Source organism: Elgaria multicarinata, chromosome 3, assembly GCF_023053635.1.
Source record: "Elgaria multicarinata webbii isolate HBS135686 ecotype San Diego chromosome 3, rElgMul1.1.pri, whole genome shotgun sequence".
In the NCBI taxonomy this organism is placed as follows: Eukaryota; Metazoa; Chordata; class Lepidosauria; order Squamata; family Anguidae; genus Elgaria; species Elgaria multicarinata.
Window position 1 is genome coordinate 107,894,102 of NC_086173.1, and position 144,179 is coordinate 108,038,280.

Genomic DNA, 144,179 nt, shown 5'->3' on the forward strand with positions numbered 1-144,179 from the left:
CCCTGACTCATCAGTCATTCCCATATCTTGACATCTTAGTTAAACACTGCCTAGATCAGAGCATGTAAGCAAGAATCCATCCTTCTCTTACCCTCTCCAAGTTGGCTCCTAGAAAATTGTCCAGCTCCTATTTTTTTTAAGCTGTGTTATAGTATTCAGCATTGCCTGATGTCTTGTGAAACATTTTTTTTGTGAACCACCCAGAAAGCCTTGGTATTGGGCAGTATAGAAATGTAATAAACAAACAAACAATAACCCACCCAATTTGGCCTCTGCTATTGTTGGTAGCATTTCTATAGCTTTTACATCTACAGTATTTCCATTCTTCCCTCCCAGATGTGAATCAAATTAAATAGCATTATTGTTGAGTTTAAATGTTCTGCAAGTAAAGCCAAGGCTTCAACAACTTCTTCTTTTTTGGAAGTGTGTTTCAAGCCAATATTAATTGTTTTAAGAAAATCTGGGATGTAAAAATATGATGGAACACCATGAATGTACACTTATGCTATAGAAATTGCTGTAATGATCTCATTAGATTATTTGTTAGAGCCCTATGAAGGCTAAATCCTGACATGAGTGCTGTCCATTATGGCTAGACTCCAGTGCTATATTCATTTGGGTCCTACTCTAAAAGCCCAATGGAGTCTTCAGTCAAGTCTTATTTTCATGTCTAAAATTATTACTTGCGTCTAGTAGAGCCAAATCCTGCTCCAGCCAGGTTTTACTTCCATGTCTGTTTCTGCTAGTCTTGGTAAGAAGACAGCAGAAAGAGAATCAACAAACTGTCCTCAAAATTATTCTACTGAACTATCACCCTTTGCCTGCTGTTACCTTTATACACCTATTTGCAAGAAACAAAGGTAGTTGCAGATGATCATATGTTGCCCTATATTTTACCACATATCTGTAGCTGAAGTATGGCAAAACATCCTTACCACTTCGCAGGATTAGATAGATGGGCAGATGAGAGAGCTCAACCCTGGATAGTATCATCATACCAGTATTTAGTATGGGCTCTCTGCCTATCCCTTAAGAAGAAGAACATTGCATTGTGCAAACAAGACTTTGAACAGTGTTCATATATCCATCCATGCATCCATCCACTTATTCAATTTATACCTCACTTTTGTATCATATATAGCCTATATCATTTATACCTTATAACAGCTTGTTAATGAAGCTGATGAGGGGCCTTGAAGAGCTTTGGGACTAAGAGCTAAATAACACATTATGCTCATTGTGGAGGTGTGTAGCTGAGGCTTGTCTTTTTTTCTTTTCTTTTACTGTAGCGTAAGCATGTGCAGCACTGATTCATATTATGATCACAATCCCCCAGAAGGGGAGAATTAAACTCCATTAGTATCAGTAGAGGACTTTCCACCTTTTCCCTCTTTGTAGAAGGGAGTTTTAGGGGGGAATCCTCAGGTAGACTGTAGACACTATGCAAGTAGCGTAGAGACTATTTCATCAGACTCAAGTGACAACAAGAAGAGAAGCTCTGTCAGCCTTATCTCTGAAGGGAAGCCAGCTCCACTGGGCATCTTCCTCAACTGTCATCTCACAACAGCCATTCATTCCATCAGCCTGCAGTAGAGGCAAAGAACAGAAGCAGGCCTCTCCATCAGCTCTGCTTAGAAGCCAGCTCCAGCAGGCACCTCCTTTCATCAACGGTCTCCTGGCAGCAGCCATTTCACTGGACTGCAGCAGAGGTAGAGATGGGAAGCAGGGCCACTCCATTGGGTCTGCTGAGAGACCAGCAACTTTTGCTCCTCCTTTCCTTGAACTGTTTCTATCCCATATGATTGTTATAAGAAGTTTGTAACAAGAACTAGTGGCCCAGTTTGTTTTTCCTCTTCCTTCCCATGCCCCTTTCCTTTTATGCATCTTTTAAACTCTAAGAGAATTTCTACACCAGGGAAAATCCCTCAACTTTACTGTGGCTTTCTGCTTCCATTTTCTTCCCACAATCATGACCTGCTCCCTTTATTGATCTCTGTAAGCCATTCTGGGAGCCTTTTTTTTTTTTTTTTGGCTAAAGCCTGAGGCTGTGAAAAATCAGTGCCTAGACTCAGTAATGGCCTGGATGAGTGCCAATAGACTGAAGCTGAATCCAGACAAGAATGAAGTCCTTCAGATCAACAGTTCCGAAGTCCAGGAGTTAGGCTCATTGCCTGTTTTGGATGTAGTTGCATTCCTTTGAAAAATCAGGTTCGTTGTCTGTGGGTACTCCTAGATCCATCACTGTCACTAGTGGCCATGATGGCTCGGAGTGCCTTTTACTAGCTTCAGGTGGTTCACCAGCTATGGTCTCTCCTGGACAAGGATGACATGACCGCAGTGTTGGAGATGCTAGAAATCTAAAGACAGGATTACTACAATGTGGAGCTGCCCTTAAGGCTGTTCCAGAAGCTGGAGCTAGTGCAGAATGTAGCAGCTTGGCTTTTGTTGGGAGCTGCCCCTTTTCAGCATGTAACTCATTTGCTAAGGGAATTGCACTGGCTGCATGTTCTCTACTGGGGCAGGTTTAAGTGTTTGGTACTAGCGTACAAAGCCCTAAACAACCTGGGACCAGGACACCTGAGAAAGTGCCTTCTCACTTACCAACCTGCCCAATCACTGAGGTCATCAGGGGGCATGCTCCTGGTGGTTCCACGTGGACCCATGGCCCAACTGGAGTCCACCAGGAGAAGAGCCTTCAGTGTGCCGACACTCTTCTTATGAAACTCCCTGCCTTTGGAGGTCAGGCAGATGTTTTCAGAAGGTTTCTGGCATCTTCTGAAAACATCTTTATTTCAGGAAACCTTCCTTGACTGACCAGCCATGGTTTTCTCACAATTATTGTTAATAATAATAATAATAATAATAATAATAATAATTTTATCATGTTTTATTCTCTCTCTCTCTTTTATCTGGATCTGTCCAGATGTGGAACGGTACATAAATATTATATATAAATAAATAAATAAATAAAATGCTTCAAATAAATAAATGAAGGTAGTATGAGCTTCATCCATTCTTAGCAGAAATCCATGCTTTGGTCGGGGTGGTAGGGAGAACTGTGACATCAGTAGCATAACTATATCCTGTTAAAAAACAAAATTAAATTGCTATAAAGTTTCTTTTCTCTTTTCTTTGAATAGTATAATTTATGTATATTATTACTTCTAAAGTGGCAAGGCAAACATCAATAATGACCTATATTCATTCATTTCTTTTTCTTTCTTTCTTTTTAATCAAAAGGAAATTAGTAACAAAATAAATAGTGTCTTATCTCTAGGGAACCCACAACTTTTTAAAAACAATTCAGGCCAAATGCTGTCTTTCATTACATCCTATCAACTTCCAAATTAAACTTATACTAAAATCACTCCATGAGTTTTTGCTTCACTTTATTGCAGTGCAACTAAAAAGAGACAGAGAGCGAAACATGGGCACAGTTTAGGAAAGGATTGGAAATACGAACACTGTACAAATTTACTTAACTTGCAATCTGTTCAGATGGATAGGTCTTGATTCCTTTCTTCTTGGGATTCTCCAATAATGCTATTGAGCACTTGCTACATCAATATGAACTTGTTTCAATGTTCCCATGGTAACTTCTAGATGATCAACATATGGGCACTGTGACATATGCTTTGGTGACTTTCAGACTAAATTAGAGTACTGTACCTCTGTGTGGAGCTATCTTCTTCATTTTCATCATCATTATTGAGATCTGGCCTCCTGGATCCCACTTAGTTTTTATGAGTATGAAGAAAACTTTTTTAGTCTTTTCAATACATTTCACACCCAAAGCTGCTGTCCTTCAGAGGAAAAATTATTGAGCCTTAAGGAAGGCTTATAAAAGTCCCCCCCCTCAGATATTTGGGTAGGTATTTCTTCTGATGTACACCATGGATGTAACCATTGCACACAGATCTCTTCCACACAAAATAAACGTTGTCTTGCCAAACTTCAGTTTAACAAGTAGCAAGCACACAGCATTTGTCCTTATAGCTGGTATTCTTTCTTTTAGGAACACAATAGCTGGCCTTTGAAGGGTCAAAGAGGATGCATACCAATCCTTTAGCAACTAGTTGCATCTCCTTAGGAAGGCCTTGAACAATTTTGTGAGACATGACATTCATTTTCATATTTATTTATTTATTTACATTTGTATACTGCCCCACAGCCGAAGCTCTCCGGGCGGTTTACAGCAGTTATTCTGTTTTAATGTTAAGGGGGGGGGGGTGTGCTACTACGTTACTGTGTTTTATAATTTTAAGTTATATTTTGAGAACCATCCAGAGAACTTCAGATCTTATAGTATATAAGTATAGAAATGATAATGATTTCATAGCCTCTCCCTAACAAAAGAGTGTTCTGAATCACTGAAAGATAGCTCCTCAGAATGGAAATAACTTTGGATCCAGCAAAAGTCTTCTATAGATGGAAGGGCTCCTTCCATTAATGGAAGTCTTTTGATCCAGTGGAGCTTTCCCAGATGTTAAACTGGAAAAGAGATTATCTTTATTCATACAGTTAAACTATGGAATTCATCATTGTAAGATGTAGTTATAGCCCCCAATTTAGATGGTTTTAAAATGGGATTAAACAAATTTGTGGAGGATAAGGCTATCAATGGCTACTAGTCATGGCTAGTATATACTACCTCCAGTATTGGAGGCAATATGCCTCTATATACTAGTTGTTGTAGAACACAAGCAGGGGGATGCTATTGTGCTCATGTGGGCTTCATGTGAACAGAATGCTGGTCCTAGATGAGATGGACCTTTGGTCTGATGCAGGATGGCTCTTGTTATGTTGGTTGATTTCACCCCTCCCTCTGCAGCCCCCTATTTTTCCTTCCCCCCAGAAAAAAATCTGCACCAGGGAATTGGGCCACCCTCTAGAACAGTGGTGGAGGTGATGCCAGGGCTACAGTGGGAGAGGGGATTGACAAAAAATACCTTTCCCCCCCATCCACTAATGTGACTGTTTTGAGCAGAATTCCAGTTGGGGATGCTCCACCAGTGGAATAAAAGCTGGGATCCAGCTATTACCACTTGCCAGAGGAATGCAGAATTTAATGAACATATAAATGTTCATTTAGCTAGTGGGTGCTGTTTATTTCTTATTTCTGGTTCACTTACGTGTTGGAACTAATGAGGCTGTTTTCATTACATTTGTGAACTGCCCAGAGAGCTTCAGCTATTGGGCGGTATAGAATTGCAATAAATAAATAAATATGGCATGCAATACAAATCTGGTAGAGTCTGGCTTATCTTCTGAGAGTGATGAAATAAAAAATGCAAATGTGGTCTTATCTGGCTAGTGGAATTGAACATACTCTTCCAAAATCTGGGGTGAGGACTAATGTAAATGAGCATGCATCTAATGACCAGTCAGTTTTATTTAATTATTTATTTATTACACTTATATACCACCCCCATAGCCAGAGCTCTCTGGGCGGTTTACAGAAATTCTAAAATTGAGATAAAAACGAGTATACAAAATTTAAAATTCTAAAACGCAGAACATACACACATAAAGCATTAAAAACCGTTAAAAAACTAAACATGTGGGTGATTAAGATGTTACCGAAGTAATCTTACGTGTGTTAGCTGTTTTTGTTTTTTTGTCACCTTTTGTGTGATTACCAAAGTGGTGATGTGGGACAAGTGTAGGCAGAAAAAAGAACCCTCTTTGGGGTGAAATATAATGGTCTGGAATGTTTGTATGATCAAGCTTCAGGGATAATCTGTGTCGGTGTTGTCGAGAACTATGATAAAAACCAGATTTTGCAGCCAGCAATATTGAATGCTATTAAAAACTGGTGTGTGAATGTAATGACATCAATTGTGCCAACACCTATCAGAACAAGTATTAATATTTGCTTTACACTTAATGCAACAACTGTCTTTCCGCCTCCTCCAGGCCTCCACATAACAGCCTGTTTTAGATTGCTCACTGAGATATCGCATAGCTTGAATGTAACAAAAGTGTCAGCCAAAAAATAATCTCTCTGACATATTTCCTTCTGCGTATCTCCTTGGCATGAAAATAAGTAAATGTTTGAAATTAACATATGGGTACACAGCAGTACATACCCATCCCATTCCAATATATAGATGCCAAATTATCATTAATAGTGTTCATAATTCAGGAGTCATCCAGGGTTCAAGGCAGATGATATTTATTCCATATTTTCAGCATTGGGAAGCAAAATCAATAAATGTTGAGTTTGAGGTAGAGCAATTACTACATCTCCATATTCAGAAAGATGCAGCTATGGGTTAAATGTTGGTAGGTGGATGTCATAATGCAAAACATCTCAACTATGCTGGAACATTTAGTTTTAAAGTGTTGGATAGCATTTCCCTCATGTTGGTAACCGTTTTGGAAGTCTGGATGCTTCCCAGAGGTATGACTACAAAATGCTGGTCTTAACCTTCAAACAGCTTGGAAGTAGGCCATTTGAAGGACTGCATTTTTACCCATATAATCCTGCCCATATACTAAGATCTATGTCAAGGATCTTTCTTGAGTGCTTGCCATTATGTTTTGTTAGGACAGCACACTCAACAGATAGGGCCTTCTCAGTGTTGGCTCCAGTATTGTGGAACTCCTTTCCTATTGATGTGCAATTAGATCCTTCTGTGCAGGCATTTAGGTAAGCAAGAAGGACCTTTCTGTTTAAAACTAGTGCTGTGCTGAAACATTTTCCCATATGTTCTGTAACCATTCTCATCCAGTTTGATAGGGGGGGAATGCTTCTGGGGAAAAATTCAAAGTAGAAGAAAATTTCAGAAATATTTTCATGAGTTAGGTTCAGGATTCTTGTGCTTACTTTATTTATGAGGTGGCCAAGGAGTGTGCATGATTGTCTTGTAATTGTACAATCAAATCTCCAGCAACCCGTAGCCTCCTTCACTTCCCATGCTTCAATTAAAGTCCAGAAGAAGACATCATGAGGTAATTTTTTTCATATGTTTTTTCAGATCAGAAAGTGCAGGCATCCCGGAGAGGCCACAGAGCAATGGAGAGGTCTGTAAAAGGAAGAAAAGACAAGCATAATGCCCTTGGCCACCTCACAGTGATTGGGTAAGCTCAAAAATACTACCAAAATAAATCATAGTGTGTCCTGAGAATGAGGCAGAACAATAGAAGACTCTTTCATGGGGGAAGAAATTTTTCAGAAAATTGGAGGGCAGATTTTGGCACAGTACTAGCTCCACCCCTTCCCAGGAGCTGGATAAAACACTCCCCCCCACACACACACCTGCTACAGGCTTTTCTGGAAAGTAGCACTGACATTAGCATCTGCATTTGAGACAAATTGTATCCACAATCTCACCTTAGAAACATACCATTTGGAAGACCCTGGGGAAGGTGCTGAACCCTGGAGAATGACAAGTAGAGCCAAGCCCCCCCCCCCCCGCCCCAAATCAGAAGACATATTTCTCAAAAACGTTCTGAGATTTTTCATTTCTTACTCCCACCCCCTAGAAATAAGAGGCCACATTGTAGAATTGTCTGCACTATTTTTTATGTGGGGTCTGACTCTCTTCTCTTCCTCTGGAATGATGCTAGGTATGGGACATTATGGAGGAGGCAAAATGGGGCCAGGCTGCCAACACAGTTGCTGCTGTTACCACTTGCAGTGGCTGTATAACCCCATTCCCCAAATAAACCCTTAGGAAAGAAGAAATAAGCCGTGCTACCACCCCCGTCAATGGGAAGTCCTAACCATGAAAAACGTTTGGAGGATTTCTCCTCTCTCTGGAGAAATTCAGTGAAATTGTCTCCTAATTTCTCTGCTCACAAGTGAGGTGGAAAATTTTGAGAGGCCACTTGAAGCTGCCTTCAGCTGAATTTGTAATTGGTTTGTGTGGTCAAAGCAGCTTTGCAAAAATATTCAGTACTTATGTTAGGCTACAATTTTATGAACATTTATCTAGGAGTAAGCCCCATCAAACACAGTGGAGTTTACTGTTGAGTAAACATGCATGGGATAGCACTATTTCGAAACCAAAACCAAAAAAACCCAATCCCTGTATATTAATACACAATGAAGCCAATTGCAGAGGTGACTGCTCAACTATCAGAAAAAGCAGCTTTGCAAAAATTTCAGCTAACTATACCTTACATTTTGGTTAAAATAACACAAACGAAACAGAGCCCTGTGAAAATTAATTTTCAGCAGTGTGGGAGGCATTGCTTCATGCCTTATTATCTATCAATTAAAAAACTCAAGAGTGCAATCCTAGGCCAGATCTACACCAAGCAGGATATGACACTTTGAAAACAGTTTGAAAACTGTATATGGAATGTGTGCTGAACTCCAACAGTTGTCACTACTGTTATAAACTGTTTTAAAGCAGTAGTGTAGATCCTGCCCTATGCAATTCTACTCAGTTTGAGGCAGTAGGCCTCTACAGTCAAGTTACTGGGGCAGAATGCTACTGCACTTGCACCCTGCTTGTGGATTTCCCATTAGCATCTTGTTGGCCACTGTGCGAACAAAATGATGGCTTAAATCTGCCTTTAGTTTGACCTAGCACAACTTTTCTCATGTTCTTGTATTAAGTAAGACCCATTGAGTTCAATAGGTCTTACTCCCAGGCAGTGGAGGCTGATGGCTCTGATTTTGATGGGGCTGTGAATCTATTTGGGTTTCAGTCAGAACCAGCTAGAACTCTAAAGGAGATATCCATGGTGCTGAACCAGTTTTTGGGCATAAGGTTCAGCACTCTGGATAGATCATAGCTCAACCAAAAATCTTCAGCCTTCACTGATCCCAAGTAAGTGTGCAATGGATTGCAGCCTTCACAATATTTTTGATCAATTACTGTGCTTACTTCCTGTTTGGACTAGCAGTAATAATCATCATATAGATTATCATTCTGGGTGAAATACAGGTGCTGAGTGTACTGATTAAGCAAGCCTAAAACTCAAAAACATAAATAAATAAATCCACATTCTGACTACAGTTTTAACCTCTGCTTTGTGGTGCTAGGCAAAAAAAACCTAAGTCTGAAACACAAATCCTCATGGATCCTTAGAGTGTGGGGGCGGTTATAGGTCAACATCCAAATTACAGTTAATATCCATGTCCACTAAAAAAATAATGCAGCACCTTATAATGGTGTTATGATACAAATATGTAGAACCAGTGCTTGTATCCTTATTGGACTGATAAATAAGGACCAAAATAAATCCACTGTATAAACACATCTAAATCTTTGGCCATGGAATGCACCATAAAAACCACAGAACCATCCTCTCATGGCACTGGGCCTATATTGATATAGGTTTTGTAGTATCTGCATGTAAAACCAATAGGAATCCATGAAGATTTATATCATGGTTTAAGTTCTTTCTACCACAAGAAGCTGGGTTGGTAGTTTTTATAATGTAGCCTGTAGTCATTAATTTCATTTAGATTTGATTTAATACATTTATGTGGCCGCTCATCAACAAATATTCTCTTGGTGGCTTACAGATCAAGGCAAGCAAAACTAATGAAAGTTGTGATTTCAGGGAAATTTTTGTGATCTGCATGTGAAAACCATGAGGAATCCGGCCTCTAGCCTATACCTTTTGTGCCATGCCAAAGTTATCCATTGTCTTTCCATACAGTCCAGTCTGTGAACAGAAACATAAGCTGTAATTTGATGGTGAATTTGATTTACCTGCATGCAAAACCATAATCATGCATGCAGGTGGGCTTCTACATGCTTGTGGACATGGGTATGGGAGGAATGGTGCCGTACACAGCAATACCACCACCCAATGCCAGTAGCAAGCCCTTGGGAAGACTCTCAATGGCTCCCTTTCTCAGTGAGCCTACCTTCTCACTGACATTGCCACCAGCTGCTGTTCCTCCTCCTCCTCCACTTTCTCCTCATTGCTACCACTTTCTTCCTTGACAGGTAGAGAGCCAGTAAACATGCAGACAATGATATCTACTGCTCCTTCTTATCACCACCATTGACTGGCCAGAGCAGGAAGCAGATGAACAAGAATGCTGCTACGGTGAAGAGGAGGAGTCCGTCCAGGGGTGCTTTTTTCAGTGGGCCCCTGCTGGGCTGTTTTATTGGCAGCTGTTCAACCTCGCTTACCCTTGATGCCAGACTTGCCACCTCCACCTTCTACTGCTCAGGGCTTCTGCTTGCTTTCTTACTTACTCTAGGCTGCTCTGCTGAGCCCAATCCTCTGTGCTATGCTTTACAAAGAAAAGGTGAATGAACAGGTAGGGCTTTCCAGAGAGAGAAGTAGGCATGTGAGAGATTAGAAGGATCCTTGCAACCATCACTTGCCCAATCCTTCGTTCCATGCTAGAGCCTAACTACATGTTACACTGAATATGTCATTTGCAACAATAAACTGTGACTTTCACCTCCTCATAACTAGCCAAAGCTGTAGCAGAAGCATTACTAGTGCATCCAACTCTCTAAAGGCATCACAGACATATGTTAAACATGTGTTTGAAAAGGAGTGTTTAACATTGCCACTTTTATTTTGAAGGGAGAGAAGCAGATTGATGAGGAAATACAACCAAACAGTAATCAATCAATAGGAATTTCTCCACCTTTCCCCTGCTGGGAAAGAACAGGTGGAAGGACCACCCAGCCAAGAAACTCCCTGGGACACCACTACCTGGTTTCCAGTCTGAACTTCCAGGGTGAGCAGGGAAGTGTGCAATCAAGAGAAGGCAGTGGCTGCTCCTACCTCCTCTCTATGGCTCATCGTTTCTGGGCACCATGACTGGCTGAATTGAGCCCATGGTGCTATTTAGAGGGAGGGAATGCACAAGTAGCCATCTCTGTCTGCTCTTTCATCCTCTCTCTCTCTCTGCCCTACTCTTGGCGGTGCAGATCCTGGGTTGGTCACAGAAGGTGCAGCTACTTGCTCACCTGGGGCAGCATAGTAGTGGGGATTCTGCCCAGTGAACCAAATACTCCATGTTGTGGCACCCAGAAAGAGTGAGTGAGTGAGTGAGAGAGAAGGCAGGGATTGTTCTGCCTCAAGATCAGTTAGTTTTTCCCTTGGCAGTGAGGCTTGAGCAAGTGATGGATGCTGCTGTCTCTGATTGCTCACCTGTCATCTCCCTCAGCAACACTCTACCAGCTTGCACATCCTTTCTTTTGGGGTAATGCAGCCAGAAGAATTGGGCTTCCTGAGGCCCTCCAGAGTGGGCAAAAGAAGTCAGCGGCTGCTCACGCCCTCTACCTGCTCACTCACCATCTCTCACAGGGTGGAGAAAAGAGAGCGGGGACAAAAGATGGCTACTCTTTGGAAGAGCAGCTGCTACCTCATTGAGTGGTGTGAAGGATTGGACCACTAGGGCCCAGCCCCTGCCCACCACACCACTCCAAGGGAGAGTGCAGGTGAGCGAAGGAGAGGATAAGGAGGCTGCTCCTTCAATTAACAGCCCTCTAGGCCCTGGTGCCTAGAGCGGCCTGGCCCAGTCTGCTGCCCTCCAGATGTGTTGGATGAACTCCCGCAATTCCCAGACAGCATTGGCCATGTTGGCTGGGAATTATGGGCATTGTAGTCCACCCTATCTGGAGGGCACCAGCTGGGCAAAACTGGGGCAGCGGGAATGCACTGCTGCCTTCTCTCACTCGCGCACTTCCCTGCCCGTCCTCAGAAGAGGCCAAGCTCAGGGGAGGAGGGGCCCAAGGAGCCGGGGCCTGGCTGGGGACTCCCTCCCCCTTGCTCTTCTAGCCGCCGCTGCTCCAAGGCCAGGGCAGAGGAGGAGAGAGGGCTATTCAGTGTTCCCTGGGAGCTCCCACTCGTCACCCAATCGGCTGCTTTCCCTTCCCAATAAAAGTGGCCTCCTTAAGCCCCCTTTTTCTAAATACGTGTCCACCGTCACGTGTGGCTGGGTCCCTCGGCGTGGGGCGGGCTTGGGCTGCTGCTTCGCCAGGGGAGGAGGGGGCTACTCCTCCCGAGCCGCCGTCGCCACCAGCAGCACCGGGCAGGTGCGGGGCTCAGCTGGCGGGGGCGGGGCCGCTTCGCGGGGCTCCTCCGAGCGGGCTCGCGAGCGCCTTTGTGCTGTGACTGAGGGAGGAAGGCAGCGCGCGAGCCGGGAGCCTACAGCGGAGCAGCAGCCACTGAGCAGCGGGCGCCGAGCTTTAAATGAGCATTAAGATCGCGCGGGGAGGAGAGCGGCGGCGCGGGCTGGCTCGGACGGAGCGCGTGTGGCGGCAGCGAGCGCGTCCCCTCGCCTTCAGCAGGTAGGTAGGTAGGGCTTGCGAGCGAGTGCGCGAGCGAGCGAAAGGCTGGCGAGAAGGGCACGGCGGGAAACAGGGAAACAGTAAACGGCGGTGGTGCTGAGGGGCGGCTGAAGCGGTGGAAGGAAGCGCCCTGGGACAGAGAGAAGAGCGTGGTCGGTGTCGGCTGGTCCAGAGAGCCCGAAGGGAAATGCTCTTCGGAGGCGACGAGGGGAGAAGGTGAAAGGGGGAGAGGGCAGAATGACGAGGGGGTGCGGGAAAGGAATGCCTGCGGGTTTGGGGAGGTGAGTGCTCCGCATGGGGCGTCAGGGGTCAGGCAGGATGGAATGCCAGGTGGCCCCTCTTTGCCTAATCCAGAAGGACATTCTTGGGCACTAAAGGCTGAGGCTAGTCTGGAAGCCGGAGCTTCTGCTCTGGACCCGGGCAGCTCCTTGGAGAAAGGGTCGTTCTCGCCCCCTCCCTCATTTGTGTAGCTACTTCATATTATCGCGTCCGCTTCTGCTCCGCTGACACAAAGAAATAGAAGCACGCGACTTGTCCGCCTGCTAGTTTTCCAGCACGGAGGGAGGAACGATCCGAATGGTTTCTGAGAGGGCGAACGGGGCAAAGGATCACAGGGAGGTAGGGTGTTGATCGCATCCTTGACGCCTCGAGTCTTTCTTGGAGGGGACGGACAGGTAATCCCAAGCATGCCAACGCTCGGCACTTTTTGTCAGAATAGAAACAAAGGTTCTTGTTGTGCGCGCAGGTTTCTTCTTCATCTCTCCGACAATCCTATCGTTTCTACCTGTGGAATCTACCTGTCCTGCACAGATACTCGGTACCTTGCTTTGGTGTGCAAAGGCTATCCCAACCATTTATAAATTGTTACTTACTTGATGTTGTACATTAAATTAAACGAGGGACCAGACTGGTGGGTGATAAATATCATAGTTTGATATTGTGTATATTAGAAGATGCCAGTAATTCAGGATAGGGGTTTTAAGAACAAACAGACAAAACAGCCATGGATTTGCACAAGGATTAAAAAAAGCCTTGCAGAAATGTACACCTGTGTGTAGTTTGAAGACAAGGAAAGCCTTGATTAATATAAGGCACTGTGTTGTGTGGGGAAGGGAGAGGGAACAACAGGCACTGGTATCCAAATATATACAGTAAGATTTTTGCAAACTAAATGGAGTCAGAGCTGGCACTTAGATTTCATTAAAAATCATTTTTGATTCAAATACCTTCATTTAAATAACACTAGAATGTTAGTCTGTGGTCCTGGGTTGTTGTTGTTATTGTTGTTGTTGTTGTTGTTGAAGAAGAAGAAGACAATTGTATGTCATAATGTGAGAAATTATCAGACACATGTTGAGAAAATATTGTATTATCAACCACACACAAAGATTTGCCTCTTCCTTACGCTGATTGTTGGCCACTTTCTATTCTCCCCCTATTTGCACTCTGTCATGTTGCCTCTTCCACACAATGATATCAACAGTGACATAGAATGCTTGAGATGTTCCTGAAAGCCAAGAGCTTTGGTAATGAAGGTCACTGAACAAGCATTTGCCTAATGCTAGCAGAGTCATTCTTGTTCCCCATTTCTCCCCAGAGGCAGAATTCTTTAAAGTACTGAACTCTAGCCTAACCTAAATTTACCTGTAGAGTTTTGAGTCACAGAAATAACTGTGGACATAACTATGTCCATCCTAACACTGCCAGCAAAACTGATATACTGTACCCTTATTTTTCTTATAAGCGGCATTCATTTGGGAATGAGCTCCACACTTATTTGGGACTAAACATCATTGAATTCAATAGGAGTTATTTCTAATTTTATTTCTAGTTAGCATTTTTTCCTAGTTAGCTTGAAATCTTTCTCTTCTCTTGAAGTAGACAGCCTGGATAGATACAAGCAACATTAATAAATTGACAGTGTTTTCTCGAACCATTACATTTATATTAGAGTGATATGTTAAAGAGCTTTTAATGAACACAGCCAATAAAACATTACTTCTGTTTAAATTTGGGGTAGAGGAAGGAGATGAGAAGTCGATAAAAATGCAATTCCCAACACCTTGAACATTTTTTTTCTTAAACGGGTTATCAGGAATGTTAAACGTTTTATGTAATGGTTCAGGAATTACAACCGGAGCACAAATGGATGACATATTGCATTTACAGAGTGGCATGTATTTAATTCATATATACTTGGCTTTTCATTGATACAGCCAGTCTTCCAAAATTAATGAAAATTACAATGGGATTGAATAAAACCAGTTAAATTTAGGAAGTTTAGGAATATTTAAAAATATATTGATAGACTATGGGTTGTAATATATGTTAAACAGAACTTATATCTCAGCTCTCTTTGATTATATGTAATATCTAATTAGAATAGGTAACTTGGATTCCCATATCAATTGCAAAAAAGGCAATTGACATTCGTATCCTTTACAGACTTATCTGGGATTAAGTCCCATTGAATTTAATGGGAGTTACTTCAGAATAGGCACGCATAGGATTGTACTATCAATAGGTGAAATAGCGCACAATCGATAGATAATATAATCAACAAAACAAAGGTTGTGAGGAATAGAGACCTTTATTCATATATTTCATGTCAAATATCTATGCCTTTATGAGGTCTTCACCAATGAGGATTTAGAAAGGATGATCTCAAATTTTACCACATATCTTAAAAAAAAAACTTTTACAGAGGATGGATATTTCTCAAGCCAACATGGCTAAAGTTGGATACAGAGTTATAAAATAACAACTTGACAATGCATTTATAACAGTTCATGATGTATTTAAGAAGCAATAATTTCTGCTCACTTTTCTTCTTCGCTTTGCTACTCTGAAATCTATTTAAACCTCCTCAACAGAAGTGAATGTACTTTAAAGGAAATGAGGTCAGGTATAGATTACAGGCAAACAATCTATTCAATTTATTGTATCTGGAAACAGCTATCAGATAAAGCATGACAAACTTCTTTTTCATGCACGAATTAGTTTTCTTTAGGGAAAGAGAAATATGTATCCTAGATTTCTCTGCTACAAGAGTCAATTGAAGCATAGTTTGGGATCCTTTTATTATATATCTAACTTAAAAGAAATATTAATCCAATCAGAGTTGAATACCTTTGAATTCCATTTATTTCAGTGGCAGAGATGTAAGTATGCAATACTTTCCCTATTAAAATCATAGGGAATTAAAAACTGCCTAATTTGAGCTGGATCATGCCAGTCATTGATTTATTTTATTAGGTGCATTTATTACCAGGACAGAGATCATATATAAATAAATGAAGATATGTTTCTGAGCACACCTAGATGCTGAAATCACATTTACTTCAATGGGATTCAAGGATACATGGTTACAGGCAAAACATTTTAGAAACTTAAATTAAAGAAAGTAAATCTATTGTTCTTTTTAAATAATAATAATAATAATAATAATAATAATAATAATAATAATAATAATAATCTGTTAACCCACCTACCTCTGGACTGAAATCAATATTTCAGACAATATTTAGAATAATTTGAATTAGACTATTATATTTCCTTCAAAGTCTGGGAAGAGAGAGACATAAATCTTTATCATAAAGTTAATTATAATATAAACCTTTCCCCACTGCTTTCTTTTCTTCTTATTGGGTGGCCTTTGATAGCTAGAAGCAATGAATTACTAATTTCAAAGAAGATGATGTCATCACATTCTTCCACTTGATTGATCATCTAAGTAGGACAATAATAGGTTCTGAAGTATATGCCCCATCTCCTTAATATTCCCCTTTCCTTGGAGGGACTGCCTGTCTTATAGAGCTAAATTTCAAGGAAAACACTGAAACCAATGTGTAAATAAATATATGTGTTCATACATTTAAGAACAGAAGATACAGGGGGCTGTAAAGGGATAAAAATGGCATGGTCTTCACCTCATATATATTGTGGGAAATTATTTTTTTAAGCTTTAGTTGAAAGAAAATATGTATGATCTGGACATATCTGCTTATATTTTAAATCTGATTTCCCAAAGTCTTTAAGTAAATGATTTGAAAGAATTAAATTTCACAATTTGAAAGAAAGTCACTTGATAAGAGTACTTGATTATCAGTACATAGAGAAATTACAGATTTTCTTTTTGAAGGATCTAAATGTAGTTTAGGTAAAGGATATATACCACTAAATTGTTTTGAAATGTTGGAATAATTAACTGAATTAACATCTAACTATAGCTATGCATATAACATTACAAGAGATATTTGGTCTACTCTTTCTTTGGTAATTTTAGTACTTTTAATAATATTTAAAGCAGTAGTCTTAAACACTCTTAACCACTTGGGAGTAGATTTCAGTACAATCTATAGTACATGCTCCTAAGTAAACATATTTTGTGCTGTGATGATAATAGTTTAGTAGGCGGTATACATTATGGACTAAGAGAATTATACGTAGGCCGTATTGTACTGAATGCTGGTTTGCTTTGCCATTTGAGCTTGCAAAGGTTACACTGTACCTGTTGATCTGCTTCAGTACTCCTATATTAAAATAGTATCCATACATGTGGAATTATTTTGTAATGGAAAAAGGAAGGAGCCTCCAAGGTGCACAAGAAACAAATCTTACTGGTGCAATAATTTTTTTCTTGTGCACCTGGAGGTCTCTTTCCTTCCTTTTCCCTGTGATTGGGGCCTTTATGCTTTCCCTTTCATATTTTGGGATGGAGCAGCTGTCTGCAAAGTGCCTGCTATTGATTTGGCTTCTGTCATTCTCAGGTTTGTTTCACCCCGTATTTTTTAAATTTAAATCAGAAGATTATCTACTCAAATAAGCATAATAAAGAAATGACTGTAAACATCACCTTTTGAACCTGATGCAAAGGGGGGTATATGAGTGCGCAAGAGAGAGAGAGTTATAATGGGTTGATACTACAGGAGGTTCCTCCTACAGTCAGTGGTCACAACCACCAATATACAGGATTTTTTCTAGAGCAGTATGTTGGAGCAAACAGCTATGCCTCTCTTCTGCATGGCAGTTTTTAGCACGGATCATTGTAGCACATCATGTCTACAATGATTTCTTGATGCTGTGTGTAAAAAAAAAAAGCAAGCATATTAGATCCGAGTTATAGACATCTGAGATTGGAACTGACACATAGTAAACAACTAGTAAAGACATGTTTTTAGGCTGTGCAGCTCAAACCTCTCTGCAACATCACCTGAGTTCACTTTACTGGGGCTTCTGTTGAAGTGGGCTATGCATTTACACTGAAGTAGGTTGATAGTCTGATATACAGATTGAAAGCATTCTGCACTGGATAGTGCACAAAGTTATTCTGATATTTGAACCTCTTCTTATAATAACACTTTTTTAAATTTGAGCTGAATTGGTAGCAAACCAATTGTTATTTTTCAAAACAGAGTGATATGCCAATAGTTTCATTGTATATTGCTTTGTGTGATGTCATGGTTTCTAAATAAAGTGGTCATTATAAAGGAAGAGTTGTATTTAAATCATTGTGTGTCCTAGCAAACCTTATTTGTTTGGAGAAATATTTCAAATTCATAGAAGAACATTTTTTATGAGACTGTGATGATGATGATGATGATGATGATGATGATGAAATTATGGTTATTAATATTAGAGATTTAAAATTATTTAAAGGTGTAGCTATTATTTGTTGGAGCTTACAATTGCTTAAATAGAGTACATTCGCAAGACTTCCAAGATTTAATTTGATTCATTCAAGAGTACAAGACATATGAAACTAAAGCTGCACAGTCCTATATTCACTTGCCTGTGAGTAAGTCCCATGGGAATCAGTGGGACTTTCTTCTAAGTAGACATGTACATACATACATTGTTTATTTACTGTCAACTGATCACCAGCAAGATGCAAAAATACATAAAGATAAAATACATTGTTCTACAAGTTTAAATTAAGTCACAATATATAGAATTGTACTGTCAGATTGTATGCAATTGGTACAGCTATCATTTGCGGTTTGCTAGAGAAAAGGGTTGGAGTTCACATCCAATTAGCCCTAGGCAAATAAATGAGGTCAATATTTTGTATTCTTTAAATTTGATCAATACCATGGTTTATTGGCACTATGCTTTATTTTAAGCCATCATTTGATGCTTCTAGAGAATCCCATGTTGACAGAAGTGATTGTCAGCTATATTATTAAGAGCACTCTCTGTTGGTCTAGATATAGAAATGTAACATTAGTAGGCTGCTTAATTTGTAGTTTGTTGTAATTCTCTAAGAAGAGAATATGACACACACACTTAAGCAATGTGTAACAATGATACCTACTTGATTCTATAAATGTAAAGCACTGGTACGATGAACATACTAAACTCCTAGTAAAATAATCCTTAAAGCACTTCTGCAGATAACATTTGCATGCCATCATATATGCTGAAACAGAATGCTTCCTTAAAAAAATCTCTTAAATACAGAATTAACATCTAATTCAACTACTCAATAGACCATTTTCCTGGGAATTTCCCCCCAGTTTATTTATTGAATTTAATAAGTGGTGTCGTTTTTCTGGCTCCTGTCAGCATAAAATTATAGGAAAATGCAAGCTGGAAGCAAAAGATGGATTTAGACTTTGGGATAAACTCATGCCTTTTCATGAATTTTAAGGAAACTAACACCAATGACATTACAATAACCATGGCTCAATATCATAGCATATCGGGTTAAAGAAGTTGTCAGTATATTTCCTGAGTACTTAATATGAGAAGAATAATTCCAGACATGATGAATGATCATTAACTCAGTAGTGGTTTCTTGAACTGGTTATGACTACATGGAAAATGACAATGAAAAAAATGATACAGAATTTGTTTTGGGTGGACAAAATCAGTTGCAATCATGATTTAAGGAGACAAAAGATTAGTTAATAATGTCTTGTGGCATTGCAGTGATCAAATGATAGAAGATAAGGTACACTGTTACTATATTATGTAAAACTTTAAATACTGTTAAAGATATGGCTGCAAACTTATAGTTACTAGAACATTTGGGATGAGAGGTGGGTCATAGATAACTAAATCAATTCATTTTTTAAAAATGCAAAGGTCCAAACTACCTCAAATGTTCTCTTCAATAGATTCTGCTATATTCTTACAAAAGCAAGCAAGAGTGCAAGTCTGATTTCAGGTTAGCTGGGTAAGCCTGATGTCGAAATAAAATTAAAATAAATTAATAGGTCACCTAAGTTCTGGACATATCCTTATTATACCAGAATACATTACATCAGATAATAATTTCTGAACCCTTCTTGGCCTTTTGTTTTTCCATTGGTTGAGTTCATATGTGAATCGGAGTTTCAAAGTGTTGAGTGTTTTCTTTTAATGTTTGGAGAAATCCAATGTTTGTGTATTTAATATGAAATCAGAAGCAAACTATGTAACTACCAAAACCATATTAAGAGTCAGGAATTAATAGTATTCAGCTCCATTCTATTAACTAAACACATGTTAATTGTTAATATTTGTATATCAAAGGACTTAAAAGGTTAAAATGTTGTTAATAAACAGAGTTTTATACTTATCTTTACAGGTAAGCTATATAACTCGCTAACAAAGATATTGATAGCAAAGTTAGAGGGTCTGTTTTCTGTGTACCAAGTGACATCAATAGTACCAGGTAGATGGTATCATAGAAATATTAAATCTCTGGACTAAATGTAGATTAAATTGTTAATTATATTTTCTTTATAGTACAAATCTCATTAATAATTGTTGACTTTTGGCATGAAGGCCTATGCAGGTGTTCAGTATGTTCTTTATATATTTAATACCATTCATTATGTGTTGCACATAATGAACAATATTACTGAGAAACACCAAAGTATCTAAGATAGTATAATTATGAACGTTGAAATCAAACATGGGGTTGTATCCAGCTTTGTCCTTCTACCAGTGAAAGAGGCAGTAGCAATGGAATGATTTCCATCTACCTGCAGCCTCTCCCTCTCCAGCCTTAGCTAGACCTAAGGTTTATCCCGGGATCGTCCCAGGGTCATCCCTGCCTGCTCCCAGGATATCCTGTGTGTCATTTACATGAACAGGGATGACCCCGGGACAATCCCGGGATAAACCTTAGGTCTAGCTAAGGCCTCCAACCCCAAACTTGTTCCAGAGGGTTGGAAGACTCTCTGGAGCAGATTTGGGATATATGGGGAGAGTTGCAGGGAGTAAGAGGGGAGGGGAAACTCATCGTTCAAGAGGAAGTCATAAAAGTCTATTGCAACATGAATGTTTAAATATAAGAATTGATTGAGGAAAATATTTTAAATGAGTCGTAAGCATACAGTGTACTTTCCTTGGCAGTCCATCAGGGTTTTTTTTGGTTTTGTTTTTTTTAAAAAAACACATCAACAACACAGACATCACATGCTGCTATCCTTCCGGCGCCAGGTTAAGACTTTCCTCTTTGCCCAGGCATATGGCGGCACATACCCACATGTTTAGTTTTTAATTGGTTTTTAATGCTTTATGTGTGTATGTTCTGTGTTTTAGAGTTTTAAATTTTGTATACTTGTTTTTACCTCAATTTTAGAATTTCTGTAAACCGCCAGAGAGCCCTGGCTATGGGAGCGGTATATAAGTTTAATAAATAAAATAAATAAATAAATAAATAAATATAATACAAAAGGTTTACAAAAGGTTAAATGTCTGAAAATGCAATATAAAACATTTAAAAAATTATATAAAAAACAATGTAAAACAATTAACAATAAAAAATCTCAGGCCTGGTTAAAGCCTTGTCATATATTGTCAAATGCCTGGGACCAAAGGAAAGTCTTAATCTGGTGCTGAAAGGATGAACCTCACTGGGGAGAGAATTCCATAATGCCATCACCAAAAAAGCCCTCTTCCTTGTTGCCATCTTCTCAACCTCCCTTGGAGGAGGCACTTGGAGGAGGGCCTCAGATGACAATCATAGTGTAAATAACAAATAAATTATCTTCAGCATCAACTTACAACCCAACTTCCAATAAAGATATATTATTGTGTATATTACCACAGAATACTTTGTCTGTTGTAATGCTATTCTGCCACCAAGTGATATTATCTTCTTTCCTACCACATCAATTGAGATTGCTGGTTATTCAAAACACGGTCAAATTAACATTACCATTGGCAAGGGGGCACTTAGCTTCCCTAGAGATCATTAACTCTTGGATGGTATGCACACTTACTTGGTAATAAGCCCCACTGAATTCAGCCCATTGAGTAAACATGTCATTCTGAGACATGCCTAAATAGTGCCATATTGTTACAGTACAGATGTTAAGGATAAAATTCAACCACTTTTCTTTCATGCATAGTGAAATTTTTTCATGTGGTTTGCTTTCATGAATATGCTACTAGGATACATGTTTCTAAGCATGCTAAACTTTATATCAATTTAACTTTTAATTATTTAAAATTGAAGTACTAGATAATCAGTGAGCCAATTTGTATTTTGATATTCTTGTACATTCGTCCTTTCCAGTGATCATAAATTATTAATTGCTGTGTTCAACTTGTTCTGAATTTCTGTGTTTTTCTGCATTATATGCAAAATGCCCACTGCAAGTGTTTCCAGAAAAGACAGTGGAGTGTTTCCAGAGTCAAATATGCAAACATTTTTTATACATAGTAAAAGTGTGCTTTCTATTATGAAAATTATGGTGCACTTAATGGGGCAATGTTAAATGAGCCAATATTCCAAAGAGCACACTACTGAGAAGGAACTGGTCTGACCCAGATGCTATTCCCCATTAAAGGTAGTTGACAATCTATGTTCTTCCCTCTGTGACCTTTCTAGGAATACAAATTAATTCGCCTTTATACGGCTGCCCATTTAATCGGATTTATTTGGCAGATAAAAGAAGTGGAGGTGTTGCCCATTTCTTCAAGACCCTTAGTGGGATTCTCAGCCTCAACTGGGAACAGGAACAAAAACAAACAAACAAACTAACTAACTAACAAAAAGGCTCAAAGCCTTTGCTTGTGTACAAAGACTGGATTTTCCCCTTCACATTGTTTCTCTTTCTCTGTACTTTCACATAAAGATCAAGAATGTGTATCCAAATGTTCATGAGGCCCAGTCTTGGATGTATTGATTTAAACTGAGAGAAAACCTTGCCAAGAACCAATGTTGAAAAACAGGATCAAAATCTGAAGTGACTTATTACATCTATTTTTAAATAAGTCATTTTAGTACATGTGAGATAAGAAGTAAAACCCACTTTTTTAGAAAACAACCTCAGCTTGGTCAATGTGGAGCTAAAAATGGCTGCTAATTTTATTGTGCCCATATAAACAACATATTCTCCAACACTGAACAGATAAAAATAGGAACAAGGTTAGACACTCCCATTGTAACACCAAGGATCACTTCTCATCTGCTGTACATTATATTTATTTTATACAGACTTCTGAAGGAGGTATATTATTAAATGGCTGGCTGGGGAATGATGGGGGTTGTAGGACTTTTTTCTGTTTAAACATGCATAGAATTGCGACCTTAGTCTCATGGGGTGCATCGAGAAACTCTTGAATGGAATTCTGCTCATAGAATGCTTCTACAAATGGGAAAAAGGAGATTGAAGCAATTTTTGCTGATTCACCCTTCTCTCTATAGTCTATGATGCACCTCCTGGTTAGCGGATTAGGAGGCTGCAGAAGAAATCAGCAACAATTGCTCCAGCATTCTGAATCCACTGGATCACAGCATCTTCCATGAACAGAAGGGGCTCTTCCATTCACAGAACGATTTCTTCTTTTCATGCGCTATGAGCAGAATCCCAAAGTTAAATACCTGAAATAAAAGGAACATGGAAGGCTTGGAAATACTTCACTTTGGCTGGATTATGTTTAATAGAATGCTTGCCTCCATATAGATCCGATTTTACTTATTAGAGAATAGTTGTAACTCAGACATATCCAGCAGCAAAATTTACTATATGAGTAAGCGTTTGTTTATTTATTTATTTTACTTACATTTATATACTGCTCCACTACTAAACCGATTCTGAAGGGATGAATAATAAAAGATCAAAACACTATATTAAAACACACAAAAAATAAAGCAACTTATTAAAAGTTTGTTAAAAATAGAATCCCAATAAAAAAATATGGCTGGTCAATCAAGAAAGGCTTCTTGACATAAAGACCAGCAGGTGCCAAAAATAACACAATGTTGGTGCCTGCCTGACCTCGAGAGATAGGGAGTTCCACAGAGGGAGGCACCACACTGAAAGCTCTTCTCAAAGTGGACTCTAATCATGACGTAGGTCCATGCAGAACCACCAGGAGCCTCCCATTTGATGACCAAAGTCACTGGGCAGGTTGATAAGGGAGAAGGCACCCTCTCAAGTTGTTTAGGGCTTTATAAAGTAGCAACAAAACCATGCAGTTCCCTCAGCAAAGAAGTTGTATGCTGAAAAGTGACAGCTCCAACAAACAGCTGAGCTGCTTCATTCTACACTTCCTGCAGCTTCTGGGCCAGTCTTAAGGGAAGCCCCACAGAGAACACATTGCAGTAATCAAGTATTAGTTACTAGTGTCTGTAACACTGTGGCCAAACCATCCCTGTCCAGGAGAAGCTGTAGCTCGCATATTAGTCAAAGATGGTAAAAGGCACTCTGAACTGCCATGAAGGGTGCTGTTGCACCATGTCCTGCTTTGTTGGTCTCTGGTCGACGGTTGGTTGGCCATTGTGTGAACAGAGTGCTTTACTAGATGAACCCTCGGTCTGATCCACCATGGTACTTCTTATATTCATATGGCCATTTGGGCCTCCAGTGACAGTGATGGATGTAGGAGTGCTGCCAGACTACAAACCTGATCTTTCAGAGAGTGCAACCCTACCCAGAACAATTAATGAGCCTATCTCCTGGACTTGAACCATGTACCCACAGGGCTCCCTACCTAGCAGGATCCAGCTTCAGTTTATTGGCCCTTATCCAACCCATCACTGAGTCTAGGCACTGTTCCAGGACTTGTATAGCCTCACCTGATTCAGATATCACAGGGAAATAGAGCTGAGTGTCATCAGCATACTGATGGCACTTGGCTCCAAATCCACTAATGACCGCTCCCATTTATTATTATTATTATTATTATTATTATTATTATTATTATTATTTACATTTATATACCACCCCACAGCCGAAGCTCTCTGGGCGGTTTACAAAAGTTAAAAACGGTGAACATTAAAAAGAAATATACAAAATTTAAAACCATAAAAAGCATAAAATACAAACAAAAACAGACAATATCCATTTAAAAACAACTATTCTGAGGTCAGTTAACAAACTCAGCATATGCTGTTAAATGCCTGGGAGAAGAGAAAAGTCTTGACCTGGCGCCGAAAAGATAACAATGTTGGCGCCAGGTGAGCTTCGTCGGGGAGATCATTTCATAAATGAGGGGCCACCACTGAAAAGGCCCTCTCCCTTGTTGCCATTCTCCAAGCTTCCCTCGGGGTAGGCACCTGGAGGAAGAACTTAGATGTTGAGCGTAGTGTACGGGTAGGTTCATGTCGGGAGAGGTGTTCCGTCAGGTATAGATGTTAATATAGATGTTAAACAACATTCGGTACAAGTATACTCTCTGAAATTGACCCTCCAGGTAACACAAGTGCTTCCAATGCCCAGCCCATGGTCATGGTATCAAAAGCTAATGAGAAATCAAGCAGAATTAACAAGGTTGCACTTCCCCTATCCATCTCCTGATAAAGGTCATCTATCAGGGTGACCAAGACTGATTTGGTCCCATAACCAGGTAGAAACCCAGACTGGAAGGGGTCTAGATAATTAGAAGCTTCCAAGAGTGCCTGCAGTTAGTTGCTCTGCCATGATACTTTCAAGTACCTTTCCTAAGAAAAGGGTATTTGTGACTGGGTGGTAGCTGTCAAATACCATTAGGTGCAGAGTGGGTTTCTTCAGCAGTGGTCACACTACTGCATCCTTAAGTACAGCAGGAACCACTCCTTTTTGCAAAGATACATTTACCACTCCGTAGATCCACCTCCATAGATCATACTCTCTCGGCTAGCTTTTATTAGCCAGGAGGGGGAAAGGATTGAGAGGGAACATGGTTGGTCACACTGCTGCTTGCACCTTGTCCATCAGGCTACAACAACTGAAATTAATACTACAAAATCAGGCGGATGGTAGCATCAGACATTTCGACTGGAGCTGCGCTAAAACAGCATCACATTTGCTGCACAACCCATTTTGTTGTCAAGGTGTGATGCAGGTGTGATGCAAAAAGGTCACAGCAGGTCCTTGAAGGGAGCAGAGCTCCATTCACTGGAGAGAGTGTTAACAACCTCTGGACCACTTGAAAGAGCTCTGCCAGATGGCCTACTTGAGGATGCAATGAAGGCAACAAAGTAAGCCTCCTTTGCTATCTGCACTGCCCACAATAGATTAAGGAATGGGAAGCAACACAATAGCATTTCACATGCTTTAGGTCTGGCCTACAGCAGAATGAAGTGGCATCCTTAAATGCTGGAGTGTATCAGAATGCAGGCAGAAGATACCATTTTTTAATTTCTCCACACACACACCCCCTAAACATTTCTTTCCAAGAAACATAAAGCAAAGGAGGTCTAGCTCACAGTTCGACTTGGTGTTCTTGTTTTCTACTTGCATTAAATTTGTTTCCTTGTCAACATAGGGCATGACAAAACGTCACAGTCTAAACACAGTCTGTAAAGGTATTGTCCATTCTACCATCTTGGGGTTCTTTCTACTTGAGTCCCCACGTAAACATGGATTCATGTTGCATGCGTAAAATTGAGTCATAGATGCAGACATGTCAAGATGCATCCCCTACCCCCACACTCAGAAGTAATTTCAAGATATTTGGGGAGGAGGGACCTGAAGCCTGAAAACTCGAGTACATTTTTTAAAAAGGCATCACCAAGTCCTCCACAAAATGCAAAATAGAGATGGGGGAAAGTGATTTTTCCAGGCACAGATAGCAGAAAGGAATGACAGTGGGAGAGGATGCTATGCTAGCACTTACATAATTTGGAAAATAGTGCCAAATTATTTTAGTTCAATGATGTTCCTGAATAAAAGGTCCATGTCTACAATTAATTTCAGTACAGTTCTAGCTTATTCACACAATATATCTGTCACATAGATGCTGACTGAAAATGCCTCCATGTGGCTGTTCCTTGTCCCATGCAATCTCTCTATGGCTCTGCAAAACCTTCAGGTGACATCTTTCTACAGCAGCCTTCCCCAGCTTGGTGCCCTCCAGATCAGTTGGACTACAACTCTCATAATGCCCAACTAGTCCAGAGCTGAAGAAGGCTGTTCTACAGCATAAAGAGCCAACATCTAGTATGTGAACTAGAACCACAAGGTGAAATGGCATGCTGCTTAGAACTAGTATGTTCATAGCATGAAGCCAGTGTGGTGTAGTGGCTAGAGTGTCGGACTGGGAGTCAGTAGATCCGGGTTCTAGTCCCCACTTGGCCATGGAAACCCACTGGGTGACTTTGGGCCAGTCACAAACTCTCAGCCCAACCCATCTCACAGGGTTGTTGTTGTGAGGATAAAGTGGAGAGGAGGAGGATTATGTATGCTGCCTTGGGTTCCTTGCAGGAAAAAAGGAGGGATATAAATGCAATAATAAATAAATAATAAATAATTGCAGTGGTATTATATGAAGCAGCCCTGACTTGGAGGGTGACTTTGCACAGCCATTTATAACAGTCACACCACATAATGTTTGAGTGCATGCTTGTACAGTCAGATCTATTGTTAATTCCATAGTTGCAAAGTATACTGGATTGAAAGGTGAAACAACTGTGTGTAGGGTGGCCACATCACACAAAAAAAGAGGAAATTCATCACCCAAAAATGGGACGAAAGGAGACACTAATTTGCACATTTGCAAAGAGATTTGCAATTTTTGTGAACCATCCAGAGAACTTTGGCTATTGGGTGGGATAGAATATATATATATATATATATATATATATATATATATATATATATCCTTGAGTAACATTTTTCTAAGTAGAAAGGTGAGATACAATTCAAATTTAGGAATAATAACTATTATTTATATAGAAATCTAAGGCAAGTCACCATAGAGGGCAAAGCCGTGGCCAGGGAACCTATGTGCATGCTCAGTCTTGTGTGCTGGGACAGATCTCCACTAGTGCTTTATAGTGGTATTAAATTGCACTGATCGCTGTTGGGGCACACTGCACATTCCATATAATGCTTTCATAGTGTTATTCCACATTATCCAATAGACTGGTTTAAAGTCAGTGCATCAAATAGAGTATACCTTAAAATAAAGCTCTGCCAGTTCTCCAAAAATAGAAGAATCTTCTCTGTAAAGTAGGACACCTGGCCATCCTACCTGTACTTGGAACCGTATGTGCTTCAGTGGAATTTAAGTACAGGTGAACCTATGGTTTACTCATCCTGTAATAGGTTAGATATCATGTTTCAGACCTGTTTTTCCAACATTTGAAATTTGACATTTTGCTGTCAAATTGTAAAAGTTCTGGGGAGTAAACAGCAGTTTGGGACCCATTTTAAACACATTTAATTCATCCCAATCTATAGCTTAGGAAGATAGTATATCACTGGGTAACAGTGAGAGTACCATACAATCTTCCTGGGCTTGTCTGCATTTTTTGGTCTTGTGATTTATTCAGAAGGCAGGACAGGAGCAGCAACTGTATACTGCCACATTGCTATGGTATGGAAATGGCTGTGAATCCCTCATGAGCCTATTAATTTCTTCTTTTTTCCTGGTGTAATAATTTGGTGTGTAAAATTGTCTGTAAGAAGTAGAAAGCAGAACGTATAAGAGGGCACTGCTGAATTGGTATTGCTGTTTCCAAAATGGAGTATGGTGAAACAATTAATATACCACATTTATTGTTTCACAAAGCAAAGTCTACATTCTATTTTTATTATTTATTAGTACATGTTATTACATTCTAGCCTCAGTAATTTCACAAAAGACAGAACTATCTCTAGAAATCCCTCCTAGATATCACTCACCTGTTTCCCTTGTTCCGTGAGCAGAACAAGTCAATCTTATTTCATTCAGCTAGGACTATGGATTCAAGGTTGTCGCCTTGAAAAATTATCTCAAGATCCTGTTTTCAAATAAGTTAAAGATGGAATTTAGGACAGAATACTGTTACAGCACTGAGCACAGCAGTACTCCCAACGCTTATTGTGAGCCCCCTTCTCTCTTTCTCATATATATAAGCATTATTATTACATTTATATCTCACCTTTTTTCTTTTTCAAGGAACTCAAGGTGGCTTACTCCTCCTCTCCTTATACTTAAATACTTTTAAGTAAAAGTATACCTTATACTTTTATCCTTAAATTTAAAGCTAGAACAGGGCCTTACAAATCATAGGAGTGCTGCAGAGACCTTAACACAGCACAGGAGCATAATGCAAAGGCCTTTTTCAGGGTGGGGAGACATTAGAAAGGAAAATAGAGGTACTGTTAGCCCCTGATGCCCATCTTAAGGCTCAGAATGGGTTCAGTGTGCTAGATAGGAAGTGTAGGAAAGGATTTTCACATTCTTCTAGAGGGAAGCAGGGCAGAACTGTCCAGCTGTTTTGAATAATAATAATAATAATAATAATAATAATAATAATAATAATAATAATAATAATAGTTACCCACCTCTCCCTCTGGATTGAGGCGGGATACAACAGAAATAAAAACACCATAAAATACATACAACTAATTCAAACGTTTAAAACCAGTGCATCATTAAAAGCAGCACACCATTAAAAAAGGCATCTTAAAATTCAAGTGGGTAGGCCTGCCGGAAGAGATCAGTCTTTATGGCTTTCTTAAATTCTGGAAGACTGTTAGGTTGACGAATCTCTCCCGGCAAGCCATTCCACAAACCGGCGGTGCTCAGGATGGTAGCTGCTGTTGTGTACGTCCTGGCTTGTACCACATAGCTGTAGGAAGGGCAGGAATGGACTCTTAGGTTCTTAAATCATGTTTAATGTACAAAAGTAGTATTCTTTATACTTAGCATTGAAACATCCATCATTCTGCCCTCGCCTAACACTGAGTGCACTTCAAGTGCTAGCATAAATCTAGCTCAGAAATGACTAGATGATTTGTCAAGAGTGTTTTTTAAAAAAAACATTTTTTTTAAAGTAAACTAAGGTAAGCTATTTATTTTCTGCTTGAAATTCCCTGGTTGGTGGCTAAAGGAAAAACTGTGTTAATCCATATGGAGCATAATGAGGTTGTTGTAGTGCTTTGATATGTAAATGCTTAGATATAACAGAAGCAAATGGGCATTTACTGACTGAGAAAGCTTTCTCCAAATGTTAAAGGATGGGTTTATATAAGCCAAATTCAGAATGAATTGTAATGGCTTTTAAATTTCACAATAGCAACATCCGCTCTCAAAATCTGAGTGATAACATTAAAAGGTAGACTATATAATTTCATAGCTATATTTTAAAGAATATATTCATCATTTACTTCTCAGAAAATAACATCTGATAGCTGCAGCAGCAATGGCTAATGAATTTTTCACCGCAATAGATGTGGAATGAGATTTCATCTTTCGGATAATTAGTGAGTAAGTATCTTGACCCTGGTCTGCCATTGGATTCACCCAGACAGTTGATCATCACAGGGACTCAAGGTCTGCAAAGAACTGTCACTACATTTATGTGGCTTAATAAAGATAGTTACATAAGACTTGCTTCCCTCTAGCTGATTGTATTTAATTTCTCAGGCTGCCACTGGATTATAATGCTGACTGACTATCTGCAAAACACTGTTTCTCCCCTCTATTTTATGCTTTTCTACTTGCATCTGCACTTGGTGGTTATTAATACAAACCAGCTCAGAGTGATGGCTTGGACACCAGAGAGTCTAAAAGCCTCTAATAGCCATAATAATAGAGTTGGTTGAAGGATACTGGTTGCCTTGGCAACTGTGCACGTGCTATACAAGATAATGTAACTGCTCTGGTAGCAAGATCTGCACTGCATTTCGATTCCAAGAGTTTTCTGCCATGTTGTGTTTCACACTCCATCCTAAAATTCTGAACAGGTAAATAATGTAGTTAGCTAACTCAATAGATTCCTTTGATGCATAAACAAGAAACCTGGCATTATCTTCATGTGTTTATGTATTTGTCAATTTGGGACACAACACAAAAGCTTCTATATGCATGTTTTTATTCCCCTAGAGGAGTTATTTATTTTCCATCACAGCACCAGCACCCACATTTTTAAAATATTCGGGCTGGGAAAGGGTATTGTGTGAAAAAGAACAAGTGTCGTGTGTGCACACACAATCTCTGTGTGCATGCAAATGAATTTGCTGGATTGCAGCCTCTAAGTCTCATTGATTTCCGTAAAAATTGTATTCGGTAAAGGTCATAGCCTGTGGAGGGGTTTGCTGTAGGATCATCCTAGATAGCTGTGTTATGTCAAAAGTTCTAATAACAAACCATGGGTGATTATTGCCTTAAAACTTACTTCACACATCACAAGAGAAACCTAGGAATGGGGTGTTTCTGGGTTGTTTACAAAACTGGATATAAAGTGAAGTGACGAGCATGTGGGCCACAGTTAACTAAGAGGTTATTTAACCCACAGTTAACTTCTACATGCAAACCAGGTTAGTTAAGCTAATTACAGGCCATAGCTAGACCAGGCCTATATCCCGGGATTGTCCTGGGATCATCCTTGTGCATCCATGACACACGGGATCCTGGGAGCAGGCAGGGATGACCCCTCCATTTGCCTGGGATAATCCTTAGGTCTAGCTAAGGCCACAGTTAAGTTCATTGCTGAGATGAGTTTTGAACTAGGGACTTCCCAGTTCATATTTCATACTTTCATACTATGTAGCACCAACTCTGTTGTTAAAGGTCTTAAACATAAGGCTCATGTATCTATTTGTTTCTCATATCTCCTCCAAGGGGTGGGGGGCAGGATGGTATAGATGTAATGATTACATTTTAACTTCACAATAACCATATGAAGTATATGTTAGGCTTAAAGGTAGTGATTTGGAAGATTCAAAGCAATGGTTGACTGGGATTGAATCCAAACTCAACACTTAAGCCACAATATGATTTACTTACTTGACATTCCTATAGGTACTGAACTAACACAAGTATGAAACTCCAGAGGTAGAAGCAACCTAAAGGTCGATCTGATTCTCTAAAGTGGGTCCTCCATACCAAATGTTTATCCAGTTTCATACAGCTTGCCTGAGGTACCTGAAGGAAAAGGAATGGACCTCTATGGATGTACTCTTCCCTTGAGATGTCCTACGCTCTGTATAGAGGCTACCTATCTTTCATCCCTTAAGGGATACATGATGTACATGGCATTTCAGAAGAGGCAACATGTGTCCACCAGCTATAGCCTCTTGATTTTAATGCAAGATGATTTGTTTGTTTATATGAATTACATAAAAGTTGCTTGCATCCTTTGTTCGTGATTTATTGCCCATGTTCTTAGATGCTGGTAGCATTTCCCCACCCCTCCAAAAATGCAGGGATCATAGCTATTTAGAGTTCAGTAGAGAATGTGACTCTTCTTATCATTATCCCCAGAAGATGAGCAAAGTTCATTAAGAGCAACTGAGAATAAAGACATTGGGCTGGATCCAGACTTAGTTGAAGTTCGTTTCCATTGTGATTAATGGGACAAGTCAGTCATGACCTGTCCCATGAATTTCAGTGGGAATGAACTTCAACTAACTTAATCTGGATCCAAAACATTGAATTTACATATTGTTGCTGGCAGCTGGTTTTGTCATAAGATGGTTGTATTAATATGCTTTTGTCATAAAAGGTATTGCTGTTACATTTATCTTTTGGGTATAGCCACTGCTCATTCCCCCCCCCCCAAAAAAGAAGCATTTGGTGAAGGATTCCAAAGGCAAAAAAGAAGAAGAAAAAAACCAGCTTAATGTCCTAGACATGTGTTCCTTTGATATGAATGTTGTTAAATAGAAATAAATAGACATACCTTGGGTGCTTTTCAGCAGTTCAGTTTACACATATCTTTTTATGCCACTTTTTTAGTCGCATATTTAGAACAAGGGTTGGGAAATGGCCCTGAGAATAAAACTTCATGGAGGGAGTGTCACAGTCTTACAATGCGCCTGTTTATCCCCATTCTATTCCGGGGTCCATGGTTTCCCAGGGCAGCCACAAGTCAAGCAGGAAGTAGGAAGTAGGGCCACTGTCCAGTTCACAGCATGCTTTACAATGCATTGCAAACCATGACGGGGGGAATAAAAGAAACAGCTGCTCTTGCCAGTTCTCTAGAGGAGACAACTGCTTACTATTTTGGAGGTTTCTAACATACTTCTGGCATTTTCAAATCTTTGTTACCAAATATCAAAATTTGGAATGCAGTTTGTATTATCTTCTAATATCTGTCAATCTAGCATTGGTTAGTATTTGGCTTGTTTATAAAATATTGCTCGCTAAAGATGAGCTCTTATGAAAGGGAAGATTTAGAAATCCTAGTTACTGTTGTTATCTCCAGTAATAACCTGCAGGGTTATTTTACTTTAGTCATGAGCTTCGAGTAATTTAGAATGCCATTTTCATATTCCCAGTGAATTCAATTTTTCTTCATCTTATTATCCCTTTCTTTAAATCCTCTTGTTGTCAGTTAGAAAAACATCTAGTTAATTTAGCTGCTAATCCATAAACCCCTTATATTATAACTTTCTTTTGGCTGCCTATCCCCTGGTATCACTTACTTTCTTCATACTTGTGGGAGGGAGTGTTTCATCCTGGCTATTTAAAGTTTGGGGGAAAGATGTAAAGAATCAACTTCCACTTGATTTGAGTTCCGATAGGTTCAGACAAATCTATTTTCCATTTTTTGTATCTTGTAAAAGGAGTTGCTATTTGAAGCTGCACTTGGGTTTTTGAAAAATGTTATTTTATGAGTTATCCTAGAATAAATTGTTTAATGATCTTTAAAAGCATATGATTCTTTTAAATTGCTACGTTAGATTGAATCATTAATTTCATCTTTTTCTTGTACAGTTTGCAACCATGAAACAGAAGAGCATTACACATCCTTTTGGGCATGTGTGCTTCTTTGATAATGATGTTTTTTACACAGTGTACAATTTTAATAGCTTGGCAACTAACCACATTATCAAAACATAAGTCCCAATAACTTTAACAAAATGTGCTACTATGTTGACTCAAGTGCTTAAGATCAAAGTGTAAATCATTAAAGAAAAAGGGGCTAGCTAACAGTCCTTTCCTAACATTTGTTGTGCCATAATGTAACTGTTTAGGATTTACTGTACCATCAGGCACACCACACCTGTGTTACAATGGTTTTCCAACATTTTGAATCCATTGTTAAAGGTAGACAGCCCATCCTAAATGATTAGGATCAGGCTGTTTACCAAGCAGAGTGCTCAATATTTTTTCTCATCCACCATTGTAAACAACCCAGGAACACCCCATTCCTATGTTGCTCTTGTGATGTGTGAAGTAAGTTTTAATCAACAATCACCCAATGGCTTGTTATTGTTACTAAGGCCATGGCTAGACGATCCCGGGATCATCCCTGTACATCCAAATGACACACAGGGGATACCGGGAGCAGGCAGGTACGAGCCCTCCATTTGCCTGGGATAATCCTTAGGTCTCGGTCCTTTTAACCCTCCTTAGGTCCTTATAACCCAAAACAAGTTGGTTGACATAAAGATAAAGATAAACATAAATACAATGGTCTTCCAGCATTTTTAATCCATTGTTACAGTTCAGTCAAGAAATGTCAGGATCAGGCTGTTTACCAACCAGAGTGCTCATCTTGGTAGTAGTATTCTTAATATTCTCTCACTGCTGCAGAACTCTCATAACAATTTAGAATTTCTAACTCTAAAATGAATTAATAAAATTAAATTGGGGGTGTGTGGTTTCCTGATTCTGTCAAATACATATATTATGAATTAGTTGCATTTGCAGTTTTTTTTTTTTTTAGCACATCCTGTTTTTAAACTGTTGGTTGTTTTATTATGCTCTTCATGGTTTTAATTTTTGTGAACCGCCCAGAGAGCGTCAGCTATTGGGCAATATAGAAATGAAATAAAATAAATAAATAAATAAATAAAAATAAATAAAATAAATAAATACTATTCAACAGTACAGTTTGACCCAATCAAGAGCTTGTAGACCTACAAAGAGAGAATCATTTCATAATTAAATACTAAATAACAAATAGCAAACAACAAGTTTCTCCAGACAACCCATTATTTGGTACAGTGGCTGCAACTTACAATTACTTTACCCAGAACTACTTCTATAAATAATGTTATTCACCTTTTGTACACTGCCCTGGAATCCTTTCGATTAAGCAAAATAAATAAATGAATAAAATTGGTTCATGATGGCAGTTCTGCATCTTGTTCATTCTGTTAGCTAAAGTGGATCCTGTGTATAACCAGCCACAGGACAGCAGCCTTAGTCCCCTTTTCTTCGGGCATTAATGCTGTTTCATCAACTACCACAATGGAAAAGTCATCCATAAAGTTTAATTGCTAGTAATAAAACATTCAGTGTCTTTCTGGTTAAGCAATTGTTCCAATAAATGGGTTCCAAGGTTTTAAGGGAAGAAGATTAGGGTGACCATAAGAAAAGGAGGACAGGGCTCCTGTATCTTTAACAGTTGCATAGAAAAGGGAATTTCAGCAGGCGTCATTTGTATGTATGGAGAACCTGGTGAAATTCCCTATTCATCACAATAGTTAAAGCTGCAGGAGCTATACTAGAGTGACCAGATTTAAAAGAGGGCAGGGCACCTGCAGCTTTGACTGGTGTGATGAAGAGGAAATTTCACCAGGTTCCCCATATATACAAATGACACCTGCTGAAATTTTCTTTTCTATGCAACCATTAAAGATACAGGAGCCATGTCCTCCTTTTCATAAGTTCAACCTAAAGAAGATGTATTATTATTGAGGAATAAAGAACACGGGTTAAATATCTCAACTTGAAGTTGCATATTAATGAAGATTAAGAACTTAGGAAGTAGTTACAAACTCTTACAGTAACTAGTTGTGCTCACCAATTTATACTGTTTTATACTGTTTATGTTTTTAATGGTTTTAAATTTTGTATACTTTTTAACGTTCACTGTTTTTAACTTTGGTAAAGTACCCAGAGAGCTTCGGCTATGGGGTGATATATAAATGTAACAATAAATAAAATTATTCATTGCTTCTGGTGACATTTTCTGCAATCGTTGGTAATTACCTAAATAAGGTGATATCATTTTAGTAGTTGCATATACTAGTTTCACAATTCTCATAAATATTTATTTATATTTTTATTTATTTGCCCAGAAATGGCATACAGCAAAAAAAAAATCCAATTAGATAAAACTATATATTAAGCCATATTATTTATTTGAACGCTGCTTTTCTACATGAACATGTACTTAAAATAGCTAACAAGTTTTGTTTACGAAACAATCATCCTGAATCAGCTTGCTTACTGACCAAAAGTACCTCTGTCTTGTCTGGATTGAATCTCAGCTTTTTAGTCCAAATCCAGTCCCTCAATGACCTCAAACCCTGGTTTAGGATCCCCATGGCATTGCTGGAATTAGATGGAAAGGAGAGATTAGCCCTGTTCAGGCATTCAAAAGTTGTTAAGCATGCATGGAGAGGAGTTACACATGCACTACACTGAAACACAGATTTTCACTGTAGAGATCCCCATCAACACAGGGAGATCATAAATGGAGAGAGTAGGGCTGGAGCACACATCCACCATCTCCTCTATTGTTATAACTCCTGAGCACATGAACAGGGCTTAATTAGTTTAGTTTATATCTCTGTTTTCTATATAAAAAATAGTGCTTAACAGTCTATAAATAAATTTTAACTTGATGTTTTAAATTTGTAATTTTGCATTGCTGCTGTTTTTATCTGGTTGAGCTTTTATATTGTATTTTATATTATGGTTTTATACTGTTGTTTTATACTTTGAATGTTTTAATTTTTGTGAATCGCCCAGAGAGCTCCGGCTATTGGGCGGTATAGAAATGTAATAAATAAATAAATAAATAAATAAAAACCGTGGCTAGCAATATGTCATCCTCACAGTCTGCCCCAGTGATTTCATTTCAATGTTAAAGATCATGGAGGACAAGATAGATTCAGAAAGGCAATGGCCTAAGTAGCCCCTGAACCTTATGGGACTTGCCCCCTGCCCCTGCCCCCCATTGACCAATCCCAGCCAGGCAGTCAAGAAATATACCTTGTTAGATGGCGTTGAAAGCAGAACCATCAGAGTCATATCTCTCCTCACAATTCAGTTTTGGATGTAGGTCATCCACCATCTTTTCTTGCCACAAGTATGCAAAGATCTTCTGATTCAGGTGAAGAATGAGGTAGTGCGGAGGGCTCAAGAGAATGACTGTAGTAGGACTTCAAGCTTCAGGGTTGAATTCTGTAGTAAGCATGATACAATCAAGATTGCTTTGGTAGACTACATGCAGTGTTATAGTATAGATGGAGGTGAGTCTAGCATTAATAATTTAACTATCAAAATTGTCAGCAGTGGTTATTTTCTCGTACATTCATTTTATAGTTTAGGTACAGTGGGTAGTTTTTTAATATATATATCATCTTACTTAATTACATAACTTTTTACGCCATACTCGCTTTCTTGATTAATTTCACAGAATGAAACTCCCTCAGTTTAGAGTACACTGCATTGTGCTGTGAGGCTTTGGATGGAAGCACTTGAGAGGTTTGGCATTGTTGAGTCAATAGAGCTGGATTATTGCTTGCCAAGGATTCTTGTCTTGGGAATGGTTTGCATGGAGAGATATGCAGGGTTTTCTACAGCTTAAGGCTATGATCCAAAGAGTGTGCACAAAGGCTTTTGTGTGCACACCAAGGTTTTCCTCCCCTTTTCTTTCTGGCACTAGCTTCTTGTTGTATGTATGTTGGACACTGCTGGTGAAATTTCCTCTAGGTTTGTGTTCAGTTTGTTGGACAGCACATTACATTGCATCCAGAAATTTAGGACTCAGAAGCTTGTACAACTCTTTAGGTTTAGGTTTTTATATATTTGAGCCTATAGTAACATATTTTGTCAAAGACTTTGCAGAGCAGGAAAAAGCATGCTTTGTTTTTAAATTTTAAATGTGGGTTTATTTAGATTGAGTGTGCTGCAGTAATTCTTTCTGGCTTTCTCTAAGCATTCCATAGGACATGGATTTAACATAGAGCTAGCTTTTGGTAAGAGTGGACATAGGGATGTTCCATGCATGATGCTAGAAAAAATAGACAAACTATATGCAGATGATAACTATTTAGAGGCTTGGAGGCAACATTATAGAGCTATAATTGCCTGCAGTGCTTTGCCTGTAGTATTTCGTCTGTTCCACCATGGGCTCTGGTCAAACTGATTTTGCAGATTTTTATAGCATTTCAAGCAATACTTGAGTAAAGCCAGAACTAGCTCCCACAAATGTGACAAATACTGCTGGGATTGAACTGTATATTGCTGTTACAGGAACCTATTGGATAGTGACCATGATACCACTGGTGATGAGTAACAGATATACTCAACAAGAGCATGCTCCTCCTATGACTGGAGCAGTGATTAAAATGTTATTAGTTTCTTTTTAAGTACAGGAAAAATGTGTGCATTTCAACCATCAAGTTGCTTCTGATACTCTCAAGCTTTAAGACTTCTTTTTAATTTAAGAAAACAGATTAAGGATGTGTGCATATCCTGTGTGTTACATAGCTGTGTAAATCTTATCATGTCACCCTTAACAGGAAGAAAAAATGCCCTCTCCCACATATCAATATTTTGCAATTAACAAGAACACAGATTGATATTTTCCCCAGTTAGCCTTTCAAGTTGCCTGGGGATAAATAATGAAACCAGGTGTGTTACAGGGCCAACCCAAGATATTGTTCCACCTGAGGCAGAGCAGCAAATGGTGCTACTTCCCACATTAAGGTGCATTATACCCAAGACCAGCCAAGCTATTTGGGCAGCTGAGACAGAAAAGCCCACAAGTATCTTTCCTGCTCCATGGCAGTAAAAATAAAAAAAGCAACAAATTAAATAAATAACAATTTGCCAGCCTTTATGGACACCTAATATCTGCTCCCTGAAATGGCCACTTTATTCTGCCTAATGGTACAGCTGCCTCTAATGAGATACTTGGTATTCCTAGAAAGTTGGGGAAATGGAAAGAAGTAGTGTATAGCAGGAGGTTTCATCCTGCCACTTGGGTACCTGGGTCTCTAGTGTCATAAGAGAGGGGTGGGGAGCTCTCCCGTTTATTACATGAACAAAACGGAGCACGATAAGGGGAATGAACATTATAAAACTACATGTGTAAACTAAAATGGATGCTCGGGGTCTGGAAACAAAGCCTTATGAAGAGAGACTGAAACAACTGGGCATGTTTAGCCTGGAGAAGAGGAGATTGAGGGGAGACATAAAAGCACTCTTCAAATACTTGAAGGGTTGTTACAAGAGGAGGGCCAGGATCTCTTCTTTATCATCCCAGAGTGCAGGACACGGAATAATGGGCTCAAGTTACAGGAAGCCAGATTCTGGCTGGACATCAGGAACAACTTCCTGACAGTTAGAGCAGTACAACAATGGAACCAGTTACCTAGGGAGGTTGTGGCCTCTCCTACACTAGAGGCATTCAAGAGGCAGCTGGAGAGCCATCTGTCAGGTATGCTTTAGGGTGGATTCCTGCATTGAGCAGAAGGGGGGTTGGACTCAATGGTCTTATAGGCCCCTTCCAACTCGACTATTCTATGATTCTAAAATCCTTTCAGTAAGATTTCATGGGTCTCTAATTTAGATACTAATTTCAAACCCCAGTTCCATCTATAATGCTTTTTTGCCTACTCTGCATAATATACAGTGTCAGAATGATACAAATGGTATCTAGATTTGCAATGCACATAAAATAGTGGTTGGCAAAAAAATGGCCAATGAACCCCCTAAAGGACAGCAACCAAGAAAGTATATATCAACTACATGATGCAAGTAGAAGCAGTAAAAGCGTGAAGCAAGTAGGAGAAACCTTAAGGAATCTAGACAACCTGGTTCTGTGTTTGATCAACAAGATCCTAGATCCCTAATAGTTTCCTCATCCTTTAAAACAGGAGTAGGAAACATGTGCCCCCCAGATGTTGCCAGAGTGCAAGTCCCATCAGTCCTAGTCAGCAAAGCTAATTATGAGAAAGGATGGGATTTGCAGTCCAAGAACTTCTAGAGGGCCACACATTCTCCATCCTTGTTTTAAAACCATCAATGTGGGCTGAACAGTCTGTAAAATGGAGCAACAGATGCAGGAGATGGAGGAAGACCTAGGGTTTTGTTGTTCTTGTGACAGGCAAATAAATAAGCAACGCTTATGAAAGACAACTTTGTTGAATGTCTCAATCTTGGATATTGGCCACTTTTAAAAGGAAACTCAGTAACCAACCTGGTCATGCCTTAGAAATCCTGGCTAGTACATCAAGTTCATTGCAGGCCAGGACAACACTTTTGCAGATTTCAACTTGTATTTCCAAAATTTGAAAGACAAATGCACTAAATCTCTGATACCACAAAACAAAAATATTCAGTAGCAGAGTATAACAATATATTCCAATTCAGACCCCAAATTTCAGTTTAAAGAAGAAAGAACATAAGAATGTAAGAAGAGCCATACTGGATTAGATCAGGGCTCCATCTAGTCCAGCACTCTCTTCACACAGTGGCCAATCAGCTGTCGACCAGGGACCCACAGGCAGGTCCCACAAAATAATGCTGACAAGCCTTCTTAAGGTACAGAAGCAAGCCTCAATTGAAAAAGGGTTTCAAAGGGTAGATGCCCTGACAGAGAAGACTCTTGCCTGCATCCCCATCAAGGTAACCTTCTGAAGCAGTGTGGTCACTTGTCCTAGAATACAGTCCTCTGCTTGAAAGGCTGTCAGAGGACAATCCTCTATTTGAAGGTGTCCTCTATTTGAAGAGCTGTCGAGTCAAAGTTCAATTTAAATCTAAAGAACCATAAGAAGGGAGAACATGAGCTTTGGACTTGTCTATCAGCAGTAAGCACTGGGACAGCAGACGGAGCAGACACACTGGTCACAGTCATCCCCACTATGGTGAAATGTACTAGATTTCTGTTTAAATTATAGTATTTTTTTTCTAAATTGGCATCTCTACAAATCTGTGCCCTCTTTGGAGATTGAGTTCCTCTTTTTTATTATTTTTAAGATGCATACATGGCCACATCTCCTCTCTTAAGAAGGTGTTCCCAAAGATACACTTCTCTTCAGGCCATGTAAGGCTTTGCATGTAATAATTAGCATTTTGAAGCATGATATAAAAATTACAGGAAGTCAGTATATGAGAATTAGTGCCATATGTTCACACTTATGTGGTCATCAGGAGACATGCTGCAGCATTTGCCCTGGCTGCAACCTTTGTTCCGTTTTGAAGGTCAGCCTATATATAGGACGTATGCAGTAATCAGTTGACAAGCATGCATTTTCCTCAGAAAGAGGCACAAGTGGTGAACTAGGTGAAGCTGACAAAAGGTGTTCTAGGCCAGAGCTGTGCTCTTAGAATACAGTAGCAAGTTTGGGCTGGATCTAGCACCCTCATGGTGCAAACCTGTTCCTTTAAGCAAAGTGTGATCCTATGTAAACCTGTATTTTGCCCAAATATCTATAGATTTACATTACTTTCATTACAGGAGGAACAGTGTAATAATTTTAAAACAAATGTCTTTGTATACCGACTGTCAGCTCAAAAATAATACAAATGGAAACAGTATTCCATGTATTCATAACTCATATTGTGTTTCTTCATCTTAAAACTGCAGCAGTAATTATATAACCAGCTGCCTCCCCTTTGGCATGCAATCGAGCCTCCTAATCATCTCCCCCCCCCCTCCTACTAGTTCAGATGATTATTTATGCAAACTCATAATATCTTATGTTTCTCAGTTATTCAACAATTACCTTTTTGCACATGACTTCTTATCAATACCATATAGAGGTATACAAATAATCTCCACAGTTTAGGCTGCCATCCTGTATCTATGCTGTATCTATCCTGTATCCATCCTGTATCTATGCTCGATGGGAGCCCCATCGAGAGCATCTGGATTAAAATAAATGGGGCAAGGAATAAAAAGAACATGATAATCGGAGTCTACTACCGACCACCCAATCAAGGAGAAGACGAGGATGAAACTTTTGAGAAACAAATTGCCAGTGTTTCAAGGAAGTGTGATGTAGTAGTGATGGGGGACTTCAATTACCCTGATATCTGTTGGGAGACCAGTACTGCCAAAAGCGGCCCTTCCAAGAAATTCCTGACATGTGTGGGTGATAACTTTCTCCTACAGAAAGTGGAGGAAGGAACTAGAGGATTGGCAATCCTTGACTTGATATTGACCAATAGGGATGACTTAGTGGATAAAGTGGCAGTTACGGGAACTCTGGGGGAAAGTGACCACGTCATACTTGAATTCTTGATTATGAAGGAGACAAAAGTTGAGTGTAGGCATACACGTACACTGGATTTTAGGAAAGCTGATTTTAATAAACTCAGAACTATGATAAGTAAGGTCCCGTGGAAAATGAGCCTAATGAGAAAAGGAGTGCAGGATGGGTGGGAGTATTTAAAAAAGAAAATTTTAAAGGCACAGTTACATACAATTCCAACAAGGAGAAAAGATAGAAGACAACAGAGGAAACCAATGTGGCTCCACAAAAAGCTTAGAGATGACCTGCAAACAAAAAGGGATACATATAGGAAGTGGAAGGAAGGCCAGGCTACAAAAGAAGAGTACAGACAGGTGGCACAGAAGTGTCAAAATGGCGTCAGGAAGGCTAAAGCTGTGAATGAGCTGAGATTAGCGACAGATGCTAAAAGCAATAAAAAGGCTTTCTTCAGATATGTGAGTAGTAAAAGACAGAGGAAAGAAATGGTTGTTCAACTGCTTAATGAGGATGGCAAATTGATAACAGATGACAAAGAAAAGGCTGAAATGCTCAATTCCTACTTTGCCTCAGTCTTCTCCCAAAAGCGGGTCTATGACCCCCTTGGAAAAAGTGAAGCAGAAGTTGAGGGGGCAGGATTACAGTTTGAGATTGATAAACAAATGGTCAAAGAACACCTAATTTCCTTGAATGAGTTCAAATCTCCAGGGCCCGATGAACTGCATCCTAGAGTAATGAAGGAGCTAGCGGAAGAACTCTCAGAACCTTTGTCTATTATCTTTGCAAAATCATGGAAGACGGGTGAGGTGCTGGACGACTGGAGGAGGGCTAACATTGTCCCTATCTTCAAAAAGGGCAAAAAGGAGGAACCTGAGAACTACAGACCAGTCAGTCTGACATCCATCCCTGGGAAAATTCTGGAGCAGATTATAAAGAAGTCAGTCTGTAAACACCTTGAAATCAATGCGGTGATCACTAGAAGCCAACATGGATTTGTCAAGAACAAGTCCGGTCAGACAAATTTGATCTCATTTTTTGATAAGGTAACCTCCCTTGTGGACTGTGGGAATGCTGTGGACGTCATATATCTTGACTTCAGCAAAGCTTTTGACAAAGTACCATATGACATTCTGATTAACAAACTAGCTAAAAGTGGGCTAGATGGAGAACTATTAGGTGGATTCACAGTTGGCTACAGAATCGGACTCAAAGAGTACTTATCAACGGAAACTTCTCAAACTGGGGAGAGGCAACGAGTGGGGTACCGCAGGGCTCAGTCCTGGGCCCAGTGCTCTTCAACATTTTTATTAACGATTTGGACGAGGAGGTGCAGGGAACGCTGATCAAATTTGCAGATGACACAAAATTGGGTGGGATAGCGAATACCCTGGAAGACAGAAACAAACTTCAAAGTGATCTTGATAGGCTGGAGTGCTGGGCTGAAAACAACAGGATGAAATTTAATAGGGATAAATGCCAAGTTCTACATTTAGGAAATAGAAACCAAATGCACAGTTACAAGATGGGGGATACTTGGTTCAGCAATACTACAAACGAGAAGGATCTTGGAATTGTTGTAGATTGAAAGCTGAATATGAGCCAACAGTACGATATGGCTGCAAGAAAGGCCAATGCTATTTTGGGCTGCATTAATAGAAGTATAGCTTCCAAATCACGTGAGGTACTAGTTCCTCTCTATTCGGCCCTGGTTAGGCCTCATCTAGAGTATTGCATCCAGTTCTGGGCTCCACAATTCAAGAAAGACACAGACAAGCTGGAGCGTGTTCAGAGGAGGGCAACCAGGATGATCAGGGGTCTGGAAACAAAGCCCTATGAAGAGAGACTGAAAGAACTGGGCATGTTTAGCCTGGAGAAGAGAAGATTGAGGGGATACATGATAGCACTCTTCAAATACTTAAAAGGTTGTCACACAGAGGAGGGCCAGGATCTCTTCTCCATCCTCCCAGAGTGCAGGACACGGAACAAAGGGCTCAAGTTAAAGGAAGCGAAATTCCAGCTGGACATCAGGAAAAACTTCCTGACTGTTAGAGCAGTACGACAATGGAATCAGTTACCTAGGGAGGTTGTGGGCTCTCCCACACTAGAGGCATTCAAGAAGCAGCTGGACAAGCATCTGTCAGGGATGCTTTAGGGTGGATTCCTGCATTGAGCAGGGGGTTGGACTCGATGGCCTTGTAGGCCCCTTCCAACTCTGCCATTCTATGATTCTATGATTAATTGCTTCAGATAAGTACTGCTGAACTCAGTGGGACTTACCTCTGAGTAGACAGGCATAGCACTGCAGTATTAATAAGTAACAGAGCAATCCTACTCATTGGGGTGGGAAAATCTGAAGATGGAGGAATCTCCTTATCCAAAAGCTCTTACCGTGTTTGTAGCAGCAGGGAGGGGGCAGCACCATGTGTTTGCTTTTTCCTCCCCCGTTTTTATTTTGTTTTTTCTTTGATGATTTTTCTTTGACACGGATGTGCACCTGCACCAGGGCTGTCAGGGGCATTTCTGCAGACAGGAAGGGCTTTGGATCCTCTCGATCCAAAGCCTCCTCTTACCTGGCTATGACATGCCTTCCAATCATTTCCCTTCTGTTCTAACATCAGAGAGGCATGGACTTCAGAGGTTTCCACAGAGACAGAGAATGGGGCATCTGCGGTCAGATCTCCCCCTCTGAGGGTGGACCTCTCTCTCCACCTTTAGTGGAAGGTCCAATCTATCCTGCCACCCCTGAGATGCCCTCTCAGGGACCATAGGATTCCAGTCTGAGTATAGCATCTGAACGCTCAGCAAGAGAAGAATGTTCATTAATTGGTGCTTGAAGCCCTATAAATGTCCATGACTATGATTTTGTAATGTTTATTATCAATGTTTTCTTTATTATACATATTCATGTCCCAACTTTCTGTGAATCATGTCTAAGGCAGATTATAATGAGAACAGACACAAAAGCTAAAACTGTTAAAGTAATTAAAATAGAAAAAATATATACCAGCAACCAATAGGGATGGGTGAGATCTCTATTTCAGTTCAGTTTTGATGAGAATTTACCAAAATTCACCAAGTCCTCCATATTCAAGACTGAAAAAAATAAAGGCTTAATTCTGTCTTATATCTTCCAGCATCCCCCAGTGCTGGCTGGAAAATGCTGTCAGTTGTAGGGCTTTTTTCTGTCTAAACATGCACAAAATTTTAAAAATTTGAATGTGGGAGATTGTCCATCCAGGCCCAGAATCGGAATACTTTTCTTTTAAAGGTCTGGATTTGAATCCCCATGTATCCAACCATGTTAATGCTGAATAGGGCTGCCACCACATTTTTTCTGACATAACTTGTCAGAAAAAAAGTGGTGGCAGCCCTATTCAGCATTAACTTCTTTGACAGCTACATGGTAGGCACTTATATCTCTATGCTGGTAAAAGCTATACCTATTAAATTTGACTTCAGATGGGGGAGATTTTGTTTCAGTTCATTTTTATAAGAATTTCCCAAAATTCACAAAGTTCTCCATATTCAGGAGAGAAAGAACTTGGGATTTTTTTAAAAAAATAAATGAAAGTCAAACTGACAGATTTGCTCATCACTTACAACCCAGGGCCTTGCTAGACCTGCCGGCTTATGCCGGCAGGGAGGCGGGGCCGAGGCGCGCTAACGTTAGCGCGCCTCCCCCAGGCTACCACACGGCGGACGCGTAGGGACGTCGCGTCCCTGCGGCGTCCGCCATTTTTTTTTTAAAAAAAAGGGGCCGGGTGCGGCCCGAAGACAGCGGACAAGGTAAGTGTTTTTTGTTTGTTTTTTACGGGGTGGGGCAAAGGCTGGGAGGGTGGGTGGCACGGGGGGAGGGCGGGTGCGATTGCGCCGCCCGAGCCCGGGCAATGCCTGGCATGGGGCAGCATTGCCCGGGCAATGCCGCCCCATGCGAGGCATTGCCCGGGCGGCGCGCGGCGCGATCACACCCGCCCTCCCCCCGTGCCACCCACCCCGGCACCCACCCTCCCAGCCTTCGCCCCCCCCGCCGATGGGCACAGCACTCCTATGAGCGCTGTGCCAGGTCCGCGGCTTTTCGCGGCTCCTCGCGAGTAAGCGAGGAGCCGCGAAAAGCTGCGGAAGTCCCTAGACGTTCCCCAGCTCCGGTCTCAGGCCGGAGCTGGGGAAAAGGCGCGCCATAAGCGAATTTGCTTATGGTGCATTGGAGGAGGCCTCAGCGCGGCCTGTCTCCGGATTCCCCTGTGCGTCATCTGGACGCACAGCAGGGAAGCCGGGACAGAAGGCGCGCTAAGGCCTCATCTAGGAAGGCCCCCTGTGAGCGCTCAAGAGCAGTATTTTTAGCTTTACAACAGCTGAGAGAAAGAATTGAGAAATAGTGACTTGACCAAAGCCACCCAGTGAGCTTCATCATATCCACTGTCCACTCGATAGAAAATACCAGTGTTAATTCCAGATCTTCAAGAATGTTGTACAAAAGCTGCTGGGAACATAAGAACATAAAAAGTGCCATGCTGCATCAAAGCAAGGGTCCTTCTAGTCCAGCTCTCTGTTCACATAGTGGCCCACCAGCCATCGGCCAGGGATCAACAAGCAGGACATGGTGCAACAGCACCCACCCACCCATGTTCCCCAGCAACTGGTGAACATAGGCTTATTGCGTCGAATACTGGAGATAGCACACAACCATCAGGGCTACTAGCCATTGATAACCTTCGCCTCTAGGAATTTATCCAACCACCTTTTAAAGCCATCCAAATTGGTGGCCATCACTACATCTTGTGGTAATGAGTTCCATAATTTAACTATGCACTGTGTGAAGAAGTACCTCCTTTTATTTGTCCTGGATCTCCCACCGATCAGCTTCATGGGATGACCCCGGGTTCTTGTATTTTGAGGGAGGGAGAAAAATGTCTCCTTAGCCACATTCTCCATACCATGCATAATTTTGTACACCTCTATCACGTCTCTCCTTAGCCTCCTTTTTACCAAGCTAAACAACGCTCATGGGGGAGATGCTCCAGCCCCTTAATCATTTTAGTTGCACTTTTCTGCACTTTTTCCTGCTCTATAATATTTTTTTTAGGTGTGGTGACCAGAACTATACACAGTATTCTAAGTGTGGTCGCACTTGATCTGAGTCTCCTAGAAGGAATTTGGGACAATGAAATGTAAACTCTGTCATATATATCCTTCTGGATACCAAGTTGGCTATCTGGCTGGTTGTTGTAGATCTGCATCACAGTAGTTTTGCTCCTGGTTGATTCCAGAAAGTGGTGCTTGGGAAATTATTGCTTTGTTTCAGTTCATTTTTATAAGAATTTACCAAAAATTGCAAAGTTCTCCATATTGACAATTGTGCGGTGGTTCCACAGAGTTCTATTTTATTTCCCATGCTCTTCATCCAGAGAGGCTATCTAGAAATGTGGCCTGAGATGCCACCAATATGTGGATGATACCCAGCTCTATAGCCCTATTCAGGCATATTGAACCTAAACAGAACAAATGTGTGAGAGGAGGAAGTGCTCTATCCCTGCCCTTGTCCATTAACACATTTATCATGCTCAATTCATGGAGGGCAACTGTCTGAAGAGGAGAACCTCCTGTATCTCTGGAAGCTCTCTATGGAAGCCAGAATGCTAATTTTCCAGGGGGAGGTTATGGGTTCTCCTTTGCTGCAGGTATTTAAGCAGAAGGTGAACAGCCACCTTCCAGAGATGGTTCATGAGCACAATCTAGGTCATGTTAGGGGAACTTTGGATCTGGTGCATCCAAGGCTTTCCCTGATCTACTGATGGCAGTATTTCCTCTTCCACCCTGTTCTATCTCCCATCATATCTCTGTGAATTGACTTTATCCCTTTCCAGGATCCCCCAATTCTATTTCCCCTTCAGGGCATGTCTACACCAGCCCTTTTCCTCAGGGTCATCCCTGGGTCATCCTTGTGTGTCCAAATGACGCACAGGGGATCCCAGGGGCATGCAGGGATGACCCCTTCATTTTCCCAGGATAACTGCTTCCACAGTTATCCTGATTTTCACCATGGTGCCAGGACCATCCTGAGGACCACGGCTGGTGTGGGTGCCTGTCCCGCTTTCTCCCTTCATCCCCATGAGTAGCGGGGCTGGGCATGGAGCTGTTTGGGGGGAGGGGCTTTCTTTATTCCCAGACCTATTCAATTATGTTGTGGTTCTAACATTGTTTTAGACAGTGCTCTCTGTTTTGAATTGGTTTAGTTCTGTGAATTTTTATCTGTTTGTTTTTAACTGAAGCATTTTGATCTAATAGTATGTTTTGTTGCCATATATATCGTATTATTGTAGTTAGGATTTTTAAAGATTTTTGTTCTATCTTGTAAAATGCCTAGAGAATCTAATACCACAATAAAAAATAAATATATTTGCAATAAGTCAAAATGGAAACAGGACACAAAACAAGGCAAATAGTTTCACTTGAATCCTAAAGGCAACAATCCTAAAGTTGCCAAGCTAAAGTTATTACAGAAGAAAACATGGATAATATATTTATCTAGAGGGTAAGAAACCATGGCATTGTATGGCCTTACCTCACAGGTCATGTTTTTAAAGGTGAAAAATTACCCTCAATCTGGTTTTTATGCATTGGGATAATTCCATTTCTAAAATATGTTGTTACCCATGCATCCAACCCTGAGGATAGATGTAGTTTAATATCAAAACAAGACAAAATAAAATGGAACAGTATAGATTTGCTAAAACGTTCTCCACACACTGAAATTAAATTTGTGCCCGCTGATGCTGCCTTAGTATTGTTTTGGTCTAATGTGTTAATATACAGGTGCCATGACGTGTTGAGTCTTTACTTCTGTGGTTAAAATGGATTTGACTACTTATATGGCTGCAATTCACCTACTGCTAAGTGAAGCTACATCTGCTTATTCTTAGTGACACGTATGCAGGGCCAGGCAATTTAAAGAAAATAACCTCTTATTAGCCAAAGAGGAGCTGTCTTCAAGCTACAATAAAGTTTTTTTTTAAAAAAATAGTTTAAATACAAACCAATAACAGTTTGTCTTTTTAAAAGGAAGCTGTAATTCTAGGGTGATCTGAAACTGAATCCTGGCAAGATGGAAGCCCTGTAGGTGAGTGGTTCTGGAGTCCGGGATATAGGCTGATTGTCTGTTCTGGATAGGGTTGCACTCCTGCTTCAAAATCAGTTCCGTAGTTTGGGGATACTCCTAGATCCATCATTGTTGCTGGAAGCCCAAATGGCCATTGTGGTTTGAAGTACCTTCTATAAGCTTCAGCTGGTTCACCACGTATGGCTTCTCCTTGGGCAGGGATAGCTTGTTCACAGTAGTACAGGCACTAGTAGCCTCAAGACTGGATTACCGAAATGTGCTCTATGTGGGGCAGCCTTTAAGGCTGCTCCGGAAGCTAGAGCTATTGCTCAGTGCAGCAGCTCAGTTGTTGTCGGGAGCTGCCCATTTTCAGCATGCTACTCCTTTGCTGAAGGAATTGAACTAGCTTTCTATTTGTTACCGGGACAGGTTTAAGGTTTTGGTACAAGTATAGAAAGCCCTAAACAACTTGGGACCAGGACACCTGAGAGAGCGCCTTCTCCCTTACCAACCTGGCTGGTAACTGAGGTCATCAGAGATCATGCGCCACATGGACCCATGGCCCGATTGGAGTTCACCCGGATAAGAGCCTTCAGCATGATGGCCCCCTTTCTTTTGAACTCCCTCCCTTTAGGTCAGGCAGACACTAACACTCTGTTGCTTCCTGCACTTCTTGAAAACAGCTCTATTCCAGGAAGCCTACCTTAACTAACAGCCATGTTTTTTATTGGCATTCTGCTTTTAAAATGTATAAAATTAAATGTATTAAAATTATAATACAGTGTTTTAATCTTTTTATCTTTTTACTGCTTTACTTCTTGTGGTCATCGCTTTAGAGTCTATTTTAGATATGGAGCAGTATACAAATGTTGTAAAATAAATAAATAAATATAGGTTTAAAAACTAGAAGAAGGATACAATTCACATACAGAATACCATTTTGAAAGCTGATTAGATGGTTTTAGGCACATAAGCTTCTTTCCAATACAGTGTCTACAATGGATAAGCAGGACAAACTAGTTCTGTTCTATTAAATATGGGAAGATGTCATTCCACTCGAACCACGAGTGAAAGAACTGCAAAAACACTACGAGGAGGGCCATGACAATGTTATATGGGGCTCTTGCCCCATATCTTGATGGCCTCTGATACTGCAGAACATTGGTGTTTTATAGACAATTTGCTGGGATGCCCTGGTGTGCCTAGGAATGTCTCTAAAACATACTACGACACATCATCCCAAACTTCTGGCCTTGTAGAAGGGGAATGCTTAAGGAACATGAGCCTTCTTCAGATGTTCAGAACTTAAAGCATTCTAGATGAACCAACCTATGTAAACCTGCATGGGTGTCCAGTTTTGAATATAAACTACTGCAATATATGGATATGGGTCCAAAGAAATGGTGTGTATTAAAGACAAATATACTACTATGATAAAATCCAAAAATACAGTGCATTGCAATCTTCTGTGAGGCTGAAGTTAATTCAGGCTCACTGCTAGGCTATGAAACAGCTGTAGATATGAACATTATGAAGACTACCAGTAAAGTAAACAACATCAGAGAAAATGTATGCAAAAAATATGCAAACAGATTTCAAGGACTTCAGAATGTCAAGATATGAAAATTAAAACCCACAGTGATTACAAATTTAAGCCACGTATACACATACTGTTCCATATTAAGTGGAGGAGAGGAGTGCAAGTACAGCAGCTACAGTATTTTCACATATAGCACCTAAACCTTAATGAGCTATGCATGTATGTAGAAATACGAATGGCCAATCAAGCAATCATCTGAGAAAAATGTATCACACTAACAATGGAAGACATGATACTAGATCTTGGAGTTTCACAAGTATTCTCCAAACTTAACCTGAATGTAGGATATCAGCTGGAGATAGATCCCGTTTTCAGATTCATTACTACATTCTCCATTTATTTATTATATTTCCATACCACTCAATAACCAAAGCTCTCTAAGCAGTCAGTCTAATACTCTCATTTTGCCCTAATACTTAGTTTTGGAATTTCTCTCAGTATCTCACTTCAGCTGTTTTACTGAATCTCATTTTTGTATTGTCAGAAATTTCAGTAATGAAAAATCTTAACAATGACATTGATATATCATTGTATATGGCAGATCTCAAAAGGAACACAATAATCAACATTTGAGGAACTTGTACAAAAGATTACCCTCAGGGCAGCATCTAAGTTGACATGAGCGCTAACGTAAATTACGTTGCACTAGTATAAAGGCAATCTAGCACAACACCAAAAGCGTTAGCTGGCGTGACAGAATTCCTGGAAAACCTGTCACACCAGCTAACACAATTGGTGTTGCACTAGATGTGTTACACTAGCACAACATAATTTATTTTAGCACTCTTGTCAACTTGGATACTTACCTAAGAGTAATATTTTCCAGGTTATACCTGGATTACTTCTAAGCTACATGTGCTCTGCAGGCCTCCTGTCCTAGTGGCTCTACAGAGCCATCACTGTGAGATCTACTTCTCCAGGTTGACTGTGCAGAGGGTGTAATAATCATCCCTAGCAAACATAATGACCCACCATCTGATCTCTGATATATAACGACATGAGCATTTGCCACATGATCTATATTGATGTTCCTAATATGTTCCTTGTTCCAGAACTGTGGCAGCTGACTCCCACTACCTCTCTACATTAGTATTGGTGTATACTAATAGTGGACGTTAGCATTACTACATAATGATAATAATGCTAGCAAATATATTATCAGCAAATATTACTAGGACTGAGTTTCTGGCTTCTCCCACATCTGCTATCATGTCACTATTTACAGCCATACGTTATTCTACTGAAGACATGTGCTGGAACGAAAGCCATACTACTGCCTCAACTATCTTAATATTTATTTTCATTCGTATTTATTAAAAAGAATTGCAACATTTTATGCAATGCATACCTGGCAAATATTTATTATCTACACTAATGCTGAGCTCTTGCAAGCAGTTCAACTTTCCCAAAGCTGATCTTGCTTGCCTTAATCACAGGGAGTAATTAAAACTCACAGGACCTTTGATTAAAGTTGAACAAAAGAAAGAAAAACAACCAGGTGGTTGAAAATAATTGTAATCATATGTATATCAGTCATAATGCAGATACTTTGCTAGCCAAATGGGTAAAAATATAATGTCTGTGTGACAGCAAGAATTTGTGTGGATGATTTCGAAGTACCAGATGTTAATGTAGCACTCTTCACTACAGAATGAAGATATCGGAAGCTAATGTTTTTATATGGTAAAGCTAAAAGCCTGTGGTTTTGAGGTCTTAGAATGCAAAATAAGTGGGAATCAGCAATGACATTTGCATTGCTCCTGCTATTTCTACAAAGAATTGCAAAAGAACAATTCTTCTTTTAAATTTAAATTCAGTTTAGCCAACAGAGTTAGTCCCAATGGAAACAGAGTAGGCATAGAACTTTACAGTAATAAATACATAATATTTAGCCAGTGGATAATTCTCACACTCTATAATAAACTACACTTTTCATTTATTACTCAGTCTGAACCAAGGATAAACAATTTTAAATACCACTATTATGTAGCATGTTTAATATTGCATAAAATGCTACACAAGGTAAAATTAACATCATCTGACCAACATGCAAAGACATGTAGAACTGGTTTTCTGGGCTAGCATGGCCTTTAAACTTGTTCCTCAGGAGCTCTGTGCCCATCAGGGGTGTGGGGGAGGGCAAGTTTTTTTTTTTTAAAAAAAAAAATACTCACCGGTTTTTGGACAAGTGCTCGTGCACTCCTTCTCCTTTAAAAAAAATGGTGGCTGTAATGCCACAGGCTGCATGTAAACCAGGACGACGATTTCGCAATCATAAAGTCACGAGACCATTGCTCTACTACCCCCTCCTCTAGCCATGGCCTGGGACTTGCAACAAAATGTTGCAGTGTGGACAGCTCCAGTCAGTCAACCATGTTCTCATTTAATGTTTTCCATTGTTTTTGCCAGAAGTCAGCCAGTATTCAGTAACCACTGAGAACAACCTCATTGGGGTGTTTTGGGCTTCCTGAGGCAAAGATGGTTCAAGAAATACCTCAGTCTATCAGTATTAAATCTAAGTATATTTATCGGAGTTGTGGAAAAGGGCCAAAATAATTGTTTGAACTTTGGGAAATCTTACTTATCGACCTCACCCGTGTACTTGGAGGCGCACATTCATTCTGGCCCGAGCAACTTAGATACTTTAAGAGCAATGTGTAGTTAATAGTTGGAGAGGGCAGTCCGCTGTACCTAAGGCTTTAGCTAGACCTACCTTTTAGCTCACAACAGAGGAGGGAAGATCCCGCAATCTGTTTACACATGACCCAGGATGACCTCAGCAGGACAGGTGTCGCGTCCGCCATTTTAATTTTTTTTAAAGGGGAAGGAACGCACGAACGCTTGTACGCTAAAGGTAAACGTGGGTGGTTTTTTTTTTTTAAATTAAATTCCCGCTCCCCCCACCCTACCCCCAAAGGGTGCAGTGCTCCTGAGGAGCGCTGTGTGCAGCTCCCGGCTCCGCACAAGGAATCGCATGGAGCCCGGTCAACCTGCAGCAATGGGCCACACGTTCTGCGGTCTTGGGCTTAGCCCAAGACTGCGGAAAAACCGGGGCCAAAGTGGAGGGCGAGATCCCAGGGCAAGGGAGGGATGATCCCTCCCTGATCCCGGGATCCCCTGTGTGTCATGTGGATACACAGGGATGACCTTGGGGTTCGCCCCGGGATAAAACCCTGTCTAGCTAAGGGCTAAGGTTAAGAAAAATACAGGTGCAGTCCCTTTCAAGGATATGAATGGCTTTGCAGGATCATACGCATCACTTGAATCAAGAAATGCAAATCATTTAACATACACACACACACACCGTCGTCATTTCTAAAAGCATTTTACACTACAAAAAACACAAAGTAACACTTTAGAAATTTCACAGGTTTAAACTATGATAAATTACTAGCCTATAAATAAATATTATAGGAAAAGAGATCACAGAGTCATTTAACCTTTCCTCTACCTAACATAACCATAAGAGATGCCCATCCAGATTCCTTCAAAATCTTGAAGGACTGAGATTCCAAAGTTTCCTCTGGTTTTACATTTAGAAGATTAAGCTGCTTGCTAAAGAAGCTTACCTTTTTGAAAAAATGTATATCTAAAATTAGTCTACCTCAAGCTCCTGAGTTTCAGTGAATGTTTTTATAAGTGGAAAAATCACAAAATCCATAACCAGCCAAGGCAGCATTTCCTATCCCCCACCCCAAAAGTGACATATGACAGTGTTGTGTGATCAGAATGGGGAGAATTTTTTTATCTGTAGTTCCAAAGTTTTTGTAAACATAGGACAAATGGGGCACAGTTCCAATCATTGATGGTCTACTGTGGGCTGAGTAATTGTTTTGATCTTTGTGCCTCATCATAGGCACTTTGACAACAGAATGCCAGATCAAAGAATTGATTCATAAGATTCAACCTCTTATTTATTTATTTATTTATTTATTTATTTTATTACATTTATATACCACCCCCCCAGCCGAAGCTCTCTGGGCGATTTACAACAATTAAAAATAGTAAACATTAAAAGTACACAAAAATTTTTAAAAACATAAAAACAGTATAAAAACAACAACAGTATCCATTTAAAACAACAATTCTGGGGTCCATTAAAAACAAACTTAACGTTATTAAATGCTGCTTAAAATGGTATAAGATTCATAAGAGATTTCTTTGGGCAATTATAGTTTTTTCAATTACAGAATACTTCAGAGCTCTAGATTGAAAAATGGGGCTGACAGAATGGAAAGTCAGAAGTACTCTTTCCTTTCCTAAATTTCCCACCATTTAACTTCATTGGATGTTCCTGAGTTCTAATATGATGAGAGAAGGAGGAAAACACACACCATCCGGTCCACTTCCTCTATATCCTGCAAAATGTTATACATCTCTGTCATGACCCTTTCATCTTTTTCATTCTTTTTGCCAAGCTAAAAAGTCCTTCCCTCATAGCAGAGTTGTTCCAGCCTCTTAATTATTTTGGTTGCTTTTAAAGCATCCCAAAAGCCAACTTCAAAAATTCAGCCTATACCATTTCTACAAAAAAAAAAAATAGGGGAATTTATTCCATAGCGGGAACACACCTGTTGTTTTACGTAGTTGGTCTCCATCACCCAGCCCATGAATCTGGATAGTTTTCCATATAGCCAAGAAAATGGAGATTAAGGGTTCAATCTTAAGCATGTTTAGATAGAAAAAAATTCTACAACTCCCAGCATTCCCCAGCCTTAGGGAATGCCTGTTTAAACATGTGTAGGATTGCACCCTGAATAGCCCTACCTCTAGAGCAAAGACCTTGCCATCTCAGGATGGATTCCACCCTGGTTTTGGCAAAGGATGTAAAGAGGGTGGCTTTCACCATTGACTGACTCACTAAGATTCTTGTCAAAACACTTAGCAGATTGCTGCTCCCATGTTTTCATGTAATTGAGATTGCTGTCTCATTAAAATAATGTGTTCAGAGGCTATATTTTGAAAAAGGTCTAAAGATTGATAGATAGTAAGAGATGCTGTATATGAGGCTTAAATGTTGCTAACACTATTCTCTCTTCTAATCTCTTCATGGTGGGTATCATTAACTTTATTTCCGAAAGTAGTTTTCAGGTGGAATTTACTCCAAAGTGCAAGGAATGATATCTTTAATTGCCAGTTAATCTGGGAGCCTAATTAAGTCATACCACAAAAGGTTTGCTGGGTTAGCAACTACATATGGTTAATTGCAGCTGGGATAGCAATTAAATAGACTATTATGTTGCCCCTCATTGGGCAAACATGAAAAGTTGCTAACATAAGGAAAACTTTTTAAAAATTATTAATTTTCTCAAGGCTCTGGAATATCTCAAAATTGTCCTTAGTGTGAATGTAAGATTTTTGGTTAGCTTTCCTAACTAAATTATGCATTGAAAATACAGTTTGGTAGAATTATTTTTAAAGTTTAGTTGTTTATCACCATCCTGCACCTTTTCATTCTAATACATTAGATCACACAGAATATCATAAATATACATACAGTGTAGGATGAATCTCTTTGCAGTCTATCTACAAATAGGAATTGTAGATAGACCACCCACTAATTGTATAACTAGCGGGCTGTAGCCCATGAAAGTTTATGCCAGGATAAAGTTGTTAGTCTTTAAATATGCCACAAAGACTGTTGGTTTCGCTGCAATGGACTAACACAGCCACCCTCTGTACTGAAATAAGAGAAATATTAAATGAGATAAGAAACAAGGCACAAAGAATCCTGTCCCTTGATAATGTGCCATAATAATGTTGGAACTCTAGAATCACAGAATTTTAAGGAGGGAATTATCTTGATCCTGAAAGATATTAACCCATTCCACCAGGCTAAACTGACAATCTTCCACATCAAGGCAGTAAGTTGTAACAGAATCTTCCAGGCAGTAAGCCTGTGTGCACCAGTTGCTGGGGAACATGGGTGGGAGGGTGCTGTTGCACCATGTCCTACTTTATTGTTCCTTGGTTGACAGCTGGTTAGCCACTCTGTGAACAGAGTGCTGGGCTAGATAGACCCTTGGTCAGATCCAGCAGGGCACTTCTTATGTTCTTATGGTAATGATAAAATATTATGCACTGATTTAATAGACTAACAGTACAAACTTATTAGGGCCATCCCTCCCAAGAGGCAAGTTGAGACCCTTCCCTCAGGTGACAGAACTGGGATGGGAGCAGTTATGCTCCCAAATCCACCACCAGAAGTCCTACTAGCTGCCAGTGGCCAATTTTTTTGGCTGGCTGCAGCTGCCACTGACTGCCCACTACAGAGGGTCACCACTGCCATCTGAGGGTAATGCCTCACTTGGCCACCTCCGCCGCCTCCAAATTCTCCACAGATTGCAGCAACAAGCAGACAAAGATCAACATATTCCTATACTGACTTGCAAGCTGAGATTCAGTGCCTGGCTGCAATTTCCAATATAGATGAGGAAGATGAAGAATAGAGAAGTTCAATCCCTTGTGGCCCCTGTGAACAAAAATGGACTTTAGTAGCTCATTATTCTGGTAAACCTTATGTTTATGCTAACGTCAGAATGAGGCATTTGACAGGTGCTCCAGAGGCATTGGATGGGTGTGATTCCCCAAGCAGCCTTGTTCTGAGGGGTTCTTCAGAACATTGTGAAACATTGTGGGTGAGGAAACTGCCCACAATGCCTGACTTTGAGGAAGGACTCCTCAAAGCAAGGCACTTATGTTCAAGATCACCCACTGATGCAGCAGCAGAAAACAACAAAGCCAGAGGGAGAGGGAGGTGGTGGTACTGCTTCCTCCTGCCTCAGATGGTGGGCCATGTTGCACCCACACTGCATCCTGTACATGACTTCTCAGAAGTAAGTCCCATTCCACTCAAGAGAGCTTACTCCCTGGTAAGTGTGTATAGAATTATATCCTAAAGAAATTTGATCTATGAAACAAAATTGATAGTTGTTCTATCAATTTATGTTCTGTAAACAGTGGTTCTCAAATATAAATATAGTACAACGAAAACTTTTTTTTCTTAAAAAATGTCTTTAGGAAACCTGAAACCTAATGGCAAACCAATTTAGAAGGAACCTATGCAAACTGAACATGCTGAAGACTTCATATCTTGCAGCATTTAAGCTATGTTTTCCATTGCATCTCTAAATTCCAGGTTGGAATAAAAAAATTATTCCACAGGATAAATGATTATGTTAATCAGTTCATTCATAATTACTGAACCATAACTACCAGAGGCATATATCCTCCCCAGATAGACAGAAAAATAATCCCTTTTTAAAAAATACATTCAATAATTTGCTTTGTGAATTTTTAGAGTGCCCAGAACAAGGCACATAGGCAAAAGAGTGAAAGAGATATGGGGGGGGGGGGGACACATTATGCAAGTTTCTGTTTCAGTTCTGTTAAAACTGGCCAAGTGATGCTCAGCTTTTTAAAATATATGGAATGTGTATTTTAGAAGAAGGTGGAGGATGTTTAGGTGTCTCTCCACCCACACATAGATCTTTATCAGCAGCTTGAAAATGACTTAAGAGAATTCTGTGGCAATATTTAGGTCTAATCTACACCAAGCAGGATATTGCATTATAAAAGTGGTAGTTAAAAGGAGCAACACTAAGCAGAATATAGTGGTATGAAAGCAGTATATGGTATGTGTCAGTGGGCCCCAATAGTTGTCAGTGCACTTCAGTACTGCTATAAAGCAGTAGTGTGGCTCTTGCCTTTTATATACCGCTTTCATACTGCTTTCATAGTGCAATATCCTGCTTGGTGTAGATTGGGCCTTACAGAGAAGGATTTCATGGCATTGCTGACATGGCTTTGCAATCATTTGCGTGTCTCTCCTAGTACAACTATATTTGGTGGTATGCATGACATATGTAGGCTGTGGTTCCCTATCTCCTGGAGAGGAGTTTATAGGTGAATTTCTGATACTTTCCTTGGAGCTAAACTCCTGACCTAGCCCACTATTCCAGAATTATCTTCTGCTGCTTACTCTTTTGAGCAAAGCATGAAAACTTTGGTCTTTTCTGTAGGATGACAGAAATTCATTCCAGGACAAAATTGCTATGTAATAATCAAGTAATGAGAATTTTAGGGGCGTAGGAAGCTGACATACTGAAGTCAGACCACTGGTCTATCTAGCTCAGTATTGTCAACACTGACTGGCAGTGGCTCCTCAGGGTTTCAGGCAGTGGTTTTTCCTAGCCTTGCCTGAAGTTGCTGGGGATTTGAACTTGGGATGTTCTGCATGCAAAGCACGTGCTCTACCACTGAGCCATAGCCCTATACTTTTTAAATATTATGTGGGCAGACATTTTCCCATTATTTTCTAAAACACCTTCATGTAATTAATATTTGAGGTTCTTGTCTCTTCGCTAGCAAGACAGGAATGGAGTAGTGGCAGTGGTGGATATATGCCAGTAACATCCAAGTAACAACGTAACTTCAGATAAGGACCTGAACAGAGACCTATCCTCTTTCTGTTTTGGTTTTCCCCTATCTTACCTTCATTTGAGACATCAACACTGGCTATAATAGGAGATGATGCATGAATAGGCAAGGAGATCATGGGGAACATTACATCTTTGTTTCTTTGTCAGCACTCACTCACCTACTTAGCAAAATGCAAGGTGCTGTTTTGGACTTTAAAGCTTGAATCCTGTATATCTTCAGATCATCTTTCCTTGTGTTTAAATCCAGCACTGCCCTTTGAACAATGGGAGATAATGTGGATAGGGAGAAAGTGGATAGGAATGAATTTTTCTCCCTCTCTCATAATATTAGAATTTTGGGTCATCCCATGAAGCTGATTGGTGGGAAATTCAGGAACAGTACTGAGTTAAACTATAGAATTCACTTCCAAAAGAGATAGTGATGGCCACCAAGCTGGGTGGATTTAAAAGGGGATTGGACAAGTTGAGGGAGAAGAGGATAACTATGGCTACTAGTCTTGATGGCTATGTGCTACCTCCAGTCTCAGAGGCAGTAAGCTGGGGAACATGGGCAGGAGGGTGCTATTGTACCCATGTCCTGCTTGTGGGTTCCTGGTCAACAGCTGGTTGTTTATTATGGAAGCAGAGTGCTGGATTGGTCTGATCCAGTGTGGCTCTTCTTCTGTTCTTCTGTTCTAATACCACAAGCATACCTTGATCAACAAGGGAGACACATTTTAGGTGACAGTCCTGCAACTATAAAATTACAATTCTCCCAAATTTTGTCAAAGTTGAACCCTGGGGAGTTTTTGGAAGTGCTGTTAAGATGTGGGCTAGAAGGAGTTCAGCAAATGCTAAATAATTTGAGGGATATTTCAAAAGTTTGCTCTCTTTGAATATTGCTTTGGATTTAATGGTTCTGATTTACCTAGTCCTGGTCATGGAAAGGCAAACAATGCATTCAAATTCCATCATTCTACTACTTTTTATATCCAGAAGTGGCTGCATTGCGCATGTGTGGCTTTTTCTTTCTGCAGCACTCCATTCCTTTTGATTGTGTGACTGTGGGTTTTTTATTATTATTAGATAAGCTATGCGCACAAGCAATGTGGGTCAAGTTCTTTTGATTTTGTCAGCATGTGCTCCATTCGCTATCCCTGTCTTACACCCAGATATGAAAAGTTATATTGTACTACACTTTTATTTAAATTATAGTCATTATTTCTGCATTAGCATCTAAACATATGAATTAGCACATGCACGTTTTATGCAAATCTGCATCCTCTTCTGTCCTCTTTTTGTGCAATACATTTCCACTTTTTGGGTGAAGCATAAATGGATGTGCAAAGAGCCTATAGTGCTTGTCTTTCCGGTAGCAACTATACTGCCACTAACATGGAAGAATATAGCCTTGTTGTCCATTTCAACAAGGCTATATGCTGCCATATTCAGCAATGTAAATTTTACTTAAAACACCCTTTTATTACAGTGGCTTAGTTCACGGAGAGATTGTGGCAGCTGTAAGCTCTATGAAAAAAAGGGTATAGTGTTAAAAATAACTTGAGGGGGGAGAAATATATGTTGCTTTGTCAATATATTAATGAAATTCAATCAGCATGCAAAGCAAAAGGACAGTTTTCACCTATTAACCTCTTGCAAAATATAAAAACTTATCTTGAGCTCCTACTTTTTTGAAGTGAGATGAAAGCAAATGCTTCAATTTTTATCTCTTACCTTCAGAGCAAGCTTACTGATTGTTTGTCCTTATCACTGCAAGCCAGAAACTTATAGGAGATTGCTAGACACTCCAGCCACACACAATTTTAAATTCCTGATTTGGCAGGAGGTGGAGATTTCTTGTTTCCATTTAAACTGCTTTCATTTCAAAATGAAATCCCATTTAAACCCAGAGGTTTGGATTGAAGCCTGAGGATCAAAAGAAAAAAAAGAAGAATTTTGGGTTTAACTTGAATTGGTTGCTGAAAAGGTAGCAGTCACATTTAATTGCTTTTCAGCTCCTCTTCCTTGTGCCCCGGCCAAGTGAAATCACCCATCCTCCCCTGTGTTATAATAGGACTTCTGTACATTTTAATTTATTGTCTTAGCCTGGATCCATAACACTCCCCCCTCTCTCTCCCTCCCTCCACACGGCGTGCGCACGCACACACACACACACACACACACACACACACACACAACATAGCAATACCCCTCCCTCTAGCAAACTGGATAACCTTTGTCCAACACATCAAATAATAATCACATTAATTATTAGAATTGCTATTTTTATTTTGGTGATTTGAAAAGGAATATCATATGTAATATATAGTCCTATCTATCTGTGCAGTCGCAGACAAATGCAGACATTTAATTAATAAGCCGATAAACAGCTCTAGCTAAAATGACAGAAAATAGCTGACATTCAGAGATAGAGAGAGATCATGGAATAACACACTGTGCATGCCTCTATAGCATCCTGTGACAAGTTTGTTGACATCTTGAGGAGAAAGTTGCTCTGTCATGACTTTGACACAATAGTCAATGTAGTTCCATTAGTAGAGGTGTCCAGAGCACCATCTGGTTCAGTTTTATTGGATGAGTTCCAGTTGTTGAGGCCCATCAAGGTGCTTTACCAAGTATGATGAACCGTTAAGATGCTTGACCCTTGCCTTTCATGGCTTATTGCATCTAATAGGGAATGGATGTCTGGCTGGGTCCAGGAAGTTGCTGACTCCTTGAGAGAGGAGTCAGAAATAGCCTACTCCTGAAAAAGCCTAACCTGGATCCAGATGATGTTAACAACTATAGGCCAATAGTCAACATCCCCTTCCTGGGCAAGATGTTTGAGTGGGTGGTTGTTGGTCATCTCCAGGCACTCTTGAATAAAACTGTTTATGTAGACCCATTTTAATCCAGCTGCAATCACTGCTTTGACTGGTCTTGCCTAGTGACTCTGTGGCTGACGAAATAACTAATGGTGGATGAGGAAATAACTGACAACGGCCAAGGAAATAACCAATGGTGCCCTCCACATGACATGACAACCAACAGTGGTTCAAATAGCCAACAGTGCACAGTGTTGGTTATTTGCATTAGTTATTTTGGCCAAATAACCAATAATTGGTTTTAAAAACTCCCTCCACACAACACGATAACCCATGGTAGGATAAATAACCATTGACTATTTAAACAACAATTGGTTGTCGTGTTGTCTGAACCCAGTGTTGGTAATTACATTCAAAACTCTAAATGGCTTGGGGCTAGGTTACCTGAAGGATCATCTCCTCCCATATGTAGATACCCAGACTTTACAATCATCTTCAGACGAGCTAGGAGCTCCCATCAAATGAAGTGAGATGGGTGGCTACTAAGAGGAGGGCCTTTTGTGCACTCCAGTTGTAGAATGAACTTTCCAGAGAGGTGCCTATGTTGTGGTCTTTTTGGTGCCAGATGAAGACCTTATTTTATGAGGCATTTTACTATTTCAGATTCTGTTGTTTTAAAATCCACTACTGTGTTTTAAAACTTTGCACTGCCACTAGGTTTTATTTTGGGTGTTATTTTTTAATTTTAGTTACATGCTGCAGTTTTAAACTTTTACGTTACGTTGTTATTGTGTTGAATTTTATGGTTTTAATTGCTGTGAACCACCCAGAGTACTTCAGCTGTCCAATGGTATAGAAATGTAATAAATGAATAAATAAAATGGTTCAGAACACATACAGGTCTTCACCTTCTGTTGCCCTCTTTCACAAAAACAATGTTTTGAATCCAGAGAAGCCACATTATCAGCTACTAGTATAGCTGATTGCCTTCAGAGTTACGGTGAAATGATAGCTTTTATCCATATTTTTCTTCCAAACAAATTTAGGAAAATTTCAGCTCTACATTATCATGCAATATAACATGTTTATTACCTGTCATCTTCTGAGCTATTGAAATTTAAGAGTTTTTCCAGACTTTGTTCTAGTTCCTCTTTGGTTGTGAGGGCCCTGCTGTTTTGCTGCAGGCAATGCTTCAGCTGCAGGGAAATTGGATTTTCCAAACAGTCCTATCACTAAATCCTATCACTAGGAAAATGCGTTTTTTCCTTCAGCTAATGCCATTGCTAATGAAATTGAAGTTTGAGAGGGTCACATAATGGATAGTACTTCTGATATAAATGATGACCAGTAATAGAATGCCCCCTCTACACCTGAACTGTTACTTGGGCCTTATTAGAAATCAGGGCCAGCCTAAAACATTTTGCTTTGTGAAGCAAAGGACAAGATGGTGCCTCCCACCCACCACTGCTACCCCATCCCAGTTCCATGTACAAAGGCTGACCACACTGGAACTTTAATCTTATTTCAATACTGATGACAGGACAGCATCCTCCGCTGTATCTGAGGACAGCAGACCAACTTGTGGAGAGGGCGGCAGGTCAGGTCGCAAAGCATATACACCTCTATCTATTCTGAACCAATTAGCATTTGCCACCTGCCTCACTCTGCCTAGTATAATTTTGTTTGTTTATTATTTGCTGTATGAATGAGTGTGCCCGTACTTTATAGTCCCAACATTTTTAAATGCTGTGCCTCTGAATTGCTATCTATGGAGGTTTACTTGATATCTCTCTGCCCTTCTCTGCCATGGAAACTCTCAGTCAAGTTTAAAAATATCTATAAATCCTTCCCATCACAAATAAAGTGCTCTTTCTACAGGTTGTGTGGTTCTTTTGAGTGAACAAACACTGCTATATCACAGGGGTGAGGAACCTGTGGCCTATATGATGTTGACCTCCAACTCCCATCAGCCCCAGTCAGCTTGGCCATTGTTCAGGGAAGATGGGAGTTGGAAGCCAAAAACTTCTGAAGATAAACAGGCTTCCCAACCATGCTATATCAGATAGACTGTGGGCCTTGCTAGACCTGGTGGAAAATCCAGGGGAGAGGAGGGGAGACCTCGCATTATGAATAACGCGAGATCTCGCCCTTATTCACACACAAGCCGTGATGAGCTCTGGAGGAGAGTTGTCGCGGCTGTCATTTAATTTTTTTTTTTTAAAGCGGAAGCAGCAGCGCAGGAGCCAGGAAAGGTAAGTAGGTTTTTTTTAAAAAAAATCTCCTTCCCCCCCATCCGCGATCTCACCCCCCTGGCCCCCAGGGCCGGTGCCAGACTATTTTGCGCCCTAGGCAAGGCGAGCTACTTGTACCCCCCCCCAATTGCAAGGAAGTCCAGACGTGTGCGCCGAGTGGAGAGCTGGGACTGACTCACTTCGATTTGGGACAGAGCTGTCTGGAATTCACCAGGACTTACTTCCGTGTGAACGCAACCCACTATGCGTCCTAGCGTCCCGATCCCCTCCGCACGTTTACTTGGGGTAGTAAGGCTTCCAAGTAAGGAGGCATAGGCAGATCGGGCCGCACTGGTGCCTCCCGGTGCAACGCTTTCTCGGATGCAAGTCCCGTTGATCCGCGCGCGCAGGATCAGGAAGCAGGAGAGTTTGCCTTGCAAGGAGTCCACAAGTCCCTAGCTTTCCTGGGGGAAGGGAGAGGGAGTCCCACTTGCCCGCCTGCCTGGCCATTGTGGCCTGTTTGAGGAGAGAGGCAAGGCAACCCAGTGCCCTTTCCTCGGGAGTAAGGCAGAGGCTGGCTTGGGCCAGGATCGAGCTCGCCACATGCTTTTTCTTCTTCTTCTTGCAGCAGTCTCCTGGCTCTGGGAGGGCGGCTTCCAGGCGGAAGTCCAAATGTGGAGCCGCCCACCCCACCCCAGCGTCCCTGGCTTCGGTTCGGCTAGGCTGGCGTGGGGCACCATCTTGCCCGCCCAGGCCCAGCTGAATCCTCGGGCTGGCCCAGCCTGGCTCACAGCCAACAAAGCACATGAGTGCTGCGCTGCGCGGCACCCCTCTTAGCTTGGTGCTCTAGGCGGCCGCCTGAGTGGCCTCTATGGTAGCACCAGCCCTGCTGGCCCTGTTCTCCTTCCCCCCGTCTGTGATCTCCCCCCGGCCCCATTCTCCTTCCCCCACCCGCCCCCCCACGATGTCTAATCCCCCACCCGGCACCTGCCCACGATGTCCTATCCCCCGCCTGCCCCCCGCCCACAATGTCTGATCCCCCGCCCGCCCCGCCCACAATTTCCGATCCCCCGCCTGATGTCCCCTGTCCACAATTCTCCCCCCCGATGTCCCCTGGGCCACGATTCCCCCGATCTCCCTGGCCTCCATTTCCTACCCACCCCATGACCCCACCGTAGCCCTGATGGCCGCAGCACTCCTGTGGAGCGCTGCAGCCTGTCCGCCGCTTTCCCTGGCTACTCAGGAGTAAATCCAGTAGCCAGGAAAAGTGGCGGACCTGGCTACACGCCTGTGGTCTTGAGCTCAGCCCGAGACTGTAGCAAAAACCGGGCCTGAAACGGTGCCCGTTACCCAGGCCCAGGGAGGGTTCACCCCTGCCTGAGCCTGGGATACCCTGTGCGTCATCTGGATGCACAGGGGTGAGCCCAGGGCTCGCACCAGGCTAAAGCCCCATCTAGGAAGGCCCTGTGTCAATTAGATCCATTGTTTTAGCATACTAGATTTGTGCTAAAGATTTGTGCTAAACATCTGGGATTATGTAGCTTTAAAAAAGGCTATTGATGGTTATGTGCTACCTCCAGTATCTGAGGCAGTTGCTGGGCAACATGGGTGGGAGTGTGCTGTTGCACCATGTCCTGCTTTGTTGGTCCATGGTTGACAGCTGGTTGGACTCTGTGTGAACGGAGTGCTGGACTAGATGGACCCTCAGTCTGACCTAGTAGGGCTCCTATGTTGTTATAGAAGTGTACAAAATTATGCACATTTTGGAGAAAGAGGATAGAGATATATGTTTCCTCCTCTTTCATAATTCTAGAACCTGGGTCCATCCCATTAATTCACTAGTGGAAAATCATTACAGATAACAGGTAGTACTTCTTCCAACAGCAAATAGTTAAAACTATGGAATTCACTTACACAAGGCAGAGTGATGGCCACCATCTTGGATGGCTTTAAAAGGGGGTTGGATAAATTCTTGGAGGAGAAGGCTGTCAATGGCTACTAGTCCTGATGGATATGTGCTACCTCCAGTATCAGAGGCAGTAAACTTATATGCACCAGTTGCTGGGGAACATGGTAGGAGGGTTCTGTTGCACTCATGCCCTGCTTGTGGGTTCCTGATTAGCTGCTGTGTGAACAGGATGCTGGACTAGATGGACAGTTTGTCTGATCCAGCATGGCTCTTCTTATGTTCTTATTTGTACAGTTTGTAGGAGGTGCTTCAGCTCTGCCACCACCACAAACTGCAAAAGAAGGGCAAGGGAAGATGTGTTTGTCTGGCTTCTTTTTCCTCTTCACCCAGAGCAGTGAAATGAGATTGGAGAATACTAATATGGCCCATCATACAGCCTTCTATACCTGATTAACTGCAGGCAAACTATGTATTTCATAAAACACACTTTTTAGAAAATGTGCTTAAGCAGGCCACTTTTATTTTAAGCAGCCACATGGGCCCCCCATTTGAATCACGCTCCCAATCCAGATTGGGGCCCACACTAGTTTCACACCAAAATTCCACCACCACCCACCCACTGCTATTGGCCCCTAAAGATGTTGTAGTGCAAAGTCTTCAAGTTTTCCTTATGGAATTCTGGGTGGTAGAGAAAGCCTTTCTTCTCTCCACTATCCTGGTCAGATCTGAACATATTACAGTGTCACAGCCCAGTAGTAAGCAAACACTAAGGAAACTCCAACATCCTGTGTTAACCAGCATGTGTGAGAATCACCTATAAACAGAATACACTTGTTTTTCTTCCTTGTAGGACCAACAGGCATTTTATTGACTTATATTTTAAACTCAGATGTGAGACAGTGTTCCCTTAAGAATTTTACTTAAAAGTCGAAATGTTACAACAAACACACAACAAAATTCCAAATCAAACTAGTCAAGGGTGTTTGTGGGGGCGGGGGCGGGGGGGACTCAGCACCTCATCCCCAGCTAAACTCTGCTTTCTGTCTTCCCTGAATTGAAAGCTCACTTTATATATCATTGTACTCATGGTGAGAGAACACTAAGGAATTTACCTGGACATCAATGAAAACAATTATCTCAGGTTATAATTTAAGAATAATGTTTACATTATTTCCATCATCTCTACCTTGGTTATAATATTAACCTGTTTGAAATTTAGAAACATGCCTTTCTTGTTGAAATTACTGGGCAGAATCCAATGGGGGAATTATGACCTCACCGATTCTCATCCGCCCTGCTGACTCCCTTCTAAAAATAATGAGTCCCGCTGATTCCATTGTGTAAGCAGGACCCACTGTTTACATAAAGGAGACTTAGCGCTTCCTACAAAAAGCCCCCAAACTAGTAAAAATACTCATTTCTGGAAGGAGGCAAGTTGGAAGAGCTCACTTCTTCCAGGAACAAGTGTTTCCACTCATTTTGGGTTGCCCCCATAAGCACTAAATCTCCTTGAATAAGTGGTGGGCACCATTTGAGGATGGGCATCTGCAGGTTACAGGAGAACCAGCTGGGTGATGGTGGTATATAAATGCCCCATTGGACATCGCTCACTGTCAATTAGTATCTTTGCTGATTTCTTTCTCATCTGAGCCATTGTTCGGTCCATCTTAAACCCTTCAAGATATAGAGTATGGTGGCCATGTGTTCTACTATTTGAAGGGCTGTCAGAGAATAGTCCTCTATTTGAATGTCATTTATTTGAAGGGGCTGCATAATTTAAGTCCAGTTTAAAGATAAAGAGCCATAAGAAGGAAGACCAGCAGGGGCCTTGAAGTTGCCTACCAACAGTTAGCTGCTGGATAGCCGACGGAGCAGGCTCAAGGCTCACCTGGTTGCAATCTTCCCCACTGTGGTGTGATATATTCTATTTCTATTTAGACTATAGTAATTATTTTTAAATTGTCATCTATACATATACATTAGCATATACAAATTTTATGCAGTCTTAGGCCCACTTTTGTCCCTTTTTTTGGTGATGCATTTCTTCTTTTTTTAGCAATGCACAAGTGTCCAACCTAAGAGGGGGTGTTAAAGATAGAGATACTGAGCGGTATCCAACATTGCTCCTGTGTCTCCACTGTTTGTGTTGAGCAAGCAGGATCCACTGATGGCATAACTGGAAGCAAGTGCAATTCTGAAAATAAGTTGATATACTCTGCTGACTTGTTCTATTCCAGAAATGAGTGTTTGGGTGCATTTCAATTGATTTAAGAAGTGTTAACTTCCTGTTGCCCAGTGGTGGGCCCTGCTGGCACAGATTAAATTAATTTTAATTGGAAATTTCAGCAAAACCAAACCAAAAGCAAGAGGGAAAAAAGAGTATCAAAAGAAAGGAAAATATATAGTATAACTGCATTAAAAGTCTCATTTTTGAATTATTGTAGCATTCTAGAAAAAGTGGATTATACATAAACCTCAATAAAAGCAGACCAAATATCCATATATATATGTGCGTATATAGCACCCTTTTGAATGTTGCTAATGTTCTTAGGTCGTCAATCCATTGCATTATAGGAGGTAAGTGTTTATCCTTCCAGTGTTGCACTACCAGTTCTTTGGCAGTCAAAAGGGCACAAAAATCTTTTTATGCTGATCGTTTGTTAACTTCCAGGAAGGAGGTAAATAGTTTAAAATAACATGTGCATATTAAAGATTGTTCTAATACATGGTTTATCTGTGCAATAACTTTCCCCAAAAGATGCAATTATTGGACATGTGCAAAATATTTCATTTAAAGAGAAGCATTGGCTATATTAAACAATTAGCCAAATTAGACAAACCTTTATTAAAGAGATACTGTGGCATCCAGTAGGCCCAAAACAAGAGTTTTTGCTGAATAAGACATAACATCATAGTGCAGGGAGAAAGCCAGCTTACTAGCATGACTCCCCAAAATGGCAGCCAGTGAGTACACTGCCAAAAATGCTACAATCTCCTCAGTATTAGAAGCTGAACATTTTCTCATCTCTATTCAGCAGTTTCTAATAATTAGATAGTTACTCAGTGCAAATGTTCATTGACTTCAGAGGAATCAAAGATGTTTAGTTATCTGCTGAAGATCAGAGATTCCAGTCCTCAAACAGAAATGTAAAATAAATAAGAATTGTGCACCCTGTATCCCCTAATTTTGGATGTATATGGAATTATGTCACAATCCACAACAGTAGTTGTTTTTGGTACATTTTCTGCTTTTAATCAGGAAAAAAGGGTTTTATTTGGAACTTTCACTTTAATATGAGCCACAAATAATTAGTTGACTAAAAATACAACCAGATTGCAGCACAATCTAGTCATTTATAGCATTACCATATGAGAGTAATTCCCTGCTGACACCAAGGCATACAGGAAAAGCTTCCTCTTCAGTGGACCACCTTGATTTCAATCCATTATGCCCATTGGTTCCCCAAAACTATGGAATAGTGGCTAGAGAGAACTCATTAATTTCTGCCCACCCAGCTACACTTGGAGGTCAATGTTAAAGATTCACATCTTGGATGCAATGTAAATTGAGTAGTCAGTTGATCAAGCCCAAGATCATGGGTGATACATAGGCATCCCCCAACATTAAATATTAAAACCATTTGCTATTATTTATTTATTTATTTTATTTATTTTTTATTTAAGGATTTTTATGTCGCCATTCAGCCAAAAAAGGCTCTCACGGCGGCTTACAAAAGTATTTCTTGACAGTCCCTGCCCACAGGCTTACAATCTAAAAGACATGACACAAAAGGAAAGGGGATTGGGAGGGAGGAGGAGGAGGGGGAAAAGGAAAGCAAATTCAGGCACTACAATCTTAGTTGCAAAGTTCAGCAGTTACAGTTGACAGCAGGAGGGAGGGGGCTCTCAGCTGGAGCTGGACCCAGGCACGGTGGAGAGGTGCCTGGCTGCTGCTTCCTCCCTCACTGGTGGCCTCTCCAGAGACAGTTGGTAGCAGGAGGGAGGGGGCTCTCAGCTGGAGCTGGACCCAGGCACGGTGGAGAGGTGCCTGGCTGCTGCTTCCTCCCTCACTGGTAGATACCTGCTAGATACCTGGCTAGACGGAATATTATTTCAGTACTATAAAAAGCATTGTTCTGTTTGCCTTTCATGACGTTTCTGTTTGGCCTATTAATTGGCAGAAGAATCTGCAGTTTGCATTCTGAGGGTAGGATTTAACAATGTGTGGATTGTTTAGCAATTTAAATAATTAGAATTACTTTATATAATTAATTTATTTTCTATGTATTGAAGGTGGCTACAATAAGGTCCCCTGAATATCAATGAAATGTGTACATCTGCTCCACAAACAGATACACACACCTCTCTGTACAACCAGGAAGGTTTTCTTTCTAAGCTATATACCACAAAGTATTGCTGACACACTATGAATGCATTCATCTGAGATGCTGTCTAGATTACACTATGTATGTGCACTTTGGGACCACTTAGCAAGCACTTGCCAGCCTGATAGCTCAGCTTGTGTTTAAAGCACTGCTCGTAGCTTCCAGAAAGCAACATCTGCAGACTTCCTTGTGAGTGATATTGTCATCTGCATGTAAATTAAACTGAGAATTTGAAGTGAAATGTTAGAAACCTCCTTAGGATACAGCAAATGTAGCAAGGACTAAAAGCAATCAGTAGCACATGCACATTTGAAATGCAAAATTCCTTCCATGATGTAATTAAATGCAGCTGATTATTCAACAGACAATTAATTTACAGTGAATATAGTAGCCATTATGTTCATGCTAATAGCAGGATTGCATTCTCCATTTACCATCCTGTTCTCACTATGATATGCATTATGAACACGGAACATGAGGTCAACGTCCAAAATCCAATCTAGAATATTAAAGAATGTACCCAGACAACTTTGCAACATGCTTCTTTAATTGACATCCATATCCTCTCACTTAAAGAGCATATAGTGATGCAGAAGGAAGCATGAAGAAGGATGAGGAAGGGTGTTCTGTTGGTTTCTAATGTCAATTTCACAGAGCAAAGTGAAAAATCATTTTAAATTGTGCCTACTGTATTTATTTATTTATTTGGTTTGTATCCCACCTTTCTACCCCAAAATGGCCCTCAAGTCTGCTAAGTTTGATTTTAAACTCTCTTCTCTCGAGAACATGCCTATTGCTACTGAAGCTCAAACCTGTGCAGCAGGGTCGTGTACTGTATTCAGTACACACAATCCTCCTTCATATTGTGATTCTGTGTTTGCTCCCTGGTAGAACTAGTCTGGACCAAAGGGCAACTGCTAGGCTGACTCCATCCACATGCTGCAAGCTAGTCTCCATTCTACATCTGCCAGACTCTGCAGGCTGATGGAACCCCGCAGCCATAAAAGAGAGCAAGTTGCCTCTGAGTGCTTTGTACTCACCAGAGGGTGTGCTCTGTACTATGGTCTAATTTATTATGGCAATGTTGCATCTGGAAGTGCTGTCTTACATGCTGTTAGGCTACAGGGTGCTGTGTCTTGATGTGACTTTTTTTGTTCATGCCTAAGGTTTTGTCTTCTTTTCTATGTAGGTGGTCAGCCAAGAATGAGCAGCTGCTTTATGACTTTATCTCTCCCATCCACTGGAGGGACAGAAATTAGAACCTTCTCTCTTTTCAGTATTTCCAGCAGAATAGCCTATCTGTGCTTCCAGGCACTGTTCATTATGGTCTGAATAGCTCTGTGTCTGGATGCTCATGTGAGTCTGCTGGTGTCCTATGAGGAACCACACCAGGGGCACCACTCCAGGTGCAAACGCTTGTGCATCCCCATCGCCCAACAGAACTGCTATCCATAAAAGACCTGCCAAGCAATACTTTTTTGACCTAGTCTTGTAAATGCTGCACAGCAGCACTAACAAAGCACCTGAAGAAATAATTTTAAAATGTGCCCTGACAACCTTTTCTCTTGCCAAAGGAGCGAAGCATTTAGCTATAGTTTACAGTTATTATAAAAACCCTTCCCTGGCATAAATTCAGGAAAGGTGGCAGCCTTTAACACTGCATAGCTGCTCTGTGCCACTAATCAGTCATGGACAATAAATATTATATCTATATATAACTGGAACCACAAGTAGAGCTTTGTTCAGTAGAATAGAAACCATCAAATGAAGTTAAACCAGAATACCACAGATATCAGAAAGGTGCTTTTAAGCTCAGAAACAATTTCATTTTGAATAAAAGTCAGGTATATGTAATGTTTTCATTTCTTTTTGTGTGTGTATTATAATAACCACACAGTATTTCTTTTAATAAGAATCACTGCTGGTAGTAGATTTATGCCTCTGGATGTCTCTGTGGGCATAACCGGGGCCTTCAAATGGACGTGGCTCCCCTAAAGGTGGACCCCATCCCTATCCTAATTCCCAACAGTCAGCAGATCTGGGCTTTAACATTCCTCTGTAAATCATTTTCTCATTTTCATTTTCAATGCCTGTCACTTCTTTACTGCCTTCCCTTTACTTCCGTAACTAGGACAGATGATGAGATTGAAAAGGCTCTAAACTGTGTCCTCTAATAGGATTTAAATTGGATATCAATCTAAATAGGGATGGGTGAGAATTCAATTTCAGTTCATTTGATAGGAATTTAGCAAATCAACAAATTTCTTAATTTTTGGAATGGGAAAAAATTGAAATTAAAAGAATTCAAATGTGGGAGAAAGCAAAATTGTCAGTTTCATTCATCCAGGCCCAGAGCTTTGAGCGCTTAGCTATTAAACACCTCGCCTTGAATCCTTACATCTGCCATCTCTTTTTCTGACAGGCTTCTCATATTCAAAAGCAGGCAGGTACAACATAGTCCTCTCCATGCTGGGAATATAACTTTATGTATTGAAGTTGGCCAGTGCAAGGGGATGAAAATTTTGTTTCAGTACAATTTTGATAATATAGCAAAACTCACAAATTTCTTCACATTCAGCATGGAAAGAAATTGAGATTTTTTAAAAAATGAATGCAGGAAAAAGCAAAACTGACAGATTTGTCTGTCCCTCAATCTAGCCAACAAACTGCTAAACTGTACCCAAAGTGCAGGCTGCTTGCTGCTGTCCCTTTACAACCTTTGCATACCTGATATTTGTCAGGTGTTCCTAGAATTTTGGCACCCTAAATGGTTCCCTAGTTTGTGTCTGTCCAGGTCATCCCTTCATACATTGGCAATATATCCTTCATTACACATAGGCTGTTTTCACTTGCGGGGCTTAAGGGGAGGCTCTGAGCCTCTCTCATTCCAGTTGTGCCAGGTGTGAATTTTATTAATGTGGAATATAATGCAGAATAAAACTCAAGTGACCACTGGGGCAATGTAGGTTATAAATTACAGGTGAACCAAAGCCAATGTTAGCCTTCCAAATGAAAATACCTGAACACTCCTACCATCGCCACAAGCAGAGAACAGAAGCATTGTTCCATTTTGTTATCAGGTCAAAGAAATTATACTATTAGAGCTGATTTATTTGTTTTTAACAAAATATCCTGCATCTCTTGGTATTGAATATTTACAGGATATTCACTGAATACTTCTTAACATTTTACTTTAGTTTCCTAGTAGTAGTAGTTGTTGTTATTATTCCCCAACTGAAACAAGCCTAAGTATGCAGAACTGCTCTCAATGCATATTGTTCCCCTATTTACCCTTGCCTCCACATTCCTGCCCCTCTTTTTATTGATTCCCTTATGTAAATTTTAAATTTTAAGCACCTTAGGAAGAGGCCTGCCTTTTTGCTGATAGGAAAACAGGGGAAGTTGTTGCAAACTGAGAAAGATTATGCAGATTGAGCTTCTTCTGCCGCTCTCTTTGTCCCTTTTGCTTAGGGAGAATATTGTAAACAACACTGCTGTATTTCCTTATAGCAGGCAGGATGCAAAGGTGTACAGTGGGATTGAAGGATGAGCATGATAGAAGAAACTGCAACTGCACGTTCCTTTGCAGCTGAGGGAGGTTTTAAGATAAAGATTGGCTAATTTGGTTGAAAACTAGCAATCCTAAATGGGCTGAGGTTAGAAATAGTCCCTTCATTTCTGAAAGCCTTTGTATTCCTGACACATCTTCCTCCATATACACAAGGGTCCAGAATATTAGTTCTCAGTTGGAAAGATAGTATTAATCGACTATTGGCCGACAACTCATCTGTGGATGCAAACATGACCTTAATATGGAAAAAATGTAGAGGCTTTGTACAAAGTCTTTGCAGTTGTTACTTCCCGCCCGTGCCTTTAGGCACCAGCTAGCCCAGCTGCAGCTAATAGAAAGAGTCACTCGTGTAGCAGTAAAGCAGCCAACGGGAGTGGAAGCAGTCTGAGTAATTGAATTGCTGTAGAGAGACATGACGGTAACGCCTGGGGTTTATTTCTGCTAGAAGCTGGACAGAATCATGGCAGTCTGAGACAAAGCATTCATGTAGCCTCAGGAACTAAAGGCCCCGGTTCTTCATGTTTCTCAAGACATGCAAAGGTACAGTCTGTGTTCATTTTTCTAATTCAAGTTATCCTTCCCAAACTCAAATATTAATAGTTTTCTCGTGACTGGGTTTAAAGTGCCAAATATGGTTATTCTGTAGTTGGTTTTATTCATTTCCTGTGGATTCAGGTGCACTCCGGCCATTGTTTCAAGCTTTCCTATTCAACTTGGTGAATAAAGAAAGTTTCACTTTGAATGAAATTCAGAAATAATAATGCCATTTTCAAAGCCAGAGTTTTTGAGGGCAATACAAATTCTGAGGCTTTTTATCTCATATAGAGAGTGCTTGTGACTGGACACAATATTACTCCCTGATTTAGTGTTATAAGAATGAGTCTACTTCCTTCCAGGACTTGTGCTTTCCCTCTCCCCTTTCTTCCTCTGGTGGAGTTGTGTGGAGAAGATGCTCCTACTTTCATTATAGATTAACTGCAGTTTAAACTATATACTGTGGTTAATCTAAACTATGTTTAGTGAAAAGAAGCCAGACATAAACTATAGTTTGAAATTGTGTTTTCTAGACTAACCATAGTTAAGGTTAACCATAGTTTCTCTAGGTTTGATAGACAGAGCAAGCTGCAGATAATCAAAAAGAAAACTGAATATGTCAGTACTCCTTGCAGGGGAGGAGAAGTGTGTGAACACCTACAGGGAGGCTAGGATCATTCCTTAAATTTATTTTGGTGTATGTCTCCTGTACAGCTAAGTTTATCTGTACATGGGCAGACCAAGCATAACTTACATTTTAAGTAATAAACAGAAGCTTTTACAGACTAAACTAAATACAAATCAGGAAGTTACCACATATTCAAGTTTTTCAAAGTATTAATTAATGTTAACATCTGACAGTTAAGAAGGTAGCAGAAAATATGGGCTATACTCACTGCAATTTGTCTTAATCGCCCCCAAAGTGTGAAGTGTGTGGGATGTGTTTTATAAACAACCATTGGCTACTGTTCATTGGCTAATATTCAGTTATCTCAGTTTGAACTAATCAAGAAATATTTGATTCTGTATTGCTATGCAGAAGGCCATTCACAAATTTGCATGTTGTGAATTTTTAGAGTTTCGCAATACATCAAGAAAAAATATATATTTATTATTACATTTATATCCCAGCTGCAGGCAGCACACATGATTATCTCCCAACCATAACCTTTTTATACTATCAACAGCCCTGTGAGGTAAGTTAGGCTGAGAGTTGGAGACTGTTTCAAGGTCACCCGTGAGCCTCATGGCTGAGAAGGGATTTAAATCTGGATCTCTAACCTCTACTCCATTCTGTGTATATAAAAATACACAAGCTATAACAATATTAACAGATTAAAGGCACTTTCCTATGCATGTTTAGACAGAAAAATCTCCTACAATTCCCAGCATGCTGCTGTGAGATTTTTTTTCTGTCAAAACATGCATAGGATTGCAACCTAAGAGTAATTGTTTTGCACAGTGTCACTTGGTATATAGTAATGGCTCTTTTGTCTTTTATTCTAAGGAAGAGGATGCTAATTGGCAGTTCCTGTGGTTGTGGTTTTCACTCACTACAGTCATGGGTTTGGATCCAGAATCTGCCTTCTGTGAAAGGAAGGGCTCCACTCACAGAAGGTTCTCTTGCCTGATTTTGGGGGATCCTCTCCCCACAGACTCACACACTACAGCTCACCCAATCCATCAGGGCCTCCTGACTCTCTCTGTAGCACTTTAAGTGGGCTACTGTGGGAAGAAGAAGGGAAGTCCACTTCCACCATCACAGTTGATCGAGATTAAACCGGGACCCAATCTATGAAGAAATAGCTCACATGGAAACAGAAGCTGTTGCCTTCTATGTGTCGTTGGACTACAACTCCTATCATCTCTGGCCGTGCTGATTGGCTGATGGAATTTAGAGCCAACAACATGTGAAGGGCTGCCCAACAACAGCTGCCCAACCCTGAATACAGCTTTGTTTTAACCAGTTAATAATAATATTTACAATTTTAATTACTTTTTCCATCTTATTCTTATATTATTCTTTATAGGTTTGTTTTTTGGTTTCAGAAGTACGTTGAATGTCTTAATTATTTCCCATATATTTTGGTTTTGCAATCTTGGGCCTCATGCATGGTAGTTTACTAGTTATGTAGGCAAAGATGTATATATTGTTTTAGAAACTTATACCTCATCCTTCATCAAGTTCCCAGGGTGGCTTACAAATAATAATAAAAATACTAGTAAAACAAAATAAAAACATTAAAACAGCAAAGTTTAAAAGAGCAGCATAAAAGCAATATAAGCTGGTGTTAACTGAAGGTCATTATTGTTTTAAATCAGAGATGGGCAACTTGGGGCCTCCAGGGGGCATTTTCAGTCCCCAGGCACATGCACACGCTGCAAACCCACTGTGGGCATCCAAAAAAAGAAAGGAAAAGAAAGGCATCTGTAACAGTTATGGCATGCTAAAAGTGTCAAAATTAGCTTGCTTACAAACTAATTTTGACCCTTCTGGTTTTCCATAGCTACTACAGGCAACATTTAAAAACTTTTTTTAAAAAAACAAATTTGGGTATGTGGTGGCAAGCCGTGCTGCATGTGGCCCCACAGGCTGTGTATTGCCTACCCAGTAACATTAATTTAAAAACTAGGCTGCGGTTGGAATTTGCAGAAGCAGCAGCATTGTACATAATTGTTTGGAGAAAGAATAGACTGTTTTGCTTTAGGTTTACTTTCTTTGCCAACTAGTTTATTTTGTAGATAGGTGAGGTATAAATTGAATAAAATAAGAATAAGGCCTTTGCTAGACCAGGCTATGTCCTGTGGTGATACCTGGGATCGCCCCTGTGCATCCAGGCGACGCACAGGGGATCCCGAGCTCAGGCAGGGATCAACCCTGCCTGGCCCCGGGATATAGCCTACCCCTCTGGGCCTGATTTTTCCGCAGTCCTGGGCTGAGCCCGGGACCACGGAAGCTGTAGCCTGTTCCACCGCTTTTCCCGGCTCCATGTGGTTACTCATGCATAGCTGGGAGAAGCCGCATATGGGCCGCAGCGCTCCCCAGGAGCGCTGTGCCCATTGGGGGCAGGGGGGGGGGAGCGAGGAAACCTTTTTTTAAAAAAAATCCTCACCTTTTGTCGTTCATGCGCTGCTGCGCACCTGGCCCTTTAAATTGTAAAAAAAAAAAGGCGTCTGATGTGTAGACTACTGTAAAAAGAAGGGAAGAGAAAACCCCTACTGTAAGAGCACAAAGAAAACAAAGGGAGGAATCTCCACACAGATTTCAAATAGTATAGCGTCCCACTTAGTTACACTTATATCACCCTGATTATTTGTGTAAAATAGATGATTTGCAACAAAACAGTGGTGACTGTAGTGTCATTTACATCACAGTAGAACCATTGTTTGACTCTCCTTTTTACTATTTGAAATCTGTTTGGGGATTCTTCCCTTTGTTTTCTTTGCGACAGCCCATGATAGCTGCATCGCGGGCTCTCCCCGCCTGTGTCACAGATTTTCAGGTAGGTCTAGCAAAGGCCTAAGAATACCTTTGATATAGATGATGTCTTGTAGGAAGTTATTTGAAAGATGGGAGTTGTTTAAAATGTCAATGTGTTATTTATGTGTGTTTGGTTCTTTAAAACATGAACAACATGAAGTAAAATGTATTTTAGTTTTTTTCAGCTCTCCCTAACTCTGAAGACAGAATCATGTGTGTAACATACTAGTCCCCTTGGTCATTTTCAGGGCTTCCTGGGGTTTGTTTATTATTCAGTCTACAAGTGCCTTCATTGGGATCAAAACAGACATTATTGTAAATCCAGGGAGCTTTGCTATTGGGTGGTATAAAAATACAATAAATAAATAATATAGTAGCTCTCTCTCTCTCTCTCGCTCTCGTTTTACTCTAGAGTAAATGTAGTGCCTTAATCCAGATCTTTTTTCTCTCCTTTTTTATTTTTAAAAGAACTGTTACCACCCACACTAGGATCCTGATCTTGATACCTAGTCAATAAGGATTTAAAGTAATATTTGTTTTGGCCCTCAATGTAACATTGTGTATAGCACTGAGACAACACTATACATCCAGTTGTTGAAATATCGTCAACTTTCCATTGTGCTTTTCAACTCTCAAAAATGCCATTATTTTTGGTTAAAAGTCTAGACTCAAAGGATTGCTTACAGAATGACCCAGGTTTGTGAAGGATTCGAGTAGTTGTGCCATTCTTGAGCTGGAGCTTTATGTCAAAAGTGGACAAGAAGTTGAATTTTCACATGATTTGCATATCTATTCAATATTGTTAAAACCAAATTTTAACACTAAAGTTGTGTGCAAAACCTTTATCAACTTCTCCAACCTTATTAAATAGGGGGCATCTTCAGGACATTAAAGGTTACATGTTACATATCAACACATAGTGTTGCCATTTACTCTCTCTAGGATCAACAAGACAACTGAATAATAATGTCACAGTGGATTGAATGCTCCATTGTATATAGAGAGTTTTAAAAAAATGATTATAAAGTAAACATTGCATACTAAAAGTTCATAATGTGAGAGATCTGAGCAAATTAGGTTACATTCCAGTTTAATCTGGAGAACAAAGCTGGCATTATAATGAGTTCCTCTCAATACAATGTATTGATATAAATAGTAATGGCACATTTGCACTTCTTTATTTTCTTCAGTAGGTGGTGCTAGAAAATTGTGCATTGGCTTTTTAGGCATAGTCCTAGTGTTTATTAATCTTTCTCCCAAACAAGGAAACTCACATTCATTGTGGTTAGTCTTAAGAGTATCTCAGTATTCTTCATGCACAAATCAAGGTTTCTTTGTATCTCAGGTTGTTAAATTAGAAATGAATATGAGATTTCATTATTTGTGAGATATATGGGAGAATATATTGGAGAAAACTGCAAGTCCAACATTCTGAACTCAAATTTGGAAGCACAGACCTTAATGTGAACTTGGGAAGAAAAATAATGTGCTATTGACCCTGACAATAGGGGCAATACAATTAGTTTAAAAATGAAAAACAATCCATTCTCATATGGAGGCTGGGTGTTATTGCATCATAATCCCATTTGTATTCTTCACATTTACATTATCCTAAAATAATTCCTAGATTATCAGCTGTTTGCAAGAAACCCAGATGTTTGCAAGAAAAAAAATTACATTTAAAAAAAGTTATTTTACCTCTAGCTAATATGCCTTTATCTTTTTAAAACAACAACAACAAAGTGTTCATTTGTGTGTGTGTGTGGGGGGGGATACTGAGACTTCTTGTTGCTTGCATTTGCATGCACAGTTGGCATTACAGAAAAGTTAAGGAAGGTGATCTTCCCATGACCTTTACTTCAGCACCAAATATAATAGAACCTACAAATCCTGGAAAAATTGAATCCTACTCAGATTCCTGGATCAGCAACCTTCACAAGTCTAAATGGATACAATGCAAGCAATGTTCTTTTGGAACTAAAATCCTGGCAGTTCATCGACTCTGCTTTCATGGGCTCATCTTTTCATTTTCATCTGCGTTGGCTCATCATTTTTGCCTGGTGGATGATACAATGGAATTAAAGCAAGAAATATAAAAGGTGCTAAGAAACATGGGAGTTTACCACAATAAAAGGAAGTGGGAGTTCCCCATAGTAAACAAAAATTTAATCAAGGTGGATTATGACAGACAAAAGGAACCGGCGCACTGAGGACTACAGAGAATCCATGAAAACCACACAAGGATTTGAGCTGGTCCTAATAAAGAGGATGGCTTGTCTTTACGAAATTTTTCTCCATCACGTTCTGACTTTAAAACGGATTGGATTGTGCAATATAATCTGAACAATAACCACAGAAGTTTGCACTACAAAAGGAGATGCAGACATTTTTAAAAATGTTGGATGGCATTGGCTGAATGAAGCTGTGAACAAAATGCAGGCACGCTGAAGTATTTTTGTACCATTTTCATGACCCTGGAAATTCACAATGACTTATTCAAGTACAGTACCTCTGCTCTTGAGATGAAATCCAAGAATAAAGGGAAACAAAATTTAGCTAAGAATTTAAGGAAACAGTAATGATTACTGAAGCAATATGGAAGCAAGACTGTTGTAAAACAAATGCATTTGGATTATAATTGATGGTTGGTGGGTTTCTCATCAGTAATGCCAGTGAAATAGTTCTGCTTATTGCATCCACTGGGCTATTGTTGTTTTAAAATGAAGCTTGTTGCATTCATTATAGGTTCAATATCAAATACCTGTTTTGTCTTCCAATTCTTTGTAATAATAAAAGTTCAAATTATGGGTCTCCTATATTTACAGTGTTATACTCGGAAAGGTTTTCATTTCATTTATAAACAGAGGACATTGTAAAACAGATAAATTTGAGCACAACTACCTTAAAGAGAACAGAGACACTAGTAACACAGTACTAAAATCTCAGTAGCATACAATGTGACAAGAGTACTATAGATATAGATATGGTGATGTGATCATTTTAAACAGATAGTTGAAACTGAAACCATAACAGTCTATTGTTTGTCAAGATTAGGATGCTAGTAAACAACATGTTCTATCTTGTTTTGGTTCATTTTAAATAAGACAAAAAGGGAGGCAAACTCAAAAGAAGAAAATGTATTGTGCTCTCCGTGTTTCGGATATCTCCTTCAGGAGCTACAAATCAAACAAATAAAATGAAAATAAGAATAGTATCTTAGAGACAATACCCTGATCCTTATTACAAAGTTCAGGGAACTTACAGTATCTATGTTAGAATTCCACATTTTAAAACAATTTTAAAAATGAACTTGCACTGTAACATATAACATGCAATATTCCCAGAAGCAGGACATAAGTGCAGAGACTTACTACCTCTGATACTGGAGGTAGCTCATAGCTATCAGGACTAGTAGCCCTTGATAGCCTTCTCCTCCAGGAATTTATCCAACCCCCTTTTAAAGCCATCCAAATTGGTGGCCATCACTATCTTTTGCGGAAGCAAATTCCATAGTTTAACTAGGCACTGTTCCTTTTATCTGTCCTGAATCTCCCACCAATCAGCTTCATGGGATGACCCAGATTCTAAAATTATGAGAGAGGGAGAAAAATGTCCTCTTACCAGCTTTGTCCACACCCTGCATAAGTTTCTACACTCCTATCATGTCCCCCCCTTACTCCCCTTTTTCTAAGCTAAACAATCCCAACTGCTGCAACCTTTCCTCATAGTAGAATTTGTCTTTTTCATAGCTGCTGCACACTGGGTTGACATTTTCATCAAGCTGGCCACCACAACCCCAAGATCTCTTTCTTGGTCAGCCACAGCTAGTTCAGATCCTATCAGGTTATACTTGAAGTTGGGGTATTTTGCCCCAACATGCATCACTTTGTACTTGCTTGCATTGGACCACTTTTACCATTTTGATGCCCATCCTCCCAGTTTGGATAAATCCTTTTGCAGCTCCTCGCAATCCTGTTTTGCTTTGGCCACCCTAAATGATTTGGCGTCAACAAACTTTGGCCAATTCACTGCTCATTCCTAATTCCAGATGATTTATGGATAAGATGAAAAGCATTGGTCCCAATACAGATCCCTGTCAGGCCCCAGTGTTTATATTTCTCCATTGTGAGAATTTTCCATTTATTCCTACTTTCTGCTTTCTGTTCTTTAACCAGCTACTGATCCATAAGAGGACCTCTCCTCTTATTCCATAAATGCTAAGTTTGCTCAGGAGTCTTTGGTGAGGGACTTTATCAAAAGCCTTTTGAAAGTTCAAGCAAATACTATCCAATAGATCCCCCCACTCCCATCCACCTGTTACTGACATTCTCAAAGAACTCTAAAAGGTTAGAGTTCTTTGAGAACTCTTAGAGTTACCGCCCAGAGAGCTTCGACTATTGGGCGGTATAGAAATGTAGGACTTATCTTTGCAGAAGCCATGTTGATTCTTTTTCAGCAGGGCTTGTCCTTCTATATGCTTACTAATTTTATCTTTAATAATGATCTCAACCAATTTACCCAGAACAGACATTAAATTAATTGACCTGTAATTTCCTGGATTCCCCCACCCCTCGATCCCTTTTTTAAAACTGATGTTACATTGGCCATTCTCCAGTCATCTAGTACAGAGCCTGTTCTTAGAAACATGTTACATATTTTTGTTAGAAGATAGCAATTTCATAGTTGAGTTTTGAAAACTAGGATGGATACCATCAGGTGATTTATTAACTTACAATTTGTTGATGTGTATTAAAATACTGTGCTATCCTAACTATAAAACACACTTGTTGACATGCATGTCTGCTTTGTTCCTGATTAAGGGAAACTACAAGTTATCATTCGGAGTTAGACTTAAATGCTAAAAATGTTTCTCTTATACTGCAATCTTATACATGTCTACTCAGTTGTTGTTCAATAGGACTTATTCCTGAGTGAGTGGGTAAAGGATTGCAGCCTAAGCCTCCTACAGGTCTTACCATGTTAAAGTAGAATGGAAATAAAATAACTTGTTGATGAAAATAATAACTTAAGGGATTCCGATATTTTAAGAGGCCCTCTGAGCTCTGAATGTTTTTTCTAATTGCATGGAAGGAGCTTTTCAGTGAACATTTGCCACAAACCTGTAGCAATGTTTACATGACTTAAGATGTAGGTGGCTAGGGTAACATTTAAAGGGTCCATATACCTTTAATAAAAGTGTAAAGATTTGCTAAACCTTAATAGTCCAAACTTTGAAAAGAATGGACTATTTTTTCAGGTAGAGATTTAATAGGTGCCTTAGTGGATTATCTCCATTGTATGATTGTTGCTTCTCCTAGCATTGCTTCTTCACAATGAAGTGGGTGTAACTAAAAGACACGCCTTGAAAATCATAAAGGTGTCATATTTGTTTTGTGAATTCTTGGGCTTTTGTGAAGGTCAATAGTTAGACTCCCGCTTGCTCGCACTTATTTAGATAAGAAATATAATTGCGTGGCTGCTTTTGAATCAAGAGTACAATTTGAAGGACTGTTCAAATTACTGGAAGGCTTTGAATTTAGTGGCTTATGAGCAATTTCTGTAGAAGTACCAATAAAAATGTCTCCTAATCTTGTTTTACAGATTAATACGGACACCTACTACAAGATATCTGTTTGGATTCTAACACATTCAAGCGTAATCTCTATTGTTGTTTTAACAACCCCATCAATCCTTAGTTGGGTAGTCAAGAGCCGCAAAGCTGCTGTCCACGTGGACTGGTGCTGACATTTCTCGTCCAGCTGCAAGAGCCTCTCCTTCTAAACCTAGAGACATGGCAACAAATGGAACAAAAGTAGCTGATGGACAAATCTCCACAGAACTTAGTGATGCCTCAATTACCAATGACAAGCCTAAGACATTGGTAGTGAAAGTACAGAAGAAAAAAGGAGAGCTCCCAGAGAGAGACACCTGGAAGGGAAGATTTGACTTTCTTATGTCCTGTGTGGGTTATGCAATTGGCTTGGGGAACGTGTGGCGGTTTCCATACCTTTGCGGAAAAAATGGAGGAGGTACATGTTTCAGTTTATATAATTCAGTGTGCTGGGTATTTATTTATTTTTATTGCAACCAAGGACTTCCGATTAAAACTCACTGATCAGCATCAGAGAAGTGACACATGAGAACAGGATACAACTCCTAGCATAGGTGGTAGAAGGAGGATGCTTTTTGACAAGACAAGCTCAACAAATTTTACAGTTTGGAATGCTGCCAGTGCTTTGACCACAACAAGTGGGCATTTCAAGTAAGGGTGACAATCCATTTTTGATACTATCTGGCATTTGAAAACAATATTGCAGCACTATGATTATAATTCACAGAAATAGTTCACATGTATTTGAGTTCCATTCTGGTTGGTTTGGAATCCTTTGGAAGGGAGCAGACTCCACTCCACCAGCATCCAGCTCAACTGGAGGAGACCAAATTGGTTCAAAAGGATTGCTCTTTTTACTCTTCACCTTGCCATATCCTGAGGACCACCATGGCTGCTTCATACAATGACATATCATTATTCTGGGTAGCAGCCACATGAACTTGTTTTTCAAACATGCTTGTACTTTGCTTCCTCTGAGAATGTCTGCATTTGCCTCTTAACGTAATGCATCCATTCCCAGAGTAAGCAAGGCACAACTGATTTCAAAATAAATTCTCTGGCCAGGTCAAGGTTAGATTAGGGTGTTCAGTTGGATCTCATCCTCACTGTGATGCAAAGCAATGTCCTTCTGATTTTACTAAATGCTGGTTTAACGGGACTCTTCTCCCATCTATTGCATTCAAAAACAGCCAGAGAAAAACTCATATGACTCAACTTACACTGCATAATAGCAAATCGTTGGGCTAGAGAAAGCTATATGCTTAGGGCAATGGTGTCAAAGGAGACCGATTGCAACTAGGTTGCAATTACTGAAGCTAAGGGGCCGAACCCTGGGCACTGTAGCCTTAGCTAGACCTAAGGTTTATCCCGGGATCGTCCCGGGGTCATCACTACCTGCTTCCGGGATATCCTGTGTGTCATTTACATGAACAGGGATGACCCTGGGATGATCCCTCTGTCTCATAGAAATCAGTGGGACTGAAACGTGCTTAACTTTGGCTGGAGGATACCCAGCAACTTAGTCAACCTGCTAAAAGTAAAGATGGTTGGGCTGTGTTAGTTTTCACTGGAGGTAGCATCTCATAAGTGGGTAGTAGCAGCATATATAGTTTTATATTTAAAAATACTTTTTTCCTTCTGTTGCATTTAAGGGGAAATTAATGTTGGAATCCTTGGTGAAATAAAAAAAAATCTGTTAATTTTTATTTTAATGCTCATTTTCTGCATCCTTTCAGGAGCATTCCTGATTCCATATTTCCTTACTTTAATTTTTGCTGGAGTTCCCCTGTTTCTTTTGGAATGTTCACTTGGCCAATACACATCCATAGGAGGCCTTGGAGTTTGGAAGCTTGCTCCAATGTTCAAAGGTACAGTAATGAATTAAATACATTGCTTTTAATTCTATAGTAGACTTGCAAATTCAGGTCCTTCATTATAGTTGCAAAGAAAAAAATACTGATCACTTTAATAGTTGCCATTTCCCCCCTAAACTTACGCAACAACATTAAAATATGCACCGAATCTATAGGTGTCCAATGTGAAACAAATAATAAAATATTATCATATCTCAGATGCTACCACTAACTGAATATCCATTATTCCAGGGATTATGGAACTAAAATTATATAAATAAAATGAACCCCCTTATTTATGAATGATTTCAGGAATGAGTGTGTGTTTGATATATTGATAGAGATATAGGTATATAGTGCATGTGTATCACCTCTCATACAGCATCAGTCCAATGCAGCTTCAGAGTTCAGGCTTTAAAAATACAGCAATACAACCTTCACATTTCATAACACATTTTCCCTTCTATCAAAATATTACCACTTGCAAAATCTGGCAAAAGTCATTTTTCAACATCTGTGAATGTGTAGCTGCAGCCTGTCATTCTCTATGTGCAATTTGCACCTTTTATCCCTCTAACATATACCAGGTTGTCAAAACATTTTTGGACCTAGCTGAATTTGTGGGAGGATGTCATGAGTGTCTGAAACAAGAGAAAAAATTGATACTCTTCTAAGGATAGCTATTATTCCAACTTAAACAAACTGCCTTGTGAATTCTAGCTATAGTTTCAGCATCATTATTAATTTATTTATTCACATTTTTCTGGCATTTCCAATGTTCAAAGAACTTGAGCATTTTATCTTTTGCCCATTCACAACAAATCACAGACGAACACTCCTATTGTTCTACCTTTGAAGCGTTTGTGTGGAGAGACAGACAGACAGACTTTCCAAGACTGCCCAGTCATTCCACCTGAACAGGAATTTGAACCCAAGGGTTTCATTCTGTATTTATTTTTCTGTCCATACAAATTCCTTATGGACCATCCTCCGCATCCATTTTTCTACATATAATTTTCAGCTGTAGGACAACTATGTTTTTAGGCCCCTTACAAGTTCATCTGGAAACTGAAGGCCATTTCTTAAAGACCAACCTTGTTTCCTTTGTCCAACATCCAGGGTTTGATGACATTCAGTGAACATAGCATTCGTTCTTCTTGCTTGTCTGTCCCTCACGTCTTTATATGCTTGTTCCCTGTGCATGGCAAATGAGTCTTTCAGTACATAAGCAGAAGGTGCAATTTTACATGCCACTGTTCAACCCTCATTAAGATGGTTTGTAGAATTATCCCAAACTGAATTCCAAACCTGTGCGAAATCTGCTGCCAAGGTTGGCCTACCATTAGGCAAAATGGGGCAGCAGACTTTGGGTATCATGAAAGGCCAGCAAATTGTTGGGTATTTTATTTTGTTATTTTACTGCTAGGGTGGGGTTTTAACCTCATGTAATAACTTGGCTAGCTTTGTGTACTATTTGCTTGACTGTAGGTGGGGGAAACCATTTGCTTCTCTGCCTCAGGCAGCAAAACATCTTGGGCCAGCCCTGCCTGCTGCGTCGTCATTTTAGTATAAATGTGCAAAACACAACCTAATTTTATCTTATTTGAGGCTACGTTTTTCCAAGTGTTATTATTTCATTGATGTTGTATTTTGAACCTCTGCTGTCAAGAATATGAGAAATCTTTAACACTCTGACTTTTCCCCCCCTCCAGGTGTGGGATTAGCTGCTGCTGTCCTATCTTTCTGGCTTAATATTTACTACATTGTGATTATTTCCTGGGCCATATATTACTTGTATAACTCTTTCACTACGGTAAGTAACTTTTCTTTTTTAAAAAACTCTTTTTTTGGTTCCATTTGATTAATGGAACTAATAGCTAAAATGTTATAATATACACTAATTTACAAGACCAGGTCCACCATTATATTTCTGCCTGATTTGATTAGACCTGAGTGTAACAACTAACCTTTTCCATTGTCTCTGGTAGATCTAGACTAGATCCAGTTGGATGTTAATTATAATTTTCCATAAATCAGCTTTGGTAACTTCCTCCCCCACCCACCACCACCACCAATGACCTATAGTTATTGGAAAACTTGTAGAAAAGTAATGTCTGAATATAACATTTTTTTCTGATGACAAACTATAATAATAATAATAATAATAATAATAATTAATAATAATTCTTACCCTCCTCTCCCTCTGGATCGAGGCGGGGAACAACATCAAATACAAAAAATACTATAAAAGACATAAAACTGATTAAAAACATATAAAACTAATACATTATTAAAATAACAGCCAGACATCTTAAAATCCGACTGGTTAGGCCTGCAGGAAGAGATCAGTCTTTATAGCTTTTTTAAATTCAGAAAGACTGTTAAGTTGGTGACTCTCTCCCAGCAGGCCATTCCACAGCCTGGGAGCAGCAGAAAAGAAGGTCCTCTGGATAATGGTTGTCAGCCTAGTTTTCGTAGACTGGAGTAAACCCTTCCCAGAGGACCTGAGCGTGTGGGCAGATTGTATGGGAGAAGGTGATCCTGCAGGTAACCTGGACCCAAATCATGTAGGGCTTTAAAGGTAATAACCTGCACTTTATACTTCACCTGGAAACTAATTGGCAGCCAGGGAAGTTATTTTAAAATTTATATGTAAAAGGAATGATTATAGAAGTAAATAATTTTATATTGTATTGTACTTGTGGAAGTGAAGGCTGGAGTTGGTGTAGGTAATTTCTTCCCTATTAAAATCAATGCAGAGGGCGATTAGAAAAAAAATACTCCCAGACAATTCTCAGCTAGTCTTTGGGGAAAATCCCATTTGAGTTCAATGGGGCTTCACTGTGCATCGGTTTGTGACTTTTTTCAATCTTATTTATAACCGTTCACTTCCATCTTCCGCTCCATAATGGTCACTCAAAGCAACTCATAATAACGAAAATAAAATAATCAGAGACAAAATGATCAGCATATCAGTAGAGAGCTTGTGTGAAAAGATATATTCTCAGGAGGAGTTTAAAGGATGTTACATTTTCCACCTCCAGAATTGCACAAGGGAAGGTTTTTCATATGGTGGGTGCCGCTACAGAGAAGGCCCTCCATTGAGGTTCTTCATGGTGACATTCCGTTCATTTTGGAATTACTTCTTCCCTCCTTGATCTAGGACAGCCTTTTCCATCCCTGTGTCCTCCAGATGTTTTGCACGTAATCCCCAGCATTCCTGACTATTGACCACCCTGGCTGGGGCTGATGGAAGTTGAGGTCCAAAACATCTGAAAGGCTGATCTAGGAGCTGTTTAGAAGTTAGTCTCTCACATCTGAAACACTATGCATAGTGATTATCAAAGTGATGAGAGGTGCAAGAGTGGTGTGGGAGGAAGGGCACAATGAGCCCAAAGCACACTGCAGATCTCACTCAGTGTAGATGTGTGTAGGGCGGTATTGTCAAAACAAGTCTCCAACCAAAGCGTATAAACAGGATTGACTGGTTTTGAGGCTTTTTCATTTTGCATTGATTCATTAAAATGTCTGAAAGGGGGGTTGATAAAAGAAATTCAGGGAATTTGTAGTTTCCTTCATGATAGCATCTTTTCTTGCTAGCAATGAAGATTACATAAGAGTGTAGATAAGGGGAGTAAAGATTGCAATGTTAATACTAGAGCTGGTGTTTATAACTCAAATTCACACACACACCCAAATCACCATTTTATACGGTATGCCAGTATAGGGGGATTATTGTTATGATGATGATGATCATCATCATCTTTATTTGTATCCTGCCTTTTGCCCAATGCTGGGCCTCAAGGCGGCTTTACAAAATTAAAACATATAGTTAAAAGCTATAAATACATACAAAAATTAAAAATATAATTAAATAGGGTACCATGGTCAATGGTATCAAATGCCACTGAGAGGTCCAGCAGAATTAACAGGGACACACTCCCCCTGTTCAGTTCCTGGCGTAGGTCATCCACTAAAGCATCCAAAGCTTTTTTTGTCCCATAACCAAGTCTGAAGCCAGATTGAAATGGATCTGGGTAATCCGCCTCATCCAGGAACTCCTGGAGTTGGAAGACCGCCACGTGCTCCAATACTTTGCCCAAAAATGGAATATTGGAGACTGGCCAATACAGTTATCCAATACAGTGGGGGTCAAAGAGGGCTTTTTCAATGTGGGTCTTACCACTGTCTCCTTCAAGCAGGCTGGCACCCTGCCTTGGTGAAGGGAGGCATTGACCACTTCACTTACCCACTCAGCCAGTCCTCATCTGGCTGCTTTTATGAGCCAGGAAGGGCAAAGATCTAGTACAAATGTGGTGACTCTTGCTTCCCCAAGGATCCTGTCCACATCATTGGGCTGTACAAATTGAAAGGTATCCAATAATACTGGACAAGCAGGTGCCAAAGTTACATCCCCTGGGTCTGTATCAACTATGGCATCCAAGTCAGAGCAGATCTGAGGGATTTTGTCTGCAAAGTGCTGGGCAAATTGGTCACAGTGGGCTGTTGAAAGGACTGAATTCTCCTCTTGGGGGCCAGTATGTATCAGACCCCTGACCACTCGAAACAGCTCTGCTGGACGGCTCTTTGCAGACACAATAGTGCCACAGAGTAGGCCTTCAAATAGGCTCTAGCCCATGTTCGATCAGATTCACTCAGAGTTTTCTGCCAACATCACTCTAGTTTCCATCTCACTTGTTTCATTGATGCCAACTCCCTGGAAAACAAGGGGGCTGGTATGGCTCCACCTCGAGAGAAAGGACACTCAGGAGCAATCGTGTCCACCACCCAGTCTCATCTTAATCAGTCCTCCACCCCTGCAGAGGCACTGAGTGCCAGCAAGTCTAAATCCCACCAAGTAGTGATCTGTCCATGACAGCGGAACTATAGAAAGTTCCTCAACTATCACATCACTGTCACCCCATCCAGCACAGAAAACAAGGTCCAAAGTGTGCCCAGCAACATGGGTAGGGCCAGAAACTATTTGGGACAGACCCATGGTTGTCCTGGTGGACGAGCTACTTCCAACAGGGCAGCCTCAGCATGAATGTCGAAATCCCCCAGCACAACAAGCCGGGGAGACTCCAAGCCTGAGACTACTCTGGCTAGCTCAGGAAGGGAGACTGTTGAGCAGCAGGGTGGATGGTACAGCAACAGAATGGCTATTCTGTCCCAGGCACCCACAAACTTGAAAAATGGAGCAATTGCACAGAAAAGGAGAGGGAAACGAAGAGTGGCTTGTCTGTGCCTTTTTGCCTTTGGGCCTGGAAATAGCTGAGAAGGGCTTCTTTAACCTTTGCCCCCAGGAAGGAAATCTTTCTTCTCCCAACCCCACAACAAAGACGGAGAAATGTCTAAGATTAAGGGCAACTGTATATCTGAATGGCGTAACACATGTGACTGAGGTGGACTGAACAATAATTATTTTGGGACCCATTTATTTATTTTCATTGTTTAAGAAGTGGGAATACTGTAGCCCACAGGCTGAATGTGGCCTTCTACCTCCCTGCTGAGGCCACCAAGGCCATCTCCTTTTCTCTAAATCCCTGCCCTTGAGAGAAGGGAAAGGGAAGCCAGCTGATTGGGAGTCACCACGTCGAGGTGCCTGGATTCCTTGAAGCAGTTCCTGAAAGAGTGACTATTTCTTTGACACTGCTCAGCTCAGCAGTGGCCAAAAGGGAGCTGCTCTGGTAGTTCCTCTCTGTGCACAATGCAGGGAGAGGAATCCAAACAAGTCGACAATCCAGGAAAAAAATGCTCTCTTCCTGGATCATCAGCTGGCTGCTTGGATTCCTCTGCCCTGTCTCAGTTTACAGTAAAGAAACAACTTCTCACCCTGTCCAGTGTGTGTGTGTGAATTGTGTGAATTGTGTGAATGGTATGTATTAGATAGAATGGTATGTATTAGAGAGAAAGAGAGAGAATGGAGTGGTCCTTGCCCTCAGAGAAGCCCTCTGCATGAGAGCCAGTGTGGTGTAGTGGCTAAAGTGTTGGACTGGGAACTGGGAGATCCAAGTTCTAGTCCCCACTCGACCATGGAAACCAACTGGGTGACTTTGGGTCAGTCACAGACTCTCAGCCCAACCTACCTCATAGAGTTGTTGTTGTGAGGTTAAAATGGAGAGGAGGAGGATTATGTACACTGTCTTAGGTTCCTTGGAGGGGAAAAAGGCGGGATATAAATGCAAAAATAAATAAATTTCTCCAATGACAATATAACAAGTACTCTCTCACACAAACACCATTGATATCATTGCTACACAGACTCACACCCCAATCACACCTTTCATAGAAGGTTCTACTCATTCAAGAATGCGGTTTCAAGTCACCACATGAGTCACTGTTCAGGGTGCACCTCCTCTGAAGACTGGAAATTCTGCTGCTTCTAGATCAGAAGTCATCCTTCATTTCCCTTAATACAGAGCATACTTTGTGAGTTCTTTCAGACGGGGGAAATCGTGTTTCCTTACCATCGCTCTGCTTACTGCTTCCCTTCCACATTTGCAATGAGCTGAATTACACAGGAAGAGAGCAGTGACCACATGGCCTATGAGTTAAAACCTCTCTGCTTATTTAGTTGAATGGGAACAGTGCCCTCTTTGGTGTTTTATAGTGCAACTTTCAGAAGAATCAGGCTTTCCTAGGTTTGTTTGTAACCAGATTAATTTGGAAAAGGAGTGGGCGATGCACAGGAGGCTCACAAATTGTCAAAATGACCCATGAACTTCTGTGAGTGGCCAGTCATGAGTGTGCTATAAATTGTTCATTTAAAGAAGCCCTGTGTCTTCAGAAGTTCACATGACGCACAGAGGATCCCAGGATCAGGGAGGGATGATCCCTCCCTTGCCCCAGGATCTCACCCTCACCTTTGAGCCCACTTTTGCCATGGTCTCAGGCTGATCCTGAGACTGCAGAACGTGTGTGTGGGCATCGTGGTTTGTCCCGGTTCCTCGCAATTCCTTGCCAGGAGCCAGGAGCCGTGCACGGGGTGCAGAGCTGCATCAGGGGTGGGGGGAAGTGGGGAATTTTTTTTAAAAAATGACTTACCTTCTGCGCACAAGTACTCATGCGCTCCTTCTTCTTTGGAACAAAAAAATGGCGGCTGCGATGTCATGCGCCAAGTGTAGACCAATGCAACGATCTCGCGATCATAAAATCGTGAGATCGTCGCGGAACAACCCCCTGCTCTAGCTGAGGCCATAGAGTAAGGGAATCTAAGAACATGTAAGAGACAAAGCTGCAGCTGGAAAAAGAAGTGTAATCCATGGCAGTCATGAACCCTGGGGAAGATGAATGTGTTGAAAAATTAAAGCCAATTTAATTTCCTCATTGGCCATCATTTCTAGCAAAGCAGATATACCTTAGGTTACGCTGGCTTATAAAACATTGATGTTTTTATTCTTCTGTCCCCACTCCCCATCCCCACCTTTTTAATTAGAATCTTCCATGGAGACACTGTGATAACGCCTGGAACACGGACCACTGTTTTTCAAATTACAGTATAGCAAATACCACCAACATGACGAGTGCTGTTTTGGAATTCTGGGAGTAAGCCAAGAAGAATATTTTTTTTTCTCATTTCTATGAATATATGTAGTAATTTTCTTACTATATGTACAAAACCAGGTAAATTAGTGACATACATTTCCTCTTTGATTGCAGACGTAATATGCACCAAATGACAGATGGACTAGAAAAACCAGGCCAGATCCGTTGGCCATTAGCAATTACTCTAGCAATTGCCTGGATTTTAGTGTATTTTTGCATCTGGAAGGGGGTAGGCTGGACGGGAAAGGTAAGAGTATCTTTAGCAAACCCAAACACTGAAGTATGAATTGTTAGTATTCTAACAATTTATTTATTTATAGATAGTGATTTTCTATATTAGGGTGACCATATGAAAAGGAGGACAGGGCTCCTGTATCTTTAACGGTTGCATAGAAAAGGGAATTTCAGCAGGTGTCATTTGCATATATGGAGAACCTGGTGAAATTCCCTCTTCATCACAACAGTTAAAGCTGCAGGAGCTATACTAGAGTCACCAGATTTAAAAGAGGGCAGGGCACCTGCAGCTTTAGCTGTGGTGATGAAGAGGAAATTTCACCAGGTTCCCCATATATACAAATGACACCTGCTGAAATTCCCTTTTCAATACAACTGTTAAAGATACAGGAGCCCTGTCCTCCTTTTCATATATACTATGAATGCTTTTTTATGTGTTTTTAACCATTTGAATACTTCTGTAAATTAAATTTAAATACTATATATGGTTTGTCTTTATTGCTATACAAATTGAAAATTTAATTACTTGTGCTATTCATGGTGATAGTATTGTTATGAATGTAGGCATTTAACATGAGTAAAAATGATAAAAGCAGAAATGACAGTTGAAGTGGCAGACCGAAAAAGAGAGATCTGAGCATGGAGAACTTTAGCCATGTAGCTAGCATGCAAGAAACAAAATTGTGTTAAAATATGAAAAATAGCAACCTTACAGAATAGGATACAATTTTGCATATTATTATGCACACTATCATTTTCCTTGGTGTTACATGCAGAACATTCACACTCAAAATAAATTATTTAAAGTAAGCAGGGGGTTGGACTTGATGGCTTTATAGGCCCCTTCCAACTCTACTATTCTATGTTTCTATGAAGAAGGAAGAGCAGAATACTATTGGTCTCTCTCAGCTTTCATGACAACACACCAGATTTAATACCTACGATATTCCTTAAGCCCAATGTTAAATTCACTCAGAGAATTCTACCTGGCCATTGTTTCCAAAACTGTCCATTTCATTCTTTGTCTTAGGTAGTATACTTCTCTGCTACATATCCATATATCATGTTGCTTATCTTGTTCTTCCGTGGAGTAACATTACCTGGAGCAAGAGAAGGCATTTTATTCTATATAACTCCTAAGTTTGAGAAGCTCTCAGACTCAGAGGTAAGCATTCAAATTATTATTATTTATTGTTATTATTTGTCTAGCAACAGTCTCACCTTTGAAATTATACATAAGCCACCAGTCATAAGCTTATAGGCATGTATTTGCCCTTTTTAATTAGGTTTGGCTGGATGCTGCTACACAGATTTTTTTCTCCTATGGTTTGGGTCTTGGCTCACTGATTGCTCTTGGAAGTTACAACCCTTTCAACAACAATGTATACAGGTAAAGCAACTACAGTTCTCTACTAGGCTACAGTTCTAGAACTACAGATATAGAAAAATTGATCTAGTGTTCAGAGTGCCTGAGAAGTCTAAATGGAATGAATCTCTCCAATTTAATACAGGGTACACTCAAGCCAGAGTGACAAATGTATTGTTCAAGGAGAGGTTCTCCCTACAACACTGGACCTCTAGTTGAGATGCAAGGTGGAAATCATCTATCCTTCTAATGCCAAAGTTGAATGGTCTGGTACCTATCAGTTTGGAAACAAAATAAGTCAACCCAAAGACAAAGTAGTTGTTTCTGCATACTTGGGTGTCTCCCATCTATACAGAAGTATTTGTTTGTAAATTAAAAGAAATATATTTATTCCCCCCCCCAAAAAAAAAATGTCTGATAAGCCCATGTTCAGTGGCTTCTGGGACATATGGAATGTTGAAGGTCTTGGTTCATGGAGGAATGAAAAAGGAAGAGAAAGGTCTGCTTGATATCCTAACTTTGTCTACAAGACCCTTGACAGCTTATAGTTTCCAAGACAATTTCTATGCCTGGGTGAGATCCGTTCAGCCACCCATATCAATGTGATATATGATGTGAATTATATACAGCATCTTTAGATGCAAATCATAATAGAATAATGAATCATTTTTCAAATGGAGAACAACTAACTGGCAATTAAGTACACTGATACTTTTCTTCTTTAACCAAAACAGTTACCTTCCATATACATAATCATAACCCAATGTCAACTGCATTGAAGTAATCTATCCTGCCAGTGGAATTAAACCATCTGATTTTTCTCAGTATTACTATCCTCTTCTGTCTTTCCCCACACACAGGGATTCCATCATAGTGTGCTGCATAAATTCTTGCACAAGCATGTTTGCTGGTTTTGTTATCTTCTCCATTGTTGGATTTATGGCTCATGTCACCAAACGTTCTATTGAAGAAGTTGCAAAATCAGGTGTGTTGTCTCTTTTTAAAAAATCAATTTTATAGGTCTTAATAAAATAAAAATAAAAAGTGCTACTATGTAGTTCAAAAGTCGCATTTTCAAATATCACAATGTATACACACTAGTGTTAGATCTTCAATCCATTGCATTATAGGCGATGAGCTTTTATCTTTCCAGTGTTGAAGTATCAGTCTTTTAGCAGTCAACAGGGCACAAAAGATCCATTTACGCTGACCATGTGTTACTTTCCATGAAGCAGGTACATAATTTAAGATGGCATGTACATCAGAAAATATTAGAGAGCTCTCTAATACAAAGTGTATGTGTCTGACGATTTCCTCCTAAAAAGAGGCAAGTATTGGGCATTTCCAGGACATATGAGCAAACGAAGCATTAGCTGCATGACACCTCCAACAATAAGCTGACTTAGACAAAACTTTATTAAAGAGACGTTGCAGCATCGAATAGACCCGAAACAAAAGATTTGCTGAATAAGATGTAAATGGAGGTCCATTGATATATCAGATACCAATGCCAAAACGGCAGTCCATTGATTAGATAAAATAGGACATTCCAATTCCCTGTTTCATTACTGCTGATGACCCCATGTATTGTATTTATTCACTGATGATAAGCATTTATAAACATGAATCGTGAGTCGATATACCTGGTTGGCTTCAATAAGTGTTTCCAATAGCAAAGGAGACCCAAAGGCAGTAAAAGCCCCAGGGCCGAATTGGGATTCTAACAAATGTGTTCTCTCTCTTAACAGTTTCAGTATATTATTGTTTTAGTAGCTAGTACTTAGAGAAATTAACTCTGTTTAAACATTGTTAGGCCATAGCTAGACCTAAGGTTTATCTATGGATCATGCAGGGGCAAACCCTAGATGATCCCAGGATAAACCTTAGGTCTAGCTGTGGCCTTAGCCTCACCTAATATGTCACTGTTGATCAGTGTTTTGTTTAACCAACTGAAAATGAGATCATCCAATCCTCTGATCTGGGAAGGTCAAGGCAGACAGGGTGCTGTCCTCACATTTCTAATAGACTGGTTGCTTGCCTTTATCGCAACAGCAGTGATTGCTCTGAATGTCTTTAGGAAGTCTTTGACATTGATTTCAATTACATTGATTTGTATTTTGATTTAGAACAACTCTTACACTATTCTCACCTCTTCCATCTGTCTACCTCTCCTCTTCTTCTTCCTCCCCCTGAACTGCTTTGCTAGTGCAAGTAGGAGAGATGTTGTCTGAAAGCTGAGGTAATGGGGAACTTACTCTTGGGGAAACACCCCCAAACGTTTGATCCCTTGATTGGCTGTCTAGGAAAAACAAGCCTGCTTTCACCTGCAAATGTGAGGCATCTATACATGCCTAGCAACCAACATACCTCACACTTAACCCTTAGTAGCCAAGGGAAGGCACAGTGACTTTCATACTTCACAGGCCTGGAAGGAAAAGGTCAGAAATCAAGGTGAGCAACTGCCAACACAGTGTCTGGAAATACAACTGAATGACAGTGGAGGACTTGGACAGGGGCACAGGTGGAGCGGGTTGGGTGGGTGTTCCAGCTGAATTGAAGGGGAGGGAAGAGGTGAAGGAGGCAGAATACAATTGAGGCAGTAGATGTGGAGGCAAGAGTCCCAAGTGATGGAGAGAGGGAAGAAGCGAAGGAAAAGGAATGTGGGGATACGCAGCTAGGAATGGAAATTAGGGCTAAAATTTGCCTACCATCTCAGCCATAGCTCATCTTTGGCTGGACCTACACTACTGCTTTAAAGCGCTTTATAACAGTTTTGACAACTGTATATGGAGTATGTCCTGGGCTCCAACAGTTGACAAAACTGTTATAAAGTGCTTTAAGGTGCTTTACAGCAGTAGAGTAGATCCTGCCATTATCACTACATTTTCTAACACTATTCCCAGACATACACACACATCCACATTCCTAAGGCCTTCATCTGTGCTTCTGTGAACATGTGTGTGGGGAGATTTTGGGCCACTATTTATTTTTGCATGCACTTACCATTATAGCACACAGTAGGAGAAGCTCTTTTTCTTTTCTTTTCCCCCTTTTCTTTAAATAGACAAAAAAGCTTTCCTGCTACTTGAAGCAGTGGCAGTGAAATTGTGGTCATTTGCATTGTGTCTTAACGGGGGTGTGGGGGACGGGGGATGTATGCCAGCGTAGATAGTTTCCTACCCATTGGTTGCAATGAGTGGGAAATTGTTCATATACACAAATAACAAGAATAGGAGGGAAGGAAAACAACCCTCCTCCCTCTCTATTGCCCTGCTGGTGTAAGCCCAACAGGGCTCTGGAGAGAGGCAGTTTGTCCACCTTCATCTCTCCCCACTACATCCAATAGGATTGCTTTGTAGGTTTCCTGACCCAGGACATCTTGTCAAAGTGAGAAATTAGAAAACCAATCTGGCCAGATAATATACTACATTAAAATATTAATGTTTAACAGAATGGGTCATCTAGTGAGATAGCTCCTCTTAATGACCTCTATAGCAGAGCCTGCTTAAAGGATGATGCAGATACATCTCATGTAATGGGCATATAGGCTAATTGATTATTAGTCAGCATCACATTTTATATCAGTATTAAGTGACATATTGCCACTCAGTGTACTTTATCAATAATATACCCATGATACTACATATATTTAGCATTAGGTGTTTTAGATGTTTATTTGTGAGACACGTTTCATTCTGAGCACATATTCTCTCTCAAGAAATGTATAAAGGGCTCCCCAGAGCCTTGATTGCTTTAGCAAGGAAACCAAACCAAACAACATTCTCCTGAGTGCCAGGATTTAACTGCATAGCACAGCCAGTGTGTTAGAATATAGATCAATGCAGTTAAGCAATTGATCAGAAAGTGGACAGAATAAGTGCCATAATTATATTGGGCCTGTTCAGACGACACTTCAGGCTCTGTGGTTAGTGAAATTATAGCTGCTAAACTTGCTGCAGATGGTCTGACTGTGGTTAGTGAATTGAGCAGGGTTTAGCAAAATGCATCACGCAAGGCACCTTAAACCCTGCTGCTTAACTAAAAGCCTTAACCAGCAGGGTTTCAGGTTTCTTCTGAACAGGCAGAATATATTTACTAAGAACGTTGACATTATTTTAGCTAACCTATAGCCAAGATGAAGCATTAGGTTGAATCCAGATTTAGTCATACTTTTGTTGTTTATTCGTTCAGTCGCTTCTGGCTCTTCGTGACTTCATGGTCATACTTAGAGTAGACCAATAGAAATCAAGTAGACTTTTATTAGTCGTGACTACCTTAACTTCCAATTATTTCAACAGATCTCCTCTAAATATGATTAAATCTGGATCCAACCCATTGATCACATAGGTTCCCAACCTTTTGGTGCCTGTGGGCACATTTGGCAATTTGATAAACTATCCTGGGCACCACCACAAAATGGCTGCCACAGGAGGCGTGGATAGGCACAAGGACAAATAACCTGACCAGAAGACTAAATTCAAGGCATACCAACATACAAAACAACTTCTTTGAGACCACAGCTTTCTATGGAACCTTCTTGCCCACCCCTGTCAGCCATTTAGTTCTTCCACCCATCTCTCACCCCAGATCACCCACCATACACACATAAATTTGTAATACAAAATAGCACACTTGATCTTGCAATAATTACTAAATTAACAATATATGTATTTTTTTTCCCCATTGCTAGGTCCTGGGCTTGCATTTTTAGCCTATCCAGAAGCAGTAACACAACTTCCCGTATCTCCATTGTGGGCAATACTGTTCTTCTCTATGTTACTTATGCTCGGAATTGACAGTCAGGTAATACAAATGTAGTATTTATATATTATGGAATACGAAAGTTCAACAGTTCATGATATGCGTTTGTCAACACAGGAGATTTCTCACTGTAAAATGTCATCTGATTTCTTAAAAATATAGAGACTGCCAACAGAACCAGACATATTTGTATAGTTCACATGAAACATTTCCAGTCTAATAAACGATGGCTTGTTCAAGAGGGAACAAGTGATGAATTTAAGTGCTCCCCTTCCCTCATCCTCTTGAGCACCCAGCTTCAGATGAGAGTTTATGGTTTCTTAAACTACAATTTCCCTGTGAAGTTCAACAAATCAGAAAGTCTCCTCTGAAGGCAACACATGGAAAGAGGACAGAAATGGAGGAAAGAAAAAGGAGCACTTGAGCTTGTAGCGCATCCCTCTTTCAACAAATTGAAACATTACGGCCTCATTTGGGCATAACATAAACTGTAGCTTAGTGTTATAAATAAACACTATAGTATCAACTGCCCTTGGAATTAAAAATGACCATCTACATCCTTTGAAAACTGAAGGAAAATAGCCAGTGCATAGATTAAAATAGTGTTGCTAAAATTCTCCCTTGCATAAAGGCATAGGCATTGGTTCTGTTCTGAAAGCAACCGTCCTAAGTAAGTCCAGCTTCTTAGGAGATTAATTTTACTGAAGACATTAAAATGAGTGATAAAGGAGGGAAGTTGTCAAAAATGTATACTCCTGAGAGCAATACTGCTACCATGAATATGAATATGATACAGTCTAAAAGAGCTCTTTTTTATTTCTGATATTTCCTGCACTTGGGCCTTTAGGGAAGAGGTATGCACAACAGAATCAAACCTGTTCATAGCAGGTTGCAGACTTAATATTCATCTATAACCCAATCTGTTAATCACAGCAGTTTAATCTTAGTACAGAAGGAGGGGGATAGACAGGCCTTTAAATTATTCTGTGCAGGAGGAATAGAAATGAAAGGAATCTTGGATCCTTACCAATGATAGGATTGCAATACCAATAGCACTTGGATTGTGGTATTCATAAATTTAATATTTTTAAAAAATATGTCTGCATTATTTATTATAATATGGAATCCAGTAACGTACATCTCTCTCTGGTTTTCATTTGGTTCATGAAAACAGCTACAGTAGCCAATGACAACTGAACTACTGTCTTCAGCCTTACAATGAAACATTTCTATTTCCTCAGTTCACTCATAGAGGAACTAGGGAGAGGGTGCAGTTTGCCCCTGTGCCAACATGAGTCTACCATATAACTTCTGGCCATTCACAAAGTGATGGTGCAGCTCCTATTTCTCCACATTCCTATGTATTAAAGTTTTAAATGTCCATATTGCCTTCTGGTTTATATGAGACTGACTTAGGAAAAATTAATTAACATTGCACCAATTAAGGCAGGATGTTTGCATTTTAAGTGTGGGAGTCTCAGCATTATATCAAGAGCAGTTCATGAAATTCACTAGGTGGCACTGGGCAAGTCACAGGTCTAGCCTATATCACTGGGAAAGTGAGAACGTAAAATACAGAATTCTTGAAATCCCACCAAAAACAGAGGTAAAAAGAAACCCAGAAAATAAACTAAAGATTTGTTCATTCTTTCATAAAGCCTAAAGTTCTTTCTTTATTTAGAAGAAAAAGAACAACTTTAATAATTCATTCTGAAGAAACTGCTGTGAATTTAATTGGAATTTATCCACAACCAAGCATATCTTGAGGCTAATGAAACAGCTGAGAAAAGTAGCCTAATATTTTTTCACACTTAGAGTTTTGAAGTTTCTTTTGTAGTTGTTGTTTGTACTCACTCCATCTGCTTCATAGTATAATTTGAAATGTTTCTAATCCACAGTCAAAAGTGCTGCTGTAGTGATGTATCATCCCCAGCCTAGCTCTAACATGTTAAATGCAAGCTTACTGTCATGTTGCCAGTCTTAACACTCTTTCTACTGGCAATTTGATAGCAGAATGCCAAATAGGAATTGGTACTTTTTGTGGTTCAGCAACCACTCATTCACAATAAGGAAATAGCTTTAAGTTGTATCTGTATGTTGAACAAAGCATTTACTCCGACCCTAAGAAGAAACTTAAATATCCACTTAAGCATGCACAGGAGCTCTGCCTGTGGATCAGAGAGCACAAGGAACACTAAATCAGGTTGTGTATATTTATTAAACTGAAGTCTTGATTTACTTATTTATTTAATTAAAATTAATTAATTAAGTTCATTTATTTCATAAACTTATTTTATATAAATAAAACTTATTTTATTTTATTTATTATTTATTTAAAGACTCCCAAAGATATTTACATAACAAAACAGACAATTTAAAACCAACAACACTAAAACCAGAACCCTAAAATCAAAAGGAGCAGAGTGAAAAAGCTCAGTTAAAAATCACTAAAAACTGAGTGGAACAAAAATAGGCCTAAATAGGCCTAAATGCCTCAATGGGATACATTTGTTTATTTTTTAGTCCAGAGAACTATCCCACAATATATCAAATAAAGATCATCCCCTTCTATTTTTATTGGTATATTTTAATATAGTCATAAACATCCCATAAATAATCCAACTATGTTTTAATGCAGGATCAAAATGTAAACCTTACACCATTATTCATGAAATGAGCCAACATTAGTTTTATCAAAGTATGTGAGAACTGGACGTGTTGGTCAGCCCTATTCCTATTGTTCAACTGTACATTAAACTAATAATCTATACCAGCAAAAGCTTTTTAGACTCTTCCCAACTTGAAAACAGTTAGGATAAAGCTGGATGATAAGATAAACCTCCTGAATGTTTTGGGTTTGATCTGTATCTAACCTTTAATTCCACTTTCAGTTCTGTACCGTTGAAGGATTCATAACAGCTCTAGTGGATGAATTTCCAAGATTGTTACGCACTCGAAGAGAAATTTTCATTGCCATTGTGTGCGTTGTTTCCTATCTGATAGGACTGTCCAATATTACTCAGGTAAGTCATATATCATGGCTGTATTATCCCTAATTTACTGTATTATGGTTGCATTTTCAACTAAACAGAATTATGAAATTAGAGTTCCCTCTAGTATGCCTATGGGGAGACAGGAGAGATTTCAGCATTTCCTAAACTGTTAAATGTCAATATCCTCTAAAGAATTTGAGATTAACATGAGCATCATAGCTATATTTACAGGGATATTTCATGGCTTACTGCCTTGCATAAACCTTCATCTTTTTTGATTGAATGAATTTGTAGCCAATGAAAATCCCATCTTGTTTTGATAAACCTCATGTATCCTTGGATAGAAGAACCACATAAAGATTTAGTTATCATCAATAGCCAATACTTTTCATGAAGTTGTTGGATTCAATAGGATAGATTACATAGTATGGAATTTGAGTCAGTCATATTTTATTGCACAAGCCAAAAGCCATGACAACATTTATTTTTTATTTATTTATTAAACACCCCATAGAATAAATTTCACTAGATATTGTACAGTATAAATCACAATGAAATGTGTATTATACATCAAATACATAAAATACGTAGTGTGGAACTAATTTTTTCAAAGAGGCAAATCATCTACATGTTTATTATTCCTTCATTATCCATTGTGTGTCTTATTTGCTTAGATTAAAAGCCATCGGGGTTTGTGTGCATGTATGTGTGCACGCATCAGGGATATTTGTTGTATAGTGTCTTGTGCAACATTATGCAAGATATTATTGCTTAAGATAATTAATTGTATAATTTACTGACCACTTGCACTTGTATGGTCCCAAAGATCACAGTTCCACCAGGATAAGTGGTCAATGAATACTCACAGACTTTGATATTAAATAATGCAAACAGAACTAAAATGGGAAGGCAAATTTAATGTTACGGTTAATAGGGAAGGTAATCTGTGTGATGTACTGAACACATCTTATACATTGCAGGGTGGACTATATGTGTTCAAGCTTTTCGACTATTACTCTGCAAGTGGAATGAGTCTCTTATTTCTTGTGTTCTTTGAGTGTATCTCCATATCCTGGTGCTATGGTATGTGATGTTTTAGTATTTTTGAAATTCATGCAAAGTAGTCACCAAATAAAAAGAAGTAAATTCTGTGCTAACGTAAGTTATATTGTGCTAGAGTAAGCGACTTCTGGCCAAGGGATGGCCCACCCATGAAGTGGGGTGAAGCTCTTCCCCCCTCCATCACCCCCCACCAGGAGGACCTGCTGCTGCCACACTCCCACTATTTGCGGCTGCTACCATCGCCATCACTGCCATTTCTCCCACCTACCATACTGCCACTTCCACAGCCCCCATTGCTACTGCTCTGTCTTATTGCCACTGCTCCACTTGGTGGATCCTCTCAGAATGGGCCGGCAATCAATTTAAAATTGATTCTTTTAAAAAAATAAAAATCTGTAATTGCCACATTTTCCTTACCAGATGCCCAGAGTATGGAAGGCAATTTTGGGACATCCCAGCTGTTGAAGTGAGGGAGGTTTTCTTTAAAGCACTACTTCCATTAGCATCAATCACATCCTCTTTCTATTGAATGTATGTCTGTGTCAGGGGAATAGTGTTGCTGTGTGTGTGTGTGTGTGTGTGTGTGTGTGTATGTGTGAATTGTTCTATAGCATAGTATAGCCTGTTATTATGTTTTTAACTAGATTCGAAGCACATTAAGAAAAATGAATAACTTTAATAACTCTAGTTCTCTTCAAAGTACTACATTTCAAATGGGGGTGCTGTAGGAGAATCTTCTCTTGGTTTGGCTTCGTTTAAAGGCTTTAAAGCATTTTCTTGCTTGAATGTTTCAACAGGGAAAATCTCCACTTCTTGAAAAGTTCACAAATCATGAAATAATTTAAAACTATATAAATATTTTGAAAATAGTGGTGAGAAAGTAGATCGCCACAACATCCAATAGTGCCCACAACATATTGTGGAACACTATAATAATGCAAGGGTACATGTGTGCTGGATCAGAAACCTAGACTTGGTATCTATGCTGATCAAAGTTGGAGTATGCCCACTTTGTGTTTATTGTAATGTAATTTTAAAAGCGCATATTTCATCCTTTAGAAATTAACCATATATAACATATTTTTTTTAAAAAAATGGAAGTGATGAATACTCCATAATTCTACTGTTGTTGCAATCCTATAAGGTTGTATAATTTGCCATATCAATTTACACTTTAATGCTTTAGTCCTAAATTGAATGATACTAACAATAAATATTTAGGATGAAATGGAACCATGGTTGTTATCCTGGATATGAACTGCTTAAATCCCATTGAAGCAGCTTAGCTGTACACAAGGACTGCAGCCCTGATAATTATGATGAGTTGCAAGAATATTATTCTATAGACAAAAAGGCAACATAATAAAGATTCTGCAGGTTGCCCTCAGTTTCAGAGTATCCATAAAAGTGGTGTGTGTGTGTGTGTGTGTGTGTGTGTGTGTTATATTGCAGTTCTCTACCTTAATGCCTTCAAAGGAGCCTTTTCAGACCAACCCCATAAAACCTTTAGTAAATCTCTTAAATTTTAATGACCCTTTTGTTGACTTCTCTGATTTCTTCACTTCTTTGTTAAAGTACAATACTTTAGATTATTGGTTGGTATAAATCTCAGCATAAATTGCTTCAAATGCACCTACTAGAAGGCTTTTTGTTTTGGGGATTGGCATACCTTTCCCCTTCTTTAGGGGTCATTCTAAGTAGGATTGTGTTTGCATAAGGAAGGCAAAAGTGTTAACAGTACCTAATGTGGGATGCAGACATCATTCTCCGTTCTAACACTGCAGTTCCTGGAAAACTGCATTTTCCCTGGGCTCAACTCACAATGTTGAGTCAAGAGCAAAATATAATTCTGTAATCACTAATGCTATATTGGCTCCTGTTTGGATTGTTGTTCTCCACTTCCTCCCTCTTCGATAGGTTGTGTGTTCCATTTCTCCAGCACTAAAATTCCGTACATCCCCCACCCCCTACTGCACACCCCACTCACTCCCACCATTAAGTTTTGGTATTCCCCTTCAGCAAGCCTGTTCCCTATCAAGAAGGTTAGCACTATCTTTCCATTACATGGGGACAGAGCTATAGAACCACTGGCACTAGACTGGGGCTGATATTAGTATGAAATTTGGGAGATTGTCTGGAAAGACCACATGATGTATTCACACACACACTTTTTCTGTTATAAACATTCATTGTTGGGTTCCACCAACTGACATTTTATTTCCTTTTCTTTTTTTAGGTGTGAACAGATTTTATGACAATATCCAGGAGATGGTTGGGTACAGGCCTTGCATCTGGTGGAAGCTCTGCTGGTCTTTCTTTACTCCAATAATTGTGGCAGTAAGAAACAAAATTGTGTTACAATACGAAAGATATTAAAGAACCTTACAGAATAGGTTACAATTTTGTGCACTATTATGCACATTATCATTTTTGTTGGTGTTACACGCAGAACATTCACACTCAAAATAAATTATTTAAAGTAAGCAGGAGGTTGGACTCGATGGCCTTATAGGCCCCTTTCAACTCTACTATTCTATGATTCTTTTAAGTCATGTGTTAATTTTTTGAGTGCACCTAATTTGAATATTCACAATAACCCTAAAAGTATTTCATCTTCATTGCTATCACTTCCACAGAGTAGAGTCTAAAATGAGATATTACTTTTGCTCAGTTGCATTTACTTTGATTTCTTCCAGGTTTGACAAATTCAAGTCCCTAATTTCACAAGTTATGCCTTTTGAAAAATTGCTTTATGTGAAGGCATCTGAACACTCCTTGATGTGTTTGTAAAGATGACATTAAAAATACAAATAAAACAAAATAAAATATTTGAAGGCATGGCTGGTGCCTCCAAAAAGTCCCACTCATACTGTCAAGCAAATCCCACTATTCTCCCTCATCTATTCCTCCATAACTCCTAACTGTTCTGCCCACCTTCTTATCAATTATGATACTTAGGTAGAAGTTTAGTTTAGTTAAGTTTATTGCTTGTTAACCAACCAGACTTTTGCATATTCACTAAACTGAAAATACAAAGAAAGAAAGATATGTAATATCAACATATTAAAAAAAATCAGACTAAATATAGTAGGAGAATAAGTAATAATTTAACAAACAGTGAACAACTGATTGTATACTAAAAATTATTAAATTAGCCTACACTATTATCTGTCGAGATAAAATGCTTCCTCTTCTATAGAGCCAACTTTATAAATTTGTCAGTGTGGTATGTCACAAAATAATCTGTCCCCACCAATAAAAGTAAGATTTTGTTTAACGTTATCAGCAGTAAGGAGATCAAGGTATTGACTCCTCAGAGCTACATACTATGAGTCCTCAGACCTAGATACAATTCCAAAAGAAAGTGAACCAGATGCTCTACCTTCTGTATTTTACTGGACAATGTCTAATCATCCTAAATTGGTAACTATAGCCTTCAAAAACAAAAAGGAGAAAAGCATCCAAGTCAAATCAAAAGAGGTGAGAAACTAGTCCTCAGGATGCAAAAGAATGTATTTGTATGAAGCCCAATGCGTTTTGGCCTGTGTCCTATTAAAGGTGTTCTTTAGGGGGTTGTTAGAAGATGTCTGCAGATTCTCCTCTAGCAATAAGATGTCTCCTCTAATAACTACTGGGTGTTTAATCTGTCCTTGCTGTTTAAAATCATCTAGGAGATAAAAGACAAATATGGGGGCAATCTCCCAGGAAGGGCTATAAAATCTTTATAGAGCATAGTGAATCAACACTTGGCCACTAGTGCAGTAGTAGTCTGTAAGTCAATATCAATCAGACATCTTGAGACTTCCGGATGGGCACTGTCATAGCCCCTTGAAATCGAAAGCCCACTGAGAAACCCAGTTTAGAAATTATTTCAAGCATTTTTGTGGCTCATTGATTCTTCTCCCAAGTCTTCAAATGCCAGTAAAACAAGAGATGTCGAAAAATTATGCTAAACCAAGAATGAATAGCCACTTTCTGAGCTAAAACTCCCACTGAAGAACAGGCTGCCTCCATTTAGACAATTGCTTTGCTGGTGGATCTAGGAACACCTAGAGCTCTAGACAGATATTTATGCTGTTCAGATTCCAGGGCCATGATGAGTGAGTCCACAGAGGGGCACCATACAAAAGCTGGGACAGTAATTTCCTTTTATATAGCTCAAGCAGGGGCATTACTAACTTCAAAAGCCACTGAGTTATCAAAGAGAATAAAGGTCATCTGTCAGGACAACCAAGGCTGATTCAGTCCCAAACCCAGCCCTGAACCTAGAGTAGAAAAGGTCTAGATATTCTGTTTCTTCCAATAATGTCTGAAGCTGTGAAATTACTACCTTCCTGAGTAAATTCCCGAAGGATATCAGTGATCACTGACCAAGGGCGTTACTAGACGAGGCTCTAGCGCGCGTTACCTTCCGCAGTCACGTCGAGGCTTCCAGATGACGTTCACGAGGATCCGCCGTTATCCCGCGGTGAAGCCTCTTTCTCCCGACTTTAAAAAAGTGAGTTTTAGGGCGCCTTTTCCTGCTGTCCCGCGGTAATTCGGAGTACGTGTGGGAGGATGTGAGGTCACTGCGGTCGGCACTGGTCAGGAAAAGGCGTGCTAAGGGGGAGTGGTCAGCGGCTTCGGTCAAGCCGCCTCCGCCATTTGCGCGCAGTCCGCCAGCTGGGGCAGCGCGGCGGAGCGGCTTTTTTTTTTTATTTCCCCAGTGACAGTTTGCGCAGGACCGGAGGACCGGAAAAGTGGCTGGTGACTCCTTGCGGTGGGCAGCTACCGTGGCCGCATAATGGCGGTGCTGTACGCTGCCTGTTAGTGTGGGTACCAGGCTGGCAGAGGGCAGAGCTGTTTGTGGGCTGCTGCCATGGCTACGGCCAGATGTGGGTTGGCTCCTTGGGATGGGGCACAGGGCACAGAGGCGATCATCGCCGCCGACACCTCAGAGGCATGATGGGAGATGTAGGCACAGAGTGGCCATGCAGACGATTGACCTCGGGTCATATGACACCCGCCACGACCCCCATCAGGAAGTGAGCGCATCAATGTTGACCCTCAACAGCACCAGCAGCACTTCAGCTGGCACTGGCACTGCCGCCGCTGCCGCCGCCAGGGCCGGCGGCGGCATCGCTGACGGCTGCGCAAGTTTGCGGTCTTTCGGACGTGCGCAAACCGTGCAGCGAGCGAAAAAAAAAGCCGCGGCAATCAGGCCGGTGTGGCTGCGCAACCGTTCTCGCGGCGGCAGCAGCACAACCGGCGCAAACTTCCGCCACAAATTGAAGGCAGGTGTGGAGCATGAGGCGTCACGGCTGAACGGGAAAAGCCGCTTTCACCGCTCCTCAACGACGGAACACCCGGTAGGTCTAGCAACGCCCCAAGTGGTAGTTATTAAGAACCAGTATGGGTTTCTTGAGAAGTGGCTGCACCACATCCTTCAAGTCTTTGGCACTCCACAGCAACAATACTGGACCCACCCAGTCAGTCCAAACAGTAGTTCAATACAAAGCAGTTGAGAAAGGAAAGAGTCCAGAAGGCAGGTAGTTAGGCACACAATTTCAAACATCTTGTCCACATCAATCAAGTGCTCTAGCCTAGATTCAATTGTCTTTGTGGAGTTTTCCATCATATGCACTGTAGTCACCAAATAACCTGCCTCATTGCCTCTAGCTTCACTGAAAACCAGGGGACTGCCCAGGCTCCACAGCAACAGAGGGGGACTTGGGGCTCATCCTGTCATTCTCGGCATTCCATAATAAGTCTAGGGCCTTAACAGGATTGCCAGCCCTGTCACCTGAAAAATTCCCAAAGCATTCAGGAATCCCTTGGATTGCATTCCAAAAATACCTCCACCAGCTCAGTTAGGGAGGCTGCTGAACAGTGTGATACCACCACCAGTATACCACCAACATCCCTGTTTTGCTACTCTGGCCCAACATTTGATGCAAACCTTCAAAACCTGCATCAGAATGGAAGGGTCTCCTGTTGAGGATGATGTATGAACTACAACCACTCTCCAGCTCCATCCCACCGGTCTGTGCTGGGGCTGAACTAGGTACCCAGATGGTCAGAGCTGACTCAGGCTGACCCTGCCCAGCTCCCTGACCCAGGTTTCGGTAATACATGCCAGGTTAGGCCTCTCATCCATGATTAAATCATGGATAGTAGAGGCTTTGTTCAGGACTAACTAGCATTAACTAACAACAACACCAGACTAGAGGGCAGGTTGTCAGGACAACCTGGATCCTGATAGATGGAGAGCGATCTGGCCAAGAGGATAATGTGTCCTTATCCAGCCAGTCCAACCTACCATGCCCCCCTGCCCATCACAGTTGGAATTTTAGCACCTCGATCTCTACCCCCCTATTCTTGCTCAAGCACAATACACTAATGAGCAATATTACTCCATGCAACAATACACACAACAATGCGAACAATTGGAAAGTGGAAAGGTGCAAACGTCATTGATTATATTTTTATAAAATGTGAACAATATAAATCCAAATTATAGAAAACAACAAATGTTCAATCTATGATATACATAAAAGCATATACAGTGCATGAATCTTTTTTTAAGTTAAAACCATGCAATTAAAAACAGAGGAATAAAAACAAACACCTCCTCATTCAGTTCTTTGCACAAGCCATGTCTCTCACTCAGAGCCATTGCAGTTCAGAATCAGTTGCCAGAAGGATACTAATACCTCTTTTCTGCTGGCTCAGCAATCAGCTGAATGAACAAAGGTGTGTTATCTAAAATGGGCAGCTGTTGTTCCAGGAACATTCAGCCTGCAGATCCCCACAAGCCAGCCTGGCTCCACCAAACCCCTCCCTCCTCTTCACCATGCCACAGTGTAGTCACTGGATATGAATGAACGCTCACTAGCATCAAGTCCAGTTCAGACCATGAAATAAATAATAAATATAGTGATATTTTTTTTAAAAAAAAAAATCATTCAGATTGATTTTCAGAATGTTAAGTTGTGTTTATTGTTTTTGTTATTGTTTTGCCCTTCTCCAAAATGAAAATCAGACAAAACTGGAGAACATCCAGAATCACGTGATGAAAAGGAGAGACTAAATCCCTGGATGGTCCAGTCGCGGCATTTATTCTTGGAGTCATATAGTTTTTCAGACATCTCTGCAGGCTACATTTAAAAATTGTAATTCCTGAAGAAGGCCAGAAATATGTGGTACAGGGTCAAGACACATTGGGCTATTCTAAAATAAAACTCTACTTTTTACATAGCAGATGGCAATATGCTGTACGCCCTGAAAGGGAAGCTATGACCACACTTGGCTCTTTGTTCATACATACAATAGTACTTTATTTATGATACGATGAAAAATCATGTACAGTACCTATAAGCTAAGCAAAATACATTGACAAAATTTTATAAATACTCTTTTCCTGTGTTTTTATCCAACCCCCAAATACTTTGACCTACCTTGATGCCTTCTGAAAGAAAAATAATAATAATGAAAAAAAAAAGCTAAACTTCCAACAGGGTGTTAGAGAAAAGAGCAGAAAAACTGCTCATTTGCCCTGAGACACATTATTCTAGAGAATTTAGTGGTTATTTTTAAAGCACAGGTGATGATAATCTAATATAGAAGCTGCCATCTTTTATTTTCTTCTTTCCAAAATTTTTCTACTTTTTGTTATTGAGCAGAAAGAATATCTCCCTGTGCTGATTCATTTAGCAAACGTTGCTTTGGGCTATTGTTGGCAATGGGCACGAAGAATGGCCCTGATTATGAATACACAGACAAGGCGTTTATGACACTGAGAAGCAAAGAGAAAAACATGTAAGACAAAGTTAGGGTGCAATTCTATGCATGTTTAGACAGAAAACATTCCTACTACTCCTTTCCTGGGATTTGTAGGATGTTTTTCTGTCTAAACATGCATAGGATTGCACCCTTAAAATCTTTGCTTTATGCTTTACATGCTAAATAAAATGTATAAACACAAATGACTGAAATCATTTTCCTTTGCATATCAAAAACCATGTCAGGAAGTAGGTTTTTTCAGACTATTTAGGTTAATTCACTGGTTAAATGTTAAGCCAAACCTCAGTGATCATTGTTTATGATCAGATGCCTTAACGCATATTTAAAGTCTATTTGTGTGGAGAATAAATTTTTGGGAAATGCCATTACTCCCATTGCACAATATTGTGAGTCAGCTGAGCTCTGAGATACCTTTCTGCTCCCGGACCTCAGCATTGTAGAGCAATAGTGCATTTACCCTACAGTACTGACTGCTGAGGATTGGAGTAAGGTAAATTGGAAATTGCTCATCTAGCCCTGAACCTTAGTAGCACAGTGTGAAAAAGGCCTTTGGTAGACCACGGGTTAGCCTGGGGTGAACTCCAGGCTCGCCCCTGTGCATCCAGATGACTCACAGGGGATTCCGGGCTCAGGCAGGGGTCAACCCTCCCTTGCCCCGGAGTAACGGGCTCCAATTGTAGCCTGGTATTTCCTGTGGCCTTGAGCTGAGCCCGAGACTGCAAGCATGTAGACGGTTTCATCGCTTTTCCCAGCAACTGCAGTTAATCGTGAGTAGCTTGGAGAAGCAGTGGACGGGGCGCAGTGCTCCTTAGGAGCACTGTGCCCTTTGGGGCAGGGGAAGAGATCGCGGCCAGGGGGGATCGGGGCAGGGGGGAGCGGCGACATGATTTTTTTAAAAAACAAATACTTACCATTGCCACTCGAGCGTTCCTCTCGAGCAGCCCCTTTAAACAACAAAAAACTGGCAGACGCAACGGGGCTTTCCTACAGCCCATTGCGTCTGACGTCTGGACTGGAGTGACGGCCCACGCTACTTGTACCGTGGGCGCGCCCCTCCTTCCGCACGGATTCCCAGGTAGATCTAGCAAAGGCCATAGAGAGCGTTATTAAGCCTCCTTTACTGCAGTGTATGGGAGGGAAAGTGCGGTCAGTGATGTGGGAATCTCAAAACCCTAATTTCACCTCTTTCTGTGATACTTTAAGCTATTAAACTCTGCCACATTCACATTTTCAATTGTTCTTGGAGGATTGAATAATTTGGATTAAAGAGAGCACTATTAATCCAATCCTATTAATCCTGCCACAAAGACCCCTTTAGCTTCAAAGTGTTCAGAGCCTTTAAAAGCTTATACCAGCATTCTGTAGGGGATTGGGGTTAGGGAATATGTGCTTCACAGTCTACATCACCTAGCCTTAATCTTGCTATCCAGGACTCCATAAACTGATAAGGACACCATCAGATTAGTGCCCTCTCACCCTTTCAGCCAGCTATTATCTCTTACCCTAACCTACTTCAGAAGATTGTTGTGAGAGTAAAATGTGAGGAGAACTAAGAATGCCACCCTGATCTGCTTGGGGACAAGGCAGGATAGGGTTAAAAAAAATGTAATAACTAAAATAGTCTATCTCTGAGCCATTACAGGAGTACTCTTGTTCAGGGCTTCAGTCTTCCCAGAAGAGAATACAGATAGCATTCTTTGAAAAATCTCACAAAGTGGAGGGGGGAAAGTAAAGGGGAGAAAGTAAAAGAGCACCATTAATTATTTTCTGGTTTTCCTGAAACCTTCTCCTGTTGCTATATAGCACTAAAGGGTTCAGGTTTGGAGCTTGCTGAGAATTGGGCGCAGATGGAGGGATTTTTGGAGAGTGAGAAAGAGAAAGCTGTCCTTTTATCTATTTTTCTTCGTGAACTGAAAGGACAGGACAGAAAGACGAGTTTGCTTTACCTCATGGTAATTTTTGTGAACTGCCCAGAGAGGTTCGGCTGTAAACCTAACATTTAATATATTGCGGGGTGGGAGGAGGTAAATAGACTTGCAACTAACTTTTAAAATATTTTTCAGGGTGTATTTATCTTCAGCGCTGTGCAAATGACGCCTCTCACTTTGGGTGATTACGTATTCCCAACATGGGGCCAAGGTGTTGGCTGGTTCATGGCTCTGTCATCTATGGTGCTGATTCCAGGCTACATGGCATACATGTTCCTTACTTTAAAAGGCTCTTTAAAACAGGTAAACTATATGTTAGTACCATGCTTACACTTGACAAGGTTCTAGTTTTAGTAGGCACCAGCTACAGTTATGTCCTCGAGTCCAATATCAAAGAACAACACACGTCTACACTAACTATTCACTATTCAGGCTTGGTCCCACAGTAAAATGATAGAAGTGATATACTTTCAATGATTCTCTGCACCCTCCTGAGAACTTTCCTCCTGAAAACATCATTTAAATAAAACATAAAGAGCTGCAAAGGTAGGAGCTCTCAGTATGGTGCAGCATAGAAAGGTTTGTACATGCTTGCCCAAATCCTTTTCTTGACAGTTGTGAAAAGCGGCCAATACTTTTGGTATGGTGAAGTGATTGCATGGCTCAAAGATGTTCCCATTTTGTGCCCGTAAGAGTGGGCTTCTCTGTTTGCTTTGCCCCACCTGCTTTTACCTTAGCCTTGTTTCCTCCCTGTCTTTTTTCATAGGGACCCTCCCTGCTATCCACTGGCACATCTCACCCTTTCCAAAGGGCGGCCCTTTTCTCCTTCACCTTCCCTTCAGTCTTATTCAGCTAATTGCCCATTCTGTGACCATGTTAGGAGGAAAATATTGTTTTTGTGACATCAACAATGAGCACTTACATCAAACCTGTTCTTTGTTTAACACGTAGAGTTATGATTTGAAAATGGGGATTGGATTAATTGCTACTGATGTCACTGCTTTTGCCTATTTCTGTACAAAAGAACAGAAACCTGTCACATAACTAACATGTTAAGAGTCTGTTTAAAATACCAAGGATAATAAAAAAAAATCCCACCAGACAGCAGAGGTTAAGCATAGAGAGGGTCAAACAAACCTCCTGCAAGAGAAATTTTTATGATGGAGGTGTGGGCACAGAAAATGCCCTCTCACATCTCCTGAGTAACCTATCTTCCAGTCATGTGAGGTCAGATGAAGTTTCTCCATGAAATCTTAGTTGTGTGGGCAATGATGACATAGGAAGAGGTGGTCCCTTAGGTTTTAAGAGAAGTGATGTTTGTCAGATTTTCTGCCAGATGAAAGACTGCCATTCACCAAACACAGCTGATTACTTTATCTTCTCTCTCAGCTTTGAGAACAGTAGATATTGAATATAAACTCAGAACAATCAAGCCAAGATATGATTATATTTCTCCCTTTTTCCTCCCTTCCTTTAGCGTATCCAAGTAATGATTCAGCCAAGTGAAGACATTACTCATCCTGAAAATGGACCTGAACAAGCCCAGCAGAGCAACTCTGCAAACAAAGAAGCATATATATAAAGTTTGGGTCACTGAAATGATTCAAACCTTCTTCTGGGGGGCAAATATATATATATATACACACACAAAAGAAACATGGTTGAATATGACCACAAATTTATGTCTGAGAATAAAATTACCTACCTCTAGTGGCACAAAAGACCATCACCACTATAAGGGAAGCAATGTGGGTACGATCAAACCATTTTGTGGGCTTAGTTGTTGACAATGTTTTGTGTTTTTGGCAATCCATAGACTGTTAACATTTTTATTCTCTCTCAATAAGAGCTGAATACCTTTGGAATTTATAAACAACACATGTAGGCCATTTTTAATCTACCTTTTAGTGCACCAATCTGAGGTTTTGTGCAGCTGGTTTTTATTAATATATTTCTTACTGTTTGAATCCCAAGACTGTTATTTCTGAGAACAGTTAAATTGGAAAGCTGTTTTGTATTCACCAGCAAGGTATTTTTTTACAAAGAAAAGTTATAGTGAAAATACTTCCCTGGAAATATTAACCAACTTGATTCTTGAGTTGGTTTTTCTAATTTTCTTGAAAATCTCCTTGCATACAGCAGTATATTGAATCATTCATATACAAATGACACTAGCAAGCTATTTCTAGATATACAGCACAAACTAAATTGCACCACTTCTTAACTATATCTAATGGGCCTCTAACATTTAATGTTATTTTATAGTGATACGTCTTTTAGAATATTTTCAGTGTAAGCATCTTTCAAAGTATCTTGGGATATTTTTTTTAAAAAAGAGGAGTGGCAATATGATTACATACTTATTCAAACTGTGATGAGTCCCTCCCAAAGGTTGACATATTAAAAGCTGTACAAATTATCATTTAAGCCAGGTTGTTCACTTTATGTTGTGCCATTGACAGGTGTAACACCTTACCACTGAAAATAGAACCAAACAAAGAGCTTATATATAAAAATGCTCCCCATAGAATATAATCTAAGGCTTTAAAATTAGCACTGCTGAAGTCAGTCTGAAGGTCTATCAACAATAAAAGATTTTGACTATCAAGCATCTTATAAAGCACTTTGAAATGAGAATTTTATTTTTATGGTTTTATTTAGATACATATTATTCATGGTAATGATGGAGATGTGATGAAAAGGTCTTGCCATATACACCTTCACTCTGGGCTCTAGTGTGCGTTTTCCACACAGGCATCTAAGGCTAACAGATTTGTTCCTGTGTAGAAAACTGCAAGGCTAAAGAGTCCATAATGGCAATGCTTGTTTGGCAGCTATGGAATAGACAGTGAGGATCATGAGAAAGATGGTATATGATGTTTAACTTTAAAAAAAGACTGTGACAGAACTGTGCAATGAAACATGCTTTTCAGCAAAACCTTGTGCAACGTACAATGTTAGGTAGCACACACTTTACGTAGACTTACTATGTGAACAACATGTTAATTGTGAGCGTTTGGTTTTTTTGTTGTTTTTGTCTGAAGGTGACAAACTTATGTTCTTGCAATAAGGTATTATTCTCAGAATGTCAAGCACATTATTGTAGAAAATATATATATACATATATTTCAACTTAACAAATTTTAAAAAGTCTCATAAAAAGAGTATTGTTTAGTAGATTCTAAACTGTTTCAGACAGTAGGTCAAATGTAAAATATTCAGAAATCTATGATACATGCTAAACATCTATAGATAAATTCACCAATAAATCCAAATGTCTTGTAGATTTTCCGGATTTAGAAGAAAAAGAAAATGTCATACTTCACATGCTTCATATGCATTATAACTGTGAATTTCATTAGACTTAAGATACAAATTCAGATTTTCTCTTTATTGTTTATGTAACCAAGTCCCATGTTGTTCTAAGAAAAATGCAGTATTCAATGTTTGATTGTAGAACACTTATGACAGATGTTTGGCAGATTTGCTCTTTAGCAAAATTCTGCACAAACTTATCATATATAGCACAAAAATAGTGTTGTAGAACTACTGTGTGTAAACTGTGAATAGCTGTATCTTTTTGTAGTATTTGCCCTTACAAAAAGAAAGAATATATGATCATATATGCTTTTTGCAATAATGAATTATTCTCTAAACACCAAGCAAATTTATCTCTATATAAAATATATATGTAATATATACACATTCTAAAATATATATAGAGCCTGTTTTAAAAAGAGAGAGAGTACAGTATAATTTAGAAAATTGCAGCGTTCTATGGACCAAATGTAAAATATTTATAAATTAAGATGCATTTTAAATGTCTATAAATGGTGTCCTAACTGAAGCACGGTTGTTATGTAACTTTCCAAGAGCTTAGAAAAAAATAAAGATTATATTATACATTCTATGAAGTGGCTTTAATTTCATCCTTTAATTAGCAGAAGAGTATCAATGATGATTTATTTTGTTAGGAAAGAAATTCCAGTATTTGCAAAATCTCTATCACCAAATTCAGACATAACAATTGTAGACCAACATTTCAGGTTTTTGGAGCAGAGGTGGGTGGCATGCCTGCATACGTCCTCCTCCTCCTCCCATACACCTCTCATACACCTAGTTTGTTAAATCAGTTTGCCCATAAAATCCAAAGTCTAGGGCTGAGATGACCCTCTCCCCCAGTTTTTTATCTCATTCTGCTATTCTGTGTTGTGATCAGCAGCAGCCTCTATCTCAGCAGCCTAACCATGGCTTAGCATTTTGTCTGAACAGGCCTAGTGTCTTCATTTGTTTGAAATTTCCTCTTTTCAAATATAATTTGCATTCACTTGATAACTTCTTCTGCACCCAGAACCTCTTGCTGAATCAGGGTTCCCTGCATGCTAAAGGGTGTTGCATGTAGAACCTCCACAACCAAAGCTCTGGGCTCCTTGTAAGTGCAGTCTGGAAAGAATTTTGGCACATTTAATTTTCTTGCCACTGATCACCTCCAATAACATACGCCTTAGCCAGTTCTCACCAATGGTCAGGGGTGCTGGGAGCTCCAGTCCAACAACATCTGGAGGGCCTCAGCTCCCCCATCCCTGGCAGAGTGGTTGTATCAGGGTGCCTGTATCATTTAGCAATAGTTGCATGCAGTTGTGCTCCAATTAAGCATGATCAAGATGAAATGGCCCAGATGACTAAGGTCTACTTTGCACTGTGATATTTCTATGCTTTTCTAGAGGAGCTTTTCTCCTCATCCTGAATACGTCCTGAGAGCAAATGAATGAGAAAATGCAAATAAGGTCACTTCTTCCCTGTGGGACCCGAAAATTCCCCTGGAGTCATTAATGTTCTCACTTATGTGGAACATTAATTCAGCTACTTGTGCTTTAATTCTAAAATAATGCTGGTCTCTTAGTTGCATTTATTTTCAGAAGAAGAGGCTAGTGAGTACTTGAGATTGCATGCTATTTAAAAAAAAAAATGAAACAAATTGCATTCATATTTATTTTGTAAAAAATCTGAGAAAAAACTATTTGTGAATAATACTGAAGATTTCTATTTCGTGTTATGTATTTGTGATAGCACCCCACCAATCCCACATATATGCTAGTGTCTTCTGCCAGGGTTTGTACTAAATGTTTATGGAGAATTTTCTTAATGTCAGGCCTCAGTTTATGAAAGAGAGGTCCCCAATGTCAAACCTCAGCTGGCTCTGTGTTCTGTGAACTCTGCTTCCAAACCTCAGCTGCGTGAGCCTCTAGGTAGGACGATGAATGATGATTGACAAGAACTCTGTATGTTGTTCTGCGGGATTCTATTTATTACAACTTATACCTCTTCCACTCCAAAGCAATGTTCTGGGTTTGAAAACAGGTTCCAGTCTGAAGCCTGGGCCCTGGCTCAAACTAAACGCTGCTTCATTCTGCTGTCTGTTAGCTTACACGCCACTTAAGTTTTCTCTAGGGGATTCTGCCTTTAAGCACTATATATACTGCACTCTATTGCCATTCTTGGGTTTAATGTTAATACTTCTGATTTGACACACACTACATGCAATGTCTCATGAGAACAATCTGTCCATCAGTATCCAGACGTTCTTTGATGCTTGCTGACAACTGAAAAGTTGGTCAAACAGAATTGCTTTAGATCATGGAAGTAGATGAATCCTCCAGTCCGTATAGCCAAGGAATGTGGGTGACAGGGGAGGGGGTTTCATAGAGTGACATCTAACAAGACAGGACATTTGACTTCACTGCCCGGTACAAACTGATGCTGTTCTAAACAGTACATTTATGGGGTTTTTTTGTTTTTTAAAATGTTTTAAAAGCAGGTGGATAATCCAGTTCCTCACTACATCCTTTCCCTTCTACTGGTTCTGATTGCAAATGTAATTCCTCTCCTGCTGACCTTACTATACCATTAGGACTTATCCAAATATGCAGAGCCATTCATGCAGGGCTGTATGAATACTACACATAGGCGTTAGTCTGGATCGTCATTCCTAGTTCTTTTTTACTTTTTTTTATTTTTTTGGCTGCTTTCAAAATTGGCTTCTTTCCCTCTTGCTAATTATTTCTCATTAGAATATACTACAGTGTTTAATTGGCTAAAGAAATATCCACAGGTAGTCACATCAGTCGTAAAGCTTCTGGTTCTCGTGCATTCTTTTTAAATCATAGTGTTAATTATAGATTTGTTTGTGTGCTATTTTATTGCATTTCTATGCCACCCATTAGCTGAAACTCTGTGGGTGAGTCACAAAACAAAATTTAAAACATAGCAAAACAATATAAAAATGATAAGATTAAAAAAAAAAAACCAAATTAAAACCAAGATAAAAGCCAACAACAAGGCAAAGATATAAAATGCACTAATACTAATAGGAAGGACAAGAGACCTCTTCCAGAAAATTAGAAACATCGGAGGTAAATTCCAGGCAAAAATGGGTATGATCAAAAACAAAGATGGCAAGGACCTAACAGAAACAGAAGAGATCAAGAAAAGGTGGCAAGAATATACGGAAGATCTGTATAGGAAGGAAAATAATATCGGGGATAGCTCAGACGGTGTGGTCAGTGAGTTAGAGCCAGACATCCTGAAGAGTGAGGTTGAATGGGCCTTAAGAAGCATTGCTAATAACAAGGCAGCAGGAGACGATGGTATCCCAGCTGAACTGTTTAAAATATTGCAAGATGATGCTGTCAAGGTGATGCATGCCACATGCCAGCAAATTTGGAAAACACAAGAATGGCCATCAGATTGGAAAAAATCAACTTATATCCCCATACCAAAAAAGGGAAACACTAAAGAATGTTCAAACTATCGGACAGTAGCACTTATTTCACATGCCAGCAAGGTAATGCTCAAGATCCTGCAAGGTAGACTCCAGCAATTCATGGAGCGAGAATTGCCAGATGTACAAGCTGGGTTTAGAAAAGGCAGAGGAACTAGAGACCAAATTATTTCATCAATGTACATTGATGGTGCTATATAAAATAATAATAATAATAATAATAATAATAATAATAATAATAATAATAATAATAATAATAAATTGCCAATATCCGCTGGATAATGGAGAAAGCCAGGGAGTTCCAGAAAAACATTTATTTCTGTTTTATTGACTATTCTAAAGCCTTTGACTGTGTGGATCATAAACTGTGGCAAGTTCTTGGTGGTATGGGGATACCAAGTCATCTTGTCTGCCTCCTGAGGAATCTGTATAACGAACAAGTAGCAACGGTAAGAACAGACCATGGAACAACGGACTGGTTTAAGATTGGGAAAGGAGTATGGCAGGGTTGCATACTCTCACTTTACCTATTCAACTTGTATGCAGAACACATCATGTGACATGCTGGGCTTGACAAATCCAAGGCTGGAGTTAAAATCGCAGGAAGAAACATTAACAATCTCAGATATGCAGATGACACCACTTTGATGTCTGAAAGCGAGGTGGAGCTGAGGAGCCTTATGACAAAGGTGAAAGAAGAAAGTGCAAAAGCTGGGTTGCAGTTAAACCTCAAAAAAAAACAAGATTATGGCAACCAGCTTGATTGATAACTGGCAAATAGAGGGAGAAAACGTGGAGGCAGTGACAGACTTTGTATTTCTGGGCACACAGATTACTGCAGACGCTGACTGCAGCCAGGAAATCAGAAGACATTTACTTCTTGGGAGGAGAGCAATGACAAATCTTGATGAAATAGTTAAGATTACTAACAACAAAGGTCCGCATAGTGAAAGCAATGGCATTCCCCGTAGTAACCTATGGCTGCGAGAGCTGGACCATAAGGAAAGCTGAGCGAAGGAAGATAGATGCTTTTGAACTGTGGTGTTGGAGGAAAATTCTGAGAGTGCCGTGGACTGCAAGAAGATCAAACCAGTCCATACTCCAGGAAATAAAGCCAGACTGCTCACTTGAGGGAATGGTATTAAAGGGCAAAACTGAAGTACTTTGGCCACATAATGAGAAGACAGGATACCCTGGAGAAGAGGCTGATGCTAGGGAAAGTGGAAGGCAAAAGGAAGAGGGGCCGACCAAGGGCAAGATGGATGGATGATATTCTGGAGGTGACAGACTTGACCTTGGGGGAGCTAGGGGTGGCGACAGCCGACAGAAAGCTCTGGCGTGGGCTGGTCCATGAAGTCACGAAGAGTCGGAAGCGACTGAACGAATAAACAACAACAACACTATTTTTAAAACTAAAGGGCTAAAAAGCTTGGGAAAAATAAATATAGAGCAGAAAAAATTTATTTATTTATTTATTTATTTATTTATTACATTTTTATACCGCCCAATAGCCGAAGCTCTCTGGGCGGTTCACAAAAATTAAAATCATCATAAAACAACCAACAAGTTAAAAATACAAATACAAAATACAATATAAAAAGCACAACCAGGATAAAACCACGCAGCAAAATTGATACAAGGTTAAAATACAGAGTTAAAACAGTATAATTTAAATTTAAGTTAAAATTAAGTGTTAAAATACTGAGTGAATAAAAAGGTCTTCAGCTGGCGACGAAAGGAGTACAGTGTAGGCGCCAGGCGGACCTCTCTGGGGAGCTCATTCCACAACCGGGGTGCCACAGCGGAGAAAGCCCTCCTCCTAGTAGCCACCTGCCTCACTTCCTTTGGCAGGGGCTCACGGAGAAGGGCCCCTGTAGATGATCTTAAGGTCCGGGTAGGTACATATGGGAGGAGGCGTTCCTTCAAATAACCTGGCCCCAAACCGTTTAGGGCTTTAAATGTCAATACCAGCACTTTGAATCGGGCCCGGACCTGGACTGGCAGCCAATGAAGTTGTAAAAGGACTGGCGTAATGTGATCTCGCCAGCCAGTCCCTGTTAGTAAACGGGCTGCCCTGTTTTGTACCAGCTGAAGCTTCCGGACCGTTTTCAAAGGCAGCCCCACGTATAACGCATTGCAGTAATCCAAACGAGAGGTTATCAGAGCATGGATAACTGTAGCTAGGCTATCACTGTCCAGATAAGGGCGCAGTTGGTATATCAGCCTAAGCTGATAAAAGGTGCTCTTTGCCACTGAGTTCACCTGTGCCTCAAGTGACAGTTCTGGATCGAAGAGCACCCCCAAACTGCGGACCCGATCCTTTAGGGAGAGTGCAACCCCGTCCAGGACAGGGCAAACATCACCTCGCCGGACAAATGAACCACCCGCTAACAGTACCTCCGTCTTGTCTGGATTGAGTCTCAGTTTGTTAGCCCTCATCCAGTCCATTACCGTGCCCAGGCACTGGTTCAGAACAGTCACTGCCTCACCTGGGTTTGATGAAAAGGAAAGGTAGAGCTGGGTGTCATCCGCATATTGATGACACCTCAGTCCACATCTCCGGATAACCTCCCCCAGCGGCTTCATGTATATGTTAAACAGCATAGGGGATAAAATAGAGCCCTGCGGAACCCCATGGCTTAGGAGCCACGGCACAGAGCAATAATCCCCCAGCACCACCTTCTGGAATCGGCCATCCAAGTAGGAGCGGAACCACTGCAACGCAGTACCTCCAACTCCCAGTTCAGACAACCTATCCAGAAGGATACCATGGTCGATGGTATCGAAGGCCGCTGAGAGGTCCAGGAGAACCAACAGGGTCGCACTCCCCCTGTCTCTCTCCCGACAGAGGTCATCCCACAGGGCGACCAAGGCAGTTTCCGTTCCAAAACCAGGCCTGAAACCCGATTGAAATGGATCTAGATAATCCGTTTCATTCAAGAGTGCCTGGAGTTGTCCTGCAACCACCCGCTCAAGCACCTTGCCCAGGAAAGGGATATTAGCCACCGGCCTGTAGTTGTTAACATCTTCCGGGTCCAGATTAGGCTTCTTCAGGAGTGGTCTAATTACCGCCTCTTTTAAAGAGGCCGGCACCACTCCCTCTCTCAAGGAGGCATTTACAACCTCCTGGACATAAAAAAATCCTCCATAAAAGGATTATGTTTAAAAAATAGCATTCAAAATACAATATTCACAAAGTCTTGATTAGAATTATGCTCAGTTAAATCAAGTTATTTTCTCCCCCAAGCCCCCCAATTTAACTTGCATTATTTTCAAGACCATTCAGAAGCTCAGGTCACATTGTACTCCCTATGGCCTGGAGACCCAAGTGGGGCCAAAGGCCATACCACCAACCTGTCTGTGAATCTCCCATCCCCTCCAACCCCTTGAGACATCACCACTTTTTTCTCTTTACCCAAGATCTGAAAGTGGCAGCACTCTTGAGCCAAGAGGGCTTGAACCAAGCCATTCATTATGCCCCAAACGCTGCCACAACAATGTATCCCTTGGCAAACAAGCTGATGTGGAAAAAGCTTCTTCAAGAAAGAATGTCAGTGTTATATCACCGGACAGCAACTATCAGTAGTGTCAAATAGTAAACACTTCAGCATGTCATCAGTATTACGTGATGTTAAAATCAACTGGCACATGAAACCACTGGGAGAGGCTGTCCAGTGATTTGGAGTAGGCATGTGCTCCGCTCCGATTAAAAGTGCAGAAGCAGGAGCGAATTGGCCTGCTCCGCCTTGCCCAGAGGCAGAGTAGAAGTGGACCGCGGACCCCTAGAAGCAAGGCGAAGAGAAGCGCCCATTTTCGGACCACTCCGGTTTCCGCGGTCCGATCCAATCGCCATCTTGAAACATTTCGCCCATAGGATTGCATTGCGGAAAAGAAAGGGGGATAACTGTGTTGTTTTTGAAGCTATCTTTCTGAAAATTCTCATGCTTGGAGAGTCGTGGATGGGGGTCATTTTGAGACTACTCTCAGCTCTCTGCGTGCTGCAGTTCATGTGCTATATTTTTTTTAAAAAACCGGCGGGAAAATACCTTTTCCGAAGGGCTGAGGGGCAGAGTCAACTCCTGGTCATGATCACATGATCCCAAAGTTGGAGGAGGGGATAGGCAAAACGGGTAACTTGGGATTCTGGGAACTCTCTTTCTTAGTCTGAACGGACTTTTCCCAGTGTTTTTTAAAACAGTAGCCCCACCAAATGCACAAACACAACCTGAAATCATATACTAAGCCAATAATAAGAGATAGAAACACAGCACTGCTACCCACCCTAACTTTGGGGAACAACTGAAAAGATGTGGTGCAAGGGGATGAGCTCCTCTAGGGCATCCAATGTGTACGTGCCCCCACTCTCTCCTGTACTTGGAGGGCAATCAGAGCCCTCCAAAGAGAGTAACCCGGTGGAGCAATGCCTATCATGAGTTGAAGTGAGAGCTCTACTCCTCAGCTCTCGTGGTGAAGGAATGCCTTTCATGAGTTGAACTGGCAGCTGCTTCCCCCTCCCCTGGGCACGTCCCCTTATTGCTGGTAAAAGACAGATATAGCCTTTTTTTTAATGTTCTTCTTGTTGTTTATTCAGCAACACTGTTGCTTTTAATTCCACCCCTCCTTCGTTTATTTATTTATTTATTTATTTATTCCATTTTATATGCATTACTGGCTTATCCTTGGCTCACTTCCTTATGCCCCCAGAAATGTCTGCTGCCTGCCTGCCTTCCCTCTCTCCTCCCCTGCCCGCCTCGCAGGGATGTTGTGTGTGTGTGGCTTTGACTCAGGGGAGAAGTCCTTCCTGCGCTCACTTGGAGTTTTGGAAGTTCCAAATCCATTTTTCAAGTGTGGAAGAAGATTCATACTTCCCAATTCATGGCATGTTGGGATTTCCTTTGAAATGGCCCCATTGAGATGTCTGCAGGTTTAAGCCCCACCAAAAATCAGGGGATGATGGGACTGCCTTGAGTCTGGGCGTGTGTGTGTATCCCTGGATAAGCTATCATGGTGGTGAGTTAGAGGTTTTTAACGTGCAAATTGACGGAGCTATCGAAAGGGGTGTGAATGGGGTGTTGGATTTTCATAAATTCCCAAAAAATCAGGGGATGATGGGACTGCCTTGAGTCTGGGTATGCGTGTGTGTCCCTGGATAAGCTATCATGGTGGCGAGTTTGAGGTTTTTAACGTGCAAATTGACGGAGCTATCGAAAGGGGTGTGAATGGGGTGTTGGATTTTCATAAATTCCCCAAAAATCAGGGGATGATGGGATTGCCTTGAGTCTGGGCATGCGTGTGTGTCCCTGGATAAGCTATCATGGTGGTGAGTTTGAGGTTTTTAACGTGCAAATTGACGGAGCTATCGAAAGGGGTGTGAATGGGGTGTTGGATTTTCATAAATTCCCCAAAAATCAGGGGATGATGGGACTGCCTTGAGTCTGGGCGTGCGTGTGTGTCCCTGAATAAGCTATCATGGTGGCGAGTTTGAGGTTTTTAACGTGCAAATTGACAGAGCTATCGAAAGGAGTGTGAATGGGGTGTTGGATTTTCATAAATTCCCCAAAATTCAGGGGATGATGGGATTGCCTTGAGTCTTGGCGTGCGTGTGTATACCTCCATGAGGTGTCATGGTGCCAAACGTTAGGTTTCTAACTTTCACAGAAAAAAAAGTTGTATACTTTTTTAGCTTAATGCAAGCCTATGGGGGGGGGGAAACGGAGCTCCGATCCGGATCTGGAGCTCCACAGCGGAGCGGAGCGGGCATGGGCGGAGCGGGGGCGGAGCGAAGCGGCCCGATCCGCAAATCGCAGATCTGGAAGTGAAGCGGAGCTGGAGGTCCGTGCACACCCCTAATTTGGAGTACATTTCCATTGATATGTAAACAACATGTAGTTTAGTCTCTCCTTTCCATCTGAGGCCTTAGCTAGACCTAAGGTTTATCCCAGGATCATCCCGGGGTCATCCCTGTTCATGTAAATGACACACAGGATATCCCAGGAGCAGGCAGGGATGATCCCGGGATAAACCTTAGGTCTAGCTAAGGCCTGAGTCTGGGGAAGATGTTTTGAATCATTTTTAGGAGGTAGTAAGGGCTGGATGAAGGCCAATAAACTTTACAACAATAGTTTATTGCGGTCAATAGACCATTCTAGCAGATAAAAAATTTACATACAGCAAACTGAACATACCATTAACTATTAACTATTAAAAGTAAGGCGATCATAGAAGATCTAAAAGAAATGGCCAGGTTCAAAAACTTGGCCACTTGCTCAGTGGTTGATTTGTCTATATTACAAAGTAAAAGAGACGTTAAGAATTCAGTTGGGTGACCAGGATAAAATTGTAAAATAGGGTTTAGAAGATCATTTCTAGCCCCTAGATAAAATCTGCAAAACAGTAAAACATGAGATACAGTTTCCACTTCACTATTGTTGCAGGGGCAGCATCTGTTGAGCACTGGAATTTTATTAAATCTGCCCTCCAAAAGTTTGGAGGGAAGAACATTAAGTCTGGCTAATGAGAATGCTCTCCTGTATTTAGGAATAGACAACGAGCGTAGATAAGGCATCCCATCTTTACAAAAGGAGGCTGGTAGTCCTAGGGACAGGGGGGAGCATGGGCCCCGTGCAGCACTCTGAAGGACTTGCATATCTATATCAAGCAGTCTCTGTTTCACTACTGATTTGGCACTAGCTAAATCCCTTGATAGTAGCATTTGGGGGGGATAGGCCTACTGACTTGATTTTACTAGTCATGGCCTTTGCCCAAGGGGATTCAAAATGGTCTAACAGAATCTTAGATACTAGAGAATTAGGTGGAGGTGCCATGTTACAGCGAAGCCAAAAATGGATAACATGAATCCAGGCCAGGCAATTAACAGAATTCAGACCGACTTCTAGTTTAAGAGCAGCTCCAGAAACACACTTGGGAACACCAAATAACATTCTAAGAAAAGAAGACTGAATACCCTCAAGGGAGGATTTAAAGCATGGGAACCAAATTGGAGCCCCATATAAAATCTGAGGGATGATTTTGGCTTTGAAAACCTGGACAGCTGCCAGAATGAATTGCCCGTCCCTTGTAAAAAAGAAGCGAGTAATTGCACCTAGGTGTCGTTCAGCTTTAGTCTTTGAGAGTTTTCCCTGTTCTTTCCAAGAGATGGTTTCATGGAACCATATACCCAAGTATTTATAGGAGCCCACTTGCTCAATCGTGGAATTCTCCATGGCCCAAGAAAATCTAACCTTGCGTTTGGAAAACACCAAAACCTTAGATTTAGTATAATTTATAGAAAGCAAGTTTTCTGAGCAATAGTTTACAAAGCCGCACAGCAATCTCTTGAGGCCCACCCTAGTCTGAGAGATCAGAACTGCATCGCCTGCATACAGAAGCAGAGAAATTTTAGTGTTCAGAATCTTAGGTGGGTGGGACGGGAAGGGCTCCAATGCGTGGGGGAGGTCTGACAAATACAGATTAAATAGTAGAGGTGCGAGCACACAGCCTTGTCTAACCCCACATGAAGCAGCAATCTCTTTTGTGTAGTGACCTGATGGGCTGCACCGAACCTGAGCAGTGGTGTTATAGTAAAGAGATTGAATCAAAAACAGGAGTCTCTTATCCATAGAAAGCTGTTCCAATTTGTTCCACAGACGTGGGCGTGATATAGAATCAAAAGCCGATTTTAAATCAATGAAGGCTGCAAAAAGTTTGCCGCCTTTAGGGGCAGAATATTTGTGGGCCAGGTGAGTCAAGACCAGACAGTGGTCAAGGGTTGAGCAGCCAGGTTTAAAACCGATCTGCTCAACACCCAGTATGTCATGCTCAATGGTCCATGCCTTTAGTTTGAGGCCTAAATAACTGGCATAGATCTTCCCCACTATCAATAACAAACTAATAGGGCGATAATTAGATGGATCATCTTTGCGGCCTTTTTTATATATTGGAATTATAAAAGCTTTCAGCCAAACAGCAGGAATAATGCCTGATTGGTTAATTAAAGAGAATAAAGAGGCCAACAAGGGGGCCCACCAGCTGATGTTACTTTGAATCAGCTCCGATGGTATACCATCAAGGCCGGGAGCCTTACCAGGCTTAAGCTGATGGATTAAGTCTTCCACAGTGGCAGAGTCAACTGGGGGCCATTCCGGGGCAGCGGAAGATAGATAGGGGTGGGGTAATGTATCACTGCTGTCACTAAAAACAGTACGAAAGTAGTTTTCCCAGATACTAGCTGGAATGTAACATTCTGGACTGTCACCTCTGTTACTTAGGGCGCCCGATACAAGCTGCCAAAAGGTTTTACAGCTACGGGTTACAGAAGCAGCCAACAACATTTACCATGCCTCTCGGGTTGCTTCAGTCTTTTTGCGGTGTAACAATTTCTTATACTCTCTCCTAAGCACAAAATACGAGTGTGGGAGTTGGGCATCATTACTCATGCGATAAGCAGAGTAAGCTGCTTGAATACAACTCCGGCGATTAATACACTCCCGGTCGAACCAATTATTCCTACTGGTTCTTGGGCGTGTCACTGTGGTGACAGAATTTTGAAGGGAGGAACTCAAAACCTGTATGACCTTTTCAAAAGCTAGAATGCCCTGTTTAGGAGGGGCGGTTATGGAAATTAAATCAATAGCATCCAGAAGACAGGGAGATTTGATTAGCCTATTAAAAACCATACCGGTTTTATGAGACCATTTAATCCTGTTAGAATTTACTTTTAGAGAACCAGGGGAAGGATAGGGATGAATGGACAGTTTTGAGGAGCCTAAGTTGTCAAGAGAAAGCTCCAGTGGGAGGTGATCACTGTCAGAACGAACTGCTACTTTTAGATTACATCCCCATGATTTAAGCTGTGGGTGTACTAAAATGTAGTCCACTGTGCTTGCTCCCCTAGAAGAAATGTAGGTAAATTCACCCCTGACGTCATCAGCACTGGAACCATTCAGGATACATAAGTTGTTTCTGGAGACAAACTGAAGCAAACAGACTCCAGCAGAATTGACAAAGGAGTCTTTGGAGTTACGCTGGCCAGCTCTGAGTTTGTTGTTGCCCAGCGTGTAAAGACTACCGCTCCTGGAAGTGTCCAGGAGATGAGTCCCAGTTCTTGCATTAAAATCACCTGCAATTATGGAATAGGCTGAGGGGAATTTAGCTGACTGCTCTAAGAAAAAGCCTTCGGCTTGAAGCCATCTGGCCTGTACAGTCTCTTTACATGCTGTCGGAGAAAAGTAAACATTAAATATTAGCAAAGTCAGCCCAACATCTCCCAATTCCAAGACCAGAGCCTGGATGGATGAGGAGTATTTAGGGAGTTCTCTTATCCTGGTGTCAAGGGAAGAAGACACCAGGATACTTAAACCCTCTCTGGCTCTGCCCTTGCCCTTGTTTGGCAGTGCGGGGAGGCAATAGGACACAAAACCGTTTACGTAGATATGGTCATCACACCAAGTCTCCTGAAACAAGACAATGTCAAAGTTGTTAAGGTATGTTAGGAAATCTGGGTCTCTACTTTTGGATTTCCAGCCAGCAATGTTCCAGGACAGGATTTTGAGTGGGCTGTTGACGTGCCCTAAGCATAGTCAATCTAGTTCAAAAATTGTGTCCAACCCTTCCTTCTGATCTCCCAGAACACAACAAATGGATGTAAAAGCGTGGCTGTTGGAGGATGAGGCAATTTGCCTAGCAGATTTTTTGGTCTTTGGCGAACCAATCTCTTTAGGGTCCAGAGATTGCATGGCAATCCAGTCCAGGGTGTTGTGGCTAGAGCATTTCTGCTTTGAGGGAGAAGGTCCTGCTTCTGTAAAAGTGTTCCCAGATGTGGTGGACGGAAACCCGCACCCTTCAGGGTTAGAAGGAGCGGACAGCTGACCAGTCTTTGTTGGAGGTTTAACTATGATCTCAGGATTTAGAACTAAGGTCCCCTTGAGGTTCCTCTGATGGTTGTCTAAGGAATTTTCTGCACAGATTGTGCACCCCATCTTGGCCCAGATATTTTGCTTCTCTTTTGAGGGATCGGTGGTGGAATGACAGTTGTTGGGTTGAGTGTGCTCATGGCCCTGTTGAAGGCTGTTCGATAATAAAGTTGTCAGAGCTGATAGTCTGGACATGATCGCATTCTGTTCCATCGCCGGAAGGGCTCCAAAGCTCTCAATCACTGATCTCTCCTCACCAAGAAGGGCATTGGTTTTGAATATTGGTGGATTCTCAACGGTTGTAAATGTGTGGAGCGTTCTGTGATTTAGAGTGTCCTTAGAAAACTGGGGGAGGAAATTAACAGGAGGATCTGAGGACGTGCTGAGATCAATTAGGTCTCCAACAGGTGGTTCTGCGCTACGTGCGTTAACAAGATTAGTACCTCCTCTCGGGTCTCGTACATAGGAGGCCGGGATTGTGTTGACAAAATGTCTGTTTACAATTATATTCTTATTAAGTAACGCTTCTCTGGCACTTAAGATTTTTGCAGCAGTGACACAGGAATCGAAGGTTACTACAGCTCGGGCATTGGTGTAGTTATAAAAAAGGTATTCAACCTTCTGAATAGAATCAGAGTCGATCTTGATCTCTAAGAGATCGTATATGAGCTGCACAAAATGATTTGTGCGTTCCAGCTGAGTCAGCTGACCCTTGGGCTTAGGGTAATTGGAGAAGACCAGGTTTTGCTTTATAAGTTGTAGCTGCCAAGAGTTATTTGCCATAAACGGAGTCACCCCGTGTTCTTTCGAGGGAGGCGTCAAAAATGAGGTGGGTCCCTTGTCATGAACTGTGGTAGCTGAAGGCTGAGGGAATTGAGGGAAGACGGATCGTTTGTTATTAGATTGTACACCCTCAGTTTTGCCTGTAGTTGGTTCCATTTTTCCTTCTGCCCTTGCAGGATAGGCTATGCTCGCTGGGTGATTGAGATTCAAATGATTCAAATGATTCGCCTTCATGATCATGGTCAATGCCTCCAAGAGCTCAACTAGAGAATTATATTCCGTTTTGTTTGGGCTCTCGATGTTTGCTGAGGCTTCCTTGATTTTTTATTCCTTTTTGCATTTATCTGTAGCTTTGGCAACTTTGAATCTGTGTGTCTTATTTCTCAGCAGTGTAATTTTGTTCTTTTTATCCTTATCTCTCCTGCACAGAATTTTTCCATCCTTCCTGTTATAGGACACTCGAGAAGGAGATTTGATTATGCCGTCATCGTTTAACTTAGACTTATTGCCTGACGCCCGCGTGTAGCTCACATTATGAGAGGGTATTCCCCCTCCTTTTAAATTAACCAGCACAAAGTTCACTAAAGTGGACAGAAGTTCCTTACACTCAGTTAAGAATGTCTTTATCAGGGATAAGTCTTCTGACCAGTAGGAGAAAAGTCTTCTAAGCAGGTCTTGCTGGTAGATAAACAGCTGCTTTTCAGAATAACATTCATCTGTTGTAATAGTGGCATTCGGCCTGTGAAAAGCAGATTGCTCTACTGATGCAGAGCCATTCCTGTTTATAGAGTTACATGGTGGGGTCAAAATGTTGATACTTTTAGGGCTCAGGCCAGTGCTTTCTGGATGATGAGGTGAAAATCTTGGACTGTAATGGGCGGCCCCTGCAGATGCCAATTCTGCAGCTAGACTGTCCCTGCCACCCATCTGAGTTCCTAGTTCCATAAACATCAGTGGGCATTTCAGATCCATGGACCAGTCTAAAACCCCTTCAGCCCCTACAGCGCCTGCAGCAGCTGGGTTTGATTTACATTCTGACTCTTCTAATTTCTCCGCAAAAGGGCAGAAAAAATCAGTAATTTTAAATTGCTTGTGCGCCTTAACAAAGGACCTGACATCCTCGGTCACAGGCTCCAGGCCCAACTGTTTGTAGCGTTCTCTGGTGAAAACCATGGCACAAAAAATAAAAACTAATAATAAAAGGTCACCGTAATAAAACTGTTATATTTAAAATGTCACTTAAAACTTAATCAGAATTGTCAAGGCAAGCTTGTAGCGGCAGCATAAATTGTTTCAAACTAGCTCTTTCATGCTTCCAGAATTGCTGCTCGCATTTGTTTTCCAAACAGTTCCACCAGGACTTGCCAAAAATGAGTCGACAGTACAGACACACTGATAAACTATTAAAAGAGACCGCTGATAAGCTAAAGCTTCAAGGAGGTTGTTGGTTTGTTAGTTTGTCTTCTAAATTCTTTGTTGGAACAGTTACAGATCGGTTTACTTCAGCTGAAGTTTGTTGTGTAATTAAAGCTGATTCATTCTCAAGAATGTGCTCTTTTGAGCTTTTAACCCGAGAGAAAATAAGTTAATAAAATAAAATAAGCGTACTCAAACAATCATACTGTTTGGTGTTCGGTGTTTGCAAAGCTTGGTAGCTTGGTAGATAAGGATTTTGAAGTTAAAAGTTTAGCGTTCTTGCAGAGCTTGCAGGGCACAAGCCAGGCCAATAAACTGAAACTTAATCCCCACCTGCAGAGGTGCTCCTAGTTTGGGAAGGAACTGACATGGAATTGACCCTGTTGTGGATGAGATAGCACTCCCCTTGAGTTTGTAGTTTGGGAGTCCACCTTTACCTGGCTTTTCTCCTGGATGTAAAGCTAGCCAAGGGTAGCAGCTGTGGCCAAGGGTACTTTTGCCTATTTTGGGCTGCCGTGCCATCTTCACCCATTCCTATGAAGAACAATGGCTTAATGAGGATGGCAAATTGCTAACAAACAACAAAGAAAAGGCTGAAATGCTCAATTCCTACTTTGGCTCAGTCTTCTCCCAAAAGCAGGTCTATGAACCTGCCCTTGGCAAAAGTGAAGTACAAGCTGAAGGGGAAGGATTGCAGTTTGAGACTGATAAACAAATCTTCAAGGTACACCTAATTTCTTTGAACAAGTTCAAATCTCCAGGGCCTGATGAACTACATCCTAGGAGCTGGCAGAAGAACTCTCAGAACCACTTTTTATTATCTTTGCGAAATCATGGAAGACGGGTGAATGTGTGATGTGGCTGCAAAAAAAGCAAATGTTATGTTGGGCTGCATTAATAGAAGTATAGCTTACAAATAGTGCGTACTGGTTGCCCTCTATTTGGCACTGGTTAGGCCTCATCTTGAGTATGATGTCCAGTTCTGGGCCCCGCACTTCAAGACGGATGCAGACAAGCTGGAGGGAGTTCAGAGGAGGGCAACAAGGATGATCAGGGCTCTGGAAACAAAGCCCTATGAGGAGAAACTGAAAGAACTGGGCATGTTTAACCTTGAGAAGAGAAGATTGAGGGGAGACATGATAGCACTCTTCAAATACTTAAAAGGTTGTCACCCAAAGGAGTACCAGGATCTCTTCTTGATCATCCCAGAGTGCAGGACACGGAATAATGGGCTCAAGTTACAGGAAGCCAGATTCCGGCTGGACATCAGGAAAAACTTCCTGACTGTTAGAGCAGTACGACAATGGAACCAATTACGTAGGGAGGTCATGGGCCCTCCCATATTAGAGGCATTCAAAAGGCAGCTGGACAACCATCTGTCAAGAAGGTTTTAAGGTGAATTCCTGCATTGAGCAGTGGGCTGGACTTGATGGCCTTATAGGCCCCTTCCAACTCTACTATTCTATGATTCTATGATCAGAAAAGTCCCTGGGAATTTCAGCAGGTCCAAAATGTGGCAGCAAGGATTTCAGTGGGTTGTCATTCTTGAGCGCATGTAGCATCTATTTTACAGCAGCTTCTAATCCACTTCCAGCTACAAATCAAGCTGCTGGTTATTATCCCAAAGGCCATTTTTATGACCACTAATTCATCAATAAATGGCTTCCTAGTTCACTCAATAAGGTGGCACTATTTCATGCCATAAGCCTGCCATTATGCTCACTCACATAAATTCTTAACCTCATAAGCACTCCCTCTTCTTCCCTTCTTCTTCTTCTCTATTTGCATCTTTTTATAGCCTGAGTAGAATGATACATGCCGCTAGGTCTTTAATCATGAAATGGTTCACATATACTCCCTTGGTCTCTAAGCAGCAGGTCTGTGAATCTGAGCACAGAGTGCACACAAAGTTCGTAACAATGTCAATCAATTAAGGACAATTATGCTGAATAAGAAATCAACTGGAAGGCTTCTGGAAAGAGAGTTCAGCATGCATGGCATATTTATTTCTTCATTTTTGTAATGGGATGATTGCCTTTATTGGGACTTTGTTGAACTAGTTTACATCACCTCATAAATCATAGTGCTGAGGTTGATAGTGGCCAGTCACATAATTAATCACCAGTTACATTGCCCAATGCATGAATTCCTAATGGAGGGGGGATAGAATTCTGCCCCAGCAGGGATCCCTGTGAATCGCTGATAAAATGACAAATTTGCATTTTGATTTGTAGCTGAGGGTTATATCGCATGTTGTTGTTCCACCAGAGGAAGGGAGACTGCTGGTGCAACAGATTTCTCCTGCTGCCTCCCGTGCTCACCAAATCTACTCCAGATGATTTGGGGATGCACAGCAGAGCTGGAGTGGATGGGGAAGCCTCACTGCACAAGTGGAAGTCTGCCTGGGCTACATTGGCTCCGAGCTCAAGTGTCCTCTAAGCAAAAATTTCTCCAGAGAGTTTGTAGTGACTGTGTTAATTTCTATAAAGATTTACACTGGATTGAGAGCCAGTGTGGTGTAGTAGTTAGAGACTTGGACTGGGGGTGGGGAGATCTGGGTTCTAGTCCCCACTCAGCCATGGAACCCCTCTGGGTCACTTTGACCAGTTAGAGGCTCTCAGTCCAACCTACCTCACAGGATTGTTGCTGTGAGAATAAAATGGAGAGGAGGATTGTGGATGCCACTTTGGGTTCCCTAAAGAGATAAAAAGGCAGGGTATAAATATAATAATGAATAAATAATAAATAAATCATGTGAAGTGCTGTCCAATACTTGATACTCTTTTTGAGCATGTAATTTTGATAATGTATATACTATCTAGCTCAGTTCAAGGTTCCCAGAGGAGCTTACCTGCAGCAGTGGCACTTACTAGAAAGGCAGGTAGCACCTCCAGTGGAACAGAGTCAAGTTCATTAAACAAAATGGAACAACTCAAGTCAGGCTATGCAGGATCGGTTAGGACAGATCTGTGCTGGCTGGAACACACTCAAAAGGAGCTGTTGTCTCAGCAACATGCAGAAGCCTTGTGAAGCTTTATGAAGGCTGGCTGATCTATGCCTATTGTTAAACCACCCCCTCTGAGGAGCTGCCTTTTAAATTGCTTGATTCTGCAGCTGCTGGTTCCACGGGTGTGGTGATGGTGAGAATTGTATTGAGCTGTGCCCTCTGAGTCTGAGGAGTCTGGTAAAGCCACGTTCTCTGGCCTGGAAGGTGCCAGAGTAGCACATGATGGCTTACTGTACAATGCCTCTCATATCACTGAGTCTTCTTCTGAGCCAGAGGGAATCAAGGCCAGAGAACATGACAATGTATTTCCTAATCCTACCAGGGGGAAAAATAAAAATACTATTGCTCTACAGTTAAGGATGAGGCAATTAACAATAATGAAAAAGTAAATTAAATGGGCCTAATGTATGACGAGATGTTGACACTCTTGGACGCGTCGTATAGAAGGAAGATGTCAAATAGGGTAAGTAGGAGGAAACCAGAGACAATATGTAGTTTAACACTACTGCTAACCTAAATTACACTGTGCTAGCATTAAGTGATGCTAGCACAGTGTAATTGCCCAATACTGGAAGATCCATTGTGCCAACAGATGTTATTGGTGTTGCACTGGAGGTCACTTAGGTAACACAATGTGATTTATGTTAGTGGTAGTGCTGTTAGTTTTTACTGGTACATTTTGTTTTTATTGATTTTAATTTGCAGGATTTTATTGAAATATGTTTTTATGGATTTTTTTTTAAAAAATGTATTCACTTAATGTGTTTTTATTGTGTACACCACTTTGAGAGGGTTCCATTCTTACAGGTGTCCTAGAAATAATTTTAGATAGATAGAAATTGTATACTGCCCAAAGTACTAAAGATTTTGGCCATGATCCATCACAGGATTAGACATGCTAATTCCCACTGAAGTCCCACTGAACCCAGTGGGACATATTTCTGAGTAAATATACTTGGGATTCCACTACAATAATGATCTATGAACGCCCCTTGATTCATCTCATTGTATGCTCACCTTTTGAAATCTTTCCTTCTGAGCACTCCAAAAAGATCCTGAAATTGCAAAAGTGGATTACCCCTTTCACCAACTTCCCCCCAACCCCTCTGCATCCCTTGACCTTCTGTTCTTTAAATCTGTATTGTTCACTGCTTTTAAAGTAAAGCTGTGCAGAAATTAATAATAATAATAATACATTTTCTTAATAATATATTTTCTTAATACTGTCTTTCCCAAATAGACTGTGGTGTATATCAATATTTTATTAGTTCTCTGAATAGAAATTTGAGAAATACAACAGTTACATCTGCTGAATGTATAGTATAACATCGCACCCTCTGTAAGTGTTAAGTATTCATGCAAAATTTCAGATGCAGATGCAAAGGTCATTTCAGAAAAACAAATCCTGTTGCATAAATCTTAAGAAATCTTTCATGTGTTTAGTTACTTGCCAAGCCTAGAAATATTCTTCCACATATTATATGTAGAGACTAATGATTAAGATGTTGGAGTATTACCAAAGTATAGTTGCAAGCAAAACAGTTTTGTTCCTTGCTCCGCTGACAGCGTCTCAGCTCTTCTGTCTTCTTCCTCTAAGGCTGTTTTGGCCACATTCAGCACCATAGTCATCTTATGACTCACAAGTAACTCACCAAATTACTTCAGCCTTCTTGGCAATCAAATAATAAGCATGTAAATATGAGATTAACCCAAACAGTGTCTGCACAGATTCTTATAAACATGGCAGACCCATGGTAGTCTTGGAAGCTGTAGAAAATGTGTTCTAATATCAATCTAATAAACAACTAAGCATGAAAAGCTTTTCCGAACAAGAACTTTTATTTTAATTCTTAAAATCTAGCAGATCAAACACCCAATCCTAGGCATGTTTAAATGGAATTAACCCCCCCTTACTCATGATGGCTTACTCCCAAGTAAGTGCATGTAGCATCACAGCCCTAGTATTTACAGATGATTTTAGAGAGAGAGTTCCATGAGCTTAAGATGTCAACTAAAAATCTTCTCCTAGGCCCCCTTATAATAAGCTTCTCACAGAGGTGGTTTTGAGCAAATTCTCATCTATTCATGTTTATGTATTTATTTAAGACATTCGTTTACTTTTTTCCTGAGCTCAGAATTTTGATTTGATTCCTGCTTATTTTAGATGACAGGAAGATCCATATTGGGAGAGTTGTATCTTCCTTTAGGCAAAGTGCATGCCATATAGTGACTTTAAAAGTTAAAACAAACAATGCTCTCGGGTCAATCAGTAGCCATAATAACATAAGAAGAGCCCTGCTGGATCAGACCAAGGGTCCATTTAGTCCAGGGGAGATCTACACTACTGCTTTAAAGTGCTTTATAACAGTTTTGACAACTGTTGGGGCCCAGGACACACTGCATATACAGGTTTCAAAACGTTTTCAAAGTGCTTTAAAGCGCTTTAAAAGGAGTAGTGTAGATTTCCCCCCCCCCAGCACTCTGTTCACAGCCAACCAGCTGTCGACCAGGGACCAGCAAAGCAGGACATGGTGGACCCTCTCACCCATGTTCCACAGCAACTGGTTCACACAGTCTTACTTTCTCAGATACTGGAGGTAGCACATAGCCCTCACACTTTTAGTATGGATCAATTATTCAAATTTAGAAGTAATAGTATTTCAATTTCAGAAACCAATTCTGAAGAGACTATTGTTATTTTTTGCCAGCAAAACATACTTTTCAGACCACTGAATTGGCTTTATATGGCAAGGAAGGTGAATATGTTTGGTCCGGAACAAATTCCTGGAAAACGCTTTTGTCTTTCTTCTGCCATTTTCTGTTGCCAGGCAACACGTGGATATTGATTTTTATAAGCAACATTTCATGTCTATTCCCCAGAAGGTCTTATGGAGAAGGTGAATAAATATAACTGCTTCTTTCTAGAGTGGTATTTAATCATCTGAAATAGTGTATCAGTGGTGTTTTGACACACACAAACACACACACACACAAACACACACACACAAAATCTATGAGCAAAACACTATCTGCACTTAAATAGAAATGTCATGTTCTGCTGGGGAATTAGGTCATTACCATTCACTGCACACTGTCAAATGTATTTTCCTGAATGAATGACCAAAATAATTAGTCAGAATACTAAGAGGAAATAGCAGGTTACATGAAAGGTAGTAGTCTAAATTTAGCCTATGGTAATCTTCAACACAATTTACTCCAGAATAGTCCTATTAATGTATGGAGAAAGGACGAATTCAGAATATGTGGATTCTTGATTGAAATAATTTGACCAATAATCATATATTAGTAAGTGGCAGGTGTGGAGACCAGTGTCAATTTTTCTATGCCGATGCATACATTTAGAATTATGTCTGACATTTCCTGCCACATTTGTTTCATCCATTTACAAAATCTTTGTGCTTTTGTAAATTTTGTGGAAATCTGGAAGTGCCACAAACCTCTGCTTTTCAATGTCCTACATGAGCTATAGGGTTCAGCCACCTGAATAACTTGCTGAGGAAGGACTTTCCTTGGTTAAAACCACGTGTCTGCCATGTAAGGGGGCCCATCATAATCCCACAAAGAAACCAAAAACAGAAAGCCCCAGGCATTTTGCAGGTTTTCTGCTTAATGTAGAGAGAAACTCAATAACTTGCTTGTGTACCACATGGCTTGTTTTCCTTTTTCTCAGTAAGACATCCTCGCCACATTACAAGCAAATTTTGACACTATCTTGAGTTTCTAAAGTCCTTCCTCAGTATGATATATCCAGTGCATGTGAGAGGCAGGAAGAAAGTGGTGTTAAATTTGTTAGTCTTTAAGGTGCTACAAGACTCTTTGTTTTTTTGGCTTTATGGATGTTACCACCCTTTCCTAGCCCATGAAATGAGCTGGAGTAAGGAAGGACATCTGATTCCTCTGTGGGCATAACTGCCAACCAAGCCAGAATGCTAGCCTTGCCCAATTCTGAAAGCCCCGGAGATGGAGAGGTGCACCCAGACACTGCTACCCCACTTTCCAGGCCCATGAAACAAGCTAGAGTAAGAAAGGACATATGACTGCCGGATCAGGATATACTCCTTAGACCAGGTGGCACAGTGGTGACCAGAGCACTCCTGAAATCAAATACGCCCCCCAAATAACAATGAGAATGGGCTTAAGTATTTGTTATTCTGCCTCTCTGAACAAATAAGCAATGTTGTTGTTCTTAAAAGCAATAGCCATAACAAGACAGAAATTACAGAGATTAACAGACTGGAAGACTCCTGCTTAGACTCCTGCCTAGTGTGAGAAGTCTGAAGAAAAATCAAGAAAGGAAAGTCATTGGTCCCAAGTGCTCTCCTGTGGAAGGCAGAGCCAAGACTGAGATGAGATGGACTCCTCCTCTTCCAGGTGGATACAAGTCTGCTCTGATTGGCTCTGCCTTCCATAGAAGTGGGAGTTGACCCCTTCCTGTCTGCTCCACTCCCTCGCTGACCAAGAAACTGCTAGTATGTTTAGCTCTCTCTAATAAGTTCTACCTTTAATTATAGTCACTATGCAATAATTTAATACATTATATTTGATTCATTCTGGACTATTCTAAAGCATTCCTCTCCCCATACACCAGGCAAGGTTTTATTTTTTAAAAAATTGTAATGCTAATCAGTGGACCCCCAGAATAGGTTCAGCACCACAGATAACTCTATTAGGGTTCTGGCTGGTTCTCATTGAAACCTACAGTGGATTACAGCCCCACTGAAATCAGAGCCACCAGCCTCTACTGGTGTTAATAGCACTTCAATAAGATGCTCCACTTTATTGAACAAATTGTGAAATAAGCATAGTGGCACTACATGGGGAAAAACATTATACTGATGGTTTGTGCCTAGATCTTTGTTTTAGAGCTCCCTCTTAGGATACATTTAACTGAAAATGTCCCTTGTTAGTTTAGTACATTAGAGGCATTTAAAGACACCCCAATTAGCATCAGAATGAACATAAACATGCAAATTAAAACAAAGTGAATTGAATCGACTTATTTTCTTAGCAAGTTAACCCTGAAAGTAAGCCATTCAAATCAAGGTTGCAAATCCCTGAATTAATCTGCTTTGTGCCTTGGCATTTTATCATCTCATTTTTAAAATTAGAATCTCTATTAAAAGTAAATTAAATAAGACTATGCACTTAGCATTGGACAGGGGAGAAAGAGGAGGGATTGGATCCAGACCTAGTCATGCTTAGAGTGGACCCATTGACATCAGTGGGAGTTAAGTTAGTCATGATTGACTTGCCACATTTATTTCAATATCTCCTCTAAGCATGACTAAGCCTGGATCCAACTCAAGACATTTTCGTTTTTGAAGGGGGAGAGTTAAATGAATTCGGGACAAGGGTTGCTAGATACTCTCTCTTCAGAGGACTGCTCCTGGTTGTGTGTGGGGGGGAGATATGCTGATGAGAACAGTGTCATCATCACCAAAAGGGGGCCAGGAAAAGAACAGGGACTTCCTGCATTTGGTGAACAATGCTGCTCCTAACCTCTGCATAGACTAGTGTTTTGTACAAAGGCCAGGACTAACTGAGGCTTCAAAGAAACCACGTGAAAAAAAATATTCAGTTTGCTTACTGCTTCTAATAAAATGGATCTGGCGTGAGAGCTAGGTGCCTTGGGACGACTCAGGTGATGCTCAGCTTAGCTTTAGTAGATTGCATTTGGTAGACAGTTTAGACTGAAGTTATGCACTTTCAGAATGGCTTGTCAAAACGGCTGTTAATAGCCCTTGGCAAGTTTCTGGTGAAGCTTTATTAGAAAATCACAATTTCACCAAATAGTAATTCAACAAGTGGCACCTACAAGAAAGTGTTTCAGTGTGGAATTCTCCTCTTCAATGGTCTAGTCAGTGAGCCATGCCCTCTGCTGCAATACTCCATTCCATTCTACTCCCACCTAGTTTTATGATGGTTTCTCCAAATGTCAGCATTCTGTGTTCAGCGAGCATGCACAGTCCCCATTGATCCTTTGGGGATTTTTCTGCCAACTCGTTGTTGTTGCTGTTGTTGTTGTTGTTGTTGTTGTTGTCATTGTTGCCATCTTTCTTTTCTTGCTCGTGGTGGTTTTTCTAGGTGGACATGACGGGCTTTGCCAAGTCATGCTATCTTTTATTGATTTAGGAATTTCCTGACTATTGAACATGTTTTAAGTACAAGTGCATTCTGGATGTTGTGATGAACATAATTTGGAAGGCCCAGTTCTGAAGTTTTCTGTAAAAAAATTTGATGTGATACCAGTGACTGATGTGTGTAATGGAATAATTGTAACCTTTTCCTGCTGCCATAGTTCTTTAACTTCCATGACCAGTGATGTATATTTTTTCCTCTTTTCTTCTTCCTTTTCAACAACATTTTCTCATTTGATATTGCTATGTCAATGAGGTAAGTATGTTTTTCTTTTTTGTCTGTAACTATTATGTCTGGTCTCTCCCAGTGGTTTCATGTAGATGTTAAACAGCATTGGGGATAGGATAGTGCCTTGTGGTACGCCGTACAACAGCTCCTTCTTTGAGGAGAAGCTATCCCCAAGCATCACCATCTGGAACCTGTCGGAGAGATAGGACCGGAACCACTGAAGCACAGTGCCCCCAATTCCCAAACCTCCCAGGTGTTCCAGAAGGATACCATGGTTGATGGTATCGAAAGCCGCTGAGAGGTACAAAAGCTGAGAGGTCCAATAAAAGTATTAGGCATGATTTTGCATAAAAATGGTGGCTTGCAGGCAAGTGGGAACTGCAAGCTGGTGTCTGGGGGGTCAAGTTGGCCACAACTCACTGAGCTCAAGCCCTAAATTGGATTCTTATGACATCCCTAAGTATTCTGATTGGTTGGGGATTCTAGCTAGGTAAAAGTCTGTAAAGTCAATCTGTAAAAATACATTTAGCCAGCAATGATGTAAATTGATTAAAATTAGTTATATATGTACGCAATCTTGATTTTCTCTATGTACAGCTATTGCTTTACTTTATTTCCTAAATTTTATTGGTTTACTTCATTTCCTGAAAAAGGCTCTGTTTAATTTTAAAGCTTCCATGTTCTTTCAAATCATATTGAAATTGCTCTCATATGAGATGTTCACCGCGCTGCCTGATATGTACTTAGAGAATGTTGTAGGAGCAACATGGAACCAGTTCCCTGAACTACATTATTCACCTCAAAATATTTTGGTTTCCTTCATTCTGAATGATGCTAAATGTCAGATGAATAACTTATGGTAAAGTACTTTAACCACAAAAGAAAATTCAGCAAAATAAGACAGTAAAAATAAATGCAGATATGAATTATGTGCCTTCTAGCCATGCATAACCTTTCTTTAGTCCTTTAAATTTTCAGAATGACCCCATGACATTATCCACCGTTTCATCGTCTTTTGGCTGTCCCAAGGCAGCCACGTAACTCAAGCTTCATCAGGAAAACTGGCATATTTAAGTTTAGCACATTAAAGTGACATCTTAACCTTTCTACAGTCACTCTCTACTATTGAAAAGGATTTCATAATATGGTGAAGTCATAGACCAACAAAGATTTCAAATAATCCTGTGTGAGGAGGACTGAGTGTGAAGCCTTCAGTATTTTCCCCTAAGGTATATTCAATAATAATAATAATAATAATAATAATAATAATAATAATAATAATAATTTATTGGCTTTGATGCCTATGCACCATCCACAATATATGGTGGCCAGGTGCAAGGGAGCACTGGAATTTCAGCATATGACCTTTTCTCCCCCATGCATGGCAAGTTGTACCCATAGGGGATGGTTTAGGGTAAACTGAGGAGGTCATTTCCAGGATTAGAAATCCATTCAAGGTCACTTTTCATTGATGCTTTAATTATCATCAGTGGGGAAGTTAGAGTGCTACAGAAAATGAATGAAGCCAGTGAAATAGCAATCAACAATGAAACAAGGCCCTGCAATAAACTAATGGTCCAGGAATATACATTACTTGCCATTACTAGGATGAAGGTCGAATGGTAAGTAAGGAAATGATGCAACTCAAAATTAAATAATTGGAATGCTTGTGACTTCAATCAAACATATTCTAAAAATAGATATTGACTGGAAAATAATTTCCCTTTTTTAGAAATATAAATGGGTATTCAATATTATTCTTGGCACTTACATATATGTTCATATTGCATTCTGATTGAGACAGATTGATTCAGAAATGACTGAATTCCTTCTGGTACAGTCAAAAGCTTTTTCATGTGGCATATTTTGTATTACGAGTAGCTTCTACAGCTGTTTCATACCATGGTGTAAAGAAAAAATTCTCCTCAAATATCATTCCTCAGATGTCTGATTATGTTTAATGCAACTATTCTATAGTATGCTGATACAATCTTGATCTTAGGGCCAATATCAGTATTATAGCTCCCATTTTGAGGGAGAAGAAAGTCCATACATTAAATTGTTGTACACTTCCTTTGTGGCATTTTAGCAAATAAAGCAGTAAATAAAGGTTATTAATAAATACAGCTGAGCACAGCCCCCTCAATTGGACTCAAAGGCTGATTTGCGGCTTCCCCAAAGGCTCCAATTCAACTTGGGGTGCCTTGGTCCCGGCCACCATGCTTCAGATGGCTGTTCCAGCTGCTGTAGTTTCCAACAATAAATGTACAGCAGTCCAGGAAGGAGCCCGGGCGAGCAGATGGCCATTGGGCCAAATCAGCCTGAGGCAATTTGGCTGCTTTGGACTGAGGTGGCTGAATCTGGTATCGATCCAGATTTGGGCCAAGGCAGCTGAATGGGCCCCCTTCAACTCAGATTCAGAACCAAGGCGAAGCACAACCCTAATAAGTAAATAATTCTGATTCTACACAATGGGGGGGGTGTCTAAAAGGCAATATACTAGCCTCCGTGTTCTGTTTCTCTGCACCAAAATTGCTAGTGTAAAGACGTGGCACGTGTTTGGGTTTGGTCACCTGGTAAGAACATTTTAAATGTTGGATGAAACAACAATATGACAACACATAAAATCACCTACAAGTTCTTTACATTATGTACTTATTTAAACAATCCTCCCCCCTTGCACATGAAACTTCTAAGGCAGCATGTGATTTAAAATAATAAGTAATACAATCAAAGTTCCGTATAAAGTATTAAAAGCACAGAAGCAGCAGTTCAATGGGTCAGACTGGTGCACTGAGGATGGTAAAGGCAGAATCCAATTGGGCACCTATGGCCCCACTGATTCTTTTCTGCCTGGCCAATTCTCTTCTGCAAGCAGTGGGTCCTGGGATTGCGTAAACGGGACCCACCACTTATGCAACGGAGATTTAGTGTTTCCGAAGG

General features: G+C 40.5%; 1 protein-coding gene across 3 annotated transcripts; it reads left to right on the top strand.

Annotated features, from left to right (window-relative positions):
* The first annotated feature begins 12,082 nt into the window (after positions 1-12,082).
* Positions 12,083-114,567, top strand: SLC6A1 (solute carrier family 6 member 1). 3 transcript variants are annotated; one of them, XM_063121210.1, is made up of 15 exons: positions 12,083-12,224; positions 83,415-83,842; positions 85,161-85,292; positions 86,990-87,090; positions 92,716-92,825; positions 92,940-93,072; positions 94,090-94,224; positions 94,346-94,449; positions 95,286-95,410; positions 99,116-99,228; positions 102,078-102,209; positions 103,160-103,262; positions 105,478-105,578; positions 113,087-113,254; positions 114,429-114,567. In XM_063121210.1, exons 2-15 carry the CDS (start codon positions 83,605-83,607, stop codon positions 114,531-114,533), a joined length of 1,800 nt encoding a protein of 599 aa, XP_062977280.1. In that variant the 5' UTR covers positions 12,083-12,224; positions 83,415-83,604; the 3' UTR covers positions 114,534-114,567. The 3 variants fall into 3 exon arrangements, with proteins under 3 accessions (XP_062977280.1, XP_062977281.1, XP_062977282.1); XM_063121211.1 differs by lacking the exon at positions 12,083-12,224 and adding an exon at positions 15,858-16,072; XM_063121212.1 differs by lacking the exon at positions 12,083-12,224 and adding an exon at positions 82,142-82,159.
* Positions 114,568-144,179: the final 29,612 nt, after the last annotated feature.

Coding starts and splice junctions, on each gene's coding strand:
- SLC6A1 (XM_063121210.1), top strand. CDS start 83,605: ATGGCAACAAATGGAACAAAAGTAGCTGATGGACAAATCTCCACAGAA. Junction 99,229..102,077: donor TGCTCGGAATTGACAGTCAG/GTAATACAAATG, acceptor TTCCACTTTCAG/TTCTGTACCGTTGAAGGATT. Junction 113,255..114,428: donor TAAAAGGCTCTTTAAAACAG/GTAAACTATATG, acceptor CCCTTCCTTTAG/CGTATCCAAGTAATGATTCA.